Source organism: Periophthalmus magnuspinnatus, chromosome 15 (assembly GCF_009829125.3).
Source record: "Periophthalmus magnuspinnatus isolate fPerMag1 chromosome 15, fPerMag1.2.pri, whole genome shotgun sequence".
NCBI lineage: Eukaryota > Metazoa > Chordata > Actinopteri > Gobiiformes > Gobiidae > Periophthalmus > Periophthalmus magnuspinnatus.
In genome coordinates, this window is record NC_047140.1 from 16,243,235 (window position 1) to 16,387,413 (window position 144,179).

The 144,179-nt window shown below is 38.5% G+C and overlaps 2 protein-coding genes across 2 annotated transcripts; one reads left to right on the forward strand and one right to left on the reverse strand.

The window, feature by feature from the left end:
• Positions 1–2,318: 2,318 nt before the first annotated feature.
• On the forward strand, positions 2,319–77,269 carry hs3st1l1 (heparan sulfate (glucosamine) 3-O-sulfotransferase 1-like1). The gene is made up of 2 exons (XM_055227044.1): positions 2,319–2,555; positions 74,625–77,269. The coding sequence occupies exon 2, from the start codon at positions 74,778–74,780 to the stop codon at positions 75,708–75,710; it is 933 nt and encodes a 310-aa protein (XP_055083019.1). The 5' UTR covers positions 2,319–2,555; positions 74,625–74,777; the 3' UTR covers positions 75,711–77,269.
• A 62,868-nt stretch (positions 77,270–140,137) lies between these two features.
• On the reverse strand, positions 140,138–141,071 carry LOC117382972 (homeobox protein vent1-like). Its single transcript, XM_033980216.1, has 3 exons — positions 140,819–141,071; positions 140,485–140,720; positions 140,138–140,380 (listed from the first exon to the last, which is right to left on the reverse strand). Exons 1-3 carry the CDS (start codon positions 141,069–141,071, stop codon positions 140,138–140,140), a joined length of 732 nt encoding a protein of 243 aa, XP_033836107.1.
• Positions 141,072–144,179: the final 3,108 nt, after the last annotated feature.

The following is a 144,179-nucleotide window of genomic DNA, read 5'->3' on the forward strand; positions in this document are numbered from 1 at the left end:
ATTAACGTAAACAAAATAAAAGTAAAATGTAAGCTTTTAACACATTTTCATTCTCATTGTCAAGTCCCCACCAAATCATGTAATAGATACTGCTGAATGTCGAATGGTGATAAAATTGTGCAGTTTATTGGGGGCTGCGGGGTCCATGCCAAATGTATATTGTATTAGAGATTAAAAGCCAAAAGTAAAATGTGTCAACTGGACAAAAAGTTGTTCACTCCTACAACTTTTTGTCCAGTTGACACATTTTACTTTTGACTTTTACTATGGATCAGAGCTGGACGACTGAAGGATTACACAGACACTAGAGATTAAATGTGATAACTTTTCTACTTGTCTCCATGGAAATGTTATTGTTATTGTGATATCGAGAAAGTGATATCGAGAAAGTATGTTTTATAACAAAGACAGCGACATTATAACATCTAATTGCCAAAAAGCTTTTCATCAATAACACATGGAATTCATAAATATTTTTCATTTAGAAGCCTTCAGTCACCACATTTAAACCTGTAGCCTATTTGCTTTAAAAAAAAAAAAAAAAAGTCTCTATATACAATACAAATAGCCTGTTTGTTTGATAGTTCACTAATCGATTAAAGAATCGCTAACCAGCCAACTATTAAAGTAATCTTTAGTTGCAACCCGAGTTTAGTGTGAACCACATTTGAGTAAAGGCTGCACGAGGACTCAGCGCATCAGCAGGAACGCACCTCTGCTGTTCCACTGACGGCACCCGACTGCTCCTCCTCTTTCCCTCCTTCTCTCCCTGCCTCCCTCCCTCTCTCTCTCTCTCTCCATTTCTCGTCCTCTCTCTTTCTCCATCAGTCTCCTTCTCCTTCCCCCTCTCCATCTCTCTCTCTCTCTCTCATCTTTCTCACTCTCTCTGCCCCTCCCTCTCTTTCTCCTTCTCTCTCCATCTCTCTGTCTCCCTCTCGCGCCATCTTTCTCCCTCTCTCCTTCTCTCTCCATCTCTCTCTCTCCCTCTCTCCATCTCTCTCCCACTCTCCCGTTTCCTCTCCTCTCTCCTTCTCCCTCCCTCCCTCCCTCCCTCCCTCGCGTCACCATCCTCTCCTCTCTCCCTCTCCTCTCTCCCTCTCCCTCTCGCGTCATCATCCTCTCCTCTCTCCCTCTCCTTTCTCCCTTTCCTCTCTCCCTCTCTCTCTCCCTTTCCTCTCTCCCGTCATCATCCTCTCCTCTCTCCCTCTCCTGCTCTCTCTCTCGTCACCATCCTCTCCTCTTTCCCTCTCCTCTCCTCTCTCCCTCCCTCTCTCTCTCGCGCGTCATCATCCTCTCCTCTCTCCCTCTCCTCTCTTCACTCTCCTCTCTCCCGCTCCTCTCTCCACTCTCCTCTCTCCCTCTCCTCTCCCTCTCCCGCTCTCCCTCTCCTCCTTCCCTCTCTCTCTCGCGTCATCATCCTCTCCTCTCTCCCTCTCCTCTCTTCACTCTCCTCTCTCCCTCTCCTCTCTCCCTCTCCTCTCCCTCTCCCGCTCTCCCTCTCCTCTCTCCCTCTCCTCTCTCCCTCTCCTCTCTCCCCTCTCGTGTCATCATCCTCTCCTCTCTCCCTCTCCTCTCTCCCTCTCCCGCTCTCCCTCTCCTCTCTCCCTCTCCTCTCTCCTCTCTCGTGTCATCATCCCCTCCTCTCTCCCTCTCCTCTCTCCCTCTCCTCTCTCCCCTCTCGTGTCATCATCCTCTCCTCTCTCCCTCTCCTCTCTCCCTCTCCCGCTCTCCCTCTCCTCTCTCCCTCTCCTCTCTCCTCTCTCGTGTCATCATCCCCTCCTCTCTCCCTCTCCTCTCTCCCTCTCCTCTCTCCCCTCTCGTGTCATCATCCTCTCCTCTCCTCTCTCCCTCTCCTCTCTCCCTCTCCCGCTCTCCCTCTCCTCTCTCCCTCTCCTCTCTCCTCTCTCGTGTCATCATCCCCTCCTCTCTCCCTCTCCTCTCTCCCTCTCCTCTCTCCCCTCTCGTGTCATCATCCTCTCCTCTCTCCCTCTCCTCTCTCCCTCTCCCGCTCTCCCTCTCCTCTCTCCCTCTCCTCTCTCCTCTCTCGTGTCATCATCCCCTCCTCTCTCCCTCTCCTCTCTCCCTCTCCTCTCTCCCCTCTCGTGTCATCATCCTCTCCTCTCCTCTCTCCCTCTCCTCTCTCCTCTCTCGTGTCATCATCCCCTCCTCTCTCCCTCTCCTCTCTCCCTCTCCTCTCTCCCCTCTCGTGTCATCATCCCCTCCTCTCTCCCTCTCCTCTCTCCCTCTCCTCTCTCCCTCTCCTCTCTTCACTCTCCTCAGTCCACAATAACACGCGCTGCGCCTGCTTCTCCGCTTTCAGACCTCAACAGCGAAACGACTCGGAGTTTCCACCTGCGTTCGTTCACTCGTTCCCTGACTCGTTCCCTGACTCGTTCGCTCGCTCGTTCCCTCGGTGTCCTCTTTCCTTTCCTTTGAATCCGTGATGAGAGCTCACATCCACCGACACCACGAGAAGACGAGCGCGGGATTTGGCTCAACGTGGACCGGCGCGCAGCGAAAGTGAAGCCAGCCAATTCCGAGGATCACCGCTGAAGGTAAAAACACCGACTTTCCCCCCAGATTCGTTCGCGTTTTTCCAACTTGACAGCTGCACTCAGACGTCTCACTGCGCTCTGGTTCAACCGCGCGTCTTCGTGGTGAGACAAAGACGCGCTTTTTTGGATCGTCTCGTGGTATCAATTATTAAGAGCAGGAGCTTGCTGAGTGCGAAGTGTTTGGTCTAATTTAGCTGTGTCTTCCTGCAGCGCTGCACACCTAAATCCTCTCTAATCGAGTATTGATCACACTAATTAAAACGCTATATGCAATAAATTTGGCTTATGCGCTCAAGAGGGAATCCAGGCACTTACATGGACACAGTGCGCACTTAAAGTTTACATTTAACACGAGTATTTTGTGCAAGATAAGGGAAACATTTCTTTTTTTTTTTTTTTCATGAAGTTGCATTTTCTCCCTTTTTGTCCACTGCATTACTTTTTTTTCTTGCTTGTTTAATGATTTCTCACAGTAAATTTGATCTAAAATATGCTCTTATATAAAATGGCACATAACAACTATTTCACCTTTTTTTCTGTTGCTACATCCAAAAAAAAAAACAGTAATGGATTCTTTTAGAGAGACATGGAGTATGCTAAACTAGTACTAAACTGCTGCGATTATGTACAAATGATCAGACTGGGCACAGAAAGAACAGAAATGGTTCAAACATTTAGTAAAAAAGTCATTCCGTGTTTGCAAAAGCGTAGCAAAAAAACCAAAACCCAATTAGTTGCTGCTTACTGTCTTTGCTTAGAACAAACTTCCTCCTTATTTTTGTTCTGGAAATATCAGAAAACTTTAAAAAACATATTAAATTACTATAGTTCACCGTGTAGTAAAGATGCCGATGTGCTTTCTTTGTTATACTTTGTGATTAGATCTGAGGTTTATGTTTTAATAAAAGGGTTTTCAAAGTTTATATTTTAAACATGTACTGAAATATTGACAGAAATGCTTAAATATGAACTGACAAACTAATACGAGAACCATTTCAGCTCAAAACTACAGGATTAGCAGTTGTTTTTATGCAGAATAAGACAGGATATTTAGTTGTTTAAGATAAGCGAACCTTTATTTCTCCCACAATGAGGAAATTCCAGTGTTGCACCGCACAGTATAACAACAACAAGTGAATAAAAACAGGCATCAAAAATCAAAATGGATAAATATATATATACAAAAAAAACTAAAACAAAACTTAAACAGAACACTGTGCAAGTATAATAAATGCGATTAATCTTGCAGCCCTACTTTCTGTTCCCAAATGTATTCGTGGCATTATCTTTATGCACATCCATATTACAACACATTTATCTTTGTGGCTTGGAGATACATACAGATGCACTCTGAGCCTCACTGTACGTGCATAGAGCCGCTAGATAATTGAATACAGTTGTACGAACGCTAATGCTCCGTTTGCCTCACTGTGCTGCTAACTATGCTTCAAATTAGCGCTGGGGACATGTTTTGATGCAGTTTCATTTTGTGTTACTAAAAACTAATACAAATTGCGCGATAAATTCCTGAACATAAATACGTCCATACAGACTTTTAATATTTGCTTTCTATTTAATGGTACTATATTACGCAAAACTGACTCTTGTGATCTTTAAGTCATGTTATAATGTTGTTACCTGCTCAAAAACATACCTGGAGTTGTGTTTTTTCATTCACACACGTTTCAGTAGCGCTTTATTTTTAGTCTCTCTACATCTTCAAAGCTTAAGATGCTCTGTTCTGCCTTATGATGTCATTAAGTTGTAGTTTTCAAGTTAACAGTGACCTTTTGTTCAGGAGAGACAATTCCAGGGCTGAAATGATCCAAATGATTCTAGTGAAGTCGTATGTAGTTTAAAAACACAGTGGAGCACTTCCTGTATTACCACATAACATCACAAGGTGGTCCGAGGTTTGAGAAAAGAACTCAGCTTAAATATGCAGGATTTGTGTGTTAAACATGTGCGAATGAAACCAAAACACAACTCCAGGTCTTTTTTTTTTTGCTGAGGAAACATTATAACATACTGTAGTTCACAAAATAGTCTAAAATGAGCCATAAATCTTAAATCTTCCACCAAAGTCTGAATTCTGCCTCAAACCACATGCTTTTACTGACAAAGGACTGGCTGTAGACATCTCCATTTAAAGACCTAAGCTCATCATCGACTATTAGAAATGACTGAATCTTTTGATTAAAATTCAATTAATTGCACAGCCCCACTTCAAATACATGGTGTGTCTGTAAAGTGAGGATAAGTGCAGTAAGCAGAAAGCCTAAGAAACTGAAAGTGATTTGTAGTTGAATTTTTTAATTAGCTGCTGAAAGGTGTCAGGTCGGGTTTACTCAAAAACTGCACTTGAAGGCGCTGTCTGTGATTTTTTACTATTTTCAAAACGTGGAAAATATTTCATTTTAAACTATTTGAGCAATCCAAAGTTATTGCTCACTTTATGCATTCAGAGCATCCGAATTATTCACAATGACGAGTTTACAAGCGCTTTTCACATGGTAACAGTGCACTTCCTGATTCAAGAAGGGCAAAATGCTTTATAATTACACGCAGACACTTTGTAGCGCGCTTATTATACACTATATCTGTACTGGGATATTGCTGAAATACATGGTAAAAGTCACGCACAGCCACTTTCATGTTAGAGACTGAAGCTTGCTCTTTGACTCAAAGTTGACATTTTGACCATTCTTGTGAAAGCTTTTCATTTCTGTAAGTTTGTTTTGATCTAGCCTATAAAACCATGAAGTGTGAACTAAAGCTGTCAAGAATAGCAGCAGTGTATGTTAACTGTCAGAAAAATGTCAAGCTTTTTTTCTTATGCAGTACGTTTATGACAAATCAACTTGGAACTATGGCAGGGTTTCAGATGACAACACAACTTGCTATAGTAGTAGTTAATACAGATGGGGGCGGCTAAAAGTAGATAGGTAAATTCAAATGTTTTGTTGTAGTACAGTGACTTCTTGGGTCTTGTCACCAATAAAAATGATCAGGTTCAACATTTGTGCATTTACCCTTTAGATGTTTCATGACAAAAATGCTCCTGCCCCCATCTGTGAGTATGACATCATCTCACACTATAATCCATAAACTACCAAACTACCTGTTCATATTAGTTTTCGCTGAATTGCTTTTTTGCTAATCGTGCAGTAAAAGCATGTGGTTCGGAACAGAGTTTGGTCTTTTGGATGAATACATTTATTTTTGTCTATTTTGTGGTAAATGGTACTGAAGTGGAAAGCATTCATTTGTTAATTAAGCTGAAGTTTATTCAAATGTCAGTCCTGTTAAGTCAAATATCTACTGAAAAGAAAATCAACTCAATAATTGTTAATGCTAACGCACACTTCTGCAGACAGTACACAACAGATTTATTTTGACGTCAAGAGCTGCTTATATAATATGTGTACTGAAGCGATACTCATATGGCTCAAATACATGGCCGTCAACAAACTGATTGATTACTTTAAACTGGAATGATCACTAAATATCACAATATTAGTAGACACTGAATCTTTACAATGTGTCCATTTAAAAGGAGTGATTTTAGTTTTTCTCCTGCAAAGTGCTCTGTAGTAAAGTACCCAAATTGAACCAAAACTATGCATTATAATGTTAAACAGCAGTCTATAATCTCAGATAGCCTCACCATGTACATGCACATTAATAATTACAGATGGGTTTAAAAGGGTTAGTGCTGCTGTGTGCTGGGGCTATGCAAATGTGACCCGTGCATTTGGTTAGGCCACTGTGGGTGTGGGCCCTATGGAAATCACATGTTATTACACAGCCTGGGATTTTACAGGCTCAGGGTTTGTTTTTGTAATATTTGCTTGTATAAACTTAACTTCTTTGTCTGTGAGGGCTGTTGGGGAGAGTTAGGGCTAGGTAGATTTTTTATTTTTATTTTTTGTTTATCAAACTGCATAGTACTTTTTCTGTACATATGTCTGTATTATATACCACAATATGCTAAAACGTGCTGATAAATCCTAGACTGTATGTATAACTGGACATATCTAACCTGCTAGTTGCCATGTTCCAAATAGGAGGTGAGCATGGGCTGCGCTTTCGGCTACGTCGACTCTAACTCCAATTCACTTTCCATTGAAAAACTGTTGCCATTCCCCTCATAACTGCTGCTGTCAGGCTTGATATTTTGGTCTTAAAATGTTCATTTTAACCTGCTCTACTTAGTGTTTTTATGTCACTATTAAGATATGTTGTTAATTACAAACAATCAGGCGTCCTCTTTCCCCAAGCTTGCACAGGATAGAGTTAGCACTATGTTTGATTGACAGCTAAGCGCCCGTTTCTAGCTAAACCAGCGGTGTGGGCAGGAAGGAATGTTACTTTCAACAGCCTCGCTCCAGCTTTGCTCTTTGGTTGCTATGATACTCACGGTCAGATGGAGCTCCACTCCAAATTCGCCCCTAAAATTGCTAGCTTCAATAAGCTTCATTTGACTGGAGCCGAACAGTACGGGTGATGTTACGCTCACTCAGTCCACCTTTTTATACAGTCTATGCAATAAATGTAATGTTGAGGCTTAAGTCTAGAACAGATGTGAAAAGACTGTAAAAATAAATTTGCATGTCTTTAAAACAACCATTTCAATATTATCCTTACAATGTATCAATCACCCATCTCTAAAAATCCTCAATCCAGTTTGTGGTGAGTGGATTGAAAGCCTGAAGTGGCTGATGGTTTTGCTGCTGCGGTGAAGATAGAGGGCAGGGATAGCTGGGTGGCTCTGAACTGAAATTGGGGAGAGCAACTGCTTTTTGTGTTGTTCTTGTTTGAAGAAGCAGAGGTGACGAGATGTACTTCCTCTATTACCACATGACATCACAAGGTGGATTGTTTTCAGTTTGAGAGAAGAACTCAGCTTAAATATTTATGGTTTGTGTGTTAAACACGTGTGAATGAAACACAAAACAACACAGTATATTTTTGATGCAGTCACAACATTACAACATAGATGAGAAAATAGTGCAGTATAAGCTCTTTAAACAAAAAGTAGGTACACTGATTGCTGCACTTCTTCACTGTTGTGACCTGAAACATTTCTAAAGAGTCATGTTTTGACAGAAGTGAAATTGCAAAAGTGATTAATGCTAATGTGCTTTTCATTGCACATTAAAGAGCCATTAGTGAAACATCTTATGGGTGTTTAGAGGCATTAGACAACACTGAGACGTTCATATATTTACCAGGAGGCAGTAGTTATAGCAGCAAATTATTTTATCACATTTGACTTTGTTTTAATGGCACATCAAGTTTATATATTTTATGCTGTTTTGCTCTTTAAATAAATCTTAGCATTAAATCAATCTTAAATAAGCTATAACATGAACTTTTTCTGAGCCAGATTAAACAAAGCGCTGGTTATAACTACTACAAACTCTGTATTACTTAAAGAAGACGTACTGTGTTTGTGTCTGCCCTTTAGCTATAATCTATGACACATGTGGATCATTATAATTTGCACATTTTAAATCGCAGTATTCATCTAAAATTACTTAAAACGTCAATTTTCCATAATAGGTTCGCTTTAAACCAGATCTTAAAGGAAGTAACCCAGACTTAAAGCACCACTGCGTAACATTTCAGGCAAAAACACTGATTTCATTACAGGTGTTTTTATGGCTAAACACATTGAAAACACACATCCTTACTGTGAGTGGGCTTGCCTCTTCACAAACCTAACTCGTAACTTGGACCGGTGGAGCTACCTTCTTGTCTTTATGGAGATATCGCTTAACCTGTAATGTTCCACAGTATGTCATTAACTGTGTCTACGTCCTTGGAGAATGTGGCTTTAATCTTATAATACCATGAATTGCAGGTGACATTCCTCTCACCAGAATGTTATGTAATGAGGCTTTAAAGAAGACATATTGCAGTTGAGCCTGATATATAATTATAATCTATGACACCTGTGGATCATTGCGTTATAATTTGCACATTTTAAAGAGCTGATTTTTCTTTTCATTTGTACCAAAATGGCCACGCAACACGGCCAAATCCTGCTACGCATATCACCGATTAAGGATATAAAATTTGAGAACAAAGTCAGTACAGAGCAATGGGCGTATGCGGTGAAAACAGGGGTTGATCGGTTGAAAATAAATGATTTGGCTTCAGGTACCATCAGAAAAAGTTCTTGTGGTTAGAAATAGGGCTGCACAATATATCCAAAGGCTGCCAGTAAACAACAGTATCCTGTCTTGTGTAGAAAACCTTGCAACAGTAGTTTAGAGCTCTACAAACCTGTTCTGAAAGGCACGGGATTCTTGTATTTATTAGTTCATATTTTATTCAAGAGCTGTTTTCAATTCTCTGAACTCTGAACAGAATCCTTTTTTTTTTTTTCAAATTTCTATCACCAATCGAATTCCAATACTTCCTAATTCCTTTCCCCCCCCAAAAAAATCTTTCTGTACAATTCCAAAGACACTCATACCACAATTTGAGAACATTTCAAAACGTTTCTTTCCTTATGAGATAAAAGCCACCAGTTAAATACAGCTAAACGCAGATGGACTTTGTAATGTGGAACCACTTTACTAAAGCAATAAACCGGTCAAATGTTGATCTCAGAGGGTGAAAAGTTCAGCTTGGACAAGAACGCATCTCATTATTTTCATACTTCACTGAACAACAGAAACAAACGCGTCTCCAATCTGCAATTTGTGCCCCGTAACTAAATAAATATGTCACAGATAGTGGTCTACTGACGAGCACATTACACAGAGAGGTCAGGGCTCGCACCAGAGGGACGCTGAGAGAACGGAAAGAAATCTGTAACTGCATTGTGTTAGATCAATACGGCACTTTATACGAAAACCTTATGGCCTGTATTTAATAAAGAGGAGGAATAGAGTTTTAATAATGATACAAGTTGAGGTTAGTTAAAGCTAGTGCGGTTACAAAAATAATATTACAGAAGAGATTTTGATACAATTGTCAATACCGATTTCCATACCATCGATTTTTACACACAATAAGAGCAAGTTATGTAATATTATCATGTGGTCTGATGCTAGTTCTGATAAAGATCAAGTAAATTCAGAAACTATGCAGGGAAAGTCCATGTTGGTCCTGTTTCGAGATATTACTGAAATAATGGGACCTGTGCAATGAGTGGAATGTGCAATATTTTAAATGGTGCAATAATGGGACCTGTGCAGTGAGTGGAATGTGCAATATTTTGGATGGTGCAATAATGAGAACTGTGCAATGACTGGAATGTGCAATATTTTGGATGGTGCAATAATACGGACTGTGCAATGACTGGATTGTGCAATGAGTAGAATTAGCAATTATGGAAACTGTGCAATGAGTGTAGTGTGCAATTTTTATTTTGGCCCTTTTGTGACCCTAGCCCTCTTTAGCATGCATTGTCCCAATCAAATGGATAAATAAGTAAATCACTAAAGAAAGTACAAAATTGACTTTGCTCCAGGTTTTGAGTGGCAGAACCAGCACACACATGACTCTCGAATAGAATAATACTAAATAAAATTAATTAATTAAATACATTTACTTGCACAGCCTAGCCTTGTTATAACCACTCAGATTTTCTTCTCGTATCAAATTGTCAAAACTTGAGTTCTTGCACGTTCTATAGCTACTAGAGATAGTCTATATCAGTTGGCCAATATATTGGGCTGATATTTGGAATTTTTATTGTATCAGCATGAACCAGGTCAAAAATATCGGCTGAGGTTATTGGCCATTGGTTGTTCTGGATTATAAACTCAGTAATGGCACTGAGCATGAAAAAACCCATATTGAACTACCTATAGTCCAATGATGTTCATCTGCTCTTCTGTTAATTCTATCTTGCAATGAGACATACATCAGAGAAACACGGAGGGCTTTCAATACGTGAAAAAAAGAACATATGACTGACAGAATGTGAGCGGAAAACAGCAAAAGTGTGCACACAGGCAACAAAACACAAAGTAGAACAAGACCAAGTCAAATTTCTGACCATTGCAAAAGAGAGAACCGCATTGTGGACTTGAACGGAGCAAACATCGTTGAGACAGAGGACAACAAACATCGTCACTGGACTAAGGAGGCAATTGAAATATGTAAACGTGCCCACGGGACTATAAACCGGGACAAGGGGGCTTTTTTACTCTCACACACCTGGGATACTGTTCTGAAGAAGTCGGACTGCAAATGGCCTGTTTAAATCAGCACGTCACAGTAACATCATGTGACCACTCTGAGGAAGAGCGCTACTGAGCAGTTGAAACGGTCAGGTATGAAAACAAACTAATCCTTGGTCTGGAAAAAGAATCTGTTAAAATAAATATAATAGCTACTCATGTGGTATTAATTTCTCCCCAGCGACATCTATTACAAAATGTATGGGGAATGTATATGTGGAATCAGATGAATGGTCAAACCTAATGAACAAGTCTACCAATCCTGAGAGAAGCCTTTTTGCTTATAAACATTGCACTTAAATACAGTGGTTGGCCCAATAAGCCAGATACTACAGTTTTACATGCACAGGCACAGCACTTGTATTTGAAAGTACTCTTACGTTGTCAAGTGATTTGTTTATGACGATTTGTTGCTTTGGGAAGTATTAAGAAAATCCAAATAGGTGGGTTTATTCTGTGAAACGTTGCGGTATTATTATGATGGACTTATCCGCTGGAGCACACATTGGGGTGTAGGAGGGAGGGGACAGAACAACAAAAGTGCCTTTCTGTTTTGGAGAGTCTGTAATCAGCTGCAATAGGAAATAACAAGGCTAGGATTAATTTTTGATGAGATTGTGTTTGCCAAATTAAAGGGTGAAGACTGTTATTCCAGGCGTGGAGTGCTATTTGTTAAAAATGCTAATCAATTTCAGTGATTTCTTTCTTTAATTTGTTTTTCCATTTCTTTTAAGGCATCCCTCTGGGCATAGACAAACAAAGCAGTTATTGCAAATCCCGGGCAACAGGCATAATATTGCGACCACCAACTCAGTAGCCCCAATCCCCTATGTGTTCTTATTTATTTGTTTTTTCTCCCAAAACCAGCAATATATTCATAAGCTGTTTGAGTGAGAGCAGCTTAAAGCCACAGCATGTGACTTTAAAAAAAAAAAAAATGAAAAAAAGACTAAAACAAAACCATGTCGTTTCATTTTGGTTGTGTTTATAGAACTGAAAAAGGTAGAAAGATTATGTGAGTGAGCTTGCATCTCCCCAAACCTGAATATTCTTTTGCTTGGAGCAGGGCCTCTTCCTGTTTGTTTCCATGGAAATGTTCTTTTGGCTATAATCTCCCACAGTATAGCATCAAACATGAACTGAACCAGGTCCAAACCAGGTCTAAAATCAGCCTAATTTAGGACTAAACCAGGTCTAAATCAAATCTAATATAGGTACTACAGACCGGTAACCCTCCACACGGATTCTGACCTATTTGTCTTGCTATCACAATTCATTGATTTATTTAAAATGTAAAACTTCAAATTTTGGTTAGGTGATACTACTAAGCATCCTAATTCATATGTTTTATTAGATCCTCATTAACAGTAATTGGGGGTATTTTAAGTTTGTATGTTGATTGAAAAGAGGCAAGTCTGTAAACCCTGGTAATCCACACCACACACCACATCAAAAGTGGGACTAAACCAGGACTAGACCAGGACCACGTTTTCATATATGATCTTTAATTCACACTGCAAAAATGCCAACTTTGAGGACCAGTCCCTCTCATTAACAGGTACCATAATGAAACCATATTATCTGTTTATCACTTATCACTGGTTTTAATAAAGTACCCAATGCATCTATAACAAACCCCTCTCTGATATAGAATGTTATATATATGAATGTTATAGCGTAAATGGAGGTATTAGCATCAGTGCTGTTTCAGAGCTGTCAGCTGTCATGTGTTTGTGTCATCTCAAATCTCCTCACATATACGATATTTCCACTGATGTAGTGTAAAGGCTGATCCATGGACTTCTCAGATGAGATGTATGTTCAACACACAGTGAACATTGTGTTGGATAAAAGAACTGTCAGGCTTACAGCATGGTTCCTTGGATTTTAATTTGTCATTGTCGAAGTGAGTTATTTAAGGCCACAGTATGTAACTTTTTAGCCAAATAATATTTTGGTTGTGTTTATTCAGCAGACTTTTTTTTTTTTTTTTTTTTTTTTTTTAAACCTGTTTTCTTTACATATATTGTATGAAGGTTTTGCTTAGTAAAGTTGCAGTAATGAACTGCATTGACTTTGATGAGTTGGAAAATATTTTAGTACAGAACTCAAACACTTAATTATGAGTTTGTCATATATAAGCTCACGTATCCACACTTTGAATAATATAATTGATGCTGCTTTTATATTTTCCGAGAGACTTGTTTACCATGAGTATTTATTTTTTATTATTTATTGTTATATTATTGTTTAATATCTTATTTTATTGTTTTATGTTTCTTGCGCATGTATATGTGTGTATTTGTGTTGATATGTCTATGCATGGTGTTGTCAGGGTGCTGAAGTCCTGAGCTCGGTCTCGGAGCTGGGGAAAGGGTTTGATACTAATCTCAATGCTTCTCTGTGACAGTCGGGTGTTATCTGTGGTGCAGGATAGCAGTGGTCTCTCAGACGATACCGTGTGGTCTTATAGTATTTCCGATGTAGATCAACTCAGTTCCAAGTTATTGAAACGGGGCTGGTATGATGGTTTCTCTTCTGTATTGGCATATGTTGGCATATAGGTGCATTTTTGATACTGGTTTTGGTACCGATGGTCATGTGGCTATCAATGTACAATGTGTGTGTGTGTGTATGTATGTATATATGTATGTATATATATGTATATATATGTATATATATATATATATATATATATATATATATATATATATATATATATATATATATATATATATATATATATATATATATATATATATATATATATATATATATATATATATATATATATATATATATACATACACACAAAGGCATGTGTTCGTACTTACTATTTACTTATGTTCCTTGCCAGTGTCTGTATTAATTTATTTATCTATTATTATTTTGACTGTGTGGTGCCTTAAAACCTTAAAAATCTATAAAAAAAAAAAAAAGTATGAGAGAAAAAAGAAAAAACATGTATATTGGATTGGGCTTGCATCTCCTCAAACTAGACCTGGAGAAAAGCTTCTTCCTGCTTATTTCCTTGGAAGTGTTGCTCCTATAGTATGAATCATATCTGTCTCCATGGAGAATGTTTCTAAGGATGGGTTTAACTTTCTATTTCCATGGCATTATGCAGATGACGTGCCACCTCCAGAAAGTTACACACTGTACCTTTTTAAGTTCCCTAAGCTTGGCGTATAGTTCATTTGAGGCAATGGTTGCTGTAACAAAAGAACTTGCTGAATGCTAAAGGCCTTTAAAATACAGACCCAGCCTTGTGCTATAATGGCTTTGTGCTGGAATAGATTGGCAGGATCCATGTTTATTAGCCTATCACACACAATTGAATAAAACATTGAATTTCTGTTTGACCTCCAAATTGGATTCTCGCTGCTTGTTTGTACATTTACACCGCTGTGTCGGGTCAGAAAAGCACTCGTCCCACATTGTGATGGTAATAGTTTAGTCGTGTTTGGATTTGGCACTTTTGGCTGGATTTGGGAGCCTCCCTCGTGGACTGATTACTGATCGCACTGGTGTTGTGCCTCTGCCTTGTGGGGGGAAATTAGAGGATTAGCAACAACTTCATGCTATTCCCCCTGTAGCTCGCGGCACTTTCTAAATCCCGCGCAAGCCGTTGTTATTTTAAGGAGCTTGGCAAGTGAGTGGGGAGACAAACTCAATTCTGGATGCAGTTTGAGCAGCGGTCCTTTCCATACCGGCTCTCTTGCTTTCAGACGCGAGGACAGCAGTTACCATGGTTATGGTAATGTCCCATTGTCAGTACAAGACGCATGGGTGAAGTCAAGCGAGCTTAGGTTAGTGTTGGCTGAGAATTCCTGCAAGAAGATGCCAGGTTAGATTTCTGTATGAGTGAAAATATTAAGAAAACTACCAATTATTTAGTGTTGAAAATGACTTTCTGTTGTATAAATAAGGAGTGTTCTTTATTATCAGTTTGGTATCAAAATTGGACTAGAGTATCTCTTGTATCTCATTTGGTCTTGTGTATAGTGTACCGGGTGACAGTGGCTCAGTTGGCTCAGTGTGTTTGTCCTCTGAGGTTGGTGGTTCGAAACCCACTCTCGATATGAACATAACACCAGAACACTCAACACATAAAAAATAAAATAAATAAATAATTAAAAATAAAGTATATTAAAATAAAATAAAATAGAATAAACTGAAATGAAGACAAAACGTAAAATAAAATAAAATAAAAAAAAACTGTACCTAATTTACCTAAGCTCTGATTATTGGCCGTATTATTTCCCCACGTCTTTGGTACTGCAGTTTCCCTGTCAACTTAAACCGAGCACAATTTCCCAGATCAAAGTCTAGAGATACAGGAGGTCCTGAATTGTGCATGCACATTAAAAAAGAAGTAGAGTAAATCCACATTATAAAGTAATAATAGCCTTTTAAAGCATCCCAAAACTCCAGCAAGTAACTCCAGACCTGAGCTTCATACATATTAAACACCAACATCTGCATTCAGAATCGGGAGCGGCCACTTTAAAATACTTTCATTCAGGAAAAGTGGTATTCGAGCATCTCTAGTCAAAATCTACTTCAAAAGGAGACAAGATTTACCAAACATGGACTAATGATGCTTGGGGGTTTCAAACAGACTTGCTTTTCCTATTATAATTAGAGCAAAGTGTTGAAGCCATACATTTGTTTTTTGCCTGGTAAGTACAAAACGATAGATCTTTATACAGCGAGATATCGGTTTGTCCGCACTCCAAACAAGGCTATGCAATCATTTTGTTTTTATTCAGTGACACATGTGAGACAAAGGAGCTCATTGGTCCCTCATCATTTTGAACAAAAGCAAATTCCTCTCACCTCAGATTAGTAGAGTTTCGTGCTTTGCTCATTGATTCGGCAGAAATCTGTCATGTTTTTCAGTCTCTTCTGATATTTTTTCCCTTTCTTTTGTCCTCGTAAGCAGTCATATTTGTTTTGATGGCTTGGACCGTGCGTGGAGGTTCAACAGTGACTCGTATCTTCGTAAAGTATTGGAGAAGTGTGTATTCTGGATCCCTGGCAATTTGGTTTTAGAACCTCTTCACTGCTACCCCTGTGTTCATACATAATATATAAGCCATTGCGAGTTACAGTAGTGGTGAGGGGGAAGTAGGCTAGTGCCCACATTTGCATATCGGTGCCAAAGTCCATAATTCATGAAGGTGCAGAAGGCAGCCACCCATGATGCAAGAGCCACACTGGGCCATATGCCACCTACCATGTGCAGAGAGCGGGAGCAGAAGCAGCGTTCAGACAGAACACAAGCTGTCCATAGCAATGCACAGAGCGGACACAGCTTCATCTCTCAGCCTGAAGGAGGGCCGCCGGGGAGTCTGATGACATGAGCAGATAACTGGATTTTGAACATGCAATAATCTCTGAAATGTCAACAATTACCCAAAGCCGTTAACTATTTACATGTTTTTTAATCAGATTTTGCATGGCATACTATCTAAAGATAAAGGCAATGGTATTTATTGACTATTGCTACTAAAAAAAGCACAGTTTTTATGTCAGAACTAGTACACTTCCCAATGATAACATGGGCTACACTAATATTGAATGTTGCATGACGTTAGATCAAGCATTTGCCCATTTACCAGGAGATTGTTGGTGCAGTTCACAAAAGCAGCCACATATATCTACCCCTGCTGTTGTAGCTACAGAAGTGCCACCACACAAAAATAATAAATCAGAGCCATATTATAATACATGCATAGGCTATTCACATTTCACATCATTATAGTAAATAATTCAGGGATTGTATGTGGAGGAGTTCAGACTAATCTAACTGTGAAAAGAACCATGCATACAAGGCAGTAAACACAGCAGGTGTTTTTATTACTCAAAAATACCTTGAAAAGCGTGCAGTCTTACTCCTAGCGCCTCTCCATAGATGCGATCTGCAACTTAACCTCATTGTGCTACCTGCTTGTATTCATGGAGATAGATATGTTTAATGCCAAACTGTGAAACATTGCATGGAAAGCATAACATCTCCATGGATACAAGGTGAAAAAGCGCACCTTTAATAAACCACATTACAAAACATATATACATGCCAGGTTTCAACTTCCTGTTATATGCAACATTGTAAGGACTTTCTCCCATTTAAAAGATATAATATTGTTTTAAACTGTTCATCGCTATGGAAACAGCCCTCATTTGTCATCATTCAGAAACCCATGGATACATAAAACTACCATACACTGTTTGACATTACTTTCAAATACAGCTGCGAGATTAAATTAACAATTTGAATGGACCCAATTAGGAAAAACTCTGTAGTTCAAACATGTTTCCAAATGTGATTCTTGTATTAGTTTGTCAGTTCATCTTTCATTTCTTCTGGTGTTTAAAATATGAACTTTGAACATAATCTTATCATTAAAACATCAATCTCAAATCTAATTGTAATTCTTGCCAGAGATATTGCAATTAGATATTTTTCCCGGACGCGTCAGCCCTGCTTTGAACAGGCTCCTCCTCCAACTGTCTCTGTCCTGTCTGGACCCCACTGACATGTACAGCCCCATAAGTGGATTCATCTTCCTCTGACTTTTACTGATGCTTCCTCATGTTAGCAGCTGCCTACAGTCTGAGCACAGTCTGAGCACATCCGAGACACATAACTCATTACGGCTGATTGGCTGTCATACTTGACCTCTGCGTGTGGACGGGTTTTTATCACATTGTGGGGACTAAAATCCGTATACACCCTCATATCATAAGCACTTGTCTTTCCTATTCGGACAAAAATCAGGCCCCCATGACAAAAATCTTTTATTATTAGATCAACAACATAGTTTAAAGTTCAGATATGGGTTACAATAGGTTAAATGTTGCAGTTTTATGTAGTATTTTTCCACTTTTAAGGCACTTTACATCAACAAACTACTCACACATTCATACACCAATGTACGCAGACACTGAGGGCAAGGTGGGTTAGGTGTCTTGCCCAAGTACACAATGACAGCATTCATCCGTGGGACCTAGAATCGCACCACCAACTTGTGGGTCAATGCATCTGACCGCTCTACCAATGACGTTTATGTTGAGAGCTGGATGCGAACCGCCAGCCTTCGAATCAGTGGACAAACGCTCTACCAGCTGAGCTACTGTCGCCCCGTTAGGTGTAGGTAAAGGTTCAGTCTCCAGGAAATTAATATAAGTCAGTGCAATGTCCCCACAAAGCACGGAAACCCAGTATGTGTGTGTGTGAGCGCTATGGTGAATCTCCTGTCACTTAAATGCCTCTCATTGTGGGGACCGAGGTCTACGGCCCTGTCATGTGGACTTGGATTTGCTTTGATTTAGACGTCCTTGCTCTGTCACACGCTTTCATTGAAGTGTGCGGAGGTGTTTGCACCTCTCAGGCTGAAGGAAAGAACTGATTTACACAGATGTAGCGCAGTGAAATGCAATATGTGGCACATCTGTTCTCAGGTCCGGGTGCAAATTGGGCACATGGACTTTGATGTTGAGGTGTTGGAGAGATTTACCTTTGCAGATTTATGTAAACAAGTAGATGGGTCTAGCGCCTACATAAATTAGACCTATTCTGCAAAATCTACTTTTTAGAGCTATATATAGTTGTTTCCCCTCAACATTTATTCACGCAGAGTTGTATTTGGAGTGATTAGTGCATCTATATTCACTTATTTTCAAGGTGCCATTTTGCTGATCAACCCTGTTTTTCACCACCACTGGTATATGCCCCCGTTTTACGCCCAGTTTTATTTACTTAATCAGTGATATACGTAGGATTTAGCAGCATCGTAGACTCATTTTGGTATAAATGAAAAAATAAATATATTCCACTACTTGATAACGTGATTGGCCACCGTAGTTTTCTAACGTAGAAGTCAGTGGACCTGTTTTTTTTAGATCAATATTGCAATTTAATATGTGCTCGTTGTAACATAACTCTCCACAGGTGTCAGAGGTTGCAGCTATACAGCACACACAAGTACAATTATCACTTTTTGCTGTATTTCTGCTCTCACTGTAGCACTCCTTTTTCAGAACTCCAGAGGTGTAATTCATCAACACTTAATCCTCTTTTTTTGTCTGAGTCTAATGTAAGCACATGGAAAAGTCTCACCAGAGTCATTTGAATAAAGTACAGGGAAGTTCTTTGTAGTGATGGGACAAGACGAGACATGAGATTGTGCAATTCAGTTTCCAATTTTGTCCTCACAATTTCTGATTCGTTTGATTTAATATTTTGCCATTCTAGTACTGTTTTTTGGATTTTTCTCATGTGTGTGCACAGTCCATTTTGTCTCATGAAGTCTTGCAGCCCTAATGGGGGATGGGGGTTAGGGGAAAACAGAAATTTTCAGACTGAGCACTCAAGCCTAAAATATACTATAAATACGTACTGCCCTCATGGATTGGAAATCAGATAAACCTGTTCTTAATGTTCAGAAGAGCTCAGTTTGCTTGTCTTGAGGTTTACTCAATAGACACTTTATACTCTGTTGTGTCCATTACGATCGATGTTAAACATGTTTGAAATGAGATGATCAACAGACGTTTTAGTTTTAACTCAGTTTGAGTCCAGATGTAGACTTTGGTTTCATCTTGTTCTTGTTTAGTCCTGGTCTAGTCCAGATTTAGTTCTGTGTTTATTGTGGCCAAATATGTATAATTTTTCCACGATGTATAATTATTGTATTTATTTATAGGCTTTGAATTCTGTTCAGATTTCTGTAGTAATTTCAATCTTTCCATATGTCCTTTTTACATGTTTTCTTATACTAATTGATGCAACTTTTTTTGGCCAATCGTCCCGTCCAAGCTGTACATGTTGTGTCCCAATTGAAAGACTTTTTATAAACTAGACCAGACATCTGAGTTCAGATAGTCATGATTGGCAGGGGGATTAACCAGTCAGGGACATGTTTGGTCCATTTATATTGGAAAAAATAAAGGAAAACATATCAGAGGAAGCTTAAAAACATCACAGATTTCTGCAGAATTAATGAGTGAAGCACTACAGTTTGATTTTATACGTGTCACTGAGCACATTTGGTCAGGCTTGAGACACGACGAAGGACGTGGGGACAAGACTGATATCAATCTGTATAAAAAATTCCAAAAAGATATCATTCTGGATATAAAACTTTGACCCAAATGTTATTTATATTTCAAACCCCCTCTGCAGACGCCCTGTCCAGTAGTTTTCCCTAATGCACGCTCTTGTTATTAACATGTTTCTTTTACATGTGACTGCTCCACAAAGAAAAGTTCAAATATATCTCAGTAACAACATGTCTTCAGGCTCTGTGGATGTTAATCATTGGAGACTCTATGAGCAAACCGGACTATTTTCTCTCTTCCAGGCTTCACACATGACTGGTAGTAATTTGACTGCAGCATATGAATACTCAGGAGAGCCAAATGTCAGGCCTGCGCTGCTCTCGCCTTCGTGCTCGATGTTACAACTACCACAAGCAACATTTGACATTTGTATCAAAGGCAGGCGCGTGGGGTTGTTCAGATAAGAAACATGCGCTTATACATTGGTTTAGTTTTTAGTGTGCAAAGGGCATTTGAAAATAACCTTCAAATGTCTTTAAAAATAGGACTGGAGATCAAAATGTCCATCTGGTTTTTAGGGTTAGCAAAAGTTCCCATCAATTTAAGTTCCACGATGAGGAGCTTTCCAGGCACTAAAACTGAAGTACCAAACTTGTTTTTTCTCATATATAAGTGAAACCTGTATAAAAGAACCATGCAAGTCACTATTAGGGCTGTAGTCAACAAAAAAAATTCTTGGTCGAGTAAAGACATGTACTTCCGAACGATTAGTTAACTAAAAACAGGGAATAATAAAAGATCTCAAAACTATTACGTATCTCTGTGTATCTGACCCAAAACTGCACTTACAAGACAACACCTGCATCGGAGTTCATACAAAAACAACTATTTATGCAGGAAAAGGTACTAGGAAACAGTATACTTATATAAACACATATTAAACTCGTCTATCTATTTAATCTGTCTTTTTACATAAAAATACCAAACAATACCGCATCTTTAGCTAAATCATTCGCTGGTCCTTTCTGCCGTTGTCCCATATAAATCCTTATCATCTAAATAAAATAATTATTCAGCTAATACAACTCACTATAAGAGTCTTTGAGATGAGAGCTGATTGGCTGTGTTGGCTGTGCGGGGGCGGTACTATCTGCTTCAGGTTTGTGTGTGAAAAAGCTGCATAAAAGCTGTGCTAGTGGCCAAAACATCCATGCATGTGAATACTAGTGAGGTGCGTAAGAGTTTGTGAGAGCTAGAAATGATACCGACTTACATATAATAAGTAGGTATTTTGTGTAAAACAACTTTGACTTGCATGTTTAGGGACAGTAGTTAGCAACACACAGTCACTACTACATAAAAGTAAAGAAATCAGCAATAAATTAAAGCTTCCATTTGTAATTAGATTGGTCAACCTGGTCCTGTTGTATTCCCGCATATCTCCACTCATAACCAGCCGTGGGAATAACAGCTGTTCAGATTTATGAGAATTATTTAAACCTTTCAATCTTTACAGTCAATGTTTCCATCACCACATAAATAAAATGAAATACATCTTAGATATAAATACATACATAAATAAAGTGACTGTACACGAGTGAGCAGCACACATCTCCTGAATCCTTTAGTCCAACAGCAGCTGACCACCAGGAACAAGCTGTTAGTTTTCAGCACTTATGTTTTATGCAATTTAGCCATGTGGTTTCAAGTTTCGCTTCTGTGAAACGTAAAACAAACATGCGAAAAGTTGCATTAAACACATAATACCAAACGTGCTGATGTGGCTTTATAGTAGTTATGCTTAATATGTTGTAAAGACGAGTTACTTATGCAGAAGAGTTTAATTAATAATCTGCTGCAGTGTATAACTTGTAAATTAGTATTTGGAAACTTTCTGTTTGATCTGCGTAGTGGATAACGGGATGCCTCGTAGCTCCTTGCCACCGGGTAGGAACCTCCCGAGGTTCCTACGCTAAAGGAGGAGTTATGAAAGGAAGTATATTTGCTGATTTCCTTACTCTTGCCTAACTGCATGGCGATGACTCATGTCCAGGTTAATGAACAATTCGGATGGGGTCCAGGTGAGGGAAAAGGGGAGGGGGGAACAGGTTTAACATCAGCCATAAACGTCTAGATGGCAGCTTTAAGTATAATATAAGTATCACTTATAACATCTAATTTATGACACTATACTTCTGTAAATGGAAAAAACAGGAATTATAGTTCATTTCACATCTTTAAATTCGTATCATAGCAATATCCACCATAGGAGTTGTCTGTTCCAGGACAGCTGACAGTCAGTGATTACCTCCAGTGCCCTGTGTGGTTTCAGGCTGAGACAGAGATCTCCAGAGTAATGATAGTGATTGGTGTTAATGGCGTCTTGGTCTGGCCCCTGTCAGTGCACTGGACTCTGTGGAGCTGTCCGAGGTGCTGAACTCAAGTCTGTGCCTATGGAGCTACGTCTATATTTTTTGTAATCCTTTGAGGTTTGGCCAAAAGAAAAAAAATAAAATAGAAAAGCATATTGCTGCACATTTCAGTGTAGGAAATCACTACATTTCACAAAGTTTCAAACCAAAAATTTAAACTTGAATTTACTGGTGAAAAAAGAGAAAAATCTGTATTCAAGCATTTTATTTTTCTTATCATACAGACTTCCTTCCAGTCCATATTTGTAGTAAATACAATGTAAAGCAAACTGATCCATCTAAATGAAATTTTAAGCAAACCAGGATATAGTAAACTAGTAAAAATTCTGTGCTTTAAACTTTAAATTAGCTTTTATTATTATTATTATTATTATTATTATTATTATTATTATTATTATTATTATTATTATTATTATTATTATTATTATTATTATTATTATTATTCATTCATTCATTCATTCATTCATTCATTATTTAAAAATGTATTTTTTCTTATGGCACCATTCAATTTTATCCCATGCATTTGTTGTAATTTCAATGCAAAATATCAACAAATGTGTAATTGACCTATGGAGCTGCAATTTTAAGCAAAACAATGTAGGATATTGCAAACCAAAAACAATTACATAGTAAGATTAAACGTTATTATTATTAATATTACTTTACTTAAAAAAAATAAAAATAAATAAAAATAAAAAAAAGGACACTTATTTACTTAATACCTTACCTAATAAGAAACACTATGGAGTAATACTTTTAGTTAAAGAAAGTAAAAATTATAGCTGCAAGATTAATTGCTCAAATCAAAATCACAATTTGAATGGATGCAATTTTTGAAGTAACCTAATTTCCCCCACAAACAACAAAAAATTTTATTCTGTGAAAAAAACTTCGTATTAAGTTTTTCTTAACTGCGATTCTTACATTAGTTTGTCTGTTTATGTTTCAATCTTTCTGTCATTTCTTCTGGACAGGTTTAAAATGTGAACTTTGAACAGAATCCTATTGCTAAAACATAAATATTAAATCTAATCGCAATGCTTGTCAGAAAGATCATATTAGAGGTTTTTTTTTCCCCCCCAAATCATTCAACCTCAGTGAAAAGGTCTTATTTTTGTCCTCCCTTGAGAAATAACAGTGATCTGTGTTAATGGCCCCTCAGTCAGTCAGGCCCCGTCAGCGCGTCGGTCTCTGTGGAACTGTCCGTGGTGCTGAACTCCAATATCTGTACCTGTCCATGGTGCTATCCTCAAACGTTAGCTGGAGGTTTGGGAGCGAGACAACACTTAGATTTTGGTCTGCACACCTCAGAGGGGAATACCGCTCATCTGAAACTCCAAATTGAACTTTGAAATGTGCTTTTTTCCCTTTAGCATACGCATCCCTTTTTGCTGGGAGGCATAGAGCAGACATGCAGAGCTGTCACTGAAGCATCTGAAATTGTCAAAGCGTGCACAGATGGGGAATTTAACGCCGCTCAGAAAATGTACAGTTTAAGAAGAGCTTCCAAAGTCAAAGGATTCTGTTTGGTGTAACTGCTGACACACTTTTAGAGATCTGGGGCTCTTGAAGAAATATTTCAGTATTTTGTAAACACAGTTCAAAAGATTCGATTACAGATAAATTATTCTGTTTACTAGACTTTTGTGAGTATGTTTCTAGTTTGAGAATGCAAAACGTAGCAGCATGATATTGATGAATCTGTTTGATGTGTTGAATGGAGCTGTTTCTGTTGGCCCTGCCTCTTCAAAGTGACATTTTTTCACTGTAACAAGCAGCTGATTTTAATTTAGTGTTGTTTTCATTTTTTGGAAAAACTAATTTTTATGAAGAACCACAAAGTGAGCAGTTGGCAGGGAAATGAAAATCAGAGCACACAACCGTCAAACACAGGATTACTCAAATATGCATGAAAGACTCAAAATACTACAATAAGACTACACAGATTATACAAGTGATAGGAATTGGACCTTGTGCCGCAAGATCTAAAATAAAATTGCCACATTGTGCACACAAGATTTTTTGTTATCAGTTTATATTTGACAGGAAAAGGATTTAGCTGCTGTAAAGTTACATCACTTGAAAAACTGTAGTTCCACAAAGCTATACTGCGATGCCATCAAACACACAAAAATCATACATTATGAGGGAAAAATTGTAAATTAAACAGTACAATTTATTTATTATTAACAGTGGTGGATGAAGTACTTAATTTTGTTACTTAAATAAAAGAACATATCCAGAGGTAGAAAGTTACTCAAGTAAAAGCAAAAGTACCATATGAAAACAATATAGTAAAAGTAAATTTAAGTTCCTGTTTAAAAAGTATTTCACAAGTGTTAATTTCTTGAAATGTCAAATGTAGCGATACTGGTTAAAAAATTATGCATATTTTGGCCAACAGTGTCAATATGAAGAAATGTCTTAATTTTCTCTTTTGAATTTTGTTTATTTATTTTTATTAACATGGTAGAAATAACCTCTCAGATCATATGAAAAGTACTACTCAGTCCAGTTCAAAAGTGTAGTGGAGTAGAAAGTACAGATGCCTGCTCTAAGTACAAGTAAGTACTTCTCAAATCAGAAACATAATTTGATACTTATACTTTATACTACTGTATCTGTATTATGTTTTTGTTGACTTTTATGTGAAGCACTTTGGACATCTGAAGTTGTTTTTAAATGTACTATACAAATAAAATTTAGTGGACAAAACTAGCAAATCATAAAGGCTGCAATATTTTAAATACCATAACTTCTTTTTCTGCATAAAAAAAACTGCTAAACCTGTAGTACAAGTGTGCAAACATGTTCTGAAATATGATTCTTTTATTAGTGGCTCATATGTACGTTTTTTTTTGTTGTTGTTGTTTTTTTGTGTGTCAGTTCTTAAGTGTGAACTTGGTGAATCCCATTGCTCATCAAATCACAATGCTTTTCAGGAAAAAAAACAACAACAACAAAAACAAAAAACTATTTTTCCAAGCCGTTCAGCCCTACACAGCACTTATATGACCTTGGCACACATTACAGACAAACCATTTTATTGAAGTTCAAACAAGACATTGCATAAGCTGAATCCACTTGTCAGAAAGAAAAGGCTTTATTGTAGTGGATAATAGAGGGAAGAGAATGTTCTGTATGAAGCCTGTGCCATTAGAGCGCCACCGTAAAAGCTCTCAGGCTACAGAGTGTGCCACTGCATTGTATACATAATATATAGCCCCATTGCATATTTCAAATACTTTACCAACGTGCAATGTGCTTTATGCATTCTAGTTTTAATGGTGCAGAGAATGCTGATTTTGCTTATTCTATTTGTGCTGTTATTATGTTATTTTGTAATTAACTTTTTTCCTGAAAACTGGTGGTTTAGCACAGAGCGGGCGCTTAGCAACACTGTCAATCAAACCTGTGGGTAGTGCTGGTGAGAGTGACCTCGGGGAAAAAAAGTGCCTCAGTCATCTCTTATTAATGTTCATATCTTGATTTATGGGCACAATAGTGAAATAGAAATACCAGGATCATATAAAGCAGGATCATAGGAACATTTTAACACCAGAATGACGAGGCTCACTGCAGCAGTTACAAAGAGGAGTGACAGTTTTTCAATGTAAAGTGAAAGTCGATGGAGCGAAGTGCGACTATGATCACTTTCTATTTGTATGTGGCGGCTATCAGGTTAGCTCTAAATGCTACTAAACTGCGCCTTCTTTGTGGTGGCACTGCCGGTTAGCTACGAAGCCCATTCTTTTCAGTGGGAAATTTGAGAAAAGTTTGACCGCTAAAATATGATATAAAGTCGGATTATTTGTGTAAAATGTTCAGTGTTTATGTGAACAACAAGTCAACACTGCACCGATTCACTTGGAAGCTTTAAAACAGCTCTGTAGTCCATATAGAACTTATTTGCTGTCAAAATCGGCAGGACCATACAGAAAAATACAACCGAAATAACAATGGCGGCGCCCACGGCTACTTCCGGAATGAGGTGAATAGAGTACCAGACTTCCCTATATAATTCCCTATATGGCATATTGTAAAAATGAGCACTTTGTCAAAAACAGAGCCATAAAAAGCTGTTTTAAAGCCATGCACACACTCCAATATTCATGCATGTAAATACTTGATGCAGCCAAGAGTTAGTGAGGTCTAAAACAAATACAGATTTAAATACCTACTTTCCTCTTTTGCAGTATTAAAATTAAGTAATACAGTTTTAAGCAAAGATATTTTAATGATCAGTTGTCTCTATCTCTAGACATACCAAAGATTAGTGTTTACAAATTTATTACAGTGCATTAATCATGATTTGTTCCAAACAGCTCCATAAAAGTCCTCTGCTATGTTTGAATAGCGAAGTGAGTCGTTTCAATACTCAAATTTAACTCGCTTACAATACCAAGAAACAGACTCGATACTCAATACCGATTTCAATACCACGTCGATAATAAAAATCACTCTTTATTTAGACAATAGAATGTCATTTTCAACATTAAATAGTAGTACTTTCTTTTATATTACCACGTTGCATCCCTTCTAGTCATGTATTAGATTGTTTGTTCTAAGTACACAAGTGTTATATCGTATTTTTCTCTCCTGTTTCTCTATATCCCTGCAGCCCCTTGCCCCCTGTGTCCCTGCTGTCTGTGTAGCATTATTTAAAGCAGTCTCATTCCTGTCATCGCTCCACACTTTGAACCGTGAGCGCGCCGACCCTGTGTACTGTTGATAACCTTTTTCTAATGCTCTGATTCAGCCCAGTCACTCAGGAGGAAGCACACTCCTTATATGGAAGTGTAGACGTCTTCATTAGCGTGGCTGTGTCAGAGGTGTAAATGTAATACCGCTCATTATGTTTGTGATGTGTACAAGACAACTCTGCACTGGAGCCGCTGCCTGTTGAGAGAATGCTTTTATTATTGGATTTTTGGGGGATTTTTTTGGAAGAGAAGTAAGTGGAAGTTGCTAAAAAGCTTAAAATGCCAAATATGTAAATGGTGAGTTGTTGCTTAGTTCTCTTGCCTCACAATAAGTAGGTTCCCAGGCTGGTCTTTCTGTCTTTGCTTGTTCTCTCTGTGCCTGGATCATAGACTGTATAAAGAAATGGACTGAGTAAGTATAATGTCACCTGTAAAGTTTGGCTCAGCAGTTATAGCAGCTGATTTGGAGTCAAGATCCATATTTGGAATTCCAAGTGTGTGTATCACAGCCACTAAAAACAATCAGTAGTGAGGGCGTGGAATGTGCTCTTCCCGCTGGTTTAGCAGGAGACGGGCGCCTAGCAACTCTGTCAATCAAACCTGCTGCTAACACTATTGTATATGTTTATTTACAGACAAAATTACAAAATAAAAACACCTGGATCATGTTGGGTTAATGGGTTAGTGGGTGAATACGAACATTTTAAGACCAAAATGATGAGGCTGACAGCAGCAGTTTCAGAGAGGGGGGTGTGGTGGTTTTTCAATAGAAAGTGAATTGGAGCCAGAGCCAACAATGCGGAAACGTGCCCATTTGCAACACAGCGGCTAGCAAGTTAGCTATGTTGATTTATATATACAGTCTATGGTTTGCATGAGAGGAGGGAGTCCCGGGGAAGACCCAGGACAAGCTGGAGGGACTATGTCTCTCAGCTGACCTGGGAACGCCTTAGGGTCCCAATGGAGGAGCTGGAGGACATGTCTGGAGTGAGGGAAGTCTGGGAGTCCCTACTTAGACTGCTGTCCCGCGACTCGGCCCCAAATAAGTGGAAGAAAATGGATGGATCGTGTGCATGGGTTTGCCCCTTCACCCACATAACACGTCTTGTTGTTATGTTTGTTATTCATTCAAGTTCTTATTGTAATTGTAATATTTGAAATTTGCTGTCAAAAGTACTCCCTATGATCTTTGGTCTTGAAGTTTACAACATACAGATTCAACATTTATTATTCATTAACACTTTATTTTATTAAAGGCCTCGTATTAGATTGTTTTTACCAGCTATTTGAGTATAATTGTTTTACCCTAGTACAGATATATTGTATAAATAGTTCTTGAGGTCAAAATATGTCCACCGTGTGCTGCGATTTATTATCCGATAATCAGAAAGTGCGCGTTTGTATGCTAGTTTTTAGCTTTACCGTGACAGCAAACTCCGCTCTGGTCTCTGAAAGTTGTGAAAAGTGCTTCTGAACTCATTGCGGTGAATACTTAGGATGCTCTGAATGCATAAGGTGAGTGAGGAATAACTTCGGGCGGCTGCAAACCGTTTAAAAATTAGTAGTTGTGTTTTTCACATTTTTAAGACAGTAATAATCAGGTACTGCAGCTTTAATTAAAAACAGACAAGATGAGAGGAGATGATAATATTGTGTTTACCAGTTTGGATGAGCTAATTTGCTTATCGTTTATTCCCAGATTACAGCTCACCTCCCCAGTCTCATAGGGCCTGAAATATCCTGTGTATATCCCATATTTACACAGCGTTGTTGTTCTAATCTCATTAACGCATCATTTATGGCTTGGGTAGAGACTGCAGCAGATGTTTGACATGTTTATCACTAAATGTGTTTTGTTTGAACTCTTAATAACTGAGCCACGCTAATTCTCCTCCAAGACCACAATCATAATTATTTATCCATTTAGTCGCTATCATTTCGACAAACAGGGAAAAGGCCCCATTATCTAATAGGATTTAAGGGAAGAAAAGTGATTTGGAAATTAGCGGTTAGCGCAAAGATCCGCGGTGTTTGCCTTCATTAACGCCAATTGTGATTTAATCTGTCCCACAGTCAATATTAGGCTTTGTTTATTTGTAAATGAGAAATGTCATTACTTAGAATCTATTGTGTACATAGGCTTTGAATCATCTCATAGACAACAGAATGTGTTTAGAATGGATCTGAGAGTTACTGAGGAAGTGTGAACTCATATGACCGGTTTCTGCGTAAACTTATTGGGTAAAACTATACACCAGGGACACTTTTGCTCACTTAAAGCCCCACGGTGTAACTTTTTAGCCAAGCTGCCGACTGCTTATCTTCACGGTGATGTTATATCTTTGCCTGGATGTTGTTCCACAGTATGGCATTACACTATCTGCATCTTTTTCAACTACTTCATGTGCTTTATTGACCCAAAACTGTTTTTTTTCCCATGTATTTGAGCAAAATGTGTCTTCCTCTAGTGCATACATGCTCTTAAGGTCAAAATAAGTCAACTGCGTGCATCTAATTATTGATAACGATAATGAGTGTGTGTTAGCATGCTAGTAGACCTTCAAAATTTGTCACAATAACAAATTTTGCGATATATTGCTGAAGTAAATATTGATAATACATAAAAATAAATAAATAAATAAATATTGAAACCAAACCATAAAGCAGAATTGTTCACAATAATAATAATAATAATAATAATAATAATAATAATAATAATAATAATAATAATAATAATAATAAAAATACATTTTAAAAAAGTACTCTAAATGTACAATATTGTAACATTTTGCTGAGTTGTATAAATGAACATCAGAATGCAACACTTAAGTAATCAGTTTGGTTATTTATTTTATTTTTTTCTGCAATATGATAAGATTTGAGTTAGAAAGTTGAATTAGGAACTAAAATTACACAAAAAATTCTCGCTACTACAAATAAAAAGCACCCATGATAAATACTGACCTCCAAAAATGATTATTCTATTTAAAATATGTTGAACGATACTGTGACAGACCTACATGCTACCTCACTGCAAAACTCTATCCTGATCTCTTACAGTTGTAACAAAGTGCTTATAAACTCATCACTGTGAATAATTAGGATGCTCATAATGCATAAGGTAAGTGAGGAATAGCTTTGGACCACTGCAAACTGTTTAAACTGAACTAGTTGTGTTTTTACACGTTTGTAAGACAGTAAAACCAGGCACAGCTCCTTTAAGTTCACCTCAGGCCTGAAACACTCTGTGCCCGTCCCTGTTGTGTCAGATGGAGTTCTCTGTTAGATCAGAGGTTTAATAAAGAGCAGTAGGATTACAACATGCTGTGTGATCTGAGGGGGTCTGTGGACTGCACTGGAGGATTATCTTGGGCCATTTGATGTGACAGAACACAGGTTTAAGCCATCAGAAAACCACCATGTTTCATCAGCATCTGCACGGCCACATGCAGCAGTATCCTGGGTGTTTCATGCCATAGGTCAGGCATTTCATCTGCGCCGGGCTTTGGTAAAGAAGAGATCAGATGAAGAGAGCAGCAGTTTGATTTAAATTATTTGAATGAAAGTTGATAAAATGTATACAGGGCTGTCATGATACTAAAATTTCAAGCTTGATTTTGATGACATACAATACAACAGATTTTCAACATTAAACTGTAGTACTTTCTTTTACATTACCATATTTGATTAATCCCTTAGTCGTCCAGGTAGGTTCCATAGTGGTCCAAGGACGTATATTAGTCTATATGGTCTGATACAGCTCAAGATCATTCTAAAGCTATTCAGGAAGGTTCATTTTTGTCCGGTGAATGTGACTTTTTTAGTATCGATACCTGCTCAAATGAGTATCTAATTTCGATACTAGTTTTAGCATTGATCTGATTTGATCACTTTATAATACCAGTCACATTAATAAGTCATGTTTGCACTATTGTTCTGATGTTGTTGTATATATCTACCTTTAAGACAATTTTATTTTTAAGCATATCTTCTTTAACTTATATATTATTATTATTCAGTGTTTTATGTTGCACTTTATCAAGAAGAAAGTTCCTAGTTTGTGAGCTGTGTTCACTGACAATGGCAAAAAAAAGTCCTCTGATTCTGATTCTGATTTCCACATTATGGCATTAACTATATCTTCATCGAGACAATCAGGTGATACCTCCAGACCAAAAAACAAAAAAAAGCAAAAAAAACATCTATAATATAAGAGAACAAATAGAACCAACCAGAATGATAATATCTTATAACAGCCGGTGATGACAGTATGTGCAATATGTGCGTGTGAGTTTTTAATAGAAAATAATTCGCTTTTTATTAATTCATTTGGCATCTAATCAAATTTAAAGAGTACATACAATACGCAATATGCTAAAATTCTTGATTCTTCCATCCTCGATCATGATTCTTGCCTGATTGTATTGTTTTTATGAGTTCACACTTTGCTGTTATTGGTTGAACTCATCTGTCACTCACTCACCACATCAGAGGTTGGCCAATAGGAAACATTTACATTATATATCAAAATATTTAGTGCAGATAGAGCAAAAACAAAGACTCTTTAGCCCTACTTCAACCAGCTGTATTACACGTAGTTTATCTTGACATTCCACACACTCTTGTATCCATTAATGTGGATGTACGAGTCACTGCTCACAGGCCCAGTGAAGGTGAAATCTCTCAAATATTTGTTCAGATTCTTCATCAGTTAAAATGAGGTCTTGACTGTGTTTGTGTACTAAAATAATTACACTTCGCAACTTGTCTTTGATCCACTGTTTAGCTGCGGCCTCAGATTTTATTAACAGTCTGCTCTAAATTATGAGGCTATTTATCGACTTCAGGGATGTCCTGTTTTGAGATTTGACCACAATATTTTTTAGTTGGTCTAGTGTTTCTGACTAGTTTCAATAGATTACTGTTTTCTAATCCCGTTGTCTGTTGGTGGGGAGGGATTTACTGATTGCCAACTGAATAAACAGATTTGAACAAATACAAATTGTTGCTCCAAGGGTGGTCAAAAATAGACACTAATCAATACTAAAACGTGGATTAAAACTATACTTATTTGAGCAAGTATTAGAAAAAAAAGGACATTTCCAGGATAGTTTTAGAAAGGTCTTAGTATGAGACCTAGTATGAGTAAAAAAGTACAATATTTTTGCGTTGAAAATTACTTACAATTTAAAAAAAAAACAAATGTGTATCAAACATTTTCTTTAGTAATCAATTCAACTTTTAAAGGACCCATATATGCCATTTTCTCATCTATGTTATAATCTTGTTTCCTCATCAAAAACATACCTTGTGTTGTGTTTTGTTTCATTCACTCATGTTTAACACACAAATCCTGCATATTTAGTTATTCTCTCACACCGGAAACACTCTGTTCCACCTTGTGATGTCATGTGGTGTTACAGGAAGTGCTCCGCTGTACTTTTAAACTCCATACACCTTCATTAGAATCATTTGGATGATTTCACCCCTGGAATTGCCAATCTCTACTGAACTAAAGGTAAAAGGTAGCTGTTAACTAGAAAACTACCGCTTCATGACATCACAAGGTGGAACAGAGCATTATGAGCTTCGAAGATGTAGACAGACTAATAATAAAGGATCACTCAAGATAATTTTGCTTATAATAAGAAAACGCTGAAACCATCAATAATATACATTTTAAAGTTGATAAAAATGTACCTCTCAAGATAAATATTCTGATTTCAAAATGATATTATTTTTTGCAGTGCAGCTCCACTTAAGTTGTAATTCCCAATTTCCAGAGCGACAGATGCAGCTGCCTTGGCGTGTGCTTTAATGCAGGCAACAATCGTCAGGGGAGAGCTCATTGGCCCATAAATGAAACCATTAGCTCCCTGGTAGCACTTAAATATGGAGGAATGACTCATTTAATGTCTGATTACCCCCTAATACTGCCTAATACTGCCTAATACTGCCTAATACAGTCGTCTAAACCAAGGCTGCTCTCAGTCCCTAGACAGCACCCTGCTCTCTTCAAGATAACAGCACAAATAGCTTGTCTGGGTCACGCTTACGTTTGATTAAAAATGCACAAAAAAATCATATTGGTTTATTATTCCGAGCGACTCTCTTGTCTCTGTATTGTCTTCATTATCGGGTCCAAGCAGATAGGACAGGCTCATTTGCCTTCTGAAGCTTAATTTTCCCTTCACTAGAGACTGTGCAGCTTGTGTATTGTGTATGTGGCACAGACAAGCCATTTCCAATATGCATGCGGGATTATAAAGGTTAATCGGCAATTTAAAACTAATCTTTGTTAAATACCAGTAGCAGCGTGGGGTGTACTGCAGGCAGATAGAACCAGGAGGCGACAGAAAACAAATTGCAAAAACAGAAAGGAGTTAAAATGACTTCAGTTCAGAAGATTAATTTTGATTTGTGTAGTTTTGATGAGTTCAGATTCATTTGTAATTAGACCTAGAATATTTGACACGATTTTGCACTATATGAAACTGATTGACAGCCCACCATTTGCTTGTTACCATGGAGATGTTATAATGTATGCCATTGAAAAACAGCAGGGAAACTACCAGGGAATGTTATAGGTCAGATCTGTGGAGAGGGTGTCCCTGTTCAATGCTGGAACATGTGTTTTTCAAGGTAATTTTTGTCAACAGTAAAATGAAGTTGTATGTTATGTATTTAATGTCATACTGTGGAACATTCCAGGCAAGACAATAACATCTCCTTGAATTTGTAATGCAGCAGAAGTTTATTTACCATCAGTACAGGACCGTGAGAAAGGAACCTTCAAGAGATTGTGAAAGTATTGTCCATTCCAGTCTAGGCCAGTCTTGTGTTGTAGGGAGTATTATACCTCTGATAATGTATTCCCAGATAACAAGGATGGATCCGGCAGCACGGGGCTGGCATAGCACAGCAATGCAGTTTCTCTATCAGAAGCAAGCAGATGTCATCCACTCTGCTAGAAAAGTTACATAGTTCACCTTTAAATCAATATATGTGCAAATGACTCTCTTTTTGCATTACTCAGTCTGAACAGGGTCAGATGCATCGCACGTCCTCTCTAATGTGTTATTGTCTGAGTTAAATTTAGTGGAGCCTTCAACTGGGATGAGCTCAGACAGCAGGACATCTGAGCACTAACAAAACCCTCAGAACTAATGTGATCCGCCATGAGCCCGAAATCAAAGGAACCTTAATCACAAAATGCTTTATTTTTGTATCCGTCTTTTGTAATGGCATGACTAATGTGTTCATTCTCCTAATCATCCACTGTGTACCTATTGATCATTAAAATAAAACTGAATACATTATATTAAGATGTGCAAGAATATAGCTCAGTGCTTAGTGTTACTGACTCACAACAAGATGGTCCAAGGTTTGATTCCCAGACCTGGTTGCTGTTCTCTACCACTCAAAATATGTATGTACAATGGGACCAGGAATCAGTTTTTTTTTTGAAAAATTATCTTTCTAAAAAATAATTTATAATTTAATAATTTTTATGTATTTATTTAGAAATACTATAGTAAATACACCTTAAATAGCCATAAAAAGCATGAAGTAAGAGTTACTTCATATGAACAAGTAGTGTATTAAGACTGATTACGATTATTCACAGACAAAACAGACAAAAATTACCATCCATAGTCCAACATTCCCAAAATACTAGTGATGTGACTTTACTGAACGAGTCGGCTCTTTTGAACGGTTCCTTGTTGGATCTGGAACTCATTTTTAAAAGTTTATTCTGTGATTAGTTTGTTGTTAAAATGAGTTCTCACACTGGCTTCTGTCATATGAATAAATAGTTAAAGAGCCAGTCTTTTGAACGGCTCTTTGAAATGAGTGGATCCTAAAGATTCGGATCCCAGAAAAGAGCCAAAAGTCCAAGGTCCAACCATACATTTCCCCTCTCGTCCCTTTATCATTGTCACTATAGATTGAACATAATTGTGGACTTAAAGTTTTACAATCACGAATCCTCTAACTCCAACTGTGAAATAGGGTAATTAATTTAGGTTTCTTTCCTCAAACGAGTGACTGGGCGTAGGGTCCTGGTATTATCTGCTCCGGTCTGGTACAACGTGCTGCCAACTCTGATAATTAAAATTTGAGCTCATTTGTCTGTGACGCCTTCTCCATATTTGTCTAAGGTGACCATCCATAAAACCCAAGGAAGAAATAAGAGATTATAAGACTTTCATGTGTCAGTCTGTAATGAAATTAGACTAATATCCTTGTGTAAATATGACCAAAGAGGGAGTTCGTGCATGAAAGGAGGAAATTCAAAGCAGTAACTTAAACATTGATTGGCTCTAATATGTAGAAAAAGTTGGATTTTTTTTAAAAAAAGTGTATGATCATTCTCTTATCTCTTATGCAACATACTTTTTAAGCTATAAACTATAACCAGCTCACCAAACATCTCGAAGGTCAGTGGTTCAAACCCCACTCAAACCAGTGCATGCTGTTGTTGCGGATTTGGACAAGACACTTCACAGGACTTGTCTATGTTTGAAAGTAGTGTATGTGTAATGTTAAAATCATCAATACGTGCGTGTGCTAACTTGGGCAGTACTAGGAGGACTAAAGAAGAGCGTGAGGGAGGAGGAGGGGCGGGGACAGGTGGTATAAGGAACAGTGTGATTGGTCTGACAGGTAGCCACCCTTGAAACGCTCAGGTGTTTTGTGATGTCACCAACTACTTGAAATTGCAGAGCCCACTGGAGCCAGGACACAGTTAGATGTAGATGTTTTTTGTTTTTACCAGAAAGCAGCAAATTTATAGTTTGCTCTAAAAAAATGAGCTGGAACTGTAGAAAATACCATTAAACGATTTAGTGTTCAGTTCCACTTTAATCAAGGTCTACTGCCAATCCTTTTGTCAGTAAAAGTATGTGGTTTAGACAGTTAAAACTTGAAGAATAATTTTGTTATTAAATGAATTCAGTATTGAATAAAATGGAATGAAAGTCTGAAAACAATATTTATTTGTTTTGATTAAGCTAAAATCGGGATTGACGGTAGCTCAGTTGAAGTGTTTGTCCACTGATCCGAAGGTTGGCTGTTCGAATCCCACTGTCGACAGAAACATCACTGGTTGAGCGGTCAAATCCACTGAACCACTTCTACTTAAACCACCTCGCCCCCCCCAGTGTTTGCATACATTAGCGTATGAAGGTGTGTGTGTGAATGGGTGAGTGTTTCCTTGATATGAAGAGCTTTGAGTGCCTTGAAGGTGGAAAAGCGCTATGTAAAAACTGACCATTTCCCATGAATCTATACAAGAAAAAAGTTGCTCTACAGCTTATCTACCTCACCATAACTTCATCTACTGCCACAAGTGTATCGTAACTAACTACCACCACTATTTTCAGCAAGTGAGTCATTGCGTTCACTGTCCTCCTCTCTGACCCTGACCATGTTAATCTACCATCCTCCCTCTCTTCTAATAAACCTGATGTCTTTGGGGTATAGGCCATTCCCTTCTCCTGATGTCTTTTATATTATATTGTGAGCGATAAAAAGTTTGGCATTATTTCCTCAGACCGTGATACGATTAACCCGGGACACAACATTGCATTTTCTATTAACCTAAGCCATCTGAGTCTCTGAGGCAGGAATTTACAATAATGGGAAATAGAATCAGCACACCTTAATGGCCAAAGTCAGTAATTCTGCGACAAGCGAAACTCCTTTAATAAAGATAAGCCTCCAAGAAAATCAATAAACCCAACTCGTTTCCCAACACCTCAAACCTGGTTTCGACTAACACAAAATCCACCTCTAAACAAAAGTATTTTAGAAGTCATTAAAGGCGCTGTACTTGATTTTTACTGCCTTAGAAAACACAAAAAACAAGTTCAGCGTTTGCAGTGGTCCAAAGTTACTCCTCGCTTACCTTATGCATTCTGAGCGTCTTAATTATTCAACGCAATCAGTTCATAGGTGCTTTTAACAACTTTCAGAAACCATAGTTGAGTTTTGTCATCAACTAGCATGCTAACTAGAGACTTCCTGATTATCGGACAATAAAATGCAGAGAGTTGCAGGGAGTACATTGAAGTTTTACAGTTTTATTTAGACCTCAAGGGTGTTTATACAAAATATCATTAAAGGTGCAGAACCTGATTTTTACTGCCTTAAAATAACACGAAAAACAAGTTCAGAGTTTGTAGTGGTCCAGTCTTATTTAGACCTCAAGGGTGTTTATACAATATATATGTACTGGGAGAGGATACATTTTGCTCAAATACATGGAAAAAACTGGGTACATCTTCACGTACCTACATCTACAAATATCAATACACAAATATTACACAATTTTAAAACTTGTAGTAGTCTTATAATACTATACTTTATTATTATTATTATTATTATTATTATTATTATTATTATTATTATTATTATTATTAACATTATTATTATTTTATATGTTTATTTTTTATAATAATACTTTTACTTTTTTTTTCTTTTTTTTTTTTTTTAAGAAACTAAACGTATTAATAGTGAGGCATCATCTCTTATAGTTCCTTCTTAGAGCTTTACATTGTATTATTCATTCACTCCATGCTCAATGATGGCCCGCCTCCATTGTAGCCACAGCTGCCCTGGGGTAGACTGACAGAAGTGACTCTGCCAACCACTATTCACTCACTCACGCACCACATTCATACACATGCAAGTTTGGTGAAGTGTCTTGCTCAAGGACACGACAGCAGCATGTGTTTGTTTGTAGGAATCAGCGTTTGGCTTGGTTCTGCTTTGTTTAGGCAAATACTGTAATATATTGATGTGATTTTATTTTTCCAGTATCCAAGTTGTGAGCTATATTTAAAAGACCATAATAATAACAATTCAACATGACTATTACAGAACTTTATTCTTGGCCCATTTTGTGAGATATCTCCATAATGACCATGTGCAGATGTCCTCTCCTTGCTCCTTTTACACCTCCCATTAGGGCCGTGCTGCTCGCTCCACAAACTTCTCTAATTAAAAATTCGTCTTCTGCAAATTCACCCATAAAACGAGGCTTGGTCGCGCGGACGAGGGGCGATAAACGGAGTTATGGGGCCCGTGACCTGCTCTGCCTCTTATCTCCCATAAACACTTGAGTTTTTACACCAGTGAGAGGAGCCCAGCAGACAGCAGACAGGAGAGCAGTGCTGATGACTTATTCATGCACGGAGCTGCACCAGAGGAGTGTCGGGAACAGTGTTGTCACAATACTAAAATTTCAGACTTGATTTCGATACGGAATAGACTACCACAATGATAATAAAAAAAAGAATGTGATTTTCAACATTAAATCGTAGTACTTTCTTATTATGTTATGTTCCATATTGGTCCATACTTGTTCTGATGCAGCTCAAGATCATTGTAAAGCTATTCAGAAAGGTAAATTTCTGTCCTGTGAATGTGACTTTTTAGTATCAATACCTGCTGAAATGAGTATCTACTTTCAATACTCGTTTTAGAATTGATTAGTGTATGATTTGTGAATACTTTTAACAACCCTATGACCTGTGTTTGTAAGCTTCAATCATATCATTCAACAAGTATTGATTACATTGTACTTTCTTATGAAACATCTAAGGTAAATTCACAAATATTGAACCTAATAATTTCTGTTAGTGACTAGAATCTATAAGTGTGTAATCTCTCAGTTATCCAGGTATGTTCCATAGTGGTCCATGGGCGTATACTAGTCTATGTGTCTTATACTGATTCTGATACAGCTCAAGATCAATCTGCAACTATTCAGTCCTGTGAATGTAACTTTTTTTTAGTTTTGATACTTGTTCAAATGAATGTCTGGTTTCAATAATAGTTTTAGTATCGATTAGTATCTGGTTTTCATTCTTTTGATAACCCTACACATGGGTACACAGGGACAGGTGCAGCTTAAAACAACTGTATTTACCAAAACATCATTCTAAGCAATCCCTCATATCACCTGATATTAATATTATCATCTGCATTTTAACAATATTCATTTAACCTGCTCCCATCTGTATTAAATATCATTGATCTATAATGCTGTGAATCATCTGAAGCTCAGCAATAGCTACAAGTGCTGCCACTACAACTTTGAGCAGCCCCGGCCAACTGAAAATGAAGCTGCAAGTTTGTTTTTCTTTTGCAATAATAACATAGCGGTTGACAGCAGCTCAAGTGGCTAATGTGTGCTGTTGTGTCCTTGAGCAACACACTTCTCTTACTGGAGGACATGGCACCTGGAGTGTGTAGTTTGGGTGGAGTAGCTGAACTGAATTGAACCTGAGCCCTCGATTTCTATTTGTTTCTGTGCAATAAAAACATCCAAAAATGAAAACCAAACATGCTTTTATTTTAGTTGACTTTCTTTTTAAAACAGGGGAACTGATTCTTCACTGCACACGTAAATGATTACACTGAGTGCTTGGATTTCCATAAAGTTGATTTTTACCTGGAAAAGGGCCTCTTCATTGTCTCCATGGAAACATTTCTTTGGTTTATTAGTCAAGGCAAGTTTATTTGTACAGGACAATTCGTACACAATGTATTTCAAAGTGCTTTACAGAATAAGAAAGACATTAAAATCACAAGTGACAGCAAATCAAAACATAAATAATCATCATAAAATTAATAGTAATAGAGTAAAAGAGTGTGAGATGGTTCATATAATATTCCACAATATGGCATTAAGAAAGTTCCTATCTATTTCCATGGAATCACCCAAATGACAACCCATCTACAGAAAGTTACGCAATGTTGGTTTAAATAAAGATTACACATTATTAGCAAAAATAAGCCAAAACAACATCGCGGAAAAACAAACTAAAAAGAAGAAATTTCCAAGAACCCTGAAGAACAGATGAAAATAGCTCCGTCACAACACTCCACTGACGCATGGACTTTAAGCCTGTAAATCATTAGTCATAGGTCAGGCCAGTTGAGCGCTCAAACTGATTAATTGCATCTTAATGAGTTTTATAAATGCTGCAGCTTTTCTTGTGCTCAACAAAGCCCTGATACAAAGAGACGGCATCATCTTTTATTCGCCATCTTTTTAACCTGATTCTGTCATGGCCCCTCTGCTCTGCGTCTGCTCAGTTTTCCTTTAAAATCACTAATCTCCTCCGCTATTAAAACAACTGATACCTTCACCTGCATCACACCTAATCACTTTGTGTCCCTGTTTTTTTGCTTTCAACACCGTTCATTATGGAGAATGTTTTGTTGCTAATAGTGATATCAGGTGGTATGAGGGAGTGCTTAAAATGATGTATAGGGTTGTCAAAAGTATCAAAAACCAGATACTGCTCAATACTAAAACTAGTATTGAAACCAGATATTTATTTGAACAAATGTCAATACTAAAAAAAATTACATTCACAGGACTGAATAGCTGTTGAATGATCTTGAGCTGTATCAGAATCAGTATAAGACACAGACTAGTACATGGACCACTATGGAACATACTGGACGACTGAGGGATTACACAGATACAAGACCACATAGAAATATAAAATAAAGTGCTGTGATTTAATGTTGAAAATAACATTCTATTGCCTAAAGAAAGAGGCATTATATTATCATCGTGGTATCGGAATCGGTATTGAGTATCAAGTATTTTCCTATCGAAATCTATTTTTTGGATTCTGACAACACTAGTCATATGTCATTCCCATATGTCCTTTGTGAGTATCAAATATGTCGTTTTAAATAGACTGGGGAGTTAAAATCCCTCTCCCTTCCCCTTGAGTCCTTGTTCTTAATATTTTGTCTGGTAAAATAAAAATAAATACATTACAGTGGAAATAGAAGAGCAATGAAGCAAAAGTGGTTGGCTGTATTTTTATGTGCTGTTACTCTACTAAAACGTCTTGACTTGACTTGACATTATACCAATTTTGCTTCCAGTCTCAATACCAGGATGATTTTTTTTTTTAGACAACTGAGCTTTATTTTCAGTAAAAAACTGTTTTTTTCTTGAATATTTTTGTACGTTTTTATAGTGTTTTTTTTTTTTTTTTTTTTTTTTTCATCAATGCCTGTTTAAACTTGTAAAAACTTTAGATACTATAGTTTTAGTATCAATTGATAAGTGGCTATAGATTTTTTTTTTAAGCTAATTATGTCATCATAAAAACTACACACATAAACACACAAACGGTGTCCTTTAATAACTTGCTATTAGCTATAACAGCAAGACAAATATTAGATATCACATAAATAGATAAAACCATGCATATACATTAGACCCTCCAGCTCATCTGAGACGGCCCATGCTCGTGCGGTTGTAATGACTTCGCAGGGAAGTGAGAGTGTGTCTTTTGCATAGCATTTGCCAGTAAAATGTGAGTATAAAGTGTCACGCGAGAGAATACATGTGGTCAGCCTTCCTCTGAAGTATAATTACTGTGTGTCTTTGTGTCGCTTCTGTGATTGGAAATAGGAAGCATTTCTTGGACTCAATCAATAGATGCCACTGTATCTTCAGAATGGAGTGATTAACTATGGATATGGGCATGTCCTATGCTCTGAAAAGTTCTTTGGGTAAATAGTACTTTTCAACAGTCAATAGACGACCCATGATTCCTTATGATGGGCATTTGGAATGTTTGTTTACTGATCTGAAGGTTGGCGGTTTGAATCCAGCTCCCACAGATGAATGATGTCGTTGTGGTAAGACACTTAACCCCCCCCTCGCCCCAGTGTCTGTGTACACTGGTGTGTGAATGTGTGTGTGAATGTGTGTGTGAATGTGTGTGTTAATGTGTGTGTGAATGTTTGTGTTAATGTCTGTGTGAATGTCTGTGTGAATGTGTGTGGGGGTGTGTGTGTGAATGTGTGTGTGAATGGGTGGTTCCTTGTATAGCGATGCAAATCGCTATACAAAAATGTGATCATGACCAAATCTATCATGATGGCAGTTAAATATAGTATACTTACCTCCAGAAATTGTTAGTTATTAAATATATATAACAAGACAATGTGACACTTAAACTAGTATTAAAAATATATACCAATTTGAACAAGTATCGAAATAAATCTCAAAATAGGACAAACTTTGACATTTTTATATATATTGATTCTGTAAGTATTGAACTCAATGGAGAACATGATAACAGCAATTTGAACAGCTAATCACCTATGAGAACTTATCGTTATATATGGTATATTTAGCGGTGAATATTGTTTTCAATTATTTTGTTTCATTCAATCAGTAATCCTGCATATTCAACACACTGTCCCACCTGATGATGTCATGAGGTGGTAAACGTGCTCCTCTGTATTTTAAAATCTGTATACCTTCACTATACTTGAGATAACTGTAGCACTAAAATTGCCTTAATTATAAAACATGACTTGGTAAGGTTGAAACTTATAGCTATTGCTTTAGCCATATTTGAACTCGACTGTACTGCTTCCATATGCGCTCGGCTGGTATCAATGCATTCAAAAGGTTTACAGACTTACTAAATGTATATAAAAATGCATATTGAACCCTGCACTTATTGCATTTAAATTATGTAATACACATTTTGCCTCATAAGCCAAAATTATACTTCATACACGTCAGATTTATTTATGATTTCAAGTTAAAATGACTTGACTCTCGGCACTATATTTACCGGTTCCATCAAAAATAAATCAGTACTTTTTACGGTCACTCATAGGACATGCACAATTACCGGCTACTCACCTGTAACCACGATCATTTTAAAACCCTTTCATTACTTTCAAATGCCTGTCAATGGAGCGTGGGTCTGAAAGCGCAGCTAACGTCCTCTTTTCAAACGGACTGAATGATTTGAAGTGACTGGAGCCAGGTGCATGCTGGGTAAAGGCCAGAGAAGCGTCTATGTTATAAACAGAGTAATGATAGGGTTTGGGACAGCGCTGATAGGTCACTCCTCCCCCTCTGAACCTGAACAAGGCACTGCCACTGCCATAGCGAAATGCAGCCACAGATTGCTATTATAGATAAACACTTTGCGAGCATCCAGTCGTACTCTGCAAGGAGGAAATTACAGAGATGGTGTGCAAAGATGGGAGCAAAAGGTAAATGGATATACAGGCCTGTTCCTGTGAGTGCTTCTAATGCTGTTTTGGGTTTATTAGAGTTGCAAAAAAGTAGGTTCAGTTCCCACACAGGGTTGAGTGTTTCTCTGTTTCTCTGTCCTTGTGTCTGGATAGACTAAGTTGCACTTTTTGGGATATTTGTTACCAGCCTTATGTACCATAGGGGGTGCTATCTGGAATATAATTGAAACTAACGCTAGTATACATTTAATTCCCTTGATAGAAACAGACATGGGCGTCTTGGGTTTGTTAAAGGTCTTACAGATATTACTCAAAATTGATTGTTGTGAGTTTTAAGCCATATTAGAATGTTGTTACCTCATTAAGAACATACCCAGAGTTGTGTTTTGTTTGAGTAACCCTTCATTATTAGTCTGTATGTATCTCCAAAGCTCAAAATGCTCCGTTCCACCTTGTGATGTCATGAAGTGATACAAGTAACCGGCTACTTTTTTACCTTTTGTTCAGTAGAGATTGGCAATTCCATGGCTGAAATCATCTAAATGGTTCTATTGAGTTTTATGAAGTTAAAAAAAACAGACTTTGAAACATTCACTATGGAGATAGATATGTTTTATACAATACTGTGGAATATTATAGCCAAACAGCCAATATAAACATTTCCATGGAAACAAGCAGGTGAAGGCCCACCTCCAGGCCAAATAAGAGTCGGGTTTGTAGAGATCCAAGCTCACAGTAAGAACACATGATTTTATATGTTTTTCAGTGGAATAAAAACATCCCTAATGAAAAAACAGGCAAATAGTTACATACTATCACTTTAATATTCGTTCATTGTTACAGCCTTAGCCATAGCCTTCTATTGTACTGTATTAACCCTATAGTCAAAACCAAATTAGTCCAATTCTTTGTGCTGTCTATTTTAGTGGGTGTAGTTGTTATTCTAGAAATTACAGTGACTTGTATCGTCACCTCAATTATTTGTTCAGAAGGATGTATTTTTTGGGGCTAGTTAAGGCGGGATCCTGACATGGTGGCATTAAAAATAATTGCTTTTCTGCAGAGCCTGGTAAAAGTGGTGATGGTTTTTATGGTTTGGCAGCGACTTACTTTAATTGGAGGCACATTCTGACTGGACTCCTCAGGTGGTTGGATTATACAGTACTTTTCTCATTATCACAAAGAGGCAAAGGACAAGTAGGAATGAAAAATACCAGGAAATATTCAAATGAGCCCGCCCACTGTGAGAAGACGAAACAAGATCTACTTACTTCAAGGTCTGTATCAAATCAACAAGTCCATGGGCACGTATATACTTTTGTTTATGCTCTTATTGTAGACCTATGGTGATAAAGACAAAACTCATGTCTATAGTAAGTTTTGCACTAAGAAAACACAAGTAAGTACGAAGAGCTGTGGTGCTGTAGTTTCCTAGTTCTAGTTACTCTCAAATCCTGCATAGATTCAACATTTCTATAGTTTTCAGGACAAATCTTTGCGTTACAAACTTTTTGATCCAATTTTGTAAGGTTAAAGTTAAAGTACACTTTTGATAATTACTCTATCAACTTATCACTCAATATATAAAAGCTGGAACAATATATTTTGAGGCTCAGTATTTATCATGTGTATAATTTTATTGTAAAAATGGGGCGATTTTGGGTGTTTTTGCTGTAACACAATAAGTTTTGAGCTGTAAAAGTTTGAAAAAGTGAGTGCTTTAGTGAATTATTGGTTCATTTTGTTATTTATTTGTTGCAGCTTATGCCACATGATGATACTTTCTATTTAAAATGCTTTACTGGGATTATCCTGCATTAGTGTCATTGTGTGAGTGGCATAAAGTAGTTTCAGTATGTTTATTGCAGTATATCTGTGTAAAATTGTGTTATCGTGACAGGCCTAGTCAGAAGCAGTGGACTCCAAAGCAGCTACCGGGAACTAGTCTTGGTCAGGAGTACCTTAGCTGGAGGATTTAACCTATTGTGCACATTTTGGATTGATGGGGGGAATCGGAGTGTTTGGAGGAAACTCACCCAGACACAAGGAGCCACTGTGTACTAACTCAGTGTCAACTTCATTTAGTTAAATTTCAGGAGACCTATTTCATTCTATATAATTATTTTCAGTGTAATTTTGCCATATAATCGTCCTGTTTCCCCATTTTACATTCCCTCACACTACTCACTCACATTATGTTCAACTGCAAATAGACACTTTACACAGTGCCTCGTTTTGTTCCTTTTATGAACCATTTTGCACTATTAAAAACGTTTGTTGTGAAATCAGTCGTCAGCAGGAGAATAAACAAAACGTACTTACCTGGCATACGGAACAGAGCCGTGACTTAGCAGGGTGGGGACTCCTGTTTGATGAATGGGTTGAAGCGTCACTCTGTCGGATCCCTCAGATAAAGTTACAATCGATGGGCTCCATGTGAAGTGGAATTACTTATGCAGATGAGGTATTCTGATACAGAGAGATTTAGGCTCAAGGACACAGGCCAGAGACGTGACTGCTAGTGTTCGGCAGTCATAATCTCACAAATGATACCTCTAGAGCGGCAGGTCCTTAGTCATTTAGCCGATTAACGGGTAAATGGTGTCGTAGTCAACCAAAATTAGTTTAAGTTATTAAAGTTAGTTATAAGTTAAGGATTTATATGAGACAACAGCAGGAAGGAGAGGTTAGTGAGTGAGTGAGTGAGTTGGTATTTATATAAACGCAGATTAAACTCAAGATTCACCGTTTCAATCTGTGTTTATATAAATACATTGTTTCCTTAGTACTTTTTCCATATAAATAGTTGTTTTTGGATGAACTCTCGTGCAGGTATAGTTTTGTGAATGCAGTTTGGGTCAGATACACATAGAGCTTTTGCCACGCCCCCTTTTTAATCAACCAATCAATTGGCAGGACATGTAGCAGGTCTTGTACTTTATGGTTTGACATTTATTTAAACTGGGAAACTAATGAACATGGATGGATGGATGAAACTAATGAACATAGAATATATCACCATCCAAGGGCCCATATTGTGTTGAATATAATTTTATTTTTGAACCTGTGTCCTCTCATCAAACACATACCTGAGTTGCGTCTTCTTTCTCTCATGCATTTTTGAATAGTCATGCAAATTAGGTCCCTCTCAAGAACTCAGAATGCAAACAAAGCATTTGCTGCTTATAGCGAGCAGCCATTATTTTCGCACTTGAAATGCTTTATGCCCTCTGCTGGCAAAAAGTGTGTTCTGTATGTGCACAATTATGGGTCGGTAACTTTGACCTGACCTTTACCTGACCTTTGATCATACATGCTTTACATACAGTATCTAAACTTTATTTTACTATATGGCTTACTTTACAGATGAATGGTTATCTCTCCTGCCCCACAGCGAGAAGTCATCCTGTACTTTGAAGCTACTTTTATTAATAAGTACTTTATCTAAATCTCTTGTTTCTACAGTACAAGTTTGCCTCTTGATAAAAACATACATGAAATAAAAACATCACCCACGGTAACAAACATGTTCCAGTATCTTCACTTTTCTTCCAGAGGTCAAGTTTGCTCTAGCTTTCCTTGGCTCAAACTCCAGCTGCTATGTTTGCTGCCTCCATACTTCTTGGACCACATCTCTCTCCCTCTCTATCACTCTCTCTTTTTCTCTCCCACTTCCTCTCCTTCTTTCTCTCCCTTCTCCACCCTCCTCTCTCTATATATCTCTCTCTACTCTTTCTCTCCATTCAGTCTCTATCTCATTCTCTCTCCCTCCACTCTCTAACTCCCCTCTCCACTGCTCCCTTCCCTTTCTCCTTCTGCCCCTCTCCCTCTCTATCCCGCTACTCCCCTCTCTCTCTTTCCCTCTACTCTCTCCTTCTCTCTCTCTCTGGCTCCATACCTCTGTTTATTTCTTTATATATTTCTCTCTCTCTCCGCTCTTCTCCCTTCTCTCTTTCCTTCTTTTCTATTTTTCTCTCCGTCTCTCCCCATAACACATTTCCCTCTCTCTCTCCATCTCTCATTCCACTCTCTGTCTTTCCATCTATTCTATTTTTCTCTCCCTCTGTCCACATAACATGTTTCTCTGTCTCTCCGTCTTTCCTTCCACTCTCTCAACTCTCTCCTCACCCCTCCACTCTCTTTCCCTTTCTCCCTCCACTCTTTCTCTCTCTCTCTCGCTGTCTCTGTACTCTCCACCCCCTCTCCCACCTCTCTCTCTCCCCTTCTCTCCTCTTCTCATCTCTTTCTCTGGCTCTGTATACTTTCTGTTGGAACGCTCTCACTCTGGACCTGCCATCTCAAATATGTATTCAGCGCCACACAACTCGAGGTTTTTAGTATTTGGACCTTGTGTGGTGTTGCGTTGGCTGCCAAACCGGGCGATGATTCAAAGACGCGATGCAGTTAGCGATGTGATCATAATGCATTCTGCGAAGAGCCAGAGCTGTGTGTGTTTATATTAGAGGGTTAGTTGTGTCAGCTGAAGATGTCAGTGGTGCTACTTACAGTGAGGAGCAGCTAAAGGCTCACTGTACACAGGTTATGAATCGGAGCTTACACAATGAAGGTACTGCGTCGTGTACAGTGAGCAAATATTTGGCGTAGATGCGCAATTTCAATATTGCACAATGTCATGAACCTACACCAGTGTTTCTCAAGCTGAGGTACTAGAGTTATTTCTTAGTTTATTTGAACAGGACCAGTACTATTGCCTAGGATCTGGTTGTAAATCGACTTATCGTTCAGTATATGAAAGCTGGAAAAGTATATTTTTGTGGTTAATATTTATCGTGTGTACATTAACTAGGAAATGTTGAGTTATTTTTTTGGGTATATGATGAGATTTAAGCCATAAAAAGTTGAATTCATAACTTCTTTGACTTATTACAGATGCAAACTAAGTACTAAAGTGTCTCATTCTGCAGTTTATTTACTACAGCTCATAATTTTTTAACAATATTGTACGTTTAGAATTTTTTTTTGTGTGTGTGGTTTAAATCTGCTCTTGGGTTTTTGTGTCAGTGGCATAGATTAGTTTCAATATTATCTCTTATCTTCTATATTTACTTTAGCAATATATTGTGCTTCAGTCTGGTCACTGGTGAATCTCCAAATTTACAAATGAGCGTAATTGACAGGTGGATTAACCAATTGGGGACAGGCGTGGTCTGCTGTAAGGAAAAAAGTATTATAGGGTGGTGAATTTGTGAATTTTCATGTGAACAAACCACTAAACTCTGTTGATCTGAGCTGAGATAAAATAGATTTTATTTGTAAATCATAGGTGACCACTGAGCTTCTTTGTTTCACATGTGTCACTGCAAAAATGAACAATTGCACGATCGCGTTTGACTGAGCTTGAGATGCAACGGAGAACGTGGAGACCGGACTGATATCAATCTGTATAAAAAAATAAATAAAAAATACATAGAGACATCATTCTGGATTTGCGAGTATTACCTATAGAGAAAGTTTTCAACTGTGGTCCCGAGGCGAGGTGTAACTAGAGCAGCAATATTTAACTAGAGACATTTTAACTAACTTAATAAATATTTATATGACCAAAGTCTTTTTGTACCTGATATGCTCCCACTGCTCACTTCACTCCTCAAAGAAAACATTATACTACTGTTTACGCTCACTCAGCCCTTCTTAAGTTCTGCTTTAGTTTCTTGGCGTAGTCCTTTTTAAACCTGGTTCAGCTCTGGTCCAGTCTCAGGTTTAATCATGATTTAATCTTAGTTTAGTCCTGGTTTAGTTCTTTGTGTATTCTGGCGTTAAACCATGTTAGTTCTAGTTTAGTTTGTATCCGATTCAATCAGGTTTATTCCTATAGCACATGTTACAAAGCAGGTTTCTAAGTGCTGCACGTAGTGAAATATGAACAGTATGCATAGGTATGGGTACTCTGATCTCATGGTGGTACTTTGAAAACCTAATAGAAGTAAAACTTGAATCAGGCCCAGGTCAACAGTCGTGTAAAAGGGTGCATTGCGACCTCATTTGAAATTTATGAAATGGCCTGACTTGAATGTTCTGAGCCAGACAATAAAAGGGTGAATGCTTTTATAATACTCTGAAACGTTTGATGTTTGAGGTTATATAGGTTATGACTTAAATTTATAATCCAGTTCTTTATCATACTCTTAACAATGTAGGGGTTTCAACGTCTGGACACTGTTTTTGCAATCAAGCAGTGGTGGAACTTAACAAAGTACAAGTACTGTACTGAAATATACATTTTAGGTATCTGTACTTTATTTAAGTATATTTTAAAGTGAATATTTTTTACTTTTATGTCACTACATTTGAGAGCAGGTATTTATACTTTCTACTCCACTACATTTTTTAACAGGACTGCAAAGTAAAAAGCACTTTTCATACGATTTGAGAGGTTTTATGACCATGTTTGCAGTAACATCCTGACTAAAACAAAAATAAATACACAAAATTCCTACGAAAAATTAAGAAATTGTTATTGTTACTGTTGACCAAAATATGTATTATTTTTGAATCAATATCACTACATTTAACACTTCAGCAAATTAAAAACACTTTAAAGTCTAAATCTGTGTGAAATTGTTTTACTTGTAATACCAAAAGTACATTTTTAAACAGATACTTACCTTTAAATACCTTTACTTTTGTAGATTTTTCATGTGATACTTTTACTTAAGTCACTTTTCACCTCTGTACCTGTACATCCTCCACCACTGCAACTAAGACATTTTGGCTCCCATCCAGAGTCTTCGTTAACTCAGATCAGTATAAATCCCAGCGCCTCAAGCCAGTACCATCTAATTGAAAACAGCTTCTGGACGGGAGCTAAAATGTGCCGATTGTAAAAACAGTGTCCAGACGGCTACCACTGAAACGTCTTTATATTGGACCGCTCCTGGATGAATGAGGGATTACACCGTCTCGTGACCATATTGTTTTGTTGATCGGCGTGTGCGTCCATAAAACAGCCCTGCGTGTACTGTACAGGTATGTGCTCATGTCAGAGGCTGTAAAGTCACTATTAGATCTATCAGGAGCTCACACCAGGATGATACAGTCTTAGCATAGTCTGAACATAGAGAAAGAAACTGGGTATAGTCTTTCTGATGTTTAAATATAATTCTGAAATACCTGGACCAAGACAGTAAAGCTGCACGCCGTGACATTGTATGAAAACACAAGAAACAGATATTTGTACTTTTGGCCTTTTGTTCCATTGGCAAAGTTACCGTTTCTCAAAAGCTCTTGTAAAAGGTTGCCAAAATGTGGGTTGTGAAGCAAACAGTATTTTTGCTTCTCCATATTCATGTTGGTCAAGCGTAAGTGTAAAACCAGAGGTAACAAATGAAATGGAGACTATTTACTATTCCGTGTATTTTTGCAGTTTTTGTAAATGTTAAGTGGATTGATATTTAAAACCATTTTGCATACCGTGGATTTATTCAATTACAGCTGTTCAAATTGCTTGAAAACCAAACAAAAACATGCATTCTTTCTGTAAACAGGGTCGCCTCTCCACAGATGTGACCTGTAACTTGTTTCCATGGAGATAGAATTGTCGTGGAACATTTCAGGTGAAGCAATGAAATGTGTATTGGCAAGCAGGTTCTGGACCCTTCATCGGACGAATGTACATAGTGTTCAGTGGGTTTGGACTGTACACACAAGTATTGATGCGCTAATCTGATCCTAGGATTGATATCAGCACCGATACTGATCTAAACTGATGTAATGATACTATTTACTGGTCATAGTTGGCCCAGAAAGTCTCAGAGTTAGAGCTAGGACTGATATTTGTGCTTTTTAGCGTATCAGCCTTAAATCTCCAGCAGAGGACAATATTTAGTTTTGGTCGATCCGGTGCCTAAAAAAATACACACAGAGCTTTATTTTAACACTTTAATACAAAGAGATAACTGCACAAAACATGACTACACAGCTCTGTTAAATGTTTATGGTAAATAAGGGGCTTGGGTTAGTTTGTAGTAAATTTAAAGTACACAATTTGGAGAAAATAATCAAAATCGGCGCTATATATCAGCACAAAAATATTGGTATTAGCATTGGCTATGAAAAAACCCATATCAGTCGATCTCTATTTGGAATATTTGAACTTTTATTTATCCAAAGTTATTCCGTACTTACTTGACGGATAAATAACATATACATAACACATTTGGATCAGTTCTGTCTTATTTTATTTTTGTTTTAAGGAAATAAAGGCTATTTTCCGTCTCTGCATTGGTTTTGGTTACTGCCAAAAAAAAAAAAAATCCCTACCACTCGCAGCCCAAGCTAATCACAAATGTCGATTACGAATTTTCCCACTTTCCATTACATTTGCAAACTTATACGCAAATCAAATAATGCAAATGAAGTACTCCTTTAAACATTTCGAGCAGTGTGTATAAATCATGAATCCCTTAACACCGCACGGTATTCAAACTTCGCAAACTAATTTCAAACCTCATGATATCCAACCAAACTCACTGAAAACATGTTTACGAAAAATGCATTGGACGTAGCGTTTTGTCTCACGTTGCTTTGGGACCCATTGCATCTGATTACCGAACAGTTCACCCAAATATGCAACAATGCAAATTCTTTTTAATAAACAAAACTCTGTCTAAACCCTCTCAACGCGCAGCATGCTCCCAACCCAGATACGCAATAACTCTGTAATCAGCCTTTTAGTAGTTTTCTTCTTTAACTATTCATAAACTCATCAAACATTAAGACTATCCACACTGTTCATTACTACAGCTACTCTTTACTTGACGTCATTCATCTATTATGCATGTGTATATCCCAGATTGTAGGGCCCCAGTGAGAGAGATGAGGAGAGAGAGGGGGAAAGATTTTGTATTTTTCAAAAGGCTAAGTGCGAAGAAAGTTGGCACATTTGTTTTGATTAAGTCCCGGTTTCAAAGTGTTCCCTCTGAGATGAACAGCGAGGCAATTACTTTACACAGCGCAGATCAAACTCATGGTAGGAACAGGGAGAAAAGGAGAGAGAGAAAGATAAAAATCACTGTTATTTCAACGGCTGTAGGAGAATTGGGTTCGCGTGCCGATGCTGATGAGGTGAAAAGAGACAAGGGGACGATTTGTGTTTTTTTGTGTTACAATTATTGCGCGGGGACTGGGGTTGTCAGAAGTATCGACAATCAGATACTAAATGATGCTGAAACTAGTATCGAAACTAGATACGCATCTGAGGAAAAATAAAGTCACATTCGCGGGACTGAAATGAACTTTTCCTGAATAGCTTTAGAATGAGCTGGAGCTGTTTCAGAACAAGTATAAGACCACACAGCTACAACCATGGACCGGTATGAAGCCTACCTGGATGACTGAGGGATTACAGACATTACAAAACCCTCATGGCATAAAACAAAGTACAGTGGTCCTTCGCTATATCCCTGTTCACCTTTCGCAGTCCTGATTGGCTAAGGAATGTGCCGTGTCTCCTGCAGAATGTACAGAATGCGTTCAACCAAATTTACATTAATGTTCGATCGCAGTGTGACTCTGAAGTGCTGTACGTTTGCAAGTTTTCTCCATGACAAAACCCACAAAGTCGATGAAACGTTCTGCACCGACAAATTTCAGAAACGCTTTGGACTTAAGTGTTTCTTTGCACAGAGAGGCGCCTCTGCAGATACCGCTGGAGCAGAGGCACGTGAACAACATATTTAATGTGATCATCGAAGAAGAGGGATATAATATACAAAGGTTTGAGAGTGTTTAAACAAGAGAAAAATGTGAGAAAATGTTAATGCCTGTCTGAGAAAAGTGTATAAAGTGTGTGGTGAGGGTTTTATAGCCTTAAAACATAAAAAATAAAGGTGACTACTTTGCGGATTTTGCCTATTGCAGGTTATTTTTAGAACGTAACCCCCACGATAAACGAGGGATCACTGTATGACAATGCTGAAGATCACATACTATTGTCTAAAGAAATTGTGTTTTTTATACATCTTGGTATTGGAATCGGCATTGAGTATTGAGTCTATTCCTTAGTATCAACACTAGTAAAGAGGTGTTTCTTGAAAGAGGCTGGAGGAGTACTATAGAGAATGTCCCACTCTTTCATTTCAGAACATGTTTGCACAGATCTAAACTACAGGGTTAGCAGTTTTTACGCAGAATAAGACAAGATAATTTGCTGTTTATGGAGGGAATTATGGTACTTCAAAAAACTGCAGTCTTTGGTAATTGTGTCCATTCAAATTGCGTTTTCGATTCGATCACTATTAATCTCGCAGCTTTATGTGAAGTTTGTATGAAAATATGGGAGGAAGAAGCAGAGGAGTGGAGAGGAGGTGGAGTAGACGAGGAGAGAGGAAAGAGGGAGGGGAAAAGAGGACAGGAAGAAGAGGGAGAAAGAAGGAGGAGGATGAGGAGAGGAAAAGAGAAGCGAGAAGGAGTTGAGAGAGGAGAAGAGAAGAGAAGGAGCGAAAACAAGAAGAGGAACAGATGAGGGAGGAGATGAGCAAGAGAGAGAGTGAGAAGAGGAGAGACAGAAGGTGATGAGCGAGAGAGAAGAGGGGACAAGGAGGGACGTGAGGGGAGGAGGGAGGGATGGAGGAAGGAAGGAAGAAGAGAAAACAAGGAGAGGAGAGAAGGAGATGAGGAGAGAGGGAGTGATGGATGGAGACGAGGAGAGGAGAGAAGGAGATGAGGATGGAGGGAGTGATGGATGGAGGAGAGGAGATGAGGAGAGGAGGGAGACGTGCTTCATCAGGAGTTTCTCTGGGGATGATCAGGACACTGTCTGATTGGATTCCTGTTCAGTGTGCAGAGAGGAAGGTTCAGGGACAAGTCTTTGCTCCTTACTGTTTTGTTATTATCTCTTTTTTTCCCCATATCCATCCACCTAAAACATGCAATATTGCTTAAACTGCTATGTATCTCAATCTGATTAGTCTGGAGAAGCTATTTCTCTCGATGAACTTTGCAAAATCGGTTGTTTGCAAGAGTTTTTAAAGGGCCTATATTATGGAAATTTTCTGATCTATGTTACAATGTTGTTTCCTCATCACAAACACACCTGGAGCTGTGTTTTGTTTCATTCACACATGTTTAACACACAGAAAACACTCTGCTCCACCTTGTGATGTCATGTGGTAATATACGAAGTGCTCCACTGTGTTTTTAAACTCCACACACCTTCACTAGAATCATATGGATCATTTCAGCCCTGGGATTGCCGATCTCTCCTGAGCTAAATGTAGCTGTTAACTTGAAAATGACCACTTCATGACATCACAAGGTGGAACAGAGCATAGACTCATAATAAAGGATTACTCAAACATGTGTGAATGAAACAAAACACAACTCCAGGTATGTTTTTGAGGAGGTAACAACATTATAGATTGGCTTAAAACTCACAAGAGTCAAGTTTGTGTAATATGGGACCTAACAATGCTTTAATAGCCCCCTTATCATTAGCTTTCTCTGATTCATGCATGTTTGAGTGATCCTGTGCTGTCTTGCTTTTAAGGCATGAGTGCTCTGAAATAAATAAATAAATAAATGATAAATCAGTTTGTACCTACCCACCATCTGCACGTACTATGATTCTTTTTATCTATGATTGAAAGTTCCTCATAGGGTTAAAAATATATATATATATATATCAGATAGCCATTTTTCAAGAATGAAAACAGATATACAAATTTTCTGAGGTCTTGTATTAATTTGTCAGTCTTTTTCATCAATTCTTGTGGACACGTCTAAAATGTGATTATTAAAACATAAATCTAATCTAACCAAAGTGCTTGTCATAAAAACTGCAATTTGATATTTTGCAAAATTGTTCAGCCCTAGTTGAGTGCAGTCGGGTTCAGGCGCTGGCAAGAATCAATTGTCTGGTTCTAAGCAATATGGATTTGCATTTATAAAATAATGTGAGAAATCCATACATTACTTCCACGCTAAAAGTTTGCAGCCCATAAAGTGCAACTTCTCCAAGTGAGTCAGCCACACAGAAACCAACTCCAGCAAGAACTGCCTATTTTAGGAGCTCCAGCACTGGTGGGAGGCCAGATATTGTCATTTGATGTTTGAAAAATTATTCCCAGAAAAGGGATCCTGTTATGGGGAGTCTATTCGTGCTCGATTAGATCCAGCAATAAAGTGACATTTTTAGGTGAATAAAATAAAGTAGTATATAAATGTGTGAACTCAAAGGTCACAGGGCTTGGTGCCAGTTAAAGTGAATATGGAAGGTTAGACTTGTATTTTCACTTAACATCATTATATTCAAGACGTTAAAAAAAAAAGCCTAGTTTTAATTTTAATTTTTTTTTTTTTTTGGTTGGTTAGACATGGACAGCAGGTGGTATCGTCTGATTTGGCACCTGGGCCATTTTGACACCATGTTTATCGTGCGTCATGTCTGCGGTAGCCACAAGTGTTGTTAAGCTGAATTATGTTCAAATAAAGGGTTACAGTTTATTCTTAGAAATAGAAACCAAAAAGATCAAAGTTGACAATAATCACCAAAGTTTGCCATTTTAATGATGAAGTCAGACCATAGACTATATATATACACAGACATAGCTAATGTGCTAGCCACCGCGTTCTAAATAGAAAGTGTTCATGCACACATTTCTGTCTCAATAGACTCACTTTACATTGAAAAACTGTCATCCCTGTCTCCATAACTGCTGCAGTGAGCCTCATCTTTTTGGTCTTATCATATAGAGCGAGTCTCTATATGATCCTGAGGGTTTTATTTTGCTCTTGTGTCCATAAATCAAGATATGAACATTAATATCAGACAAATCAGGTGCTTTCTTTCCCCAAGGTCACTCCCGATAGCTTTAGCAACAGGTTTGATTGACAGAGTTGTGACAAAGTTAAGTGCCTCACACATCAGCCTCACTTTCAATTGGCTCTTTGGTTGCTGTGATACTTGCGGACAGAATTTCAAATATGAAACTCGGCTCCAGATTTGCCCCTATAGCTTAACAGCCTCGATTAGCTTCATTTGACTGGAGCTGAACGCTGTGGGTAAAGCCACACTCACTCCACTTCTTTATACAGTCTATGAGTCAGACCTAACTCAGCTTATTAACAGTTCAAATATATAATTTTCATGGAATTTGTGCAAGTATTTATTAAAACTGTTAATATTCCAAGTGTAAATTTCATCAAACTAATCTCAAAAATTTGATTTGTCCTAAGTGCGGTTACTATAGCAACTTCCACACTTGCAAAGTATCTGGGCATGCGTAGTTAGAAAAACGGTGCCAAATAGGGTAAGGCTCCAAATCGGGCGATGACAGCAGGTATGCAGAGATAATCCATGACTGTTACCTAGCAACCATAATGTTAACAAGGGCCAAAACTAAATTGCACAATAGCTATGATTAGACTAATAATAATAAATGATAACACAATTTGTTAAAGGTTTAAACTTAAAACTGTGCTGTGTCTAATGAAATAGGTAAAGGTTCTGTTTTATAACTAAGCACTACTTTTTCAACAACCAGCCACTTAACTGATGTAAAACTATCCAACCAAACCAATTAGAAAACATGGAAGCCTGTACTTTAACGGTTCATTATGTAACTTTTGTAGTGGAGGGTCAGCTATATGCATGGGAATTGTATATTTTATAACGCGTTTATTTCCATGGCAGGGAGCATGACACTACAGGGCCAAATTACATATCAGCTCTGTGGCAAAATAACTCCTTTCACAGTAAGAATTCATTTTTTTCAAAGCATTTTAAGCAATATAAAACATTTATAATTGAATAAATCCCGAATAAATATGTTTAAAGTCCTACAAAAAGCTGTGTACTGCGCCTTCAAGGATCAACGTGTATCTGCTAATGATGCGCTGGCATGCTCGGCGTTGGATTGCACATGTCAGACTTTGTTCACAGATGGAAGTGGGCAGAGACTCAGCCATAACTACAAAAAAAAAAAAAAAAAAAACAAGAGAAAGAGAAAAAGACAGTGAAAAAGTGTCGATTACTGCCACAACTTTAACTCAGCGTCTGGATGATTAGAGCTAAAACACAGTAATTACAGACACATGTTTGCGATGTGCAGGGAATGACAGAGAAGGCCTATCTCTCAGTTCATAATGAATGCCTGTGCCGACATGTGGGTGGAGATTAGGTCATTGTCTTACTCATTTGAGTCCAGAAATAGCTCCGTGTGGCATTGCATGAGAGCTGCTCAGTAATTTATGCTCCAAACAAATAAGTTCATACTGATGAGCTGCCTGATAAAGCTGACGGTGTCTGACAATACCCTTTGGATCCTATAGACGGAGATAAAAATGGACCGCCATGTCTTCAAGTGAGTGTTGAGAATAGTCAAGTTTTAAAAGTGTATAACTTTTCTGGTGGGGGTTCTGCCACTTCCTTGTCTCCATGGAGATGTTATTGCTTTGCTTGGAATTCCCCACAATATGGCATTAAACCATAGATTGTATATATAAATGGACATAACTAACCTGGCAGCCGGCGTGTTCCAAGTAGGAAATGAGCATGGGCGCGCTTTTGGCTCCAATTAACTTTTTATTGAAAAAATTGTACCTCCTCTCTTCGTAACTGCTACCATCAGGCTCGTCATGTTGGTCTTAAAATGTTCGTATTAACTTTCTCTACATGATTCTGAGATTTGAATTTTGCTGTTTTGTCCGTAAATCAAGATATGAACGTTAATAGCAGACAAATCAGGCGCCTTCTTTCCCTGAGGTTGCTCCTGCTAGCTTTAGCAATAGGTTTGATTGACAGCGTGACTAAATGGTGTGCGCAGGAAGAGGCGTTACCTTCAACAGCCTCACTCTAGATTGACTCTTTGGGTGTTACGATATTCGCCTTCAGAATTCCAAATATGGATCTCCAAATTCATCCCTATAACTGCTAGCTTCAATAAACTTCATTTGACTGGAGCCCATCGCTATGGATGCTACATTTCACTCCCTTAGTCCACTTCTTTATACAGTCTATGGTTGTGTTACCTGCTTCCATGGGGATAAACATGTGTAATGCCATACTGTGGACCCTTAACTTGCAGTTTTATATATTAAAATTCCAATGTTTTCACCAATCTCCCCCCATAGTAACCCTATAGAAACCAACACAAGACTAGGGAATTCTTGGAGGAAATTTGGACATAACTGACTGCTTTCACATAACAGTTCCTCCCCTGCTCTCTCCTCCATGGATCTCTTCAAGGTCAGACACATGTAGACATCTTTGCATGGATTAATATAATACATTCAAATGAGACAACTGGCTTCTGTGTCTTTGTCAAAAAGTAAAAGTAATTGGGGCTGGAATAACGTGTTGTGAAGCATGAAGGGATATTATCATGGGACAATAAGATCGATAATGGGACAGACAGAGATTTGGAGATGTGTTTTAGCTTTGGTTCGCCCTGTGGTTCTTCTAATGAGCGACAGGGATCAGACCGAAGATAGAAAATGAGCTGGGAGTGGCTTTACAGAGCAAGAGAGAGTGCAAGAATAATTTGGAACTGTGGAAGAGCTGAAGGAATTGAGAAAAATATTGTAATTAATAATTTAAATGAAAAAAAAAATCAGTTCTAAGGTTGTTAAAAAGTATAAATACCAAGATGCATTCTATAGGTCAATAATATTTAATACAGATGGGGGCAGGTAAAGTTCATGTTCATGTAATTCATGTAATTTCTACTCTGGATCAATAAAGTGTCTTGGTCTATATTCAGGGCCACAGTGGCTCTCTGGTTACAGCAGTGATCTTCCAACCTGAAGGTCAGAGGATCTTAGACCAAATTCTGTTGTTGAGTTCGTGGGTAAGACACTTCATCCACATGTGTGTGTGTGTGTGAGTGTTGGTGGCGGTCAGAAGGGCCGATGGTGCAAACTGACAACTTCGCTTCCTTCAGTCGGGCTGCTGTTGTAGCCACCCTGAGGCGGCTGTGGCTACAGTAGTAGCTTATCACCACCTGGTATGGAGTGAATGAATAATGACTACACTATAGCACTGTGGAGCCTGTAAAGTACATTACAAGTGTATGGCATTAAATCTAAGTTCTTGGGTCTAGTCATTAGTACAAATCATTAGGTTCAACATGTGTATATTTCAGAGTACAATGTAATCAGGAAACTGGCCTGTACTGAAAAAAAAGAAAAAAAAAATCTTAAATCTTACCAAAATTAGATCTTTGCTGAGTCTTGATCTAAATAAGTATAGAACTAGTACAAGACCACATGGTGACACTGATGAACCATTATGTTGTTTTGAGAATTACAGAATTGGAAATGAATATAAAGCCTTTTCCTTTGTGTCAAAACTGAGTTTGTAATTTTAGAATCGTGACACTGTTCAGATCACAGTGCACATTTTAAATACATCCAGGAGCATGAGAGAAAATTGACTGCCTGAGAGGCCATTATATTGTCAGAAAGTTGTTTGCAGATTTTTGTGTTTTGTTAACTGCATTCTTTGCTGCATTCATTCAAATCCACTTGTTCAAATTACAGTTTTGTTTCCATTGTAAATAATTCCTCCTTCTCAATAGGCAGACTAATTCCACAGTTTTCCATTGGTTATATGACAATTTTTTTGATAAGCAAAACTGAATTATTGTGTCATTTCTATAAACATGCAACCTTAAAACCTTCATTATCCTGCTCTTATAGGGAAGTTGAATACCTCATAACCTGTGTGTATTCAGACCACTTCACTTCTATTCTCAATGCCCATGTCATTATTTTTTTGTTGCAGTGCAAATAACATTGGTTATAATAAAAGCAGATATCGTTACTCGATGATTGTGGGGAGGGATAAAGGCCTGGTGCAGAGAGGGGTCTGTAAAGTGCATTTTTCATAAGACAGTATGTAGTTTGAGCCCCGAAGATGAGTTCAGAATTTGGTGCTACGCCCCTGTGTAAACATACAGACACCTCTTTAGACTCATTGCTCTTCTAGTTTCCATCAAAAGTAATATTAACTTGATATATCAGAAACTTATGCTGTCTTACTTACCACTTACCAATAATAATATATGTAAACGATGTCACTGTTAGCGATATGAGCAGCGATGTACTGCCTATTTCTAATGATTACTCAATATGTCAATGAGTTCAATATTTTGTACTATTAACTCTCCTTAAATGTCATTTCAAATCCACTGATCTGTTCTTATAGTAGATTATCTAGTCCTTTTGAGGATTTGAAGAATACACTCAAATCAGCTGTTGACTTGTTCCTTCTCAGTTTAAGACTTTTTAAAACCTGACCTCGCTTAATGCCTGAGTGTGTTTTCTGGTTTTATCGTGAAAGCAGCAGACTAACCTGTAAGAGGATGAGGCTGTTATGGACTCAGTCTAAACCTGTGAATAATGAGCTCTGTGGTCTGAGGTCAATTTGAGGTTAGACTTTTTCTTATGTGGACTTTTTGATTTCTACTGCTGATCAAGGCGCTTCTGAAAATACTGTTTAAACTCGAGGTTGTGTTTGCATTAATAGATGTAAAAATTGTAATAAAACTAACTTTGCAGGGTCATTAAAAAGTGGTATAACTAGAAGCTGTCTACTGTTGTCATGGTACTAAAAGCTCGATTTTTGATCACACTTGATACAGACTCAGCATCGAGTAACAGCAACAGGTTTTAAATTAGCTGCATTTACAATAAGCAGCGTGAGGAGAGGTCGCTGACGTCTTTTTAGTGATCTGTAAACTCCAAATGTACATGTCACTCCTGTGTATTCATCTGTTTGTACTCCCATCACAAAAGAGTCGCCAAAGAACGATGTTTATCCACCTGTTGTTGACCTGTTCACCTTAACAGTCTGTCTTTCTTTAATCCCTTATCTCAGTCTTGTTTACTTCCCAAAACAAAGGCAAGGCCAGGCAAGTTTATTTGTATAGCACAATTTGTACACAAAGTCTTTCAAAATGCTTTACAGAATAAGAAGGACATTAAAATCACAATGCAAACAAATCAAAACATAAATAATGATCATAAAATGAACAGTAAAAGAGAAGAGTGCAGAATAAAACAATAAAAGAAAAGCAAAACAAAGGAAAAACTTTGCAGATCTGAATGAATGAGACAAGAGAGCGGAGTCTGTGCTGTCGCTGCTGCTGAAACTCACGGTAAAATAAGAAGGGTTACAGCAGAGGAGGAATTATTTAGATTACTCGTTATTGGTAAAAATGATGCCGTTACTAATGCCGTTATACTTAAATCACCAACAAAGCAGCAATTATCTAATGTAGTGAGAAAAAAAGTGAAGTTCTGATTGAGATTCAGTCAGTTCTAATGGTCAGTGATCAGTTTGGGTCTTTTAACTGTAATGGACAGGTCTGTAGCGAATCCTCTGTCAGTAAAAGCTGGTTTGGAGCAGAAGAAAAACTATATAAAAAAGTATGTGACTATTTTTAGCCATTTTTCTTTGGTGACAATTATCAGAAATAGGTCTTGTTTATGTTAAGGACATAACAATATTGAAATACAGTTGAATTGAAAAGTTTAACTGATCGATATGGGAAAAAATGATAAAAGTTATTAAATCTTTTAGCATTTGCCCATCCATACCTCATATATATTGAGTTAGGTGCATGTTTCCAGGTCAAAATCTTGTGGCAACTTGCACATTTCTATCTAATCTTTTCACATCTTTGCACAACAGCTGCCCAGTATATTGGTCACACATGGTCACATTTTTATATAGCGCTTTTCCACCTTCAAGGCACTCAAAGCACTTCACTTCAAGGAACCACTCGCCCGTTCACACACACATTCATACAACAGTGTACACGGGCACTCCGATGAATACCGTTGTTGTATCCTTGGGTGAGACGCTTGACCCACCTTGTGTCAAGTGTCTCACCCAAGGATACAACAATGGTATTCATCTGTGGGAGCTGGAACTAAACCGCCAACCTTCGGATCAGTGGACAAACACTGCATTTGCTGAGCTATTGTCATACTCTATTGCTCAGGGCATTCATTGCATAAACTTTGTATTCTTATATACACGTATCCATCTTTACTGTTTACTTTGCACATAGTATTTTGTCCAGGATAAATACAACACGTGGATACCAAAAGGGTTGCATATTTCCTCATGTTTATCTCTATCCAGTGGTGGAAGAAGTGCTCAATTTTGTTACTTAAGTAAAAGTATAGATACTGTGGAAAAAAATACAAAAGTAAAAGTATCACATGAAACAATATACTTAAGTAAAAGCATTAAAGTACCAGTTTAAAAATGTACTTAAAGAGTGAAAAGTAAAAGTATTTCGTGCAGATTTTAAGATTTTGAGGCTTCAAATGTAGTGATTTTGATAAAGATTTGCACTAAATTTTGTTCAATAGAAACAACTGAATCTTTTTTTTTTTCTAGCTGTTTTTATTTGCATATTTTTGTTTGAATTTTTTTGTTAAAAAATAAACCCCTCAGTCTTTTCAGGAGGTCTTGAACAATCATAAATATAACAGTCCAGTTCAAAAATGTAGTTGAGTGGAAAGTACAGATACCTGCCCTCAAATGCAGTGAAGTAAAAATAAAAAGTATCCAGTTTAAAATGTACTTTACTGTACTTTTGCCTTGCTGCCTTCCACCACTGCCCACTTTCCTTTTGCTCTTACATTAAAAATCTCAAGTTAAAATCATCCTGCATCTAAATTCCACTACCAAGACTCATTACACCACATAACTTTCACCTCTGCATAAACTTGCTAGGAAAAACACGCCACTGTTTGATATTAAAATACATCTTTTCAGTATTTTGAAAAAGCGAGCTGAATGGGAAGCCTGAATGATTGAGTTTAGCGGCATTTTTTTCAACAGGAGTGATTAATATGTGTCTGTATCTAAGAGCTGCTCCTACACCTCCATCAAAAGCTAATGCGCCTTTCGTTTTTGCAATAAGAATTTAATAAAACGGAGTCAAGGATTCCTCTCTGAACCAAACCGCATCCATAATTTAGAAGTTTCACGTGGGAGTATGGTTTGAGCGAGGTACTGGAGCTATGCGTACGTGGGTGGGAGCGATTTGAAGATGGTGCTGCTGTACTTTTGAGGGCTTTTTAGGAGAGAAACCAGACAGAAGGAGAAGGATACAGGGCCAAAAGGGGAGAAGACACAGGAGGTGAAGATGGAACAAAAGCACCACATGTTTCTGTCTGTTCCGAGCAGCGTTGCATTATGGGAAGGGTCACTGCGTTGAAAAAAAAGATCAGCTAACAGCCATGGAAGTTTGAGAGAGGATAAGACGAGATAACTGTGGAGGTTATTGATGACAAACAGTTAGTCAATTATGATTTTAAGTTCAAATGTTGTATTGTGATTTATGAGTATTTTTGACAGTGAGGGCTTGAGTGTGGGTGTACTATACAACAGGACAAAGATTCATATAAAAATAGTTTGTTTTTTACTCACTATGTTTACAGATAAGCAGTCTAGTCCAGTTTAAATCGATTTTTCAAAATGCATATAAATCCAGGAATTATAGTGATGCATCAGTCCAGCTTTTTCAATTCCAATTCCAATACTATTGCTTTAAGTAGTGCCGATACCTGATTAAATAAGACACTAAGACATAAGGTGTGTCTGTCATTTATCTCTTAAGTAACTACTGAACAACTTTGCATAAATGAAAGAGACTTTATGGGCTGACTATTACCAGCAAATAATCTTATTACATGAATATATATGCCCAATTAGGATATCGACTGCTGTCATAAATCCAATCAGAGATCCTAAAGATGCATCTGCAGAAGCCAATACGTACTCCAAATACTCGCTGCATGTAACTACGCAGTCCAATTTACATTAGACACAGAATACCAGAGACATTCAACTGCACAGGGCAAAAAAACAAACAAACAAAAAAAAAAAACAGGAAAATAATATCCATGTGTTTGGATGTTTGCACACTCATTTTAGATCAGCAGCGATGACAAACTACAGCCTCTCCACGGAGCATCCACCGAGCACATGTTGTTTTGTTTTGGTTCTGCTGTGTTAAAGTGAAAATGAAACTTACCAGAGCTTCAATGTGTATTTGTGTATATTGCTGCAGAGAGCAGATAACTTGTGATAAATGCAGTTTATAGCATATCTGAAAATAAAATGTCACTCATCTATTTCTGCCAATAGCGTGGTTCTGACTGGAAAGCTGTAGTGTTAGCTAGTTTACTCCACGCGTCTGAACGTCTTGTGGCCCACGTTTGCACCTGTTCGGTTCTTTGACCTGCTGTGGACTGGGACAAGAGTGGGCTGACAGGTTTTTGGGAGAAGACGATCTGATTTTGGTTGTTTAGTGCGCTTGGATTTACCTGCAAGCGTGTTATAATTGTGTCCCTTCTCCTCAATGGCTTCAAATTATTGCAATCTCACTACAGTTAAAAAAAAATTACATATGTTCTGTAGTTCTGTAGCTCTGTGCCATTCAAACAAGTCAGACTTTTAGTTGAATTTGTGGTACAGTGTAGGTAGTATAACAAGTCTGCATACTGTTATTGTGTCTACTTATGAATATTACCTCTTGTAACATTTTGAGATGCTTGTCAGCCTTGTAAAATATTATGGTAACGGTTAAAGTTATGTTCGGTAAATTCTACAAGATATTTTATGTTTATACCACTGGAGTAAAAATAAATAATCTCACACTTTTTCTCATAAAGATTCCACCAGTGCTTTAGATCAGGCTTGTGTGAATGAAGTAGATGTGTGTTGTATAGCATGACTTTTATGTAGAGTTTGAGGGCTGCTGTAGTATCTCTGTTGGGAATGCTGCTTGTACTTGATCAAATGTCTTCACTCTTTCCTTTGAGTTTCTTCATAGAGAATATGCCGCCCCTCTAGTGCTGCTCGGTTTGAATGCCCTGACCCTGTTTAGATTAGTCTCTAGATGGGCTGTTGTATTTTTGTTCCTTCACATAAATCTAAGTACACATTCATAAACTGGTATTAATTGTAAACCTTATATCAAATTATGATGGAGGTTAGATCAGAGAGAACAATTTCTACTTCAACTGAGTTTTATGGCAAAATGTCACCAAACCTTCTTGTTAAAACTCTCATCAGCTCTCAGAAGCTAAGTACTGTTTGGGCTGGTTAGTACTTGTATGGGAGACCATTGGGAATACCAGGTCTCACAGTGGGACACCAGTGTGTTTGTTGGTGGTGGGCGGAGGAGTTGATGGCACAAATTGGCAGCCTCGCTTCAATCAGTCTGCCCCAGAGCAGCTGTGGTTACAGTAGTAGCTTAACACCACTAAGTGTGGATAGAACAAATTGTACATTGTATTTTATTTGTGAGACATATTATGCAAAATCAACTTTTATGAGCTTTTAATTATGTTAAAGGGTTCCTATCATTAGCATTAGTTGTATTTTGAGTGATTTATGCATGTTCGAGGAATTATGTACTGTCCTGCATTTAAGACTTGAGTGACCAGAAAATTTCTGTTTTCACTTAACCCCTATCTCCTCCCAAGGCTATGCACGTACTTGCAATTAATGAAGATGAATTCATTTAGACTCTGGGTCATTCATTTTGTCAAGTAAAAACACACATGAAAATCCACTGCTTACAGTGAAGTGAAGTTAGAACAGTAAATTACAGTTTTTTTTAATAATTAGGATGTTTTTAGTATTGTGGTTTACAATGAGGAAAAAGTAAAATAATGATACATATCTTCTTCTAGTTTAGTGCCAAAAGAAAAGCATAATATGTCTTCATTTAAGCAATGTGCATCTCCAGAGATCATCATCTAGTTTTGACGAATGCTTTCCATTTGATTTAATTGCATCGCGGCAAATGTTACCCTACTCTGATGCCTGAAAATCACTCCCCAAACTGAATGTCCCATATGCTTGCACACACTTCCTCCAAATCCATTAACCTCCATTTGCAATCAACTTTTATTGCCGTAATAATTATTTTGTCTTGACTCTTCTAATGAGTCCTATTAAAACTATAAAACTGTCGTGTACAATACCTGAGTTTAAGCTGGTGTGGGTGCACTGAATATGGATGAGGCTGCTGCTGCATATAGTGATATAAAGTGGGCTAGTCCGTAGGTTAATTAGTGAGATCCTGACTTCCTGTGGCGCCAGCTCGTTCACTAACTCAAAGAGATGTAATGAACAGGTTTGCAGCGGTCGACTCACAATTTCTGCTAATGGACTGACAAGTGCAGCTCTCAACCTTCTACAGGGATAAGTGGGAAATAGACCAGGACTAAACCAGGACTAAAACCAAACCAAATCTAACCTGACTCTCACCAAATTGATGTGTGTGTCGTTATAAATTGAGTTATACACATATCAATCTGGAAGCCTCTCGGTGAAAGTGCTCGGAAAAGAACATCATGATGAATATTTGAATCTGATTGGTTGAACCAACAGCAACAGCACAACAAGCCGAACGATCTCTCTTTTGTTACATCCAGTTGAGAAAAAACACAGGCATCTTCCACAAATACACAAAGGGCTTACCTTCTGAACAAACAAAATAGTCAATATTTTAGCTAAACTAGTACGTCTGTTGGCACCGCCATGTTTGTTCTGGCTATCGCACAAAGACCGTAAATCATGTACAAAAAAGTTTGATAACTGTTGATGCCCCACTCCTCTGGATCATTTTCTCCAAATTTGAGCTCATTCTGACAAATGCCCAAGGAATAAATGGCTCATGTGTTAAAATCTTGAGAATGTGTGAGATTTTGTGAGTTTACCATTGGAATAACAGATGAAGTTTTTGTTCCGCTCTGTAGGGGCTGTGGAGTTTAACAACAGATTCAAATTTGAGGAAAATGTGTCCTTTGTATGTGCAAATGGGAGCAATTTGTAAAAATTCAATATTTCAAAAATGATGGGCAATTTTTGCAGCTCTGCCACACAGAGACCATAAGACTAGTGCCAAAAATGTGTCCCCTTTATGCCCCAGCACAGAGATAATTTTTTATCAAATTTGAACCTGTTTTTGGGTGAACGGCGTAGGAGGAGTTTGTAAAAGTACAGATGACATTTGCAAAAAACAAAAAAACAAACTGCTGAGTCATGACTTATGGCTGTGTTTCCATAAAAACGTATTTTTTTTTTTCCATCTTCTCATTATCTACTTCTGTACAAAATGTTATGATTCTACCATTTTTTGGGGTCATTCCTACACCCTAATGCATTTTATTTATTTATTTATTTATTTATTTATTTTAATTTTTTTGTGAGGGCACTGAAGCACCAATTTTTTGTGTTTTCAGAGAATGGAAATAGCCAGAAATTAGAGATCCAGGAGTTTTATTTTATTTTGGGGCAAATTTTTGTCTATTGGTTGAAAAGGTTGGTCCCGAGAAAAAGAATAATGATACTGCAAAAACAAAGTTCCCTTTTTTAATATAATGAACTATACATTTTCGGAAAGCACTTGCATGTCTCATTACATCACAGTGAGGGTCCCTGGTCACTACGGACACTTCACTTTCCTCCAATGTGACCGGGTTTTGCACAGCTTTACGATACTAATAGGTCCTTCACCAGATTCTGGCTCTCGGGCCTAATAAAATACTGAGGATAGGTTTGTAAAATGAAATGGTTCTCCTTATATGTATATGCCGGCTGTTACTGCATATAGAGATATAAAGTGGGCTGGTCCTCAGGTTAATTAGCGAGATCCTGACTTCCTGTGGCGCTAGCTCGTCTGCTAACTCACTGCGATGTAATGAACAGGTTTAAAGTGAGTGTGGATGGATCAAATGCAGTGGTCGACTCACAGTTTCTGCTAATGGACTGACAAGTGCAGCTCTCAACCTAACACAGAGATAAGTGGGAAGAGGCCACACATCTGATTTATACATATTAGTAATCAAGGCACATGGGAGCTGCACGGAGAGCTGGGCCGTGCATTTCCATACCTGACTTAATCATATAGATCGTCAGAGAAGAGACTGAACATGTAGCTGAATGTTAAGTGTAAAGTGCACTCAGGAAAATGTATAAAGCCATCTACAGAGCAAAATTGGATAAAAGATAAGTATTAAGTAAGTGTCCATAAAGAAAACAACATTACAGAGGGAGAGTTTTGCAAAGTCAACCTTTTGGACTTTTCTACACCAAAAACATGAAGTAAAAACATTGAGTGATGAGTAACTAGATACTCAGTTGAGCAGGTATCGATACTAAAAAAGTCACATTCACAGGAGTATCAAATCTATTCCTTAGTATCGTGATGAAGTGTACAGCAGCTGTGTTGTTTTCACCACTATGTAAGAAAAAAACACTTCTTCCTCCGGGCCTTCCCCTCACCTCCGCCCTCGCACACAGACAGAGACACTGACACCTGCCCTCTCCCTGCACTATGATCCACAATCCTCCTCCACGGCTCCCGATGTCCGCCCTGCCCCATGGAGCCTGGAGAAGGAGAGTGGAGTCACTTATTCGCTCTGACAGGCCCCGCGTCTGTCAGCCTCTCATCGGGACACAGCTGCCAAGTCCAATGCTCCAAGTCAGGCAACCAGACGGGCCTCCTGTCTCAGCCAATCCCCCCTCTCCACTCACTGCCACCTGGAGAAGGCTTCGTTTCACTATAATGTTGTCAAAATCATAATATTTCAAACCTGATTTTGATACTAAGTAATAGAATCAATACTCAATACCGATTCTGATACCATGATGATAATAAAACACTCTTTATTTAGACAATAGAATGTCATTTTCAGCACTAAATATTAGCGCTATCTTTGTATATCATTCGTCCAGGTATAAGTTGTCTTATACTAGTTCTGATGCAAGGTTGATTTCTGTCTTGTGAATGTGACTTTTTTAGTGTCAGTACTGCAAGTTCAAATGTGTATCTAGTTGTGATAATAGTTTTAGTATTGATTAGTATCTGATTTTTGATACTTGTGACAACTCTTTTTCGCTATCGGGTATTTCTTTAGTTTTACATGGATTTGATAATAGTTAATCTGATCGAAGGAAGAAGACCATTTAACCAGGATTGATCCACTGGCCCAATTATAGGTGACAGATCCTCATTGATATAGTTAAAGTATAAGGAATGACAGCGTATATGATATACTGATAGTGGGATGCATACACACCTTCACAATCACCACATCAAAACTAGGACTAAAGTGGGACTAAATCTAGAAGTGAATTTAAGACTAAACCACGACTAGAACTGGACTAAACAGATCTATATTCAGACTCAAACTGGACCAAATAAAGAAACGGGTGAATTCACACTTGTCATAATTTGAGTCCATTTCAGTCCTGATGCAGACTCTGTTTGGTTCTGCTCTTGTTCTTGTTTAGTTCTGGTTTAGTCCTGGTCTAGTCCATGGTTATTTCCAGGTTCGATTCCAAGTTTATTCCCAGTTTTGATGTGGGGTAAACACTCTAAAAAAACAAACTTAGCAGAGGAGGAACAAAAAATATGAAAATATAAGTTTGTAAAAGTAAAAAGAACACATAATGTAAAAGTTTGCATGCATTATTTTGATTCTCAAATCGATTATACAATCAGAAAGCAGAATAGCTCCATGCCTGGTGTTGCCAGATTTGACCTGTTTATGTTCACAAAACACTGCATTTTTTGATATCCCAGTTTAAGTTGTGATTGTGAAAGTTCTGTTTACATATGCACATAAATATTTGAGAATTTTTAAATTTCGGATGGCTTAGTAGGCCTGTAGTCGAATAAAGAAATTCTTGGTCGACTACAGACATGTCCTACCAATCAATTAGTTGACAAAAAAGGGGGTGTGGGAAAAGCTGTCAAAACGATGTAACTACATAATATATCTACACTTAAATTGCACTCACAAGTGTACACTTAGGTGGGAGTTTATGCAGAAAAAAAGTACTAGGAAACAATGTATTTATAGAAAGACAGATTACATTTGTTGATCATGAGTTTAATCTACCTTTTTACATATAAATACCAAAAAATACCAAATATATAAATCATATATAAATCCTTATAGTCTAAATAAAATGATTAGTCAACTAAGACACCATCGACTGAGTAATCGACCTAATGGCCTACGGCACTATGGTTTTCTACATAATCTTTGTCAGAATAAACAGATGGTGTCAATATTTTTCAGCCTGATCGGTTACACATGCACCACATAACTGTTTCTGTGGCTGTGAACAGATCTGGGATGAGATTTGGGACCATGGCGGGGCATCTGTGTTAGTGGCTCGCCTGCTTTCACTCTGCTCCTCACAGACTCTCCACTCTGCTCATGTTTTTCTGCTGTTGTCTCAAATCGTATGAAAGTGACTGACATGTGCCCAAAGGTGCTGCCAAAACAAATGTGATTGGAGTTTAATTAGCAATGTAAAATGGTTTGTTTCTACAGTGGCAGTGAATTGTAGCAAATAAGCCATTCATGCTCTTACCTTCACTGTAGAATTATTGTAAAGACGTTTTTTTTTTTTTTTTTACTTATATTGTATATATTGTTAGAGATATATGGCGATAAACGATAATATTGAAAACACTTTATGCCAGGATAACCTCAGTAAAAGATTTTTAAATAGACCGTATTATTATGCTCAGTCACATGAGAGGAGCTCAGAGTAGAGCTGCTGCTCCTCCACATTCAGAGGAGCCAGCTGAGGTGGCTCGGGCATCTATTCAGGATGCCTCCTGGACGCCTCCCTGGAGAGGTGTTCCAGGCATGTCCCACCGGAAGGAGAAGACCCAAAGATGCCGAAGGGACTATGTCTCTCGGCTGACCTGGGAACACCTTGGGGTCCCACCAGAGGAACTGGAGGATGTGTCTGGGGTGGGGGACGTCTGGGAGTCCCTGCTTAGACTGCTGCCCCCATGACCCAGCCCCGACAAGTGGAAGAAAATGGATGGATGGTATTATTACGTGGCATAAGCGTCAACAAATACATAGCAGAATGAAGCAATACTAAACTAAAATACTAAAAATCTCTTTTGCAAAGAAATCGTACACTTGATAAATTCTGATCCTCAAAATATATTGTTCCAGCTTTCATATACTGAACAATAAGCTGATATTGTAATTATCGTGACAGACCTATTTTTAGTTACCCTAAGCTAAAGAAGGCTCTACCCTACTTCCTTTTACTGCTCACAGTAATCAAAATTGGGACTTTATGTTCACTAAAGCCAGCCATATTAACTTAAGCCAGTGGTAGATGGACTCCATTTTGTTACTTCAGTAAAAGTACAGATACAGAAGTACAAAGTTACTCAAGTAAAACTAAAAGTATCACATGAAAAAAATCTACTTAAGTAAAAATATTTATGTCCCCCTTTAAACATATACTTAAAAGTATTTCACAGAAGTGCTGTTAATTTGTTCAATGTTAAACGTGGTGATATTGATTAAAGTAAAGTGCAGTAAACAATGTAGTGGAGTAGAAAGATACCTACTCTCAAATGCAGTGAAGTAAGAGTAAAAGGTATCCACTGTATAAAAAAAAAAAAAAAAAAGTCAAGTACAGATACTTAAACATTGTACTTACTACTTACAGTACTTTACTACTTGTACTTCGTTACCTTCCACCACTGCCTTTAGCCATTTCAGTGAAACACTACCGGCCAAAATAATGTTGTCTGAAACTATGATGGAAAAAAAGATTTGACTACCTGGTCTTAAACATTTATCTTTTGCCAACATATGCTGCAGTGGATTAGAGTCCATCCCCATTACTCTGTCAGTATATACAAAATGTACAAATGCACTGCTTAACAACAGGACTGCGTATGGTGTGAAAATGCAATTTGTAATATTATTATTACGACCACAGATGTTGTCAAAGTGTTCCAAAAAAGATTACAGAGATTGTTAAACTTGTATTGAAATAAAACACAAAGGGACAAGTTGACAGCCGGTGAGTCACGCTGCGAGAATAGTCCAATTTATAAATAAATTAGGACAGTCCATTAACTACAATGTATTTTCCGACTAGAAAAACTTCAGGTAATGTTTCTTGAGTAACTAACCTTTGCTTTGACAGAATTGTGCGTAATGTGCCGTTCTAATCTGGAACCACCTGACCTGTTTAGTGCCTCCTCCCTGACCTTTGCTGCCGCTGCATGTTTGCATACCTCTCTCGGTGTTTTGACTGGTTCAGTGCACTCTTCGCTCCTTCTCAGCATCACACTCTAAAACTTTGCCTCTAATTACCGTGGTGACATTTAGAAATTGAATTCATGTCCTCAACACTCGCTACATAATAAAAGAACATTTTTAGCATATGTTATTTCTTGGATAGATAAAGAAAACACTTCAGACAAGTTGTGAAAACAAGAAACAGTAATGCCAACAAGGCGTATGGCAAAGCATATATTAAAATAAATGATGCGTGGTTTACACTTTTAAATGTTATTGTTTTGCCTGGAATGTTCCACGGTATAGCATTAAACTAATATATCTTGCATTTATTCAATTGTAAGTGTTTTATTACCAAAAAAAAATCTTAAAAACTTCAGTTCTTATACTGAGCAGGGTCTCCTCTCCACAGATCTGTCCTGTAAGTTGGCTGGGTGTCATGTCCTGCTTGTCTCCTTGGAGATAGATCATATTAATACCATACTGGCGTCATACCTTTCACCAGAAAAGTTCTATATTACACCTTTATTAACTATTTTAATTGCTTTTGTTTCATTTTTAGTCACACATTGTAAGCGTCAGTGCTTTATGGTCTGATCCTCGCTCCAACCAGTGCATTTTGTTTTGGGTCCTTGAGGTAGACACTTCACCTTCTCCGCCTTCTTGCTTTTGTAATTGTGGTGTGTTTGTGATTGAATGGTGGTGGTAGTGGTGAATGAGAATTTTTTGAATGAATGATAGTCTTCTTTTGATATTTCAGAAGCTAATCAAGCCTGTTAATGTAATATAAACCCAAGTCATTCATCATATTAATGGAACAGCCTAATTTAATTTTTTTGGCTTTTCACAAACTAATTTTATGTAAGATGATACAAAGATTTTCAGGGTTAAATTTTGTACTCATGTTTCAATATTCAGACAATTTTAATTGCTAAAATGTATTAAACCATTTCAAAATACCGCATTAAAAAGCTGTCGGCAAGTATTTATCATTGCAGTAGTACGTTTCTTCTGCAAATGTTCCAAAATTAGTTCAGTATTCACACTAACAAAAACTCACATTTTCCCAACGGAAAGGGGCATGAACTGGCAACTTTTGTACAACCTGCCCTACTTCCACTGCCAAAAAGGCATTAATCCAACTACTTTTGTTTTTTATGACTTTGTTTAACTAAGGCTCTGTGGAAAGTAAATGCACACTCAACTTTGGGGCTATTTGAATTTTGGAGGCCATCTTTAAAGCTACTCTATGTAACATTTTGGGAGGAGAGTCTGGAACTAGCTTGTCTCTAATAAAAATGTTATGGCTTTGCATGGAATATTTTACAGTATGCCACCCATGTTGTCTGTCTTGTATTTCTTCAGTTAATGTTGGTTATAGCTCATAAATACACAGATTAGACATGTAACTTGGTCTAATAAATTTTATGCCATACTGTGGAATATTCCAGGCAAAGCTTTAACATCTCCATGGACAAAAGCAGTTGGTGGATCCTACTGGAGAAGTTACATACAACAGTACAATATAATATAATACCTCTTAAAGGCGCTATACCTGATTTTTACCGTCTTAAAAATGTAAAAACAGAACTAGTTCCTTTTAAACGGTTTGAAGTGGTCCAAAAATTATTCCTCACTTACCTAATTATTCACCATGATGAGTTTATAAGTGCGTTTCAGAAGGAGAAGAGTGGAGTCTGCTGTCATGGCAATGCTTACAACTAACACCTAGCATGCTAACAGTACACTTCCTGATTAACGGACAATAAAATGCTCTATAATTAGATGTAGATAGTACGCAGCTGACTTATTTTGACTTCAAGAGCTGCTTATACAGTATATCTGCACTGGGGCATGACAAATTGTGCTCAGATACGTGAGGAAAAATAGGGTACAGGGCCTTTAAATAGTTAAAGTTTTGATATATTTCTTAAGTTTTTCATCTCTCTCAAGTTTTCAAACAGAACAGCCAGTGCTCTCACAGTTTTAAGTCTCTTCTTCAATATTACCAATCTTATTTAATACCCCAAATCTTTCTTATTGCTTCTGCGAGGGTTCATTCTCTCTGTATTGATCTGCCTCGTCTCATTGAAAATCAAAGTCACCTGGAAGTGGGAACTCATTTGGCTTCCTGCTATGAACGCATCTATCTCTGAACTGGGGGAGGTTTGAATTGAACGCACTAGGGACCTATGAAACTTCTATCGATTTTAGCCCAAATTTTGACCTGCGGGAAGGCAAGACAAAGCACCCTGGCCTTGTTCAGTGGGCGAGTTGCCATATCTCGCAATCTCCGACACCAACGTGCTGCCCGGCCAAATGTTTCTCAGACAAAGACATTACGGTATCTATTGGAAGTGACTTTATGGAGTTCAAGGAAGAGAGGAGAAGAGAGAGAGAGTTGGATGAAACGCGATGCATAAAAAGATGAATACAGATGATCCTTTTGTGATAATGCACTTATGGATTCAGCAGCTATTTCTGTGTAAAATGGGCTTTCTATACCTGTAGTCTAAGTGTCTTTTTCTTTTCTCTTTGTCTCCTTTACAGATGCGTTATGGACTGAAGATGGTTTCAACCCCCATTCGATTCCAATGGCGCACAAAGACTACAAGTTCAACTGCTCCTGATACTACTCAACTCAGATAGACCAGCAAAATTTAATATTCAACCCATCATCTAGAAATCCAACACCAACCCAAAATGTCTTACTTTTTGTCATTTGCATTCCTTTTTGTTGTCCAAATTCACGGTGCACCGCCTGAGTTCCTACAGGAAGAATTTGGCATAGACCCCATCGAACTTGATTCAATCCAAGCTAGCAATATGTCAGATGTTTCAACTTCTCCACCTCCCGGGACAAGCAAAAGAGCCCCTCAGAGCATCATCATCGGCGTTCGCAAAGGAGGAACTAGAGCGTTGCTAGAAATGCTTGACATCCATCCAGAAGTTGCAGCAGCCGCGACCGAAGTCCATTTTTTCGACTGGGATGAGAATTACGCTAAAGGCTTCGAGTGGTATCGCGATTTGATGCCGTATTCCTATCCCAACCAGATTACGATCGAGAAAACGCCAGGATACTTCACCTCTGCTCTTGCTCCGGAACGCATCTGTGCCATGAATTCCTCCATCAAACTCCTGCTAATCCTGCGAGATCCAACGGAACGAGTGATTTCCGACTACACCCAAGTCTACTTCAACCGCTTGGAGAACCACAAACCGGTGCAAGCGATTGAGAACTTACTCGTCCGAAATGGCGTTTTGAATATGCGATACAAAGCCATTCAAAGAAGCCTCTACGATGTCCATATCCGAAATTGGTTGAGGCATTTCCCCCTCGAGCAGATCCATATTGTAGACGGCGATGCGCTCATTCAGGATCCTTTACCAGAGCTACAGAAAGTTGAGAACTTCCTAAACCTACCGCCCAGGATAGTATCGTCCAATTTCTACTTCAACCAGACAAAAGGTTTTTACTGCATTCGGAGTGATGGACGTGAGCGATGTCTTCACGAGTCGAAGGGACGACCACACCCAGCGGTCAATAACTCCGTCCTGCAGCAGCTGAGGGCTTTCCTAAGGGAACATAACAGGACCTTTTTCAGGCTGGTCAGGCGTACATTCAACTGGCAATAAGACACAAGACACATGGGACTTTGTGGACCAGAGGAGGACAATGGATTGGTTCATGTTTAAAGGTGTTTGAAATGGTCAGTTTGGAAGTATCCCTGTTTCTATATCTATACGTTTGACATATGATCAGCCATGTTTTGACAATCTGATTCTGATTTGTTTGTATTATGAAACTTCTTGCAGGACTGGGCGACATGGGAAAGAGGGAATCATGATCTTTTCTTTTGTATTAATCAATCAATCCTTAAAAACAAATAACTAGGGCTTTAAAGCTACCATTTGTAATTTTATTTGGTTCTTGTTTACCTGTGGTCTCCCCTTACCTGGCCTTTGTAACGTTGATAGCATCTGTATGTGAGAATACAACAGGGGGCGTGTCAACTAATCTAATTATATACGGAAACTTTCAAGAAATAAACCTTCTAACAAATAAAAAATGCTGTTTTAATTCTCCAAATCTGAGCTCTTGTCCACAGGCTTTTAATACCGCAGGATTAGCTATATACCTGCCAGTTAAAAACCCCCTAGCTTATCATTGTCTCAAGACTATAAACCAATGAGGACTGGATTTTGGTGGATTTTGTACAGAATTATAATGTTTTGGTTATGTGAGTGAGAATAAGAGACATGAGGGTTCTAGCGAGACAAACATAGTATATGTTTTTGTTTTAACTACAAATTCCACTATTGTAGCAAAAGAAAAATGATGTGCTATTTCTTTTTCCTATTTGATAGAAAGTGCAGACCGGGGGTGCTGCAGTTTTGAAAATACGCTGACCCAATTCAGCGTACTGCACATCACAATTCGACTTAGGCAAACTCAGTAAAATCCCTACAGTTACATTTAGGCATTTTTCACTATTTAGGTATTTTTAACCTGTAGTCCCATCTTTATGTGGGACTATAGGCCAGTTAGTAATCAATCAAAATGATGATTATGTTGCCTATTTCTTATTTGTATGCATTTGTCTGAGTCGGTAAAACATAGCAATCAATCTATTGACCTACATACCTTAGATCTTGAACTATCTGGGTTTATGTAAAACTAGTGAAAGTGCTTATGAGGCTATCTGCTTTACCATAATCATTACATTGAATAATTAATGTATCCAGGTCAACCCTCTTCCTCATTACCTCAAGCACAATGGAAATATCAGATACCTCCAAACTGACACTTTCAATTACATTACAACACGTGCCAGTGGATTCCTCTGTGTTTTTGGACTCTCAAGGAGCTACTACTTACATGGACCTTAAGGGAGATGAACTGCACTTTAGCTAAATAACATTGAAATCCCTCTTTGTATTGCGTCTCATATCTTTGCTGTGATCTGGTTTCTACACCTACCGACAGTGCTATATTTACACAAGAAAATATGAAAAATTGTAACTAGGGGCGTAGGATTAAATGAAAGAATCTCCCAGCTTAATAAATCATCTTGCGTGAGCTGGGGGCGTCGAAATGATCAAATTTCTGCAAAAAACAAGTTTATGAAACACACGGACATCTTTCTCTCCTTCTTGTTTGATATTGTTTCTTGATAATAAATTGTTCTGCTTTGAAACACACCCGATGCTTATCTCGTGGTTTCATTTTGACAGACGAAAAGCCCCTTGGCCCTCTCTCTCTCTCTCTCTCGAACCTGGCTGTTTTGTGTATCCAATGCGAGGCAGGAGCATTTGAATTTGCCTTTGATTTTCTGTGGTGGAAACTAGACGTTAATGCAAGGAAATGGGGGCCCTGGAGCGGTGCTTTAGTACTACAGAAATCACTAATGGTTTGAGACATTGAAGGTAGCCTGTGCCCACAGCGAAATCCGTCAAAGCGCCGGAGTCAGCACCAATGCACAGCCCCTTCTGCGTTTTCAGCGTTCTGCTTTGTTCAACCATTTGCACAGGTGCGGAGGTAGTCATTAAATCATGGCCCACGAGCTACACATCCACCTAAACGTATGCAGTTCAGCTGAATGTGATGTGGTGTGATTTTTACATTTAGACTCTAATAAGTAAGTGATCAGCCAAAACAATATGACCACCTGTTCCTGTTTTTCCTAATGTTATAGTACTTATGGGATATTGTGTGTGCGCATTAAAGGTGCACTGTGTTTTCTCCTAGAAGGTTTCCATTGAGGATTGGGTCAAATGCAGAGGTCAAATTTCTCTATGGGCCAATAAAGTGTACTTGAACAGTTCCTTAATGTGAACACTGGATCCGGATCTCATTTTTTAAAAGAGCCAAATCTTTTCCTTTTTAATTTGTGTGCATTTTTATACTGATTAACGCTGAACTGACACAAGAATCAGCACAGAAGCAGAGCAAGCAACACGAGTGAGAGCTTTGAGCACAAAAAAAACATTTGACATCATAATAACAGATTTGCAGCGTTTTACTCAGATTATGCAGAATTTCGAAGGGTAAACACATTCCCGCTCTCAGTTTGAACAGTTTTAAGCACATTTAAGCCTTGGTCATTTCTTTCTGTGATTAGTTTGTGGATAAATTAGTTCTCACATCGGCTTCTGTCATATAAATGAAGAATAAAAGCGCCAGTCTTTTGAATGGCTCTCTGAAATGAACAGATCCAAAAGATTCGGATCCCATAAAAGAGCCGAATGTCCTATCACTAGTCCTATTGTCCTAATGGTAATCACAAGAACTTGGAGAGCAGTAAGTAATACCACCAGGCCATATTACAGCTCACATCTGTGGAGAGGCGTGCCTGCTCTTAATAAAAATTTGAACCACAACACACACACAGCTCTTTTGTTGACCAATAATTCAACATGGAGACATTTCAGTAATACTTTTAGAATGTTGACAGCAGATGTGTGAGATAGTAGTTCAATCACCAACTGACTGAAAGGTTGTTTTTTTCCAGCCTTTGCTACCATAAAGGTTTTACGAGCCAAAATATTTCCCTTACCTTGCCTATAATAGGAAGTGATGATGGAATTTAAATAATCCGTTACCACAGAATCAGTCAGTCAGCCCCAGGGCAGCTGTGGCTAGAATAGTTCATCACCTCCAAGAACATGTTTGGTATAGCAGCTTCCACTGTCCCAGAGAAAAGCTATTTAAATCTCCTACATTATTATTACTAGACAGACCATATGCTTAACCTTTGAATCTCAATCTTTATTTTATTACTCGGTTAAGATCAGAAATGGCAGCTTTGTGAATCATTTCTACAGCTATCACTTGGATACTATCACACAGTACACGTCTCCTACAGTTTTCCCTGAACCATTTTGTTGTCCTCTGCACACAGATGGACAGCACGGGTCATGTTTCTTTCATTGATCGGCCTTTAAAGAGCAGCCAAAGCTACAGCTCCTGTGGGATTGGATATGCATGTAATCTCTCCATCCGCGCTGTCTGCTGGAATAAGCCCCATAACTCTCCGGAGGCACTAACACCGAGGCCTACGCAGCATCCATATAGAGGTGTACTGTGCTGTCGGCTACTCTCAAATACACTGAATATTAATATGAATGGTGTCAGCCCAGGGGTTCAAAATGAGAATGAGAGTGGAAAATGAAGGCAGTGTACACAGGTTTAGAGGGACCACAGAATCTGCGTGAAGAAACCCCCCAAAACCATTTCACAACTCTGAAATTTCATTACAGGGAAAGTCAAGAGGAACATGCAGCTGTGAGGGAGTTTGACTGTGTAAAGTATGAATGACATGGACCGTGCAGTACCATATTTGTTAACTACTTGGGTTTTTAAAGGCCAAACCAGATACTAATCGATACTAAAGCTAGTCTCAAAACTTGAAACTCATTTGGACAAGTATCAAAGGACCAATCAATCATGGATCTTTCCTGAATTACTCTGGTCTAGAAATACATGTAAAAGGTTTTTAGGGCGACAGTAGCTCAGTTGTCAGATCCACTGATCCGAAGGTTGGTGGTTCGAATCCCGCACTCGACATAAACATTGGTAGAGCAGTCAGATCTACTGACCCACAGGTTGGCAGTGCGATTTCAGCTCCCACAGATGACTGCTGTTATTGTGTCCTTAGGCAAGACACTTATCCCACTTTGCCCCCAGTGTTTGTGTACACTGGTGTATGAATAATGTGTGAGAATAGCTGAGTGGTTCCTTGACATTAAGCGGTTTGAGTACCTTGAAAGTAGAAAAGTGTTATATAAAAATCATTTCCCAAAGCCATATTGGAAATTACATTCTGTTTGTGTCGTTTTCTAAGTTCACAGTAGCTTAGTTTAGCACTAGTGATGTGCACGTACCTGCACTTCTTATGATTTAACAATTTGAACCACTTTTTACAATACAGAAGAGCATAAACAATATATTATAATAAAGCAGCAGAAGTAAATCTTACTTTTTAAATGAACTGAACTCAATGCATTTGCAGCAGAACTTCAGAACCGACTGAAGCAAACATATTAAACAAAGGTTGGCAGTTAGATTCCATCTCCAAGAAGTTTGTACTGTTGTGTCCTTGGGCAAAACATTTGTGATTGGAGGTGGTTGACGTATGGCAGTCACCTTTGGTTAAGTAAACAACAAAATCCTGAAATCATACTATATCCTCACAGTTAAAACAAAAAGGAACCATTTGTGTCAAACATTTAGAAAGCCAGATATATTTGCTCCAACATGTTCTTAAAGTTTCTAAAACAAGCTACTGTCACAAGTTTAAGTTCACGGTTCAACACAAACTTTTCTCACTTTCCTCTTAATGAGGGAGAGCTCTGACCTGCACAAATGAAAACTGTCTGGCGCAGGACTGAAAATAAAATCACTTTCTTCAAATGGTCATGATTTTAACCTGAACAGATGCTTTAACAGTAGGTGGGATACACTCATTTAACTTGTTTGTAGCACAGCTTAGACGTACATGTGAATGAACTAATATAAATCTCCAAATGTGCCCTGATACTCAGCGGGAGCGCAAATTTCGCCAGTAAAAGTACTAAATGTTTCTTATAAAATTATTAAAGTACTAAAATATATGGCTCCAAATAGTCACAATAAACAGATTTCTGAGTTGATTCCAAACAAAACATTAAACATTGCGCAACTTCTTGGATTTAGAACCATGAAAAAGTAATTAGCGACAGTAGCTCAGTTGGTAGTGTTTGTCCACTGATCAGAAGGTTGTTAGTTGAAATCTCGCCATCTGGTTCAAATCTTGCCTGTCTGCATTCGCTGGTGGAATGTGAGAGTGAATGGGTAAGTGGTTTCTTGATGTAAAGTTCTTTGAGTACCTTGAAGGCAGAAAAGTGCAATACCATTTACCATTATTATATTAAAAAGACCGTTTATAGATTGAACATAAAGCTTTTGTCACTGAGTTGTCTACAATGGGAAGAGAATTGTTGCTTCAGAATAGTATTACTCAAATGCAAGTAAAAGTTATTTCAAAAGATCAGAAGAATACATTTTAAGTTACTCAGGTAAGTGTTTAACTGATTGCTGCCATAACTTGTAACATCTTGTAACACAATAGAATCACTGAAACTGCTACAACCAGCATGGCGACTCTCTTGAGAATCTGACAAAGACATCACTACAGGGATTTCAGAATGATAAAAATAATTTAAAGGGTCTTATATTAAGCAAAATTGACTCTTGTGAGCTTTTAGCCATGTTAGAATGTTGTTACCTCCTCAAAAACATACCAGAAGTTATGTTTTGTTTCTTTTACACGTTTGAGTAATACTTGATTATTAGTCTGTCTACATCTCCAAAGGTCAAAATGATCTGTTCCACTTTGTGATGTCATCAAGACGTTAGTCCAAATATGCAGGATTTGTGTGTTAAACATGTGTGAATGAAGCAAAACACAACTCCAGGTCTGTTTGTGATGAGGAAACAACATTATAACGCAGCTCAGACAATAGTGTAATATGGACCCTTTAAAACTAAATATTAAATCTTTTGATAAAGTCCTCAAAATGTTGGATATAACAGAAGCCCAGTAATAGCGACGGGGGAAATTTCTTTTAGCAAACTGTCCGTCTCTTCTTTTTGTTATTGTTCTCCACCACAGACCGCTTTGACTCGCTTCGATAAATACAGTTGGCAGAAGGCTTTATACAGGATCAGGCCTTTTGTTACCTTTAGTCACCAGGGAGCACTTGTACTTCACACTTTGTCTCCAGGGAGTGGTCAGCTCCTTTCTAAGAATCTGTCCTTATTCTGTCCACAGCTACAGCCTGTTTTCGGTCTCAATCAGAAGTCTCTGCGCTGATACACTTAGAGATCCATCGTTAAGTATGCATAAATAAAATAAATAAATAGCAAAATTGGATACTTTGGTGCCACAAACGCATCTGTCAACAATTTACTTTTTTACTCACATCTGCACCTGTTTTTAAATGTTTTAATGGACTTACATATTTATTATTGTTTGTTTTATGTTTGTATTTTGTCTGTATTTTGAACAGGGCGCCCAAAAAAAAAGAGCGTCTAAGTGCACTCTTTGGGTCTTCTTGTATAAATAAAATAAAATAAAATCTTGTGACCCGTATTGTCTTTAAATAACCGAGTTGTGTTTTATTTAACGCAGACATGTTTGACTAATCCTACTGGTCGGTTCAACTGGTCCTGTCTGTCTGTAGCTGTTTTTAAAGATGCACTATGTCCCACAGTATGGCATTAAAGACAAGCAGGCAATGCCATCATGCAAGTTACAGGTCAGATCTGTCAAAAGGCAAGCCCACTCACAGTTAGAATTCTTTTTTTTGTCTTTTTTTTTTGCCACCCCACCTTGTCCTGGAAAGAGATGAAGAAGTTTTAATAACAAACCAATTCTTACATAAGTGGCCATAATAAACTTGGAAAATACATAAGAGTATATTTCAAAAACAATTCCCAAACACAATAACAATACGGATTTTTGTTTTTTGACCTGTAGAAGCTGTATTGAAATTGGGCATAATTTTCAACTCAAAACAATCAAGAGCTTCAAAAGTTAAATACTTTTGGTCAATTCATTCCTTTATTCATGCCTAACTCATTATAAACACAGCGACTACCGTGCCAAGTTAAAAGTGTAAACAGACTTCCAAACAATCCACTCACTGCATTAATTAAAGTTTATTCAAAAGCATGCACCCTTTTGAGGTCTTTATTCTCAGCATGGGACTGAGTATGAAAACATGGTATTTGTCAGGGAAAGTGTTGCTTGGTGACTTTTGTTCAAACATGAATGCTCTATGAAATGGCTTAGTGTGCAATATTGTGTGTGGTACTATTAACAGTGTGGAACTCAGTTAAGGGCAATTTAAAAGTGAACTTTAAAGAGTATTATGCAAAAACAACTTTTTATTTTCATGTTATAACGCTGTTCCTTCATCAAATACATGCCTGAAGATGTATGTTTCAGTAATTCAGTGATTTCTCCCAAGCCGTATTCGAATCCTCCTTATGGTTTGCAGTAAGATTCTGTTCAAAGCTCAGCTCACAACCCTACATGACTGTTTTCCTTAAATATACAAAAACATGACACAAAACAATACACTACAACTTCACAAATCTGATGTGCAGTAGTTTCATTAGGGAAATGCATGTGAGCAAAACAAAAGGCATGTTTTTGACAAAAATAGGTACAGATTTGCTCTTTAATGCCATAGTGTATAACATCTCCATGGCAACAAGTTGCTTGTGTACAGCCCAACAGAAAATTACGTATGAACCTTCAAGCTGCCCTCAACTGAGTCATTGTCATAAACATAGAGTTGCAGACACTGTGTCATTCAACCGTGCATTCAAGTTTGAACTGCAGTCACCAAGCAACAATTTTCACAACAAATACCATGTTTCGATTTGCAGTCCCAGTTTTAGTGGTACATTTGTTCATGTTTTACCTCTCCTCTTAAAGCGCCCATATTACGCTGTTTTCTGATCTATGTTATAATGTTGTTTCCTCATCAAAAACAGACCTGGAGTTGTGTTTTGTTTCACACATGTTTAAAACACAAACCCTGCATATTTAGGCTGAGTTCTTCTCTCAGAGTGAAAACACTCAGTTACACCTTGTGATGTCATGTGGTAATACAGGAAGTGCTTCACTGTGTTTTTAAACTCCACTAGAATCATCCAATTTGCTGAACTAAAGGTAAAAAAGGTAGATGTTAACTTGAAAACTGTTACTACATGACATCACAAGGTGGAACAGAGCATTTTGAGCTTTGGAGATGTAGACACATCAATAATAAAGTGTTACTCAAACATGTGTGAATGAAAGAAAACACAACTCCAGATATGTTTTAGGCAAGGCAACAACATTGTAACATTGCTAAAAGCTCACGAGCCCTTTTTGTTTAATATAGAACCTTTAAGGCTTATTTCTTTCTGCACGATTTTGCATATTTTTTGCAGTGTAGGTCTTAATTAACAAGGGATTTTGGCATATTGTTTTCTTTTGCAAAGTCAGTTTTTTGGCTTGAGTTAAATTTGTTCTGGCAAAGCACTGGGCATTAGCGGATATGTTTATATCAGCAGCATTAGCTTCACCATTAGCCAAGGTGCTCTGTATTGACACAGCATAGTCTCCCATTAAGCAGGTGGGCAGGGAGGACAGAAGGGCATGTTCTGCTTACACCATGAGAGCGCCCGCTGTACAGATCCTCATTTAGGCTCCCTGTTTATTCAAGGCTGTGTGCTCCTGTGACTATGGGACATCCTCGGTGCATCTGCTCCTGTCTGCGTCTAAGGAGCTCCATTCAAACAGCGGGTTGTTTAAAGAGCGGGTATTACACTTATATGGGGTATTAATTGCTAACATAAGATATTTAGATCCAGTGGTGTAGCTACGTGGTGGCCTACGGGGGGAACGAGCCCGGCCTCCCCTGCATGACCAGAGCCGAGCGTAACGGAATAAAAGACACCATCCTGCAGCATTACTAACGCACAGGCTTTATATTTTCATGCTGTGGCCATGGGGCTCATACATAACAGCACTCTACTCCACAATACACCTTACATTCTCTATGAAAACCTTTGCCCTGTCAGTCACTTTTAACTCCATCTGGCTGCATTCAAGTCAAATCGTAGCCACTCTACAGAGCACAGATCGCTGAAGTCTCCTTCAGTCAGTGGCTATTACAGGGCAAAAACTGCTCAAATAATGGAGTGCTAAATCATGAACGTCTGTATGAAGCATATCCAGGTCTAACAGCACAAAACATCACGTGCATGCCTCACAAAGGACTTTAGAGCTTAACCACTAACATTAAATAATAGCACTTACTGTGTTATTCTCAGTCTTATTGATCCCTGCCTTGTCACTGAGTCATAGAGTTGCTTTCTGCTGTCCTTGTTTAGCCGGACAACACGTTTATTCCACTAAAACAATCCATAGTAAGCGTCAGTGTTGGGAATAACACCATTTAGTTAGATTACTGTTTACCAGTAACGAGTAATCTAACTATGAGTTTTTCCTCTGTTGTAATGTTGTTATAGTTACTGTGAGTGTAACAGGCTCCTGATTTTACTGTGAGTCTCAGCAGAGGTCACAGATCAGGCTCAGCTGCAAAGTTTTCCCGTTGTTTTAAGATGTCTGTGCACTCCCTTAGTTGTCCAGGTCTGATCCATTGCAAAAGCCGAAGTTAAATCTGTCAACTGGACTTTGTTTTGAGAAGTAAAACCAGACTGGAACGAGGGATTAGAGACAGTGAGTGCCTAAAAAAAGAGACTGACAGTAAAGGTGACCAATCAGAAGCATTGTTAGGCAGCCATAAAGACTTTCCTGGCATCTCATTGGTTTAGTGCTGGCACACGTTGAACACTCGCTGTTTAAACACACATGAGGGAATATGCTACTTCTTCTGGATTGTATGGATAAACATTGTTATTTAGTGATTGTTCTGTGATGGGAGTAGAAACAGACGGCTACAGCAGGAAGGACGTGCATCTGGAATGTAAAGATGGCTAAAAGACGACACAGCCTTCTGCTCACGTTACTGATCATAAGTGCAGCTAATTTTGCAAGTGTAGCATCACTCTCATGTAGTGTACACATGTTTGTAATGTGATTCTGATAGCTGTGTGTTTAGTAAATGTCCTGTTTGGCCACCGTGTGTTGTGTAAAAGGGACAGTAGTTTGCTGTGACTGCACAGTTGGGAGTCTGTGTTGGTGATTTTGAGCCCTGTGGAAGAGAATAGCTTATAATACTGGCTCTGGGTGCATTCAGTAATTTGCAGGACAAATAAGGCTGATCATAACTAATTTTTACTTGGAAAAAACAGCTGGAGTGTATTTTTAATGATTTTTTTGGGTAATTAAATGGTTACTTTAGAGAGTAATAAACGAGATAGCGACAGTATATGTGTAACGTAAGCACAATTACTTTGAATTTTAACAGCAAATCACCACAGAAAGGAAGCAAATCATTAAACAAAACTTTATATGTCACTCTGAAACTATTATTTATGTACATGGGTCAAAAATGTTCTTGATTAACTGATAGGCCTACTTCTGAGACAGTATTTTTTATATTACTGAACAGTGAACATAATAAGCTCAAAGTTCTTCACATGGATATTTTTAGTTCATGTAGCCTGCAGACTGTTTCTGCCTCTATTTGTTTTTTTGTTTTTTTTCTGAAATTCTCTGACACATAAACGTGCAGACATTTAATTGTTATATCAGTCTGTTTAATCCCTCAGTTGCCCAGGTCTGATCCATAGTAAAACCAAAGTTAAATCTGTCAAGTGGACATGGCCGATTAAAGCTGACACTGTAAACAGTAGCTGTTTACAGTTTCAGTGTAGTTAGCTCCTTCCTCCAGATCAATATAAGGCAGTGTCCACCAGCAGCAATCTGAGCAGAACTGAAGAAGCTGCTTGGATGAGCAGCAAAACGTCTTCACTCCTACAACTTTTTGTCCAGTTGACAGATTTAACCTTTTCTTTTGTTATATTAGTATTATTAATATAATGTTGCTACATATATACTATATATTTGTTATATTAGTATTATTAATATAATGTTGCTACATATATACTATATATTTGTTATATTAGTATTATTAATATAATGTTGCTACATATATACTATATATACTAAAGTGAAATGTGCCTTCAGTTACATTTAAAATGTAGATTTGCTCTTCACTTAATATTATTAAGTGAAGAGCACTTGTTGCTTAAGCAACTTAAATTTTATTCAAGTTTGAGTGTCACCACAGAAACTTAACTGGCCCTTAAAAAGTATGGAGAGAGGATGAAGAGCTCTGCTTTCTGGTCCCGTAGGCTTGTGGGCTGAGACTCAGACAAGACACATGATCTTGTAAATCAAACTGAAAGAAGGAGTCAAATGGCGCCTGTGAGAGATCTCTAAATCACTCAAACATGCATGAATGATTCTGAAAACAAGCATGTTTTTGAGAAGGGAACAATGTTATAACATGGTACAAAGCTTAAAAGAGTTGATTTAGCATAAACCTTGAAGATCACATATTATGAATTCCTGTAGCTTTAATTCTTTTAAAAATGCTTTTGGTTACCTTGAAATAAGTACTTCACATTTTCTAATGTAAAATAATGTCTACATTTGGAAAATATACTTTATAACTAAACCTCCATTTCCAATGAAGGCATTTGGCGTTTAGAGCTCTCTCTGCTGTCAGAAAATAGACTAATTAAGACCTAATCCCCCGTGAATGGGATGATACAGCCGTGTGTTCATTAGGATAATAATTTGATGGTCTTAAAAACTGCACAGGACAACTTCAAATTTTTATCTGGGAAAATACAAATGGAGAATTTTTAAGAGCTCAGATATATACCTTTGGATGAATGCATTAATGAAAATAAACACGAATTTTCAAAAATACAACTCCAGGTAAACAGTATAACAAGCTCAAAAAGTCAATTTTGCATAATATGTCTTAGAAAAGATATTAAAAAAAAAATAAAAAAAAAATGTAATACCAGTGTGACTGCTTTATAGAGTTCAGTGGCAGAACAAAGCAGAGCTGGGATCACTATGGTCATTTGTTTTGACTTAAGCATTTTCAGTGTGACCAGAAAAATTAAAACAAATGGCAAGCGTGTTTTTTGAATATATCTCTTTACAGTGTGCAGACATTTATTTTTGTATTTTAAAGTTGTTATTCCAGATGCCCTTCCATAAACAGCCACTCTTAGTCACTATGACAGGCGACGTGTGAAGTGTCAGTTATATATATTTTTAAAACCAATTATATCTCCATGGAGACAAGCAGATGGCAGATTTCTTTAAGTTACATAGTACACAAATTAGATACTGCCTGTGAAAGTCTTGTTCACACACACACACCTTGTTTAGTCCTGATTTGAACCTTTGTAGTTGAGTTGGTTTTAATTGATTCTCACTATTTTTTTAAAGTTCTGATATGGCTTAAAATAGGACAGATATGAACATTAATAACAGACCAATCCTGTGTCCTCTTTCCCTGAGGTTTTGATTGACACAAGTGGGTTGATTGACAGCTTTGTTGCTAAGCTAAGAAAAAGACGTATACCTTCAACAACCTCAGTCCTGATTGGCTCTTTGGTTTGACACCTTGATTTCTAAATACGACTCTTGGTTGCAGATTAGCCGCTATGACAGCTAGCCTCGATGAGCTTCATTTGGTTGCAGCCGAAATCTATTGGTGGCTTCACACTCCCTTAGTCTACTTCTCTGTGCAGTCGATGGTACTGCAAAAAAACATTTATTTCCATTGGCTCATGCAGGTAATGTGCCACCATCCAGAAATTTATATAGTGTACTGTATCTTTAAGGTTAATGTAAGTCAATGCAATGTGTGAAACCAGCCAAAACACCATGTAAAAATGCTAAACTGTGTTCTGTATAGTTTATTATCTCAACTAGACACTACACAGTTTTAGAAAGGTCAACAGAAAAGTGAATTAGCTCCAGCCAAATTACAGCCTTTGACTCTTAATCCAATGCCAGTTCTAAGCGTCTCAATAAGTACTGGCTAAAGCGTAGTGACATTTGAATGACAGCCCTGCACAGTCGTCGCTCGGGCCACACAAGGACAAATCAATAAACTTACCCAACCTTGTTTCCCCGCGTTCAAGTGTTTGGGCTGCCTTTGCTCTGATATGATTCAAAGAGAGTCATTTCAAAAGCCCTTGACATTAACAAGTCTGTGTAACTGATGGCAACTATTAGAAAGTCACTTATCACTGCGCGTCTTTGTTAAGTGCCAACCCCAGTGTAATTAAAGGTTTGGGGGGTGGTCCAGAGCAGTGCCGTAGATGTTTTGGCTGCTCCTGTCATGCCACCAGTCCCTAATGATCTGTCTTCTATTGTGATTGATGAAGCACTTAGCGGAGAATCAAAGCAAAGGGAGGGGCGGTTGGGGGGACGCGGCCTGCTTGCTAAGCTGTTTGCAAACTAGCCGGCCACTGTAGTCGCACAATACGAGTCTATTACGGAGGTGTCCTTGATGGGAATGAATGGCCTCCGTGATAAGGTTAGAGACAAGCTGATGCACATACGCGGAGCTGGCACAGATCAGGAGAGAGAATACAGGAAGTGCCAAATGGGTCAGCAAAAAGGGCACTGACTTATACTCAGAAAGTCTTCATTTGATGTACTTGACAATTTGTGTAGTTCTGTAGCAGCTTAAGAACGCATATTATGTTTGGTTTTCCTTTTTAGTATTTAGCAAGAAACTCACATAAATAGATCAGTATTTTATTTACTTTGTTGCCTATTGTAAACCTTAGCATGGATCTAAAGGCTTCAGAAAAAATCGTGAGTAAGTACAAAAGATGAGGGCGGCCATAGTGAGATTCAGGACAACACAGGACACTCTGAATGTAAAATGTTATTATGCGTATGTTCTCTTTAAAATCTACCCAATAATTAGTTTTTTATTGTGCATCTATACTGCTCAAGCACAATATAGACACTTTGCCTAGTATTTATTCTTGTCCATTTGCTGTGGCGTACCAATGGTCAAGTTTTTTGTTTTTTTGTTTTTTATTCTCCTTCAGTCTGGTTGAGAATCTCTGAGTGTAATCCATCATTTCTTAGATGTCTGGAGATATGCACAGGAACAGTTTTTATCAAAGCAATAACAAAAGCTCTAGTATAAAAACATCATATTTTATTTGATATTTAAAATGACATGTAAATTGAAATGCCCCAACCACTGAACTGGGCAAAAATGAAATTGGCTCTGTGCAACAACAGTAGCCGGCTGGTTCCAATCAGAGGACAGTCAGCACGAACAATTCTGGTGTAATGTAACGTCTATGAGGTTTTTGCCGAGTCACACTAAAATCAATAAATCCTGACAGATCAGGCAGTGGACAGGGAGATGCAGGAGGATGGCACTGACAGTGTGTTAAACAATGGAGGAAAACTTCTGTTTCAGTTTGTTGTAAGGACGCCCCAGTTATTGTAGGTGTTGATTATTTCAGTCAGTGGTGTTATTTAAACATTTAATAGGCTTTGAAATTAGCATTAGTATTAGCATTGACACACAAAGACAGTGTGTTTAACATGTTGTCAGTGACAACCATGCACAGCTCCCTGTACACTGCCTGATCTGTCAGGATTTCTAGATTTTAACATGACTCTGCAAAAACCTCATGGACGTTTCATTCCGCAGAGGAACAGTGTGTGTGAAATGGTCACACAAACTGTCCCTCTGATTGGAACGAGCCGGCTACTGTTGTACACAAGCCCCGGGGCCTAAACATGGCCCATTGACTTGGGCCGTGCTCAATGGTGCATGTCTCTAGTTTAGCCTTTAGCGGTACATCCAGTCCTGTGTGTTTTTTAAGACAACAGATGGATTTTGAGCTGAGAAAAAGTTTATGATCTGAAAATAGATAAAAATCACCACAAAGTTCGACCTTTGTGAAATCTGTAGGTGTCCTGTCAGCTGAACTCGAGCAGTTTATGATTACATTGTGCTCTGTGAGAAAAAATGCTTTCTGAGCAGGATGGGTTTTATCATTGTAGTACCAAAAAGTGGCCACTAAGCTATTTTTACACTTTGACTAAAATCAGAAAACATAAAATAAACCTATTAAAATTGAAATTAATTAAAATACAGCCTACCCAATTATTTTTATATGGAGAATACTTCAACGTGTGGTGTTGTTTTAATATTTACTATGCCTCAAAATTAGAATTAGCATTAGCTTAGAGACACAAACGTGTCTCTTTCTGAACTCAGAAGTGTCCTCTGGTGAAGTATTCATTTTATTTGTGTCGTTTTTAATATGTTAATGACCTCCACCCACAGCTCCCTGTCTTCTGCCTTATCTTCAAATATTTATTCCTTTCAGCGTGACTCTGTTAAAACCTCATAGAGACACAAGTGGACAGGAAGTAGTGATGCTAACAGTGAGGTTGCTGGGCGCTGTTGTGCACAGAGCCAATTCAAATCAGAAACATAACAATATTCTGTCCAAGTCATTTGTTTGGCAGTGCAAGTTTTAAATGATCATAAAACATTTAGTTGGTGCTCAAAGATGGTTTTATAGTCTGCTAAAAATGTCATGTGTTTATTCTCTATTAACTATAGCAGTTCCACATCTGTGCACACAGGTGACACCATCTGCTGCATCATCTCCATAAAGACATGTCTTAAATATCAAGGTGGCTTTAACAGAAGACTTTAAGGGGCTGAGAGGAGTAAGTTCACTACACGACACTACCCCAGATATTTATATTTCATTGTTTCATGTTAATTCAAAGTAAACATTTGTATTTTAAAATAATCAATATGAAATACATACATTCATTTAATATAGTATTTTTAAATGGGTAAGGTGAAATCATATATTTAAAGCAACACGGCATGAAATTTCACAGAAGTAGAAAGTTATAACCGTACTTCAGAACATTCTCCATTGAGATACATTCATGCCATACAGAGAAATATTAAATTTAAAGGAAATAAGCTTTTTTTTTTTTTTTTTTTTTTTTTTACTGCAATAAAAAAGATAAAATTAAAACAATAAATAAAATAACTTTTTTTTTTTTTTTAAGTTACAGTTTTATTTTTTTTGACTGTATAGTGTACTCAAATAAAAGTATCACATAAAAAAGTTGACTTAAGTAAAAGGTTAGATTATTAGAGTACCCATTTAAAAATGTAAGCACTTGCAAAGCAAAGTACACACTAAAAGTATTTCATGCATGTTTTGAGGTTTTATAAGGCTCCAAATGTATTGATTTTGATAAAGATTTGTGTGGTATTTTGTTCAGTAAAAACAATTGAATCAGTCGGGTTTTTTCTCTAGCTGTTTTCCTTTGTTTATTTTTGTTTGCTCAAATAATGAACGAGTTAAAAATAAACCCCTCAGCCTTTTCAGCAGGACTCACACAATAATAAAAAGTACTTTTCAGTCCTGTTGAAAAATGTAGTGGAATAGAAAGTACAGATTTCCTGCTCTCAAATGTACTGAAGTAAAAGTAAAATGTATACACTTTAAAAATCTACTTAAGTATAAATACCTACATTTTTTATTTAAGTACAGTACTTTACTATTTTACTTTACTTTACTACTTTTACTACTACGACAGCCAGTGTGGTCAGAAAATACATATTATTTAAAGTGTATTCTCCTCACCCCATTGGCAGACGGCACTGAATTATTGATAATATAACAAAGAATCGTGGAAACTTTAGCAGGGCTTGTGGTACTTCACAGTCAGACCAGAAATAAAAGTAAAATAATGAAAAACTCCACTTTCTGTCTTTCACCGTGAGCTAAAACACTATAAGCGCAAGACAATGCAGCAAGGTTACAGGCGGATAATCTTATTCCATGAAACTATTTCTTTAACGTCAAGGTTCATTTTTGTGCAGAAAGAAAAACACTTCTGTTTAGCTCTTTCAACCTGGAAGGCACTCAAGGTTAATTTGCTATTTCTCAGTGTATAACGCCGCAAATACCAAAAGCCTGTGGGAAGACATGCATATTGTACATACTGAAAACAATATCATGGAGGAGCCAGACCACTGAACTAACACCTTCTCAAAACAATACACATTTAACGAGAGGAGGGACTGACCAAATTATCAATTATATTAAAGGCCTTGTACCTGAACATTTTTCCCATGTATTTCAGCAAAATATGTCTTTCCAAAGTCCAGATATCTTGTATAAGCAGCTCTTGAAGTCAAAATACATCAGCTGTGATCTGTCTGCATCTAATTACAAAGTGTTTTATTGTCAGGAAGTAATGTAATTTTATATGATCAGGAAGTGTGTGATTAGCATGCTAGTTGTTGTTAGCTTTACCGTGAGTCTTTGAAAGTTGTGAAAAGCACTTATAAACTCATCTTGGTGAATAATTAGGATGCTCGGAATGCATACGGTAAATGAGGAATAACTATGGACCACTGCAAATGTCTATTATGCAAAATCGACTTTTCAGAGCTTTTAAACATGTTATAGTTGTTTCTGCGTCTCATTTGCCCTCTCCAAGTCGAATTGGGAGCGATTCGTGAATGTTTGAGCAATCTTTAATCGCCTATTTTCAACGCCATACTGCCGATCAATCCCTGTTTTCGCCGCCATTGACATACGTCCGCTGCTCTGTACTTAGTTTGTTGTCCAGTTTTATTTTATTAAACGATGATACGCACAGGGTTAGACAGTGTCACATAGTCATTTTGGTACGAATGAAAAAAAAAAAATCCGTTGCTCACTAAAATGATGTGCAGGTATCTATCGGAGGAGCCGACTCTTTGTTCATGACATTTACGGTGACGTCAGCTTCCATTGGACAACAGTTTTCTAACACAGAAGTCAGTGGATTTGTTTCTTTTATTAAGTTGTTTTAGATGAATATTGCAATTTAAAATGTCCAGATTATAACTTAATGATCCTATATAGCATTATAGGAGCACAATATATCTGAATGAACTAGTTGCAGACTGTAAAAATCTGGTACAGAACTTGTAAAATGTTTTAGTCAATCCACTAGTGATCACTTACTTGTTTGTGGGTGTATTTTGAATGGTTTAGGTTTCGGGCATTGTGGTATTAAAAATGTGGAAAAAAATGTAGAGGAGAATGAATGCCAATTTATTTCAAACTGCACTAGTTGATAAGGTCAGAATTTTTGGATTTTGAAAAGAGAGAGAAGAGCACTACTTATGATTATAATATCACATTGTACCTCTAGGACTAATTATGTGTCCACCTGATTGGAGAGCTGAAGAAGTGGTTCAACTGTCATTTAAAATCCTCTTGGAAAAATTAATGGCAGAATGTTTTGAGAAGGTCTTCACTTCAAGTCCTGGCATCTGTGTGGTCTTTCTGTGTGGAGTTTGTGTGTTATCTGCGTGTTTGGGTGGATTACCTCCAGGTACGCTGATTTGCCCTTTTCACATGAGGACACATTATGCAAAATGTACTTTTTTGAGTTTTTAAATATTGTTCCCTTGTCAAAAACATACCTGGAGTTGTATTTTGCTTCATTCAGACTGGTTTCCACATAAACTCCTTTGCCTCTGAGCCTTAAGGTAAAGGACTTTTGTGCATACATACCCCTCATTTACCTCATAACCCCACATTCTTTGCAGAACAATATAGTGCACTCATTCACAGAGGGATTCGGACATGCAGCTCACTACATTCAGGTCACATGACTCTGGCATCTGGGTGAAACAAATTCAGCTCTAATAAAACTTGATTTTTGTAATAAATAATGATCAGATTCGACTGGCACACAAGTATTTATGGACAAGGTCAACGTAAACGGTTTGGAATATATATATATATGAATATATGTATATATATATATATATATATATATATATATATATATATATATATATATATATATATATATATATATATATATATATATATATATATATATATATATATATATATATATATATATATATATATATATATATATATATATATATATATATATATATATATATATATATATATATATATATATAAATCTGAGATGTGGAAATGATCACTGTCAACAGCTCACACTAAAGTAAGCAGCTAACGCTAGCAATTTTACACAGCATTATTCATAACCAGCGATCAATAGTGCAATAAACCAGTGCTTTTATCTGCTTTCATTCATAATGTGCCGAGTTAAAGACCTGTCGCCACGCTGTTGTTTTTCGAACTCTCACAATGCATTCTGGTCTACTGATACCTACTACTTTTCAAGGTGCATTGTGGGAAATTTTGAGTGCAGTGTTTTCAACTGGAAATTGAGATACCACTAAAAACGGCGTGACCCCTAAATAGTGTCCTAACGAGGGAATAGTGTGGTCAGATACAGCCCAAGAGCATGACGAAAGGCAATACAAATAATGCATCATATCTGTCCATTAAACATGCACCATAGGCTACTCCTGACCTTTAAAATACTGTGTGTGTATCACATTTACAGTCTGATCACCTCTCCCTCTGCCGCAGCTCAGGTCAAACTCAAACAGAGCCTTGCAATCAGATTTGTTTCTTCCAGTTACAGATGGGATACAAACATTGGTCATCAGAGCTCATTCAAACTTCTCCCTGCCCGAGTTGTGGTTCTGCATATTGTTTAGTAGAAATCTGTGATGTTATTTCTTGTTATGCTATGTTTGTTTGATATGGAGGGACTTTGTGCCTGTCAGTCACATCAATCTGAACTTTTGTAGATATGAGCAGAGAGCAGACTACACGTTTTTGGATAGAATAACAAAAGCGTGAACCGGAGATGGGCTTCAGAGTGTTGCAGATACAATTCCCTACAGATAAGTTAGTATGACTTAGCTTATGCACTTATAATTCATAAATCTTTCACAAAATCAATGTTTCTTGACAAATTGGCCATTCAACAAGAGTTATAGTGTGCTTATCCATTACCGCGGATACTAGAGACTGAAATAGTTTCCTTTTCTGATTTCAAAAAGATTGCATACATCACCTATTCTCCCATTTTTGTTTTGACTCATCACTTTGAAGTCTACGTGGAATTGGAGACTATTGAGTTTTCAAAAGTGTTGGGCAAAGTGCTTTAATATACTTTATCTGAACTTCTTTATAAATAATGCATCACAGGATTTTATATATTTTTGTATCAGTGTGTGCCTCTCCTAGCCTTAAGACACACTTGTCATTGTGATTCTTTTATCAGCCTGACATCAGCATTAAACTTTTAGCTTTAACTTAAAGGCGCTGTACCTGAATTTTACTGGTTTAAAAAGGAGAAAAACCAAAGTAGTTCATTTTAAACAGTTTGCTGTGGCTCAAAGTTGTTTCTTACTCACATCCCACATCTCAAGCATTGATTAGTTTTTAAATGCTTTTCGTAACTTGCTAACAACAACTAGCGTGCTAACCATACACTTCCTGACAATAAAGAGCTCTCTAAACTGAACGAAGGAGCGGCGTTGAATGAGCAGTGAAACATCTTCACTTCTACAACTTTTTGTGCAGTTGTTGACGGATTTTAAATGTTTCTTTTACGATGGATCATCCCTGGACGACTGAGGGATTACACACTCTCTAAATAAATGCAAACATAACACAGTGGACTTAGTTTAACCTTGAGAGCTGCTTATACAATATATATCTGTGCCAGGGCAAAAAAAAAGTACTCAAATGCATGATTCAAAAATGGGGTACAGGGCCCTTTAGCTTAACAGGCTCAATGCTTTAGTGTTGGATGGCATATCTCATCTCTCGTGTCGTTTCTCATTGTGTTTTGTGCATCCTCTGAGCACTGCAGATACGCCGCATACAGTCGACACCACTCCCCCCTTGGCCGCTTTTATCCCTCAATCCTCGCCAGCAGCTCTTGTCTGTTCAAATCAAGGGCTGCCGGAATGCTGCCAGAAGGCATTTCAGTGCCGAATATGAAATCCATTCTCCTCTGGGTGCTCGCTTCAGCCCTGGGTCCCCCGCTCCGATGCCTCCGAAGCCAAACAACAACATCTCAGAGACAGGCAGAAAAGCATCGCATTTCACCGCTGGCTTTTGCTCCATGTTCAGGGCCCATAGGATCCAAGTGTCACAGAAGTGCTATTTCTATCGGCGGCTCTGAACGCTGAGCAGCACATGGCAATGCGAGGAGCGGGCTACGGGGAGCAGACTAAAGCAGGAGGGTCTCTGGAGCTGTGCGTCTGTCACTCAGAGCCAATTTTCACTCATGCCAAAGAAAGAAGCGGCTCTAATGTAGCACATTTGATCTCAAGTTGTCAAGGCTGCAAGCACAGAGGAAGAAAGCATGTTATTCACCTTTATAATGTAACTTTCTTATCACAAAAGCTGCACTATGTAACTTTTCTGGTAGAGGGGTGGAGATGTTATCTGTCTCCATGGAGAAAAGCAGGACCAGGCCAAGTTATAAAACCGATATCGAGATGACGCCACTAAAAATCACCATAATTTAATGAATACAAGATAGATTAGTTTAATACCAGTGTGACGCATACAAGGCAATGCAATGACATCTCCATGGAGACAAACATGTGATAGACCCTCCATTTTTCTTCTCATTTGGCATGTATTCCTCAGGACTATGACCAGTTACATGGCGATTGCCTAATTTGTGTCAGATGCCCTTTAAGTCCAAAGCAGCTACAGAAGGCAGACCCAGGACACGCTAGAGGAACTATGTCTCTCCGCTGACCTGGGAACGCCTTGGGGTCCCACTGGAGGAGCTGGAGGATGTGTCTGGGGTGGGGGAAGTCTGGGAGTCCCTGCTTAGACTGCTGCCTGTGACCTGTCCCCGGATAAGCAGAAGAAAATGGATGGATGGATATTTGTGGAAAAGCCTAGTTTTACATATGGATCTTTGAAAATAATCAGCTTGGTCAGATTTGGAATAATTTTAAATATAGTCAAGAATTTGTTTTGTTCTATTTTAAGGATGAGTTCAACATATTTCTATTAGAATATAAATCAGAGATCAAATACTGTATGTTGTCAATCTGCAGTAAATCTTATCATTCAGTACAAGTGGACAGGTTCTGCGCCTGTCAGTAAAGTCCAGAACAGTGTTTAAAAATGTATGTGTGGGGCTCCCCTGGATCAGCTGGTGCACTGCGTACCACATTCAGAGCAGTGTTTGGGATTCACCTTGTGTTTATGTGTCCCCTCTCACTTCTCTGCTCAATGTTTTTATGGAAAGACAACTTTATCCAGAAAACATTGGCTAAACAAAAAAAACCAAAACTCTAACTTTAGTACTTTGCATCTGTTTCCATATGGTCCAGTTTTTTCTATGTAACTTTTCTGGTGGAGGATGTGCTACTTGCTTGTCTCCAGCCATCCGGCCAAGGTACTGGTAAGATCTGTGGAGAGGCAATCCCGCTCAAGAATGCATGTTTCTCGAGGTATTTCTTAGATGAATACATGAAATAGATGTACTACTGCAATACTAAACATCCTGGATAAACAATAAAACCTCTCTGGAGACAAGCAAAAACGTTGCACATCACACCTTTAAAGCTACCATATGTAATTAAACTGGCCGACCCACCCCTGTTGTACCCTCATATACCACCACTAGATGCTATCGACATTACTGCAGTCTGATAGTGTGGCAGCTTTGGCCTGACAGAAGAAGACCAGAGAGCACAGGTGAATCTGAACAAAGCGGAGAACAACCAGGTTTCACAAATCTGCCATTATGATGAAATGCAGACAGTAGCTTTAAGTAATTACAGCTCAGATAGAACATGCTCTCAAACCTTGTGGAGTGATGTGAAACTCTAATACCCAAGGGCAAATCTCAGCCATATGTAATCGTGAAATTTTTATGAGTTTGTATGATAATGACTTCACATCCAAATAATACTCAGTCAGATTCTCCCGCTCGGCTGCATTCACTGTCTCCAGTAATCGTCACAAATTTTACCAAATGTCAAGGTTGGGCTTTTGTCTCTTCAAATAATTCATGGATCTAGCATCTAAAACTGATTAATGTTCATGTCATATTCTCTAGTAATTGCTATGGCCACTCTGTTCTCATATTAATGCCCTGTATAATGATTGTTTGAGTGTGGGGCTGCAGGGGATACAACGACATTTTGACAATGCTAATTTTTCATCCCGTCAAATTTCATCGTATCAACGTGTGACAAAACTGTTAAAAAACTGAACAAGGGGCTTATTTTTAGTGCTACAATTTGCATTTTGCTAATTAAACTTCACAAATGGCTTGGGCACCTTCACGTTGTTAATATATTTCAAAGCTGCCCTAGTGTAGTCTCTCCTTTTTGCGAGCCAGAGAGCTGAGATTTGCAGATAAATCGTGTTAAAAGCAATAGTAAAGACTTCAGGGAGGTGATCAGTATCTCAGAAGTTCGGTTATAATGTGAACAATCTACCTCCGAGGGTTTGAGTTAATCCTGTATCTCCATGGTAACACAAAGAGATCATCATGAATCTGCAATTTACTTTAATTTCAACTTTATTAAAGGGGAAGTATAATGTAAAATCAACTTTTGTGAATTGTACTATTTCCTCTTCAGCTTACTAGCTTACTTTAAGATGTATTGTATCATAGATGTTTGAGTAATCCTGTATTGTCCAGCATTTACGGCTTACAAAAGTGTTTACAAAAATTCGGTTTTCCGCTACCCCCTATCTCCACCCAAAATTTAAACTCGGGATCAGAGATGTAGGGCTTAAAAATGCCATGTAGCCATTTCTATTTTTAAAAATGACATTATGAAACTTTCAGGAGATGGCATGGTACCTGGAAATTGAAAGTTAAAACCGTTCTCCATGGAGATAGACGTTTTATGCCATACTGTGGAAAATTATAATCAAAAGGACTAAATTTCCATGGAAACAAGCCGACGGGGGCCCCTCCTCAGGCCAAATAAGAGCCAAGAGTCAGGTTTGTGGAGATGCAAGCCAGCTCAGAGTAATGCTATATATTTTTTTCTGCTCTTTTCAATCCAATAAACACACACAAGAGCAAGACATCATGCGTTTATGTTATGTTGCCTGTTTTTTGGCTAAAAAGTTACAGATAGTGGCTTTAAGTTCTTTGCAGTGACAAAGTGTAAATGGGGCCGTATCATGTCATCCCACCCTCTGACAAATAAAAATGAAACGATGTAACAGGCTTAAGATGACTTTATTCAATGATTTTAGGAAGAAAATATCTGAATTAAAGTGATAAACGCGCGCTATTATCCTGAGGTACCAATAAATACTTTCTGTTTTTCATACCATCGTTCCTGTTTAGCTTATCAGCGTTTATAAGGTCATAGATTAATAGGAATGCGTTTGAAATCCTTGGCAACGTTGGTGAAAGTGAACGGTGCTCTGACTCGATAAGAACCAAAAACATCATGCATTTCTGGCCTTATATAATCTCATAATTATTGAAGAAAGCTATGTTATAATGGGCTCTCTCTGAAAACTGCATGAGGTAGGATCCAGTGTTATCAGACCACAGCAGAGAGACACAGCCAGACAGGAGACACATGAATAGACTTTGAGAGAGGCAAAGTTTTTCATTTCGACTTTTTTTCCCAAGACTTTTGTAATTTCCTGTTTCCTCTGAACAACAGGAGTGAGCAGAGGTTTTAGGCAGGTGCGATATTAAAGTCAGAGGCGCATTGGTAAAATGGAAACGAAGTAAACACATTCATTTTTACAAGGGTTTTGGGGTGGAAATGCCAAAACAGGAGAGACAAAAGTCTAAACTACTCTTGTGATTCTATGGACTCGTTGAAGTTAGTGCTCTTATCTCTCAGTATAAAGGATCACTCGATAATTCAATTTCCTCTGCCTTCATTCAGAGAGGTGTTAAACCCAGATCAGCCAGGGACAGAGGAAGCAAGAAAACCAAGAACCAAAAAAGTTAGTTTATTTAAAAGGGAATGCTAAAGTAAAAACTACAAGGTCTACAAGTGTCTCAATTTACAAAGTCGCAGACAAAAATCACCTGCAGCTGATGATGGGGTCAACCAAGGTTCAGGTATCTGAAACATTAGTACTTTTGAATAGCAAAGACCAAATGTGACTAAATAGCAAAGATTAGTGACCATATTTTACACATTATGTCTTAAATCACTGTTCAAGCCATCATTCAGGTTGTCCAGATAAGGCCCAGACTCGAAGATAAGACAAGATAAGAGCCATCTTTAATCACTTATCGCTTATCATATTGCCATATCGCAGATCAACCCCCGTTTTCACTACCTTACTTCATGCTCTAATTTTATTTTCTTGGTGGTTTTCTTTTACAAATGAATAAATCCACTGCTCACTACCGTGATGTAGAGCTATTCATTGGAGGTGTCGACTCTTTGTTGTGAAGATGTTTACAGTGATGTTAGCTCCCATTGGGCACAGCAGTTTTCTAATGTGGAAGTCACTGGACTTGTTTTTTTGTTTTTATTAAGTCATTTTTTTGCCAGTTATAACAGAAAAGATCCACGAGTGTCATAGATTATAGCTGTACAGCAGATAAAAGTATAATAGGCCTTCTTTAATATAGTTTTAATCATACTTTGTTCAGTCACCACTTTTTACTTTTAGCTGCAGTGTGAATTTATTCTTCACTTTCAAACATCCAGATTCTTCATGTGCTTCAAGAGCTTGTAATATCTCACTTTGAACACCACAGGTCATGCTAACATTCATGCTACTTTCAGAGTGTACGACAACATTGGTTTAATTAGATGTGTTCTAATTATTATCAGTGACTCAAAAGTCTATAAGTGACAAAATCTTTAAGTTTGTGTGTTTGATTTTTAGTTTATCAAACACACAAAGATCTTCCTTTTTTCTAATGATAATAATTCAACCAAGTTGAATAGTCGGGGAAGGCCTCAAGCCTTCCATTGGGACGGGTTGTGCACCTACTCACGTAACTTCCTCCTCAGGGTCAGGCAACAGCTGAGCTTAACAACTGACCTTCACTATATTCGCTGCACCTTCTTTTCTCATTTACAAATAACTAGTACTAGCACTCTCCTCTGCCCTCTCCACCTTCCCCCTGGGAAATATCATGCATACACAAACACACAAACACACACAAACACACACAAAACACAGTCTTATCACATACAATTGCAAATAGCCGTTAAAACCATGTTATGTCTTGGTATGTTCCTTGCTACTTTCCTTCAGATATAATTTAGTTCTTTATCATATATCAAATACCTAGTTTTATGCATCATTTAAAGTTAGATCTGTCCAATTAATTATTCATGTATCTTTATTTATACAGGGAAAGCCCAATGAGAGTCCATATGTCCAATTAAATCATTAAAAACATAAGCAGGTGTGATTATAAATGTTTATCACCAAATTATTAAAGAGCATTAGTGGCACCAGTGTATCCAGTTTTGCATGTCTTTGTAATGTATTCCATTTTTGGGAAGAAAAATAACCCAAAGCATTTTTCCCATTTCAGTTCTAGTGCGGCCAGAGACAATCATGAGATCTTGTATTAAAAGTTCTTGTATCACTCTTCAAAATGCAAGTGAGATATTCAGGCAGTCTATCAAACAGGGCCTTATGAATCCATTTTACACAGTGTTGTTCTCTTCTCACAGATACCAATGGCCGGCCTACTTTTTCATAGAGTGCACAGTGATGGGTTTTAAATTCATCACCTGTTCTGAAACGAAGGGCTGAGTGAAAGAGAGTATCTAAAGCAGAGGCTGAAGTCTGCATGTACATTATATCTCCATAATCTAGAACAGAAAAAAGGTTGCTTGAACAATTTCTTTCCTGTAATTCAAAGGGAAACAAGATTTGTTTCTGTAATAAAATGATAATTCGATTTTAAACTGTTACATAATTCCAAGATATGTATTTTAAAATTAGATGAACTTAACATGGTAAATGATCATATTTTTATACAGCGCTTTTCCACCTTCAAGGCACTCAAAGCACTTTACATCAAGGAACCACTCATTCATACAGTCGTGTTTGCAGACAGTAGAGACAAAGTGGGTTAAGTGTCTTTCCCAAGCACCCAGTCTGTGGGTCAGTGGATCTGAACACTCAGCCAATGATGTTTATGTTGAGAGGATTGGCAGGATTTGAGAGTTTGAACCACCAACCCGTAGATAAGTGGACAAACACTCTACCAACTGAGCTAATGTCACCGAGTCAAATGTCTGGACAGTTACTTTTGTAGTTTACTCCATCTTGGCCCACTACTTTCTATATCTTACTTGAGCCCACTGTTTGTCTACTTAACCCACCTCTGTGCATTAGCATTACATCAGCTGCTTTGGGAGCGTTGCGTACTTAAGTATTGTCCATCTGACACAGTAATTTAGTGCAATGATTTATCCTCCACCCTCCTTCCCCTGTTTAAACACAACATCTACCCGGCAAATTGAACCGCTAGTTCACGCTCCCACCTTCATGACAATTCTGTAAAATAATTTCTTTTAAATCCACCCAAGAGATTCTGCGAGTGTCAGTCACAGAACGCATTATGGGGCTGGCCGCTGCTGTAAACATTAATTTATTCTCCTTGCCACATATGCCGTTGATTCACAAATTGGGAGAGAGAGCACCCACACGCTAGCCCATTTTTAATGAGTTTCTTTTTTTTGGCCAATCAAAGACGAGCCAGAGCGTGTGTGTTTAGATGGAGGGTGTAAGCTGGTCAAGTCGAACGCAGTCTTGTTAAAAAGTCAATTAAACAGAAACAAAGGCCCAGAAAAGGGGAAATTGTTTCTCCTCGCAGCTGTTTTCACTTTCAGAGCAGCAGCAAATGAGAATTATTTATAGCCAGCGCCCGCTCAGAAGGCAATGGAGAGGCACAAATTATGGCTGTTTAAATTGTGGAATTTAATGTTAAAACAGGTTGTATATGGGGAATACATTGACAACCACAAAATGTAATGATTCTATTGATGGAGGTGGGGACAATTCATCCACCTCAAAGACTGTATAAAGTCAAATGAAGCTCATTGAGGCTAGCAGTTTTAAGGGAGATTTTGGAGCCAAATTCCATATTTGGAATTCCAACCACGAGTATCATAGCAACCAAAGAGCCAAGCTGCTGAAAGTAACGCCATTTGCCGTCTGCTCCGCCAGTTTAGCAGGGAGCTGGCAACGAGTCTGACAGCAGCAGTTATGGAGATAGGGGGCGACAGTTTTCCAATAGAAAGCAAATTGGAACCAGAGTTGATGGTGCCGGAAGCGAACCTATGCTCACTTCCTATTTGGAATTTTGTGGCTAGCAACTAAATTGGCAGTCTTTCATCAGTGTACCACAGAGCAGCTGTGGCTTCCATGGAACAAGACCTACTATTGGTTTGGGTACATGTGAATGCTGTACAGTACAATAATCATAATTATATTCCCACACATTTTTTATAGCACTTTTCCACCTTCAAGGCATTCATAGTGCTTTAAATCAGTGAATCACTCACCGATTCAGACACACGAGTGTACGCAGACACTGGGCCAAGGGGGTTCTTGCCCAAGACAGTGTTCATCTGTGGGAGTCTGAATCATACTGTCAACTTCAACCATCAGTGTTTATGTCAAGAGCAGGCTTCAAACCGCCAACTTTCAGATCAGTGGACAAACACTCATCAACTAAGCTACTGTCTCCCTGGAATTTACTATGGAACCAATGTGTTAACTGGAAATATCAACAACATTTGAAATGTTATGATATAAAAATAATATCCCATTGTGTCCCCATGGACCCAGTATCATGGCTTGTATTGTCTGATGGGATATAAGTCTTGTCCCACCCCTAGTGGCTACAGAATTAACTTAGCACCAAGTGAAGGACTGGCTTTGCTCTGATGTAAATAAACAAAACATTTAAGCATAAAGAGCAGTAAAAGCTAAAACATTATATAGTGTGTACTGTAATGGTGGTGGAGGGCAGTGGGAGGGCCGGTCCCCTTGTGTGCACTCAGAGCCGCTTTACTCTGTCTGAAGCTCCCATTACAGCCAGGCCTCTGATCCAGTCATGACCCACTTTTATCCACAGCACTGTAAACAATATTAGGAAAACAGCAACATCAGAACTTTTAAAACTTTTTATCAAATCCAAAAAGTTCAACGAATTTTAATCAAAATAAAATAAAGAGAGTCAAATCCTATTTGGGAAGTTTGCACATTACAGATTGGTGCACTGTTCAACAGCTGGTGAAAAATAAATACATACTGCAATACCTTTATGATGTTTCCTGAACGAAATGTAATGTGATATTCAGATTTGCCTGTTGAATAGGATTTCTGCAAACTAATATGAAATGGAATTGTATTACATGGGTATTTAGCTTTAGAGGTTACGTGAATGTGTTCTAAACAATGTGGTACTGTCCAATTGAGTTCCCTGTAGAGACAGCATGGGCAATTTTTCAAGCTATATTTGGTTCTGTTTTAGTTTGCTTATAAAATAAAATGTTCTACTGTCTTAAAAATGTGAAAAATGTAAGTAGTTCATTTTAAACTGCCTGCAGTGGTTCAATGTTATTCGTCACTTTCCTTATGCATTGCCAGCACCCTAATTATTCAGTGTGTTCAGTTTATGAGCTTTTTTTACAACTTTCAGAGGCCAGAGCGCAGTTTTGCCGTAATGGTGAAGCTACCAACAACTAGCATGCTAACGCACTCTTCCTGATTATCAAACAATAGATGCAAACGGTATGCAGCAGACGTATTTTGACCTCAAGAGCTGTTTATACAATATTGAGGCTCTGGGGAAAGGCAAGTTTGGGGGAAATACATGGAAAAAAATCTGTTTCAACCTTTAAGATGTAAATAACTTTGAATTTTCTGTAAATTACTAGATGTGTAAATATGTTAGATTGTTAGATTGTGTGCATATGTCAGTTTTGAGTGTTTATTCCTTTGGCATGTTGACGTGATATTGGTCCATGTTTTGCTGATTTAGTTGATTCAAATGCAGCTCTGAACATGTTTCATTAAAGCAGTTCAGATCAATACGACACGGCATCGATCGCAGGTCAGAAAGCTCCACAGAAAATACACAAGAAACATAGGACTCCCTGACACTGAACAACTTGAAAAAGGCAGTTTTAAAGTAACATCCAGCTGCCTGTACTAGAGCTCATCAAGATTATTTGGGTCACAATTTAAAGGGACTATATTACGCACATTTTTGATCTATGTTATAATGCTGTATCTTGTAAAACTTACCTGGAGTTGAGTTTTGTTTCATTCACGTATTTATTTTATTTATCACGCGTATTTAGGCTGTGTTCTTCTCTCAAATTGAAAACTGTTTGTTCCACTTTACGATGTTATTGAGTTGTAATACAGAAAGTGCTCCCTTGTGTTTTTAAACTCCATACACCTTCACTAGAATCAATGGGATAATTTCAGCCCTGAAATTGACAAACTTTGCAGCTACATCTATTGTTTTAGCCTTATTGAAACTTTACTTGCACTGATTATTGTAGACTTTCTGTGGCAATCTTAACTGGACAAAAGGTAAAACAAAAATATTTTTCAAGAAGGCAACTACCTATTGTATTAAATCAGTTCAAATGAGGCTAATCTGAGGCACACAGAAGTCAATTTTGCATAATATATGACTGTTAATTGATTATATGCACCTAAAAAATACATATAATTCTCTTCCTTCATCACTTCACATTGCTGTCTGTTAAGTCTACACTCAACACGTCTGTCTATTCTTGTCGGACTGATGAGTTTTCAGATTAAGTGAGTAAAGCAAACAATTCTTTCACCTTGATAGAAAAGAAGAATGCATAGCTGTGATAAAAATGAAAGAAAAATCTCAGAACATTGAGGGTATGACTATAACTGATAACACTTTATAATAACTACACTGATCAATTAACCAGCCTTAAAAATCAACTTTTTAGCTTCCTACCATGTTATAATGTTATTCCCTCATCAAAAACATGCCTGAAGATATTTTATATGTCATTCATGCATGTTTGAGTAATCTTGTGATCTCTCCCGAGCCCTATTTAAACCTTCCTTATGGTTAAATATACAAAAATATACAAATTCCTTAAATAAACAACAGCAGGATACAAAACCATGCACAACGGCGTCTCAAACCTGATAAAATGTGCAGTAGTTTCATTAGCAGGATGCGTGTTGTGTTGTGATAGTGCTCTGAAGGGGTAGTGACTTAGCAGGCAGAGCAAAGAGAGAGGACTCTTAATTAATATGTTGGTTCAGGTGAAAACTTTTATTTCAAAACATGGTGAGCTAATTATGTAACATGTTAGCAGTTAATACCCCATAGAAATAGAAAAAACAGCCCTTTTAGTGGAGGCATGATTTGTATTCTGAGCAGGTTTTGTGTCGTCTAAGGCCAGTGGAGATGTTTGAACTCACCGCACTGTGAATAGTCTCAATAACAGCTTCGTAAAGAGCTATGAGATCATCCACTCTCTCCATCTTAATAATCAGATGTGCAGAGGTCCTCTTCTGTATTTATGAATTCAGGAGATGTGCTAATACAGTGACCCTGAGACTACAGCCTTCTACTATAGCGAGAGGTTTTTCTAGTTTGTTTTTCACTCTATCATCCAGGTGATACAGTGAAAGTGCTATGTGCATTCACTTTCACATGCACTTGGTTGGCGGCAGGAACAAAGTAAGACCTGTTGCTGATCTAATTGGTTCGTATTGTATCTCGAGCAGGCACATTATAGCAGTTTCACAGTTTTATTCTGGTCCTACGGGGAGCAGAATGAAAGGAGCTATGTCTATAAGTCTTCACTAGTAAAACTATATCAGTCTTGATATTTCAGATTTCAAGTTCATGACTGACATTCACACAAGATTAACCTAAGGAGTTGTCAACTGCTCTCACAGGATTCAAGAAAAATGTTAAGGTAAGGTTATGGTATAGCTTTGTAGATTCAATAAGCATAAATGCATAGGCCTAAAAAAACGTAAAAAATCTAAGATGAAACAGTAAAAAATACAGAAGTGTCTGTTATATGGTCTTTGTAAAATCTAAATAATAAAATGAAAATGGACTTAAAGCCACAGTATGTAACGTTTTAGCCAAAAAACAGACTGAAATAAAGGTATGTTTTTTTGTTTTTTTTAATTTTTTTATTTTGGTTGTGTTTATTCCACTGAAACATGTGTCCTTACTGTGACTGGGCTTGCATCTCCACAAACCTTAACAGGGCTGGCCTCCTCCTGCTTGTTTCCTTGGAATTCTTACTTTTTTGGCCATAATCTTCCGCAGTACTAAAGTATTGTTTTGACTTTCTATTTCCATGGAATTATGCAGCTGACCTCCAAAAAGGTACATATGATACCCGTAAGTTTTGCCTTTTATTTTGGGGATGACTGAGGACGCACCTTCTGTTTACAAAATGGTAAAATTGAATAACTCCAGTAGTCATTTCGAGATACTGCGTGTGATTTCACTGGACAAATCTGATAATGCTGTGAATAACAATATCCTTGCACCTCCTCTCTGTTCAACCTCTTCCATCCTCGCACTTCCACACTTTGGGACAGCTCTCTCCGTGTCCTCTGCTCATCTGCCTTCGGAAAGTTCGGAGTTTCATAATGTAACACCTCCAATGTGTTACAACGTCGGTGCGATAAATACTTCATATCTCCTCGCCTGCTCCGTCCTCTCTCCCCGAGTCTGACAGGCTCCTGCAACACCTGGCCTTCGCTGCGGGGAGCGCTGTAGCCAATAATGAGTCCGGGTGTCACACAAGACGCACTCAGCAGAAGAAATGATACTGCGAGCAAGGTGAGAGAGGGGGAGAGGGAGGGAGAGGGAAATAGGGAGGGGGAGAGAGAGAGAGAGAGGGAAGAGAACAGAAAAGAGGGGAGAGGAGGAGAGAGAGAGGGGTTATAGAGGGGAGAGAGACAAGGTGGCAGATGTGGAGGGAATGGAGAGAGAGAAGAGAGGGAAGGGGAGCAAGATGAGAGAGGGGAGGGAGGGGGAGAAGAGAAAAGAGGGGGAGAGGAGGAGAGAGAGGGGTTAGAGAGGGGAGAGAGACAAGGTGGCAGATGTGGAGGGAATGGAGAGAGAGAAGAGAGGGAAGGGAAGCAAGATGAGAGAGGGGACGGAGGGTGAGAGAGAGACGGAGGGGGAGAAGAGAAAAGAGGGGGAGAGGAGGAGAGAGAGGGGTTAGAGAGGGCAGAGAGACAAGGTGGCAGATGTGGAGGGAATGGAGGAGAACAGAGAGAGAAGAGAGGCAAGGGGAGCAAGATGAGAGAGGAGAGAGGGGAGGGAGGGGGGGAAGGGAGGGAGAGAAAAGAGGGGGAGAGGAGGAGAGAGGGGTTAGAGAGGGGAGAGAAACAGGGTGGTAGATGTGGAGGAGATGGAGGAGAGAGGGAACTCTTCTCTGTCCTCCTCCATCCCCAGGGAGCAAGATGAGAGAAGGGGGGAGTGTGTGAGAGAGAGGGGGAGGGAGAGGAGAAGAAGAGAAAAGAGGGGGAGAGGAAGAGAGAGAGGGGCTAGAGAGGGGAGAGTAACAGGGTGGCAGATGTGGAGGAGATGGAGAACAGAGAGAAAAGAGAGGGAAGGGGAGCAAGATGAGAGAGGGGAGGGAGGGAGGGAGAGAAAAGAGGGGGCGAGGAGGAGAGAGAGGGGTCACAGAGGGGAGAGAGACAGGGTGGTACATGTGGAGAGGATGGAGGAGTACAAAGAGAAAAGAGAGGGAAGGGGAACAAGGAGATGAAAGAGGGGAGGAGAACATGAAACGAGGGAGAGGGAGGGAGGGGGAGTGAAGGAGGGAGGGGAGAGAGAACGTGAGAAACAAAGGGAAGCATGAAAAAGAGAGAGGGGGAGATGAAAGAGAGAAAGGACACATGAGAGAAAGAGAGTAGAAGGTAGGGAGAGAGAGAGAGAAAGAGTTAGCGAGAAAAAGGGAGTAAGATAATCACATTTGCTATCAGAGTGAATAGCGTTGGGAGGGAGGGGGTAGAGAGAGAGAAATTGGGAGGGAGGGAGAGGGAGGGTAGAGAGGAAGAGAGAAACAAAGGGAAAGAGAGAAGGGGAGAAAGCACACGAAAGGGAGAAAAGAGACTTAGAGAGGGAGGGAGTAAGATAATCACATTTGCTGTCAGAGTGAATAGGCGTTGGCAGCTCCAGACTTGACGCACATGTTGTGGGTTTTGTATCCGGGAGCTACAGCTGTCGGCCGGGCCTCACAGTCCTGCGTCGTCCTGGAAGTCAGCCATGAACCAGAGCATTTAACTGGCACCTCATTACACTGGCCTTAACTCATACTACAGCCTCTGGAAGGAAATAGCGACAGAAAAAGTCCAATATTATACAGTATCCTAGATTTCTGCATTACGTTGGACCTCTTCAGCTTAGTGTATTCTGTCTGAAAGCCCCAACTTGTAACTTTTTTGCCAAACCAATGACTAAAGCAAAGGCATAAACAGTATTTTCATGTATGTTTATTATTGCATCTATACTATAGGTGGGCTCGCATCTCCACAAACCTGATTCGAATGTGACCTTGAGGGGACCTTCACCTACCTGCTTGTTGCCATGGAGCTTGCACTGTAAGGCCTAAAGTTTATTCACGTGCACGGAGAATGTTCCTAAGTATGGTTTGAACTTTCAATTCCCAATGAGTGAATCATCTGATGTGCTGCCACTAAAAAGTTACACAGTGTTGCTTTAAAATGATGCAGTTGTCAGTGTTTTAGTTGTCTTGTCTCAATATTTAACCTTATAAGACACTAGAAAAAGGTGTTACATTTGATCTGCACCACCTGACACTTTAAAAAGAAATTAAAAATGGCGACAAACACATACAGTAGGTTGATGGTTCTATTCCCATTTATGCCTTTGTGACACTTTACCTGTAGTTTTTAGGAGAATGGGTGAATAATATATTAAAGTAGAGCAACAACAGTAAAAGGAATACTACTTTTCCAGTTTTAGTTTGGATCCACTGTGTACAAGAGATAATTGTAAAAGTTTGCCCACTTTTATGTCCCAAAACTTGAGATGAGGAAAGATAATGAGGAACCCACATCAAAGTTTGTCTCATAAAAGAAAAGGCTTTGAGAAGGGCTGGTTCAGATGTGTTCAAGGACAAACATTTGAAGGAAGATTTTTCAAAAGTCTTAATCATTTATAAAGAAGTTTAAAGTCCTTTTTTAAAAAAATGAAAATTGTATATTAGATTAATTTGTCTCAGACTTTATCTAGAGTTTATTGCAGCAATGGTAAAATGGTGAACCCAAACCACGACTTTATATTGTATTACTATTGTTTTCTCGCAATATATATAGGATACATTAAAGGTGTGCTATGGGACTTTTCTAGGCAAAGAGTCCACCCATAGACTGTATATATAAATGGACATAACTAATGCGTTAGCTGGCACGTTCCAAATGCTCCTGGGTGCATTTTGGGCTCCATCGACTCCAATTTACTTTACACTGAAAAATTGTCGCCCCTCTCTCTGTAACTACTGCTTCGTCTTTTTGGTCTTAAAATGTTTGTATTTACTTAATCTACATGATCTTGATATTTTTATTTTGCTATTGGGTCAGTAAATCACGATATAAACATTAATAACAGACAAATCAGGCACCTTCTTTCCCCAAAGTCACTCCCGCCAACGTTAGCAACAGGTTTGATTGACAGTGTTGCTATGTGCCCACTCTGTGCTAAACCAGCTGTGCGGGTGGGAAGGGGTGTTACCTTCAACAGCTTCAATCCAAATTGGCTCTTTGGTTGCTATGATACTCGTGGTCGGAGTTCCAAATATGGAACTCGGCTGCAGATTCGCCGCTATAACTGCTAGCCTCGATGAGCTTCATTTGACAGGAGCCGAACGTTATGGCTGATGTCACACGCACTTAGTCCACTTATTTATACGGTCTATGGGTCCACCATCTGCTTGTCTCCATGGAGATATTATCGCTTTGCCTAGAATATTTGACATTAAATCTATCTCCATGCAGACAGAGGAAAAACTGCCTGGGAAATTTAGAGGCCAAATGTGTGAATATCAAAACACCTTAATGCCATACTGTGAAACATTCCACAGAAACAAACGGTTGACGTCTAGTGCACCTTTAAGGCAGAGAAAGTATTGAATCCTGGTCAGTGTTTGCTTTGGATATCCTGACCCCGTTTCTGTAAATCACTTTGTTTATGTGTTGTTATTTCAGGAGATGCTGACTTTGGTGTTTGAAGTTTCTAATAAAAGTCTAGTGTTCAGAGCTTGTTAGAACTTTTATAGCACATTTTCATTGCTTATATTTCAGCCCTCTCCTCGTCTATAATGGAAAGAGGCTGATACCATAAACGGATCCATAGGTGTTTTATTAATATTCACTCGGCTTATTCTTGTAAGCTGTTACAGGTAAATGGAGCCAATTGCAGCTCCTTAGGCAGCTAATATAATGGCTTGAAATGAGCTGGTCTGGGAATCTAACTTAAAGACACAAGATCAAATCCTACTTTTGTATATTTTTATTAATACAAAAAAAGATTGCAAAAGAGTCATTAAAACGGGAAGTTAAATGAGACAGTGCAATCCCTCATTCGTCCAGAAGTGGTTTAATATAGAGAAGTTTCAGCTGTGTTCGTCATCCGTTTTTGTAACTAGACTTTTCAGCTCCCATCCAGAAGCCATTTTCAATTTGATGGTACTGGCTTTAAACTCTGGGTCCAGCCCCAAAAGGGAGGAGTTTTAGAGTAAAACTTCACTGCCCTTGTTTAGTAGCTAATATCATTATGGGTCGTTTAATGAAAATAGCTTCTGGATGGGACCTGAAACATCTTGATTGTAAAAACAAGGTCCAGATGACCGGCCTTCTCTACATTAGACCAGTTAGTGTGAATTATCTGTACATTAGTTAAATTGTAAATGGATTCATGAGAAACAATAACAAGTGTCCGACAAAGTGTTTTTTGTTTCTAGATATATTTTTTTGTTTTTCTTGGGTCATGTCCAGGACCACTACTTTACTATTACACTGAGGTACCAGTACTCTTACTTGAGTACGTTTTTGGCACCATTCCTATCTCCGGGTTGCAGGCTCCATATTTGGGGGTGTTGGTGACAAGTTTGTCCTGAAGTCATTAACACGGGGGAGCTGAGAGACAGTGACGACTCTGCACACATGACTGACGCTGATTCACTGACTTCAGTTCTGCAAAGTGGAATTACACATCTGACAGCATGAACACAGCTCACATGTTCTACCCCCACCGGCGTTCATTTAGTCAGCTAAACTGTTTTTGTGTTAGTTTTTGTCAGTGTCATGTTTTTTGGCTGACTAGAACTAAATTTTGAATGTTTTCATCTGCTTGTCCTCATCAAAATGCTACTGCTTTGCCTGGAGGTTTCAAAGGACTCTATGGAGACTAGCAAGTGACCACCAGGTTACAGGTCAGATCTCTGGAGAGGCAAACTCATACACAATACAATACATATTTTACACATACACCACACCTGGAAATGGATAAATTGCAAGATGGTTAAATTTAATGCAAAACTGTGGAATATTAAAGGCTAAGCGTCGACACACACTCCTCTCCCTCTCTCTTCCTCCCCTGTCCTTACCTCTTCCTCTCCTCCCTCATGCTTTAGTGTTCTCTCCCTCCTCCTCTTCCTTTCCTGTCCTTACCTCCTCCTCTCCTCTTCCCTCCCTCCTCCGCTTCCTTTTCTGTCCTTATTTTGCCCTCTCCTCTCTCTCTTCCTCTCCCCTTCTCTTCTCTTTCTCCCTCCTCCTCTCCCTGTCTCTTCCTCTCCTGTCCTTACCTCCTGTTCTGCTTGTGCCCGATAGTGGAGAGACCTTGGTTGGGTGAGAGAGTGATAAGCTGGGCCTTCTCCTGGGAATGTGGTGTCCTCTTCCCCCTCTCTCCCCCTTTCTCCCCTTATCTCTCCCAGTCCTCTCTCCCTCTTCCTCCTCTCTCCCGCTTCTCTACCCCTCCCTTCTTTCCCCCTTTTCCCTCCCCTCTCTCCCCTCTCTCCTCCTCTCTCTCCCTCCCCCTCCCTCCCCTCTCTCCTCCTTTCTCTCCCTCCCCCTCTCACCCCTCTCTCCCCCTCTCTCCCCCTCTCTCCCCCTCTCTCCCCTTTCTCCCCTCTCTCCTCCTCTCTCTCCCTCCCCCTCTCTACCCCCTTTCTCCCCTCTCTTCTCCTCTCTCTCCCTTCCCTCTCTCCCCTCTCTCCTCCTCTCTCTCCCTCCCCCTCTCTCCCCTCTCTCCCCTCTCCCCTCCTCTCTCCCCTCTCCCCCCTCTCTTCCCTCTCTTATCCTTTGGGGGATGAGGGTTTGAGAACTGCAGGAATGTGGCAGATGTTATATAGAATCACAACCTGTCAAAATAACACTTTGACTTGGGTTTCCATCAAAGACGAGCCCAAAATAAACTGCAGCGACTCCGCTGATGTGAGCTGTCGGGCGTATCCTTGAGAGTGGCAGTAGCTCATGAACAGTTAAACAGGTCAGGACGACCCAGGAGCTAAAGTCATCTCATCCAAATGAATTTTATCTATCGCTTTTTTTCTGTCAATATTTAAAGGGGCTGTACTGTTTCTTCATGTAGTAAAGTAAAATTTGTTTTGCCTCAGTTCAAATGTATGTTACAAGCAGCACTTGGGATCAAAATAAGACCACTGTATGCTGTTTGCATCATTTTTGTCCTCCGCAAACCAGGAAGTACACTGTTAGCATGCTAACGACATTTCACATTTGCCTTTAACTTATCTTGTTCAGTTAAACTAATTTATAGTAAGCAATATGTTGTCAGCAGAGGGCACAGAAACTAGCTGTGTATTTTTCAGTTTCAGGTTCCTATTATGGGTGCCATTTTGAGGACTTTTTACCATTCAAAAGATAAAATATTTTGTTTTGTACTGATAATTGCTATGGCAACAATTCTACATTGACATCACTCCTGGATCTGTTCTGAATTCAAGCAAAAAAAATTCAGCAAAAAATACTCAAGTAAAAGTAAAAGTATCACTTGAATAAATCTACTTAAGTCAACTTATTAAAGTGCCTATTTTAAAATGTAAAAGTATTTAGAGCAGGTTTTGAGAGCTAATAAAGCTTCAAATGTATTGATTTTGATAAAGAATCGTGCTGAGGTTTGTTCAGAAACAACTGAATCAATCTTTTTATTCTAGCTGTTTTTATTTGTTTATTTGTTGTTATATTTTTGTTTGCTCAAATTATGAACATGTTCAAAAGAAACCTTCAGGCTTTTCTGCAGGTCTCAAACAATAACAAAAGTACTTTTACTCTTCAGTCTAGTTAAAACATTTAGTGCAGTAGAAAGTAGAAATACCTGCTCTCAAATGTAGTGAAGTAAAAGTTTTAAAAAATCCACTTTAAAATGTACTTAAGTAAAGTACACATACTTTTTTTTTTTTTTTTTTTTTTTTAACTTAAATACAGTACTTTACTACTTTTCCTTTGTTATGTTCCACCACTGAAAGTCAGAATAAAATAAGTGCTAATCAAAGTCTATATTTCAACACGTAATCCCTCATTTCATATACTACATATTTTCATAGCTTAAGATACTGATTTAAATAGTAAAATGAAGTCTACTTTATGAATCTGAGTTACCTTAGGATCCTCATTATGAATCATTTTAACTTTGTCTGATTATTGTGACCAGACCAAGAATCACATCCTCCAGCCCCACACCAAACTGCTCTCACTCAAGTGGTTTTGACATTTGAAGAGCTCCAAATCATTTGTGGAATAATTCATGTAAATGTGCCACTGCTCTGATTTGTGAACAAGCTTTGAACTCTGACCAACAGTTAAGGTCAAGTTCATTTAACCAGGATTGCAGTTTTTTCTTTTTGCACAGTAGAATACTCCCTTTAAAGGTCCTGTAATACACAGAATTGATTCTCATGAGCTTTAAGCCATGTTATAATGCTGCTACCTCATCCAAAACATACCCAGAGTTGTGTTTTATTTCATTCACACACGTTTGAGTAATCCTGCATTATCAGTCTGGCCACAGCTCCAAAGCTCAAAATGCTCTGTTGCACCTTGTGATGTCATGAAGTGATAGTTTTCCAAATAACAGCTACCTCTTACCTTTAGTACAGTAGAGATCGGCATTTCCAGGCCTGAAATCATCCAAATGATTCTAGTGAAGGTGTATGGAGTTTAAAAACACAGTGGAGCACTTCCTGTATTACCACATGACATCACAAGGTGGAACAGAGTGTTTCCGTTTGAGAGAAGAGATGTGCAAATGAAATAAGACACAACTCTACGTATGTTTTTGATGATGGAAAATATTGTAATATGGGCCCTTTAAAGTGGTATAATTTCGGCAGTTGCAGTGGTTGGAGCTGGGATCTAAAATTGACTTGAATAAAAATGTACTTGTTTGCTTGTTAGATATTAGTACTTTACCTTTTTCATGGAGGGCCACATTTTGAAATGGAGAGCTGGTGGACATTATAGATTTAGATTAAGGATAGATTTATTTCAGTTTTAGGAGACTATCGCTCTTTTATTAAGACTTAGACCCTTGGTAAACAGTTGTATTTTTATATAGCGCTTTTCCACCTTCTAGGCACTCAAAGCACTTTACATCAAGGACACAACGACAGCATTCATCTGTGGGAGCTGGAATCGCACCACTGATCTGTGAATCAGTGGATCTGATCACTCGACCAATGGCGTTTATGTCGAGAGCGGGATTTGAACCCACAACCTTTGGATCCGAGGACGAACACAGCACACAAACTGAGCTACTGTCACATAGTTACACTGAGCTCGGTCTCATAACAAAATATTAGGTTATGATAGTTTAAACTTTCAGTAATATGTAAATATGTTTTTTAGGCTTATTCATCAGGAAGCCAGAGGGGAGCCTGAGGGACGCATTCGGTTACCCAGGTCAGCGTGGACATAGACTCATAAATTGTATCCACTTAAAAAGTTTTTCAATTAGATGCTTCTTGAGAACAAACCTTGGCTCTAATTTGATGAATTCAACACAAACATGAAAAAAGTAAATACTAAGAAGAGAAAAAGAAGTCATAACTTTTAATTGGCTTGCTCTCATCTGCACTTGTCCATACACTGAGTACAGAGCATTTACTGTGCAGCTGAACACATTTAAAAACATTTAACAAATCCCCCAAACACATCATTATTGTAACATATCGACCAAAACTGGAGCACTCTTCCAGCTGACCTTAAAATGTGAACTAACTACTACATTTTCTCTCATGGGCTAAAACCATAGACTGTATAAAGAAGTGGACTAAGTGAGTGTGACGTCACCCATAGCGTTCGGCTCCTGTCAAATGAAGATCATCTTGGTGAGCAGTTATAGGGGCCAATTTCATATATTCCAGATAGTTCTTATTTGTAATTCTGACATCGGGAGCCAATCCAGAGCCAAGAAGACACCTGATTTGTCGTTATTAATGTCCATATCTTGATTTATGGACAAAATAGCTAAATAAAAACACCAGGATTATGTAGAGTGGGTCAATACAAACATTTTAAGACCAAAATGACGAGGCTCATTGCAGCAGTTACGGAGAGATTTTTCAGTGTAAAGTGAATTGGAGCCAGAGTCAATGAAGCCGATGGTGCACCGATGATCACTTCCTATTTGGGCGTGATTGACAGGTGGATTAGCCAATCGGGGACAGGCATGGTCTGTTCGAATGGCAAAAAATAAAGGAAAAAATATATATATCACAGGACGCTAAAAACAGAATGTATGAGCGAAACACTAAACTCTGTTAATCTGAGGTGAGTTAAATTTTTATTTTATTTGTTAATCATGGGTGACCAATGAGCTCCTTTGTTTCACATGTGTCATTGAAAAAAACAAACAAAAAAACTGATCTGATTGCATGATCACGTTTGAACAGGCTTCAGACACAACAGAGGCTGATATCAATCTGTACAAAAATACACAGAGATATCATTCAGGAATTGCCAGGCAAGTATTTAAAAGAATGTTCTTAATTAATTTGGACCGTTTTAAATGTTTAATGATGAATTGGACTGTGTTTTTTAAGGAGACATTGTTATTGATGAAATATTGTTGTTAGAGGTACTTTTATATAAAGAGGTTCTTTAAAGCCATCTGCATCTGCCCAAGGACTGCAGATGGAAAGTATCTTGTAGCTAAATCCGGCGCAGAGCATCTTTTCTCTTGAGATGAATGTTTTCAGTGCACTGTCCTTGTTTTCAATAAATAAAAAAATACATTTATCACACTATAATGGTAGAATACTTTTGAATTAGCATCTTAAAATCTCCATTGGTTTAACATGAGACTAAGTGAACAGACTGTGAGGCATGACGACACAAGCCTCAACTCTATAGGCTCAAACCACATGACAAAGTGAATACAGTAAAAGACAGGAGGCTCTTATTGTATAGTGCGGAGGTAGACAGGTGCAGTATGTTGTGGAAATGGAGATGATCTAGTCCCACCCATTGGGAGTGACCCGGGACTTTGCGCCTTTGAAATGCTAATGCATCAGCACCCAAAGGACACAGAGGAAATGGAAACGTCTCTGTCCGATGTGAGAGTGTGAGCTTGCGGAGTGAGTGAGACAGCTCCAGGAGGAAACCCGGGACAAGGGGCGGAGACGGACAGCAACACGGGGAGGACAAAAAGAGTTCAGCTCATAACGTCTCTGTCTCTGCTCACTGTACCTGCTAACGAGGGTTCAAAGTCATGTTAATAAAGGATATTTACATAGGGAAAGAAGGAAACCAGCTTGTAAAATGTAAAAATTAAAACTGGAACAAAACTAGACAAGCATTCTCAAAACTTAAAGCCTTTGCAAAATACTAAATGTACATGTTATTGACCCCGTAGGGAGATTTATCCTCTGCATTTGACCCGATGCAGACACAGGGTGAAACATGCAAACTCTGCACAGAAAGATATGGGCGAACAGTGATTTAAACCACGAACCTTCTTGCTGTGAGGCGAGAGTTGAACCATTCAGTCACTGCAATGTTTTGGCGGTTTTGACCTAAACATGTTGCATGTTTTGTACTGCTTTACAAATGTAGTTGTATATCTGGGGACACGACAAGTAAAAGTCATAACATTGTTTGAAAGACTTGGGTTATATCTAGCCCAACACATACACAATAGGTGAAATCCTCCAGCTAAGGTTAATCGTCCTGACTCCTGAGTTCCAAGTTCAAGATTTGGAGATGGGTCAAATGCAGAGGACAAATTTGTCTATTAACCTAATAATGTGATGCCAGGTTTGCCACCTCCACCACTACTACTACTGCCGCTTCAACCTCTCCAGCACTCTCTACTTCTCTCTCTCTTCCTCCTTCTCTTCCTCTCTCTCCTTCTCTCCCTCTCATTCTCTCTCTCCTTCTTTTCCTCTCTCTCCTTCTCTCTCCCTCTCTTCCTCCCTCTCCTTCTCCCTCTTCCTCTTTTTCTCTCTCTCTTCCTCTCTCTCCTTCTGTCTCCCTCTCTTTCTCTCTCTCTTCCTCTCCCTCCCTCTTTTTCTCTCCCTCTTCCTCCCGCTCCCTCCCTCTTTCTATAATGTGATGTCAGGTTTTCCACCACTCTACTACATGCCTCTTCAGCCTCTCCAGCACCAGAGGAGCACATAATATATATCACTTTTTTAAACTCTCTAATAGTGATGCTTATAATGTAAATGTATGCATATCCCACAGTGAGCAGAGCTGTTGCCCCCTGCTCCCCTCTCCTCTGCTGGGACACAGGTGCGGCCCTGCTCCCTTATTCTCCATCTCCTCTGGATCTTCTGTCCCACCACCCACAGAAGCATGGCCTTATTCTGTCAGTCCCATACAAGACCCCCCTTCCCTCTCCCATCCCTCTACCTTTCCCTCTTTCCTCTCTCTCTCTCTCTTTCTCTATCGTTTCCTCTCTCTACTGTCCCACTTTCCTTCCTCTCTCCCTCTCTTGTTCTCCTTTTCTCTCCCTTGCTTTCTCTTTTACTCTCTCTTCCTTTATTTTTTTCTCTCTCTCTCTCCCTCTAGTCATCTGTCTTTCTCTCTACCCCCCACTCTTCTTCTCACTTTCTTTTGCTCTCTCTCCTTCTCTCTCTCTATCTCCCCCTCTTTATCCCTCTCCCTAACTTTCTCTCTCTCCACCACCACTCCCTCTTTCTTTCTCTCTTGCTCTCCCTCTCTCTGTCCCTCTCTCTCTCTTCCTCTCTCTCCTTCTCTTTCTCTCTCTTCCCCTCTCTCCTTCTCTCTCTTCTTCTCATGCTCCCTCTTTTTCTCTCGCTTCCTCTCTCCCCTTCTCCCTCTCCCTCTTTTTCTCTTGCTTCCTCTCTCCCCTTCTCCCTCTTTTTCTCTCTCTCCCTCTCTCACTTCCTCCTCTCTCTCCCTCTCTTTTGCTTTCTCTTCCACTCTCTCCCTCTCTTTCTCTCTCTTCCTCTTTCCCCTTCTCCCTCTTTTTCTCTCTCTCTTCCTCTTTCTCCCTCTCTCTACTTCTCTTCCTCTCTGTCTCTTCCTTCTCTCTCCTTCTCTCTCTCCCTCTATCCCTTTCTGTCTCTCTCTTTTCTTGCCCCTTCCCCTTTTCTTTCTTTCTCTCTCTCTCTCTCTCTCTCTCTCTCCCCCCCCCCCCCCCCCCCCCCACACACACACACCCTCACACACACACACCCCTACACACACACACCAGCTCCATCTGTCTGTGAGCGGCGCACAGTCCCAGTCCAACAGAACAGTGTAAAAACAAGCAGGGACGACGTTTAACTGAGGCGCTGTGGGAACGCCATGAATCAAGACTCCCAAGAAACGGTTCACATTGTTGCCATAATAAAAGCTTCTGGGTCAAATCCAGGTTCATTTGTAAACTCCAGCCGATAAATCACGACCCGGCTCATGTGAGACAGAGCAGGCCCAAAAAGTGTTGAACCCAAAGTGTCTCCTGTACATCCTGTTTGAATCTAGACGGGTCTGGAGGCGTGAAAAAACCTCCATCTTAACTCGGGTGTGCAGAAGACATTGCCATTGTAAACATTATTTTACCTGAAATAAATGAGTTTCAATTCAGTTTTATTTATATAGCACATTTACACACAACTCAAGCTGCCCAAAGTGCTTCAGACAGAAGTCAACAAAAAATAATATACACATACATTTGTTTCATTGCTTGTTTTCAGTCCCCTGTGTATTTTATTTTATTTTTTTATGTAATGTAATATAATGTTGACCCAAACTGACCTCTGATTGGTTAATTCACCGATCAATCACGCCTATCTGAAACTGTGGAGACATGATACGATTCCAGACTCACTTTTGTGTCTGTGTTTTTGTTTCATTCACACATGTCTGAGTAACCCTGGATTTTTAGTCTGTCTACTTCTCCAAAACTCAATATCCTTTGTTCCACCAAGTTAAGAGCTGCCTTTTGCCTTTTGGTTTGTAGAGATTGGCAATTCCAGGGCTGAAATCATCCAAATGATTCTAGTGAAAGCATGTGGATTTTAGGAACACAGTGGAGCACTTCCTGTATTATCACATGACATCACAAGGTGGAACAGGTGGGATTTTCAGGTTGAGAAAAGAACTAAATATGCAAGGTTTGTGTGTTAAACATGTGTAAATGAGACAAAACACAACTCCAGGTGTGTTTTTGATCAGAAAACATTACGACATAGATAAAAAAAATATCATAATATGGGCCCTTTAAATAAAATCTAACAAAAATCCCCAGTCGTGTTGTAAAACTCCATCTGCAGATACGCCTGCATTCACATTTACTTCTGCAGTGACCTTGTAGGAAGTAACTCTGTGTCCATCGTATTGTTATCTACTGAATAGATTTTGTTGAACACAGCAATGCACAATGCTGATAAAAGAAAACTGTTGTTATTTGTCAAAGATGTACAATTATAATCTCCATATATTAAAATATTACAAAAATAACAATAACCAAAACTTTTCAGATTACATACACAAGAGGAGGTGGGTATGGGGGGGGGGGGGGGGGGGGTATAGTCAATCAAATACTGTGGAACATCTGCGGGGAGGCAAGCAGTCAGGTCATTTTGAAGTGATAAAAATAACATCTTTAATGCTACGCTGTATAACACTCCAGACAAGGCTGTAATATCTACAAGATAAATTAGATGGTGGACTCCTCCCTCAAAAGTTACATAGTGGATCTCTACGGTCCTGGGACTAAAATGTAAGATTTGTTACAATGGGAACTACAAAACCAAAACCATGAATAGCCAAAAAAGTCTCCATTGTCTGTGTTTGACTATAGAACCCAGTTGACCTTACCAGCTCTTGTTAGTATTTAAGCACAGATAAGGACTGTAAAATATCACACTCACAATCACTTTAATTTCAAAAATATATATGATTCTTGTATTAGTTTATCAAAGATCAGCCTTCTCTCAAATGTTAATGCTCCTGGACTTGTTTATGCAACTTGTTTACTTTTTAACTCCAAGAGCAACAGCAGCTCAGTTGGTAGAGTGTCTGTCCACTGATCCAAAGGTTGATGGTTCAAATGTGATTCCAGCTCCCACTGAGCAAGACACTTAACCCCCCTCACCCCCAGTGTCTGTGTACACTGGTGTATGAATGTGTGTGTGAATGTGTGTGTGAATGTGTGTGTGAATGGGTGAGTGGTTCCTTGATGTAAAGTGCTCAGAGTGCCTTTAAGGTTCACCATCACATGAGCACAACAATCATTCCATCGCAGCATGAGAGTAAATAAATAGATTAAAATGTCCACTGCATTGAAAAGAAGTACAAAATAAGTGTGCTGCACATACGTATACATTTCATTGAGACATTGAGCCACTAATGAATCTTTATATACCTTCTTTGTTAGTAAAGACAATTCTGTACCACTGCCTTAAAGGTCCTATATTACACAAAATAGAGCACTTTAAGCCATGTTATAATGTTGTTACTTCCTCAAAAACATACCTGGAGTTGTGTTTTGTTTCATTCACACATTTGAGTAACCCTTTATTATTAGTCTGTCTACATCTCCAAACCTCAAAATGCTCTGTTCCAACTTGTGATGTCACGAAGCGGGGTCGTTTTCAAGTTAACAGCTCCTTTTACCTTTATATCAGTAGAAACTGGCAATTCCAGGGCTGAAATCATCCAAATGATTCTAGTGAATGTGCAGAGTTTAAACACACAGTGGAGCACTTCCTGTATTACCTCATGACATCACAAGGTGGAACAGAGTGTTTTCTGTTTGAGAGAAGAACTCAACCTAAATATTCAGGTTTTGTGTGTTAAACATGTGTGAATGAAACAAAACACAACTCGAGGTCTGTTTTTGATGAGGAAACACTATTATAACAGAAGAAGATAGCGTAATATGAGCCCTTTAACTTTAACACAGAGCTGACTTCAGTGTTTTCTGCTTTTCTGCCAAGTGATCTTCCGTGCGTTCTTCACTATTCTGTTCCGAGCTTGTTCTTGTTAGCAACTGTCAGATAACCAAACCAAACAGAGAGGTTAAATACAAGAACACTTTCGATCAGGCTGACATACTCTGCTGACTCTCTCCAGAATCTGTGCGCTTACTCCAAAGCCTCTGCACTTTCGGATCATATAAAGTCTCTGGCTGCATTTCTTATAGATCACATCAACATTTCGCGTGAAGCTTAGTCATCGATATACGTTCCCAAATACTCAAAGCTACTCACAACTTTTAATGACCAGACCAGAGGTGGAGAGGGAGGCTCTTGGGGCTTGACTACGTAATATGCTCTTTGAATGGAATTGCACTTTTAAAACCTAAAATCTAATCACAATACTTTTTCTTTCCCAAAATTCTGCAGCCCTAGTTTATACTTTGCTGTTGAATTCTCCCTCCCCTCCACCACTACACGGATGTTTAGATGAACAAGCAGCTTTTGTAGCCTCCTTCTCTTCGCCTCTGAGTGATATGATTCTGCTTAAGTCTGCACATTTTCGCGCTCGAATGAAACGCTCGGCACAAAAAAACAACAAGCGTGGACTTTTAAAACTGCATGTTAAAGTGCTCCCAATTAAAAGTGGTCCCTCGCGACGCACACAGGAAGTGAGCTGTGGTGTTTTGGAGAGAGGAGACTACCGCTCGCACAGACACGAGCACTGAAAGCGCAGAGGGAAGATATTATGGAGTCCTGTGTTTTCATTATGCTCTTCATTTTGTTGTGGTTTGAGAATTCGCCAGCTGCTATGGGCCGTAGTTGAGATAATGTTCTGGAATTTTGTGTACCCAGTTTTGTTTGTATGTAATAAAGTAAAATTGGTCTTGGCTGAGTTGAAATATTTTGTAAAAGCAGCTCTTAAAGGTGCACTATGTCGCTTTTCTGGTGAGGGGTCTGCCATCTGCTTGTCTCCGTTGAAATGCCATTGCCTTGCCTGAAACGCTCTCCTGAGTGCGAATTTACACTGATCTATTTTGCGTTTATTTGATTATAGGTGTATCCTTGGAAAAAGCGTATTCTTAATGTGAGTGGGGTCGCCTCTCCATAGATCTTATCTGTAGAACACTCTGGGAAAAGCAATAACATCCATGGACACAAGCAAATGGTGCACCCTCCAGTCAGAAAAGTCCCATAGTAATTGGCAAGTCACATTTTAATACTTTACATCAAGGAACCTGGGGGCAATCTAGGTCAAATGTCTTGCTCAAGGACACAACAACAGCATTCATCCGTGGGAGCTGGAATCGCACCGCCAACGTGAGGCTCAGTGGGTCTGACCCCTCTGCCAGTGATGTTTAGGTCAAAAGCCAAACTCTAGCTACTTCCACTCTCATAGTGCTCCTTTAACATCAAAATGAGACAATTTTCAATTTCAACTGTTTCTTTTTTAGCGATAAAAACACTTATAATTGAATAAATGTTGATATATACATTTATTTATAACATCCTGTGGAACATTTAGACCCCCACCACCAAGTTATAGAGAGCCCCTTTAACTTAATACACTGTTTACTGTGAACACTAATGATTCATGTGTTAATAAAACAAATCATGGCTTTTTAGTTCATTTGTGCTGATGTTAAATTTTGTGTCATGTTTTCCATTTGGTTTGACACACGTGACCCGTCAATTTCAGACAAACTAGTCCAAAATTATTGACAGTTCTACCAGAGGATTCTTCATGTTAAACTATGTGCAGTTATGGACGGCCTGTTTACATCTCATCTCTGTGTAATCCATCATTCGTCCAGATAAGTTGCATAACGAAAGAACATTTTATGGTCAAAGCGCTTTACATCAAGGAACCCCTCACCCATCTACACACACATTCATACGCCAGTGTACACAGACACTGGGCGTGAGGTGGGTTAAGTGTCTTGCCCAAGGACACAACAGCAGCATTGATCTGTGGGTGTTGGAATTGCACCTCTGTATCTGGATCTGACTGCTCTACCAATGGTGCTTATGTCAAGAGCAGGATTCAAACCACTAACCTTTGGATCAGTTTGGATCACAAACACTCTACCGACTGAGCGACTGTTGACTAAATTAAACGCTCTTTCTCTATTCACTGCCATAGTCATTGAGCGAGGAGTCCAAATCTCAAGACAGACGTGAAACAAATGATGTGTTTGTTCAGAAGTAAATCCTTGAAAAACTACAAATCCATGCATTGTATATATTTCCTAAAACTAGTGATTTGTCCCATTACTGACCTCTTGTGGCAGTAATGACTAAGAACATCATTTAGCAATAATCAAGTCGGGGTTTAATACTAACTTTTGTTCAAATACCATGTACTTTTGGCAACAAACCAACTCAGAGAAAAGGATCATTTATAACGAGTGGTGGAAGAAGTACTACATTTTGTTAATTAAGTAAAAGTACAGACATGGGACAAAAAAATACTCAAATATGAAAAACATCAAAAAATCTAAAACTATTAAAGTACCAGTTAATAATGTACTTAAAGAGTAAAGAGTAAAAGTGTAAAGTTTTTAAAGTGTTTTAAAGTGTTAAATGAAGTGATATTGATTTAAAAAATGATAAATATTTTGCCCAACAGTAGCAGTACAAATCAGTTTCTTACATTTTCTCATGAATTTTGTGTATTTATTTGTGTTTGCTCAAAGTCAACGCTTCAACTGAAAAACTTTAGTCAGGATGGTAAAAATAACCCCTCAAATCATATGAAAAGTACTTTTTACTTTGGAGTGGAAAGTACAGATACCTGCTCTCAAATATCGTGAAGTAAAAGTAAAAAGTACCCTCTGTAAAATTTACTTTAGTACAGCGTTTTACTATTTGTACTTTGTTACCTTCCACCGCTCTAAACTATACAGAACGTAGGGCTTAATCAGGCTGATAATAATAATGAAAAGAGATAATTATGTACTTTGGTCGTCTCTTTGAAGCAGTGGAGACGTGACCTCCCTCCTCCGAGATGATCAAGCGTGCTTTATGTTTCCTGCTTTTTCTGAAGGACTTTTCACATGTCATAAATCGAGCCGCAGACGTCCTCTCTGTCAGACACACTTCACACATAAGCTCCATAAACCTCACACAGTTATGTTATTATAAATCATATCTAGGCAAATGCAATCAAACCTGTTTTTACACAGGTGATATATACAAGTCAGTCCCGAGAACTACTGCCATCTGCTGGTCACTGCAAAAAGCTGTAATTGTGCTGTTGAAATCTCAGATCAAATTGTGTTCTGTGCAAAAGTGACGCAAATGATGCAAGTATATCATCTACAATATCAGTGTGTTTCAGCCTTTTTTATGTCGCAGCACACTTTTGTCATTGAAAAGCGGTGTAAAATAATGCCTGTGTTTTGGGGATTTTGTAAAAGTGGTTGTTTTGTTTCTCTTCAGTTTCAGAAATTGGCAAGGCACTTCAAAAATCCCAACTTCTAACATGGAATAAGTCAACCCAGATTGGTTTTCTTTTTGAAAGCACAACTGGTAATCCCTCAAAGTGTGTTAGCGTTGAAACCAGTGTTCTACAATTGAAGGTCTATAGTCACTGCATGTGCCAGCCCCATGCAAGGATAAAAAAAAAAAAAGGTTTCAGAACATGGAAGGGCATTTTTTTGGGTTATTTTGTTATTTTGTTTTATTAATAAGACAGAAAAATTATTGATAATAATAATAATAATAATAATAATAATGTAATAATAATAATAATGCAATAATAATAATAATAATAATAATAATGTAGTAGTAATAATAGTAATAATAATAATAATAATAATAATAATAATAATAATAATAATAATAATAATAATAATAATAATAATAATAATAATAATTTCATCTATAGGCTCTGTGCACAAGTCACTTTTATTAAAATCAAAATTAATAAAATAAACAACCTTTTAAATTAAAGACTACCTGTGTGTTTTATATGCAGAATACTTTGGTTTGTGGCGTTGTTTTAACATTTATTATGCCTTAAAATTAGCATTCGTGTAAGCACTGAGACACAAACATGTCTCTTTCTAAACACAGAAATGTCTCTGGTAAAGTATTCATTTTATTAATTAAATGAATAATGACTGGTGGCAATATTGTGTAGATACATGTTTAATTGTTGAGATTAAACAGATATGGTAATAAATGTTCTGCAATAGACACTGAAGTTACTTTTTCCAACTATGTTTTCAATGATAGTGCTCAATATTGGTGAAGAGAAAAAAGAGGCGCACAATTAAAGATGCATTATGTAACTTTTCCGGTGGGCTATATGCAATCTCTTTATGTCTGTGTATTGAATTTTCCACAATATGATATAAAATGCATCTATCTTGTATTTATATAATCATGGAGGTTTTTCATGGTGATCTGACTTTTACCCAGCCTGGTCCGCTGCTCGTTTCCATGGAGACAGATAAAGCTGCACAGAGCACTTTTAAGTTGAGGTCAGAAGAATAGACTAGTGTTCGTCATTAATGCAGAGGAACAAGAAACACTGTACTTAGATTATTCATACTGTGCTTCTCAATGCCAGAGCTCTTTTACTGAACTCACTGAACTCGTCTACTTTTACTTGGAGTGATTTAACCCATTGTTACCTGCAACAGTTTAACAATTCAATAAACTTTTTTTTTGTTTTCCCTTAATTTAAAGGAGCACTATGCAACTTTTCTGGTGGGGTAGTGCTACTTGCTTGTCTCCATAGTGATAAATAAAGCTGTATAGCGCGCTTTTAAGCTGAGGCCAGACAAATAGACTCGCTGAACTCTCTTGAACTTCTTGTCTACTTTTACTTGGAGTGATTTAACCCATTCAGGCCTGAAAACTCAATACATTTTTAATTTTTTGTTTTTTGTTTTTTTTTCTTAATTTAAAGGAGCACTTTGCAACTTTTCTGGTGGAGGATCACTACCTGCTCGTCTCCATGTGATAGATAAAGATGTGTAGTGCACGTTTAAGTTGAGGTCAGAAGAATAGACTTTACTACTTTTACTTGGAATGATTTAACCCATCAATACCTGAAAAATATTAATACATTTTATTTATTTATTTATTTATTTATTTATTTATTTATTTATTTATTTATTTATTTATTTTATTTTATTTTATTTTATTTTATTTTATTTTATTTTATTTTATTTTATTTTATTTTATTTTATTTTATTTTATTTTATTTTATTTAAAAGATCACTAGCTATCTGCTTGTCTCCATGGAGATGCTTGCCTGAAATATTACAGAGACTAGGATTATTTTTATTGAATTGCAGGTACTTTAATGCCAAAATGCAAAATAATAATAATAATCATTGAAAAAGTGCATTCGTAGAGCTCGTTGCCTCTCCTCAGATCAGACTCATAACTTGGTCTGGTGGTGGAAATAAAGACAAACTGGTGGCAGAGGTTTCACCAGAAATATAACACATTTGATAGGTGTAAACTAATTCATGAACAATCACGCTGACGGGACAGGACAGGACTAAACTGGGCCAAAACCAGGTCTAAACTCTAATAACTCTTCCAAGATATGCTACTGGCCCACAGTGGAGACATGAAAATAAACCATAACTCCAAATACTTCAGTGATGTGCTCAAAAATGTAGTGAAGTAATTATGAAAGTACCTATAAAAAGTTCTTTCTACTCTTTCTACTTTTCACCACAACAGCACACAACAATCTCCAAAGTTGTATCATTTGCTGAGTTTCATTTCAGGCATGTCTCAGCGGCCTTGACATGCCAGCACACCCCTCCTCCCTCCATCCTCTTCTCTCCCTCCATCCCCCTCCCTCGCTCCGCTGCTCCCTGCTCCGCCTGAGTCCTTGTCCGAAGTCCTTGAGAACCACGGGGGCCCTGCTTTGGGAGAGACAGCAACAAGATAAGAAACTTCTCCTGACCGGCTCCAAAAAGTACGCTGCGTTCCTTCAACATCTCAACCGCGAGATAGCATTCATTCTCAGTTGTTTAAGCCTGATAATGCAAGTAACAAAATAGCCGAAAGAGGGAGAGAGGGCCTTGGGTTTTGGCGATAGGGTGCTGGTATTGTGTGGGTGAGGTGTACAGGTGGCTAAGGGCTGAGACTACGTGCTGACTGGGCAGAGGCATCGGCTACTGTGTGTTGTTCAAACATGTTCAAGGTCCTGGCACAGGATAAATGCTGGACCAGAGCAGAGGCAGAGAGAGGACACCCCGAGCTGCCAGAGGTAAGTCACGGGGAAATTCTGTGATTTAAAAAAAAATATTTCCAGATTTTTTTGTGCTGTGTAGGTTTGTGCTTTTATTATTTCAAATCTAAAACGTGGCTGTTGTTAAAGATTACTGTACATACTTTGTTTGCGTAGTCCAGATAATAGATATAAAAGACTAATAACCAATGCCTATGGTCCAGGTAATATACAAAACACAGTAGTTTGCGTTTATTTTAAACCAGTTCATCCAATTTACTACAAAAATCGAATTATAAGTTTGCACGTACTTCCAAAAATCCATCTGTGCTACAAGTTATAATGTACAAATGCTTTAATAAGTAATGTAGTAATACGCAAAATACTAAAACAGCATAGAATTCCTTGCTTTATTTTTTATTCGCCTGCTATTTTTGACTTGCAGCTTAAGAAATAATAAAAAACTGTCTTATTTGAATAGATACCAGGACACAAGCTTGTTTTTTTAAATACTGTTTGTCAAGATTATTATGAATGGCCACTAGGGGAGCACTTAGCTACTAACTTTACTGTGTTTTTGGTCAACATTGCTCCTTCTCTCTGTAAAAAATTAAATAAAATTCCCAATAATCTAAAATCTCCTGTTTTTGTGTTTCTAGATGTCGCCGTGTGTTTTGATTGGACTCGCTGTTCCTTTTTCCTATGCATATACCTCTTTGAGACGTCGCTTTAAAGAGGCATAGGGCATGGGAAAATGGGGCTGCAGAGGTATTCCGCCGCACTGCAGGAAAACATCTATCTGCTGTCAAAGGCTCAACTCAATGCTGTAAGGTTTATGTAAAAGACAAGAGGTTTGAGGAGAAGTATTTTGGAGTTTTTAGTTAATTCATGTTTTATATATACAGAAAAAATACTGCATTGCATAATTTTGATGTTGTTTTTCATTACTACAAAATAAAATATAATGCTTTTGGAGTTCTGTCTTTTTTTCTTCATCAAGATAATATGTTAAGAGGTCATAGTATGTGTTAATATTGATTGTACAACAAGTTAACTTCCAATGCAGGGGTCAACTAGTATAGTTTTATGATAATTATAGGATGGACTAAATGGTCTTGATTTATAAAGCTCATATTAAAGCCACAATATGTGACTTTTTAGCCACAACGACTAAAATAATGCACACTTTTATTGTTTATTCCACTAAAAAACATGCATTCTAACCGTGAGTGGGCTTGCATCTCCACAAACCCGACTCTTATTTGACCTCCTCCTGCTTATATTCATAGACATATCGCTCCATCGGCTGTAATATTCCACAGTATGGCTTAAAGCGTATTTATCTCCATGGAGAAAGTTCCAAAGTGCGGTTTTAACTTTCTATTTCTATGGAACTATGCAGGTGACACGCCACCTCCAGAAAGTCACTGTACCTTTAAACCATGTTATTTTAAGTAACGACCGTTCGATTGATGATTTCACAAACATTCAGCTTATACTTAGTTTTAATCACTTTTAAATCGAACTCATTAATGAAGTTCTAATGAGGTGTTAATGCCATAATGCCGAACTAACGACTCTGCACTAATTAATGTGACCACTAGGGAAGCAGTTAGCCAAGACTGCTGCTGGGATTGATCTCGTACATGTATATTGAGAAGGTAAATGGGAGAATGTGGGTTGTGATCATGTAAAATCAAAGTGCCAATAACTCTAATGATACGGATGAGTTATATAGAAGTGATGCTATGAACTAAAGGAGCAAAATGACTAAAACAGTGAGTTATTGGGTCTAGTCACTAATATAAATGATCAGGTTCAACAGTTGTGTGTTTACCGTTTAGATATTTCATAACAAAGTACAATGTAATCAATAAAGAAAACTGTCTCTTGTCCCCCATCTGGCCGTAAAACATCATTTTTCCAGGATCAGGCTCTGCAGTTTTACAACTCAACGCAAAAATAGTAAAGTTTATCATATTGGCTTGTATCGTATTTGTCATATAGTTCGCACAGTTTAAACTTTAAGATGTCATATCGCAAAGTACTTAGAACAACGTTGCTCCTTCCCAATCTAAAGCAACCATGTGTTTTCCAAATGAGACAGCTACACTCCATCAAAGACAAATGAAGAAGTCGTATTATGAACATCCATAAAGTTTAAAATGTTTTGAACAAGCAGACTGAAGCTGTCACTCTTTTGACTTTAACAAAACATTAAAACAGAATGAAAAATGTCTTCCTTGTGTTTTGGCTCAAAGTATTATATTGTACAAACTGCCTGTTCTACATAGTTACACTCGTTTTCTTTCACATTCAGTTGTTTTACTGCAAAAACTACTGCAAACACTACTCACAAATACCTAAAAAAGTTGCCGCATTCTTAAGTTTTACATTTACTTAATCCACCAATTAAACAAAATCATATGGCCAACAATATATAGTCATTTATTAAAGGACCTCATTCTGATATTATATTGTATTTTACATTTTATGAGTTGTAACCATAGACTGTATAAAGAAGTCGACTTAGAGACTGTGATATCACTCATATTGTTCAACTCCAGCCAAATAAGGCCCATCAAGGCTAGCATTTATAGTCTATTTACAGAACTGCGACCGTGAGCATCAGCGCTACCAAAGAGCCCCTTAGCAACACTGTCAATCAAACCTGTTGCTAAGGCTAGCGGGAGAAACCTTGGGGAAAGAAGGCGCCTGATTTGTCTGTTATTAATGTTCATATCATGATTTACGGACAAAATAGCTAAATAAAAGTACCAGAATCATGTACAGTGGGTTAATATGAGCATTTTAGGACCAAAAGGACAAGCCTGACAGTAGCAGTTACGGAAAGAGGGAGACACTTTTTCAATAGAAAGTGAATTGGAGTCAGTGGAGCTGGAAGCACGCCAATGCTCACTTCCTATTTGGGATTCGGTGGCTAGCAGATTAGCTACGCATTTATATATACAGTCTATGGTTGTAACAGGTGTAATCTATTAGCACTATACCCTGTTGTGTTTTATTCAAATGTGTTGAAGCATGCACTTTCAAATCAATGTGTTATTTAGTTCATTTTCAGAGAGTACACATATGTAACATTGTGTAGCTGTAAAGGTTCACATAACGTCACAACCTTCTAGAGTGCTTAGTTTTACAATGAGTTTAACATATGTTAACATTGAGCTGGAGTGTGGTGGAATTTCCTTTTTGCCTGCAAAAATGAACATGTTTGACCTGGTTTATGGGTAATATGTCTGTAATTACTGGTGTTATCCGCATGAAATTGACTCAGAGTTCAATGTTTTCTCTATCAACAGACACGCAAAAGTCAAATTTTCATATTTTCACAATAACTTTAGAAAGTAGTGCCATTATTCAACCCTAAAGATGTGAGTGTTGAAGTTGAAAGGACTTTAAGCCATAAGATTAATATGACAAGTTTGTGGAGCCGATCCCAAACAAATAATGATAAGGTTCAACATACTTTTGGATATTTCTTTTTTTTTTTTAAATCGCAGAGTTATATAGGCCACTGTCCTTTATCTGAAACTATGACATCACCAAAATCAACCATTTTATCTGAACTAAACAACCAACTATAAACATTTGAGCTTAATGTCTTGAATTCAGAATATGATGTTGAGTTGTCAAACTATTCAACTTGAGATAAGAAAAATAGTTGTAGGTTTAAATTGACTTTTCCAAACAAGATCAAGATTCAGAGTTAACTTGTTTTTCAATGTCCATGATTTCCCTGAATTGTTTCCCTTATTCCTGCATTTTCCATGAATAAACCACCTCATAAATATATGCAAATTCCCAACAATGGCCAAACGATGGATGATCCCTGAATGAGTTTTGATGACCCAATTAATGACAAGGTTCAACATTTGTGGATAGTAAGTTTGACAATTTGCTTGTTTTACATGGTAAAACAAGCAAAACGAACATGGTATCTTAATAGGTGGAATTCAGAATATATTTGCTGAGATGTTGCCTTCTTCCATCAGTAAGAAATATGATATCTGAAAAGCTATGTACAGTTCTAATTTCCCATTTCCCATTTTCCCTAATTTCTTCATTTTCCAGTCACTAAACCATGTCTTAAACATATTCAAATCCCCAACAATGGCCGAACGATGATCCCTGAATGAGCTTTGACGACCCAATTAATGAGCTGCCTACTTATCTCGTAAACAGCCGTTGACCTCTCGTGCTCCGCGGCCAGGCTCCCGAGAGTCTGGCAAGGGGTCCAGACCAAGTCCAGACCTGTTAGCATCCCCTCACCTCACCTGCCCACTGCCCCCTCACCTGAGACTCACCTCATTGTCATTCAGAGTAGATAACAATGGGGAATTTAAAGATGTTATTATGGCTGGTTAGCGCTGCTGCAGACACTATACATGCTCCAGTAGCCACCAGAATGAATAAGGCTTTCTCATTAAAGGACTCGCTCAGCCATGGGATTGTAATAACCTGACTGGTGCTTGTGGCTCTCGGTGACGCTTAGTGTCAATATTTATGATGGGTGATTTTTAAATGATTTCCGGAGGGCGACAGTTCAAAAATTGTACAGTTCAGAATGAAATAATGAGCGTGTTTCTACAGTAGTACATAGACAAACCAAAACAGACATTTGAAGCTGATTTTTCTGTTTTTTGTCAGCCGTTATCAATCATGAGTGCTAAAAATTTTCAGTATAATATCTGCGTGTTTTATAATATAGGCTGCTGATTCGGTCTCGGTTTGTAGACAAGAAGATTACATTATATTGTGCGCATCTATTGGTTTCCTCGCTTGAATTAACTTAACAGTGAAACCGTATTAAACCCAGCCACTGTAACTGTAAAACTTATCAACAAGAGTGAAACTATTGGCTCTTTTCACATTCTAAAAACAGTGCCGATGTTTAACATTAGAGCAGCCATAATACAAACCAGGAGGAGGGTATATGGAGGATGAACAAATGTATTTTTAAGTAACATTTTTACATAACTGCACCAATCCCTTACTTAACTAATGCTGTCCATAAAAAACTGAACTTATTTAAGGTAATAAAAGCATAAACTCTAGCCAAGCATGACATTTTATGAGACATTTTAGTTCATTTTGATGGGAATAATAGGAAGTTTGATGAGCGATTCAATCTCCTGTAAACTAAATATGACTAGCTATATCTTTTAAACAGGCTATTTAAACACTGTATTACAACATAACAATAATAATGGAGACTGGATTAGATAACCTTTTATTATATGGATACATGCAGCCAACTTGTCTTGGAGGAACATCTGACTGCATTGAACAATTTGAGCTTGTTGAGGTCCATTACTCAAGTTTCTTAAGGCTAACCTAGGGTGACCAGACATCCCCATTTACCAGGACAGTCCCAGTTTTGAGCCCAGTGTCCCCTGTCCTAACAGATTTATCTCAAACCATTGATTTGTCCTAGTTTTATACAAGAAATGTCCCAGGTGTCCCTGTTTTTGACCAATTACCCGCCAACAATGAAATGGGGAATATAGTGAAAATACAGAAAACCATGCTTGAAAATAACCATAATAAGACATAAAAAGTCCCTCTGATTATGACTGATACAAGTGAATCGAGAGTGGACAATGTTACTCGCTCTTTTTTTACAATTTTATTCATACTAACCATCCCAAACTGGTGTGTCCCAGATTTTAATTCTGAAAATCTGGTCACCCCAGCCCAGGCCAATCAGGCATGACTAGAAGCAGTTTAATTAAAAGTGTGCACAAAGGGACATTCAAAAACGCTGTATTTTTATCTGGCCAAGTTTCTGTTTTTTGAAAGAGGAAATATGGCGAAGTCGTGACTATAGACAGTCGTTATCAGAGCAGTGGACGCAGCCGCCACTCACCATCACGCACGGTGTAAACGCGCACCGTGGCTCGCCCATCATTGTCCCGTTTAGCCGGTGCCACCTAATGACTGTAACGTGGGGCAATACACACCTCGATCAGACTCACGGGCGCCGTCTTCTGCTTTTCAACTACGTGCCAACTGATCCATCCCAACACAAAGGAGCTCATTTGATGTCAGTGATGTCGCAGTTACCTCGGCCTTTGATGTCGCTTTGAAGATGCAAATGTGCGTGAAGTCTGCGCGGAGCCACTGTCACCGGACGGACGAGCAATGAAAATATTTGGCCCCAGAGAGCGACCGGAGACGCTTCTGTTGTGGGCCCCGCGATGCGCAGTAGACGCATTGTCTTTACGCACGGCTACTTGGATGGAAATACGCATAAGATAAACGCAGATTTTAGTTATACTGTGTTGAAAAACAAACATTTGGAGAAGCGCACAGTAGTTACCACATTTTAGATTGTTTCCCCCCTCAAAAGATGATAGGATTTACAGGTCTATTCACGAGTTTCAGCTTTCTGTTACACGTACAAGATTAACCAGGGAGACGCATAGTTTATGACAATATACTTAATGCCTAGACAACATAAAATTAAGAAAGCAGATAATTTTCAGCGTATTCCTGTAAACAAATGACTCCAGATGAAAATTATGTCTATAGCTACAATCTGGTGAAGAACATCTCTCTATCTCCATGAACTTATCCTCTGTAAACAGCCACTTTAAATGAAAACAACATTTAAACTAATCTTAGAGGAACATAGGTCATGTTACTCGTGATAGGGTACCTGAGAATTAGAATTAGAAATAAGCAGTTATACCATAGTTATAGTTTGCAGTGCATATGAAATTATTTGCTAAAGCTCACACAATAACGACCATTGTAGGCCTACACAAAATAACACACATTTGGCTTTTGGGTTTACACCTTTTCAGAAACCTCACCATCGCCATGTTCAGCCAGAGTTTTAATGAACTGTCAGTGGTGCAACCGAGTGTGATAATTCATCTGTTTTCAAACATGTTCAAATATTTAATCAACGCAGTGTGAGGAAATTGTCTGTAAACTCCATTTGTTGCTTGTTGGCATCAGAGTAACAACAAATGGTCGTATGACGTGTGTGACTATGTATGTGTAACTGTAAATTGAAATGAGATTTAGATTTTTGACCGTCACTAATATAATTAATTTGAAGCGTATTATTTATATTAAGAAAAAAAAAAAGTTTAATTCACTGACCTAGACACAGCTGAAAACACTTTTTTAAAACATCTTGTGAACAGTAGCAATACAATGACAAAGACGAAAGAGAAGAATCATTTTTGGTTTTTCTGTTTTGTTTTATTGAAAATTAAATCAATATAAACATAGTGCTTAGTTTTAACCAATAATTTACAGCTCTACTAAAACGAGCAGGGGATACATCTAGATTCTAGATATAGATCTTACGTGCAGTCCTGAGTTTTTAGATTTTAATAAAAAGCTGGGATCATCTGATGCGTAGGGAGAGTCTGAATCCCAGGGTATGGGTGGTAGGGATGATGGCGGGGCATTGCTGGATGCGTAACCTGCCTGTGCACCTCCTGAAACGGGTACACGCTTCTGTTGACCGCGGGGAGCTGTCCAGAGAGCGCGTGGTGCTGAAACATCACTGGCGGCAGGAGCGCAGCGGGAACAGCCAAGAACTCAGTGCGCATGTCCTGCACCTCGCGCTTCAGCTTCATCCTTCGGTTCTGAAACCAGGTCTTAACTTGTGTTTCAGACAGGTTGAGTTTCTCTGCGATCTTCTTTCTCTGAGAAGCGCCTAGGTACCGGTGTTTGCTGAAGGTGCCTTCCAGTTTACGGATCTGCTCTGAGCTGAACTTGGTCCGGACTCTGCGCCCGGCCTCGCTCTCGCTGTCCTCTCCCACATCACTGCCTTCGGAGGCGGAAGCGTAGCCACAACTGTCTGGAGAAAACAGGGGATATTAGTAAATCTGTCCATTTTCAACAATTATTTCAAACAGACCAAACATTTGAAGAAATAAAAATACAATCTAATAGAACTTACTGTTTGGAGAGGCAGGAGTGAACTCGCTTGTTGGTTCCATAGCTCCTTCTGGCTCCAGTGCGTCTTCCTTTACGCATTCCTGTGTGCTGTAGTAGCTCTGAGACAGCCACTCAATAGTGAAATTCGCCATTCTGCAGGTAGATGAGAGCTTGTCAAAGTCCTTCGGGTTTGTGTTGACCCTGGCTTGGTTCCTGACCTCTTTATAGGTGGGACACGGGTCTGCATTTGCATATGCATGAACATCTCAGCGGAACGATAGAAACTTGATGGCCGTTGTAATTGAGCTTAATAGAGGTAAGGTTGTGGCTTTTCTCACCTTGGTGGCTGGCCCTGGAGTCATGGCGCCTCTCAGTCTGAGTATCAGTTACCTGGCATCTCCCATCGTTTATGCGTAAAAGGATCATCCGCCCATCAACACGTGGATAAATATTAGACACCGCTGATAAAACTCTACGCTTAATTATATCAACGGTAAACGCATCAAGCCCTATCAAACTTATGTCAGCTCGTGATGTTATTGGAGCAGTTTTGGAGCATTACGCACCGAGGAGCGCCCGTCTGTCTGCTCAGCCAAACTTACGGATGATGAAGCTTTTGTTATGATCACAGAGTCTGGGTGCGACCAATGACAGAAAGTGAGAAGCGGTTGTTTGATCCTTGTTGACCTGTTTTAACGAGACATTTGCTGCGGGAGGGGCCCTGACTCCGCTGACAGGGACTCATCCAACCAGAGAATCATGGCACTGTTTGCCAATCAAACATAAAGGTGTTTACACGATTTAAAGTCCAGTGGTTGACAGCAGTGATTTAAGGATAACATTTGGAATTTTCCTTATTGCCTTCATGTTATGTTACTGAGGGATTTATTCAATATAACCACGAAAAAGCTATGAATTTAGAGTCCACGTTAAGATAAATATGCAAGGAACAATGGAGCACAGTAAATGTATTGAAAGTTTAGCTCTTTTATCAGCTTGGTTATAAAGACTCTAACAACCAGTGCCTTTTTAAACTCATTTCACTGACAGCTCTGTTAGGGTTTTGATTTACAAATCTATATCCTTTTTATGGCAGATGAACAGTGGCATAAAAGAATTAAGATGATCTCCCCTAGTATAACTTTCTTCATTAAATCCCACTAAACTGGTTGAACCTTGCGTAAATATCAAACAACATTCAAAAGTATTAGTTTTCTACTCTGTTTTGATGTTTTGTTTTGGCCCACACTGTAATTACTTTGTTGATCTGATCCTGCAAATAAGTGAAATTCCTGTAAGGCCTGTAAGTACACTAATAACTGCGTCTTGTTAGCACTACAAAGCCTGACGCTGTGGCTGGTCCCGTCCACTATCTCCTGGTCTGATCACATCATAGGGCTTCACCTGAGGCTTGATCCAGACCAGGGACAGTGCGCACACAAAGGCCCAGACTGCGTGGAGCCAGGCCGGAGGACCCCCGCGGCCCAAGTGTAAACTCATCACTGAGCGACTTAATTAGGACTAATTGTTGTCCGTGATCTGCGCGTTAGGCCGCGTTTGAAGTGCAGAGACCAGGCTCAGGGAGGAGGGACAGACAAACAAGGTACATGAAAGAAGCCCACAGTATGAAGAGTACATGGATGCGCTTTGTCTATGGGCTGTGATCGTGAATAAGCCCCGTGGACTCATGATAATCTTTAATATGATCCGAGGAGACAGTGGGATCAATGCGATATCCATACAATGAGCCACGATAAGGGATTTCAGAAGAAGCCTGATGGACAGCACCTTTAACTGTACGAACGTGTTAACATGTTGATCCAGAGTCTCTGTGGTTATGAAGGGTTTACGTGGTGTGCGTAATTGCTCTGTCTCCACCATTGTAGACACTGGGTGGTTGGGGAAGTTTAGCCTCATGGTAATCTGAATTCATTCATTCAAAAAGACCGGTTTCTTCTGTCACTCAATCAAACTAATTCAACAACGTTTGTACAGACAAGTAAAATAAGGTCATACAATAGTTACCATTTACATGAACTGCCTAGATGCGTCAAGTCTGAAAAGAGTACGATTAAAAGCATCCATGTAAATATATATATATGCATGAGGCAGAAGCACAGAATACAGTAGGATATTGGTGGATTGCAGACTCCTGAAAGTGATCATCAAGTCATACGTCCAGCAGGGCACTAATCACTTTTCCCCATGAACTATCCAAAACGTAAAGTAAAATGTAGAACCTGATCAATACCACCTGTGATAAATATTATTTGCTGTGATGTCATCTAAAACTCAGAAATACACGTGGTGGTATGTTTTTTTTTGTTTTGTTTTTTTTAATGAATGGAAGGCATGCCCCAATCCCACCAGAAAAAATTGCCTTGGTTAATCTCTATACATTAATTGTGGAGTATTTACCACTGTAATAATGTAACCTACAGGCCTATATTATCTGACAGTACTGTAATAATCCATTGATATGACTGATATCTGGTTTATATTTGAATCCCACGCAAACCCAATACCAAAAACTTCCCTTAACCTTACACTGTAGCTTTGAGTGGAATATGTGTAACAGCATATGTAACAAGCACATTGCAGGACATACATGCTTTTTCTATTGTCTAATGTCTTTCTTTATACTGGGAATGTTACCATATTTAAAAAAAAAAATAAAAAAATGTATACCAATATCTAAGCATTATTCTTTAACAGACTAGAATAGATTAGTAGTGAAAGAAGCACTCAATGCTGTTAGCAAATTAAAAGTACAGATACCAAAGCAAAAAATAATCAAGTACTGGAAATATGAAAGTACCTGTTTAAAAAGTACAAAGTGCAAAGTAAAGATTTTGAGATCTAATAAAGATACAAATGTAATGATTTTGATTTGCTTGAAACCATAATCACATACTAATGATGAAAGTACTGCATTTACTGTTTAAAACATTAAACTTTATTCAGTTATAAATAGACTCTACAACTCTGTATGTACAAATATCTTAAATACAAATCTCTATATTGCACAATGAAGCTAAGTGTCTTCTTGGGAAATTGTCCTCTTTTTAAAAAGTTCTTTGGTTCAGTAGAAGTGTGAGTGTTGGATCATCATGGGCTGCTGGTGCTGCTGCATGTGGGGGACGGGCAGAGGGTAGAAGCCCGGGGCTAGAGCGGGTGTGGCGGGGTGAGGGTGAACATAGTGCGGCCTCTGGTACTGCGGCGCCGGGGGGAAAGCGTGGAGGAGCATGGGTGGGACTTGAGGGGTGAGGTAATCCTGGACCTCCCGTTTGAGTTTCATACGCCTGTTTTGGAACCACGTCCTCACCTGAAACCATGAGAGAAAATGTTAACAACCAAATCCAAAAAGCAATAATGCAATGCGTAAAACGTGCGTAAAAGCGGTGTAACTGGCTTTGTACAGATTCTTACCTGAGTTTCTGTGAGGTTAAGCTTCTGCGCGGTCTTGACTCGCTCCCCTGCGTCCAGATACTTGTGTTTGAGGAAAATCTTCTCCAGTTTGTTGATCTGTTCCGGTGTGAACTTCGTGCGTACGCGGCGCTGGTTCTGTGCGTCTTTCTCGGCTTCACTGACATCATCTGTAGCTGAGAACTCAGATGAGGCCGCCTCGCTTTCGTAGCCAGAGGAATACTCGCTTGTTTCTGAAACTATAGAAAGAATTGCAGGTCAAAACATTGGAATTGTGAATATATTGAGGGTAATATATGAGTAGTATAGCTTAGAAAGAAAGAAAAAGTGGACTTACTCGGCGAGGCGCATGATGAACGAGGAGAGCAAAGGCCAGACTCAATGCTGGTCTCTGTATCCACAGTCTTTGCAGTTTTGGGTTTGCGCTGGAGGTATCCTTTCCCGTACGAAGGAGCAGAAGGTTGCACCATGCAGGGAACGTGGGGTTTAAAAGTTTTATCCGTTTCGCTTTCGTTAGGCTGAGTCCGAGTTTCGCTGCTGTTTTCATAGTGGCTTTGAGCGAGCCAGTCCACAGTGAAGAATTTGACCATGTTTGCGGTAGTAAGTCCAAAGCAGGAGTGAAGTGTCCTCCCCCGGGTCTCAATGGGGTTTTTATACCGTCCAAAGTGCCCCCCCTAAGCGGCCTGTTTGCATATGTAAAAGGAGCGCTTGTTAACGCCTGATCGATCCCTATGAGCGCGCCTTAATGGCTCGTTATTGATGTCTTTACATATCCTGTGAGTGTGTGAAACGCTGGCGCCAGTGAGTCTGTGAGAATCGTCCTGAGCTCATACATGTCTGCAACGACAGGAGACCGGGCCACTGCAGATGTGCTTTCATCTGGAGGCATTCAGCCTCTGCATACAGGTGTCAGGCTCGCAAAACGGGCAGACCCCGGGTTTCGTTACATTTAGAAAATACTTTTTTTTAAAGACACACCAGGGGAAGTTTAAAAGAGTTTAAGCATCGTTCATCCAGAGATTTCTCAAACATCTGGACAACCTCATTCTTCTTTTTGGTGATAATTTGCCTTAATGGTGCAGTTATAATCATGTATGTCATTGAAACGATTTTAAACAAAAGAAATGATGAGGTAGAAATCATTTACTCCATATAGGGATGTGTAAATGTAAAACGGTTAAAGCAAAATGGAAACATGATTTTGAGACAGACAGAATAAATTCCTATGGACGTTTGGTAGGCTGGAGTTTGTCAAGAGAATTGGTACCTGAGGAATATACATAAACTTTGTGTAATTCCCAAAATATAACAGATTTAAGTGTTGAATTGAAATCTGTTATCTACACCAGCAGTAGAATGGTCAAAATAGCTGATCATTCTACCTCTGGTGTATTTTTCCATTGAAGACAATGGTGCAATTTGACCAGTGAAACCAGTTTGATTGTTTAGCCAATAATCAGAGGAAAATGTAATTTAGATAGGACACTATTCAATCAATATAAATCAATTTGTGTGATTGTCGTACTCAAACATGGCAACTTTTATCTCCACGTTTGAAGTCTTTTGAAAATAAAAATCTCAAGAACGTATGAATGGAAGTAGGTTTTGAGACAAGCACAGCCTATGTCTATATTCTAACATTACACTTTAAATTGGCCCCTGTAGACCTGATTGACAGGGTTGGTGTAGAAACACTAAATATTGCCATGGCGCATGTGACCACTGGTATGGTCAATGGTGAGTCAAATACGCACTCAAATAACGTTTTGTAAACTCCAATCTAAGGCCGCATCCTTTGGCCAGTCACAGGATTGTAAAGAGAGGAATATGCCCGCACAGGTAGGCTGGATCCCCGCGGAGCACTGGCGCCAGTTGCCCAAGAGGCAGCGTTTGGCACCGCGCTTCAAACATTAGAGATCAAAGGTATTACAGTAGCAACACAATTAAGGCTGATTGTCGAGCCGTTCACATGCAAATCTGTTAAAGCAAGCTACCAGTGGAGCTGTGAAAACTGTCAGCGAACAAACAGATCCGAGAAAAGACCCAAATAATCCTCAAATGGACTGAAAGGTCGTCACACCTCGGCCCACCCGGGTGTCAAAGGCGTAATAAAACATTAATATCTTTTTTGTTAACATGGGGACGGGTTATCCGCAGAAATGACCAGGTAACCGCAGACAGACAGGGCCCCTCCCTCCAATGAGAGCTCCCAGCATGCAGCGGAGCCGGGACAATGGCGCTAAACTGATCGTTTAGTTATATGACAATGCAGATAAGAACGCAGAGCTGCGGCTGTGTCCTTATCGCTGGGGAGGCACTGTAGAGACCGGAGCCCTGCAGCCTCTGGCCCATTTATCTGCGCCGCTTTGAAGCTGCTCTGATCCCGTTTGATAAACAATACGAAGCGCCAAGGAAGTCCCTTCACACTGCGCCCATTTCCTCAGCGCTGCTCCTCTGTCTGCGCCAAGGAGACCCCACTGTATTCTGATTTGTGACGCAGCACGGGAGATGGGACATGGCACTAGTGAGAGTGAGAAAAACTGTGAAACTCATTCTAATTTGTTCCCATCCTTTTCGTAACTTGAACGTGGGTACATATGTCTCATTCTAGTTATGTGCCTGCATGGTCTGCCATCAAATGTTCTTTTCCGCTCTGTTCTTAAGTTCAAAAGGTTTTTTACTGTACCAAAGTCACTCTTATCTTAAGGCTAAACGAATATCAAGGTAAAGCTGGAGGTAAAATCTTCCAGCTAAGGTAGTCCTGACCAAGACCAGCTCAAGATCTGCAGATGGGTCCCCTGGTGTTGTGCTGTGGCAGCTGCTACTGACAATGGGTCAAATCAAATGCACAAGACAAACTTCCCAACTGTAACAATAAAATATACCTTAACCCTAAGACATAGCGAAGTAAATAGTAGCATTTTAACTCACTAAACCTTTCAAACACAACAGCAGGAGTCATTGTTACAGCAGCATTCCTTCTCTGTAAGCCTTGGGTCATTTTGTGTCTCTTACCAACTGTTGTACTAACTTTTTACCCATGTAACTAGTTCACAACCATGGAAAACCAAGGCCTTTGTGCACTTTTATTTTCAAAGTTCAAAGCACTGTGATGTTTCCCATACCAGACTTAAACACAACCCATGTAACCCTTTATTTTCATAGCGTTTTGTTGTTCTGTATATTTTGCTGCAATACTTATGGTAAGAATTTGTTCTCTTTCTCTGCAATAACCCAGATTCAACCCACATCCACACAACAGCCTTCGAATACGGACACAGAATAATAGGCTCTGGCAAGACGTGGGCTTACAAAATCTCATTTATTTGGCTAAATTAAGCAAATCTTCATAGCAAGTCACATTGCATCTCCACGGTGCCTTTCACAGCGGACAGCCACGGAGGAGAGCGGGCGCCAGATAGAAAAATAGACGACGACTTGAGCATCGTTTCTCAAATAACATTTTACACATTGTCATCTCATTATGTTATATCAGTTTTCCTATAATAGCGAGCTTCGGCCTTGACACAATGGACCCGTCACTGTGGCCGATTGATAACAAATGCAATTACTTCACATTGTGCTCTAAAATGAAATCATTATAAGATATCAATTTAGCAGTCTGGCAATGTATCAGATTGTGGCTATGGAAAACAACAACAGCTGTGCCTCAAATTGAACGAAACAATGAACCGTAA

Excerpts from the sequence above, each read along its gene's own strand:
- hs3st1l1 (XM_055227044.1), top strand. The coding sequence starts at position 74,778 with ATGTCTTACTTTTTGTCATTTGCATTCCTTTTTGTTGTCCAAATTCAC.
- LOC117382972 (XM_033980216.1), bottom strand. The coding sequence starts at position 141,071 with ATGGTCAAATTCTTCACTGTGGACTGGCTCGCTCAAAGCCACTATGAA. Across the intron at positions 140,721-140,818 it reads TTCATCATGCGCCTCGCCGA|TTTCAGAAACAAGCGAGTAT; the intron begins GTAAGTCCACTT and ends TTCTTTCTATAG. Across the intron at positions 140,381-140,484 it reads TTAACCTCACAGAAACTCAG|GTGAGGACGTGGTTCCAAAA; the intron begins GTAAGAATCTGT and ends TCATGGTTTCAG.